At 40.0% G+C, this 144,179-nt stretch overlaps 4 protein-coding genes across 13 annotated transcripts in view; 2 read left to right on the top strand and 2 right to left on the bottom strand.

Moving 5' to 3' along the window:
• Positions 1-11,821, top strand: part of SPRY4 (sprouty RTK signaling antagonist 4) — a 20,021-nt gene extending 8,200 nt beyond the window's left edge. The window contains exon 3 of the mRNA XM_026696420.2: positions 6,589-11,821. Within this exon, the coding sequence (XP_026552205.1) occupies positions 6,617-7,510 (894 nt within the window). The 5' untranslated portion in view covers positions 6,589-6,616 and the 3' untranslated portion in view covers positions 7,511-11,821. The remainder of the gene's footprint in view (positions 1-6,588) is intronic.
• A 42,159-nt stretch (positions 11,822-53,980) lies between these two features.
• GNPDA1 (glucosamine-6-phosphate deaminase 1) lies at positions 53,981-119,783 on the top strand. Of its 3 annotated transcripts, XM_087924467.1 has the most exons (9): positions 53,981-54,131; positions 67,927-68,015; positions 74,777-74,914; positions 109,981-110,110; positions 111,687-111,788; positions 113,546-113,728; positions 114,776-114,960; positions 116,967-117,141; positions 119,311-119,783. In XM_087924467.1, exons 3-9 carry the CDS (start codon positions 74,861-74,863, stop codon positions 119,403-119,405), a joined length of 924 nt encoding a protein of 307 aa, XP_087780593.1. In that variant the 5' UTR covers positions 53,981-54,131; positions 67,927-68,015; positions 74,777-74,860; the 3' UTR covers positions 119,406-119,783. The 3 variants fall into 3 exon arrangements, with proteins under 3 accessions (XP_087780593.1, XP_026552215.2, XP_087780594.1); XM_026696430.2 differs by lacking the exons at positions 53,981-54,131; positions 67,927-68,015; positions 74,777-74,914 and adding an exon at positions 107,388-107,531; XM_087924468.1 differs by lacking the exons at positions 53,981-54,131; positions 67,927-68,015; positions 74,777-74,914 and adding an exon at positions 108,888-108,992.
• On the bottom strand, positions 66,838-103,519 carry NDFIP1 (Nedd4 family interacting protein 1). 2 transcript variants are annotated; one of them, XM_026696421.2, is made up of 8 exons: positions 103,215-103,519; positions 87,370-87,457; positions 80,477-80,607; positions 79,434-79,521; positions 76,526-76,650; positions 74,469-74,535; positions 70,140-70,245; positions 66,838-67,761 (listed from the first exon to the last, which is right to left on the bottom strand). In XM_026696421.2, the coding sequence occupies exons 1-7, from the start codon at positions 103,269-103,271 to the stop codon at positions 70,142-70,144; spliced, it is 660 nt and encodes a 219-aa protein (XP_026552206.1). In that variant the 5' UTR covers positions 103,272-103,519; the 3' UTR covers positions 66,838-67,761; positions 70,140-70,141. The 2 variants fall into 2 exon arrangements, with proteins under 2 accessions (XP_026552206.1, XP_026552207.1); XM_026696422.2 differs by having other exon boundaries at positions 87,370-87,451.
• A 670-nt stretch (positions 119,784-120,453) lies between the features above and the next one.
• RNF14 (ring finger protein 14) lies at positions 120,454-143,560 on the bottom strand. Of its 7 annotated transcripts, XM_087924463.1 has the most exons (10): positions 141,257-141,576; positions 138,243-138,346; positions 136,661-136,741; positions 136,005-136,167; positions 133,743-133,894; positions 132,753-133,256; positions 131,307-131,535; positions 130,838-131,010; positions 129,223-129,353; positions 120,454-121,189 (listed from the first exon to the last, which is right to left on the bottom strand). In XM_087924463.1, the coding sequence occupies exons 4-10, from the start codon at positions 136,156-136,158 to the stop codon at positions 121,159-121,161; spliced, it is 1,374 nt and encodes a 457-aa protein (XP_087780589.1). In that variant the 5' UTR covers positions 136,159-136,167; positions 136,661-136,741; positions 138,243-138,346; positions 141,257-141,576; the 3' UTR covers positions 120,454-121,158. The 7 variants fall into 7 exon arrangements, with proteins under 7 accessions (XP_087780589.1, XP_087780592.1, XP_026552208.1 ...); XM_087924466.1 differs by lacking the exons at positions 138,243-138,346; positions 141,257-141,576 and adding an exon at positions 141,946-143,560; XM_026696423.2 differs by lacking the exons at positions 138,243-138,346; positions 141,257-141,576 and adding an exon at positions 141,776-142,000.
• Positions 143,561-144,179: the final 619 nt, after the last annotated feature.

Raw genomic sequence — 144,179 nt, 5'->3', positions numbered from 1 at the left:
GCTGATTATTGTGACCACTTTACACTTCTCTGAATGACCTGAAGATTCCTGATATGGTTTCATCTCTGAGGCTAAGCAGGCCTGAACAAGCCCACCTCTGTCTGAGTTGTTTGAAGGCGAGGATGGAATTCAGAGGTACCAAATAATGTGTACCATAATCCCTGTAACTGAGGTGCAAGGACAGTTTTGAGACATCTTTGCTGAAAGCCAGGGCATAAGTAGAAATGCCTTTATTGTCCCCAAAACGATTGAATGCATCGTGTTGTATATGCTGCTTCAGATCTATTTCAGATGGGCAGAGACTGCATGATAGGTAGCTCTTCCGAGATGACCATACCTTTAAAACTAATACAATATTCAAATTCACTTTCTCTCACTTCTGTTCCAAATAAGTGTAAGACAAGATAAAATGGCGTTTAAGCACCTTTCATGGTCATGGTGTTTAAGCACCTTCTTTCATGGCTATGATTTTCAGTGTCCAGTTCATGCTGGGTGATAATAAGTTAGTAATGAAGTAATTATTGCTGATTTTGTTAATGTAATATGCATTTCAAACCCTACCATGTTAAAATATAAGATGTGTGTTAAAGTTACACACTCAATCTTTTCTTTTAAAGCTTGATTTATTGATTCAGTCCATGCTGGAATAAAGAGCAGATAGCTATCCAGCTTAATTTCTGGTGTTTTTTTTAAATCAACCTCAATCAACATATCTGTCATCAGTAATCAAGGATGAAAACCAGCTGTCCACAAATACAATACATATTTTTAAGCTTTCAATCTTAAAAAGCCTCCTTTGTTGACCCAAGGAAATAATTAGCCTACTCTAAGCCCCCCTTCTTTTATCCTTTGGGAAGCAGGTCAAAACCATCTTCTTCCTTGGGGCATTTGGTGATGAGTTATGAATTCAAGACAGCAATACACTTTAAAAAATTGTATTGCCTGTATAGATGGTTTTGTGTTAACAGGCTGTTAGTTGTTTAGAGTTGTTCAAGTTGAAGGCCTACACAAAACTGAAATAAATGCTCATAGCAATATAATTACCTTAAATATATATTTTTGAGATTGGAACTTGCAGCAAAAAGAAAATGCAAATGTAATCTTTAGGCTCATTTTGTTCCTAAGGAGCTCTCGGTTGCTTTAAGAGCTTAGCAGCGTTCCTGGAGAAAACAGGCTTTTGAAATCTATAACTTTTAAGTGATCAGTCAGTTCCAGATAGCTTAGGGATTTATTTTGAATGACAGAAGAAGTCAAACTATTGTTAAAAATCTGACATTGTCATAAAGGGCAATGCCACTAGCTATTTCACTGTTGACATGAAATAACTTCTGTCTTGTTCCTCCCATTGCACAAGGCTTGTTGTTATCAGGTTCTGATATACTTATCCAGCCAAGTAAGTAATCCTGAAAATGAGTATATAATATCTGCAAGACCAGTTTAATTCCCTATCTTTTGGCTCCTTCCTAGTTCATACTGGAAGTGCCCCGAGCTCTAGAAAATGAATCAAACAGTGCCAAACAATTTCAACACAAATGTTGTTATTGTCTTTGCAGTCAGCTAACATTGATTTACTCTCTGCCTCCTCTGTCTCCACCCCTCAGTGAGTAGAGGAGCGAGCTGAAGATTCTCAGGTTCAACTCAAACCTAAAAGCAGACTGTTCTTCCCGGTCAGGGTCCCTGAAAAAAGCAGGCCCTGCCATTCTGTGTCTTGGGATAGGACTCCCTCTCCGGCGTTCCAGCAGAGGAGAAACCAGTTCTGCCAGTTTGCAGCAGAAATCGGCTATCCTGTGCTCTGATTGGCTGGAGTTTACAACATCACAAACCCACCCACTTGTGCAGCTCGTCAAAAATACATGTTTCTTTTTCTAAACTGGGGAAGTGTTATTGAAGGGCCAAACAAGGGTTTCAACCATTCTGGCTTTTAAGGACACCCCCCCCACCCCCCCACCCCAAAAAAAGTAGTCCAGCTAACATTCCAGCAAAGAGGCAAGGCCAAAGGCTAGAAATGGCATTTGAGTTGCTGATAAGTATGCCTGATCTACACAAAGCAAGGGAGAAGAAGCCCGATTCACAGCATGCATTGAAACTGAGTTTGGATTTAATGGGATGAAAATCAAGATGTAGCTCAAATGAAGGATTTTTTTTTTAAGTCTCATTGGACTGGAGTTCTTGCTCTTTCTCTCCCCATGACTTCTCATGTTTACTCATTCTGTCCCTGAACTGATGTTTCCCTCCGGTTCTCTTTTTCAGCTTGCAGATTTCAACAGCTTCTCTTCAGTCTTTGCTAGGAATGCTTGGAGTTGCTTGCCTCTTTTTTTAAAAAAAAACATAATTAATAAAGAATCTAAAGGTCACTGCAAGGAAGTGGCAACTCCACCAGAAAACAATGTGTACTCTCTAAATTTGAACCAAGCCATTTCCGTTCTTTGATTTAAGTTTAGTTGCTTCCTGTGGTTTCATGTCCTCCCCTACAGTTGAATCTCTGGATGGGCTCCAGTATAAATTGCACTCTTCCAATGAAATTAGAGACTAGCAATAAAGGGATTGGCTAGTAAACAGCATTTAAACCAAATATTATGTGGTGTTTGGTGTTTGGATGAAAAAATACTCTGAATATTTTAAAGGATTTTGTGTCCTCTGCTCTGATTTGCAGCTCAGCCATTATGCTCCCTTTTTGCAAAACAGTCAGAGGACTAATGTTCAGCCTAAAGAATATGCTTTTAAGGAATTTATATTTGGCTTTTTTTTAACTGGGAAGAGAAAATGTTTTGCCTATGTTTTCAGTTAAAAAATAAATTTTGTCCCCTTCCCCCAATTCAGCAACTTGTGGCCTTCCAGAAGTTCTTGGACATCGGCTCCCATCTTCTACCTTCACCATTAGCTGGGCCGGTTGGGTGGGGCTGATGAGAATTGGACCATAACCACAGTTTCTCCTATCATGGTTTAGCATTGCGAGAGCATGTTGCAGCACATATTAGGGCTGCACACTGCATTTCCTCTGATGCAAGCATAGCAAAGAACTTGGAATTTTCCACTGTAGATTAATCACATCTGAATGTACTTTCCAAACTATAAACTCTGAATATTCAGAGATGGGGTATTAAGCCAATTTCATAAGCAGAGGATTTAAAAAGACATAGTTAATGTTAGTGAGAGTTTAGTTTATGTACATTATTAATCTGTGGCTTATTCTAAAAAGAGACTTTCCAATCTGGTCTTGGCCATGCTCTGGAGTAAAGAGGGAAAGAGAGCCCAAAGCTTGGTATGATTAAACATCACACCATGGGTTCATTACTAGGTTATGCAAGTAATTCTTGACTTTATGACCACATTTAGGACTGGAATGTCCATTGCTAAACAATATGGTCATTAAGTGAGTCATAAATTTATGAACTTTTTTTGGCCACAATTATTAAATGAACTGTCTTGGCAAATCATAGGGTCATTAAGCAAATCTGGTTTCACCCATTAATTTTTGCTTGCTGTGGAAGACACATTGACTTTGCTTGTTGGAAGTTTGTCAGAAGAAATTAGAAAGTCACAAATTGTGGTGGAATGTAGTCTGGATTCCCAGGAGGGAGGGGCTGCATTCCAGAGGAGCAAGAAACAGCGAAGTTAAGATAGTTCAGTTGTGAGGCAGAGGATCAAGATATCTCCTCCATAGGAGTTCTCAAAGTGTATCTTCACTGAAGCAAGTACTTGCTTTAGTTTGGCTAAATTTCTGTCTGTAGTCCAGCCTTCACCATGAAAGCTGTCTGGATGGCTTTGGGCCAGTCACTCACTTTCAGGCCACTCTATCACACAGTTGTTATTGTGAGGAAAATAGGAGGAGGGAGGTATCGTGCATATGTTCAACAGCTTGAGTTATTTATAAAAACAATAAAGGCAGGATACAAATAAAACAAACAAACAAATTAAATGATACAGTAAAGGAACTACTAAGAAGAAACTCAATGTATTTCTTGGTAAGAGCCATGGTGGTGCAATGGTTAGGGCTGGAAATTACTGAAGGTCTGAAGTTACATGCAAACATAGTCACCATGTACTATGCAATGATTGGCAGATAAGAAGTTGAGGTAAAGGGTGGGGAAGGAATCATTGTCCTGCCACTCCAGATATCAGTACCATTCTAATTCCAAAGTATATATGAGGCATTCTAGTATAAAAGCTGATTTAGAAAATGGCTATTCTTCTGGTTTATTGATTGAGTGAATGAATTATTTCCAGCCTATCCTAGAGCAGTAAAATTTGAGCTTGGCACAAACTTCTTAAAAAAAAAATCAAACCAGTCATTATCTATAATCCATTCAGTCTTCATCAAAGTGGAGAGCGATGACATGTGGACATTATAAAGTTGAAGGCCATGAAATCCAAAGAGTTTGGGAGAGACTTAGAGTTGGCTTAATGTCAGAATCAACACTGAAGCCAAATGGATCGGTCTGGTGAGCTCGTTCAAAAACCCAGAACTCCCATTTGGAGATGGCTCTCCTGTATGTTTTAGCATGACTGTCTCCTGATAGTAGGATGCAGAGAGGTTTTCCTGGAAGATTTTAATACCCTGGTATTGTTATTTTTGGATATATAAAAAGGAGCATGGAGACCAGGTCAGGTAGAATAATTATTTCCCTCTTCTCAGCCGGAGTCTTAAGAGCCTTGCTTGGAATTGAATGTCTAATACTCGGCATCGTAGTCTAAAAATGGGATCACTGAACTGGAATTGATTGGGGGAAGCTATCAAGATTTCACTATCAGATTCTACTATTAGGAGATTTTCAGGGTTATCATAGGGAAGCGGGAGTGGACTTATTCTCTGTTTCCTCAGAGGGCAGGAACTGGAACCCAGGAGTTAAAATCTCAGGGAACGAGATTCAGGTTAGATATTAAGAAGAACTGCCTGACAGTAGGAGTTTTTATTTTTAACCAGTGGAATAAATAGCCTCATGAAATGGCATGTTTCCTTTCACCAGAAGATTTCAAATTGAAACCGGATAGCTACCTATCCAAAATGCTTTAGCAGACCCTGTCTTGAGCAGGAGAATGGAGTAGAGGACAGCTGAGAGGATTCCAGTTCTTAAACTCTATGAAATCAGTCATTTAGAATGAATTGGCATTTGGAGGGATAAAACCGAGGCTTGAGAACACACCTTGGATACTGTTGATGTAAAAATTGAGGCTCTCCTTCTCCGTGTTTTCCATGTCTTCTAGAATCAGAGCATCTGTACCTTGATTTATGTGGGGGACCTTTCTCAAATTGGTGCCCTCAAGATGTGCAGTGATTACACGCTCCAATCTTACATGATCGCTATCTGGAAATTCTGAGAAGTATAATCTTGACATATCTGGAGGGCATCCAGTTGACTAGCATACATTTGTGGCCAACCTTTTTTTTAACCTGTGAATGAGTTAAGAGTGATGAGCGATGGCATTACTATTCCCCTCTTCCGTTCACAGACATTTCTGAATAAGCTGGCAGCGCTTGTTTTTGGCTGGATTTTAGGCGATATTTATGTATGCATTTGAACATTTCCTCTTAATTTATCATCTTTTACTTTTGGACCTTCAGAAACTGGGTACGGATTCAACGAATGAGTCATCATAACTAGTCTGCTTATTTAGAGACTAGAAAACTAAGGCTGACAGATGGCACTGTGGGCAGCAGGCCCAGAATTTCTATGGCAAGAATCAGTGTCATTAACTCAATAATACAGTTCCATTTAAGACTCTTGATTCCAATTCTGCGCTCCAGGTTCATAGGACAAACTAATCCTATCCCACTCATTTTATTGCACTCTGCAGAAAACTATTGGCAATGTCTGTCCACCTCTTTTATTTCAACTAATCCCTAAAGAACATGTAGCTCTCCATTTAAGTTCCCTCTTCTGCTAGGTCTGTGATGGTGAACCTATGGCATGCATGCCACAGGTGGCACACAGAGCCATTTGTGCAGGCACGCGAGCCCCAGCCAAATTTACCTGCACTGTGCATGTTCGTGCCTCGTAGCTGATTTTTGGCCCGTTTGAGGCCCTTTTTGGCCTCCCAGAGGCTCAAGGGAAGCCTCTGCAGCCTTTGTTCCCAAGAACTACGGGTGTCTGCATTAGACTGGCTATCTTATACCATACTAGTTATTCTGTCTTTTTTTCTTCTTAACAATAGGTATGCTTTCTTTCCTCCCTTCCCCCAATATTAAAAATCCCATGGAGGTGGGCTTGCAGTTCGGGTTTTTTGGGATGTCACCATAGTGTAGAGCAGGGCTGTTAAACTTATGGCCCAGGAGCCAGATGAGTCATGCGCTGGCCATGCCCATGCCTGGTTTAGCGAAGGGGAAAAAAACCTGCGATACCTGACGATGCCGTGACGATGCGAGTTTGACACCCCTGGTGTAGAGCCATCCCAACTCCACTTGCACAACCACACTGTCACTTCTCGGTCTATGGGACGGACAACACTCCAAAGAGTTATTAACCTGTAAACTGCCAAGATTGACCCTGGGACAACCCTGGCAGAGGAACAGCTCAGTTCTTTGTTGGAACTCTTGACAGCAATGGATAATATCTCAGCCTCTTTTCTCTTTATTCTCCTTTTTTTCAGGACACTTAAAAGCAGCCTGAAAAGAGAAATGGAGCCTCGAATGCCTCACAACATGACTGTGACCCCCAGTTCTACCATGGTACAGCCTCTTCTGGAGAGCCGGATCCCTTATGGCAGATTACAACATCCCTTGACTATCCTGCCTATCGACCAGATGAAGACCACACATATGGAGAACGACTACATTGACAACCCCACGCTGGCTCAACTGGTTGCTCAGAAGCCTCCCCGGAGCCACCACGAGCCCACCCTTCCACCCCGGTGTGAACAAGATGTCACCCACCCATGGATCTCCTTCAGTGGGCGGCCCAGCTCCATCAGCAGCAGCAGCAGCACATCCTCAGATCAAAGGCTTTTGGACCACATGGTCCCGGCTCCTGTGGCTGACCAGTCCTCCTCCCCCAGAGCAGTTCGGCTTCAGCCCAAGGCAGTTCACTGCAAGCCCTTGGATCTGAAAGGACTCCCGCCTCTGAAACTGGACAAGCACTTTTTGCTGTGTGAAGCCTGTGGAAAATGCAAGTGTAAGGAATGTGCCCTGCCTAGGACTCTGCCGTCGTGTTGGGTGTGCAATCAGGAATGTCTGTGCTCAGCCCAGAACCTGGTCAATTACTCCACCTGCATGTGCTTGGTGAAGGGCATATTCTACCACTGCACCAACGAGGATGACGAGGGCTCCTGCGCAGACCACCCCTGCTCTTGCTCCCACTCAAACTGCTGTGCCCGTTGGTCCTTCATGAGCGCCCTCTCCCTGGTCTTCCCTTGCTTGCTGTGCTACCTGCCAGCCACCGGCTGCGTGAAGCTATCACAGCGATGCTATGACCGAGTGAGTCGGCCTGGATGCCGGTGCAAAAACACAAACAGCGTGATTTGTAAAGCGTCCCCGGATGGGAAGGCTGACAGCAGACTGGAGAAAACTTTTTGACTGCTGGGGAGATGTTGGGAAGTGCAGGATGGGAAAAGAAAACACGAAGGGTGTTTTGTCACCTATGTCAAAGTATAACATATGTCAGCCTTTTGCAAGGAAGGAAGGAAGGAAGGAAGGAAGGAAGGAAGGAAGGAAGGAAGGAAGGAAATAGATATGGATATTTTGCAGTGCAAGGGCCAAAACAGAAAAACATAGAGCTATTTAAAGACATCTCCTTTCCTAATCCTTAGTCCTGGCAGTTTGATCCATCTAGAGATTGCAAGAATAATCCAGAAGTAGGCTTGGCATGTACATCAGCAGATGGAAGCAGGACTTCAGTTCAGGGCCACCATCCAATTCACATATTTATAGGTTATGGGCAGTAAGGGCTAAGTTTCCCTCAAGGCTTTAACAAGAATGTTCCTTACCGCCTGGTTTTGTTGTTGTCATCGTTGTGTCTGTACGTTGTGAGAGTACTCCTTTTAAAAATAATCTTTCTGAATATGTAGAAATCAGTAGCTCTTCTCAGGTATTAAGCTTCCACAGAGTATTCAAACTTGAATAGAGGGTTCAGGACTGATCAGAGGGGTAGATTCAAGAACAGGGCATTCTGTGCCCTCCCTGTAGAGGTTTAAATACCCTGGGTGAGCTTAACACCTGGATTAGCTCTACCTTTAACTCATGTTGATTCTACTGCCATTAAGGCACCGTCTTGAAAGTCTGAATAACGAGCAAATATCCAAATTCTTTTCCCAAGATCATCATCTTTCCCTCCCTCTCTCCCTCCCTCCCCCCCCCTGTTCTTTTTAGAATGATCACCACCATGAATATATTCTAATTGATGGATTACTTCCTTATTAAGTGTTTCTTGATCTCTTGTAACAGAAATGGTGGGGAGGAGGAATTCATTCCCTTTTACAAGTTCCACAAAGAATTCAAACCAGCAGCCACCAGCCTGAACTCCATCCATTCAGGTCATGTAGGGGCAAATGGTAATATAAGGCAAAATTTTGATGTTTCAGCGCTGGAACAAGTTTGAAAACTATGACCCAACTTGGAGTGCCCAACCGAAAGAGTTTCTGGGACTTTAAGCCCCTGTTTGCATTTCAGACCCAGAAAATTCTGAGCATACGTTTGAAATAATCATTATATTGCTTGATCATTATTGCACATTTTTATTGCACAAATAAGATCCTGCTACGCAAAAGAAGAAGGAAAACTGAGCATAAGTTTCAAGGGAAGTAATCTCCACAGTACTTTCAGGATCAATATAAGCAGTTCAATTCTCCTGATATAAATTATACTTTATTAAATCAGATGATAGAGATGCTTGAACTGAAGCTTAAGAATTAGCCTCTGCTCTGCATCTGGAGGATTAATCCAAACCAAGCACAATATAGCTGAGTATCTTGGGACAGTTAGAAGCGGGTCAGCACAATCCCAAACTCTCTTCGAAATGGAATTGTTTTGACAAAACCAGCATGCACTCACTATTTTATTTCTCAAATGGGACAGTTGCTGCTTGATTCTTTTTCTATAAAGTAACATGCCGCTGTTCTTACAGGAGGCTTGCTAACATTTTTTTAAAGTGTTGTGTGGATGGAAAAGTAAGCTTGAGGGGCATATTTCTGACAAAGTGCCTACAGTTTTTGTCAGCTACCCCTTTCCAGATATCATCTATCAACATCAAACTTCCTGAAATTGGTGCCCCCTGGGTAGGTTGGATGACAAGTTCTGTGGCTCCAGTGCTGACTGGGAGACATAGAGAAAACGGGAGTGGAATATATTTGAAGGGCTGAAGGTTGGGAAGGTTAATCTCTGTACTTGACATCAACAAAGGCTGTTAAAATGCCTTTTAGGTGGGAAGGATCCCTGCTCAAGGCCAGTGGATTAACTTTATTACAAGATGCTAAATAGGAAGTCACTGACACTACACAACAAATGGAAAAGACAGGCATGTAAAAAGCTGGTCCATGAAAGTGAAGAGTATTTCTCTCTTTAATTTGAAAAGAAAAATCCATGGTACCTTTTCAACTGAGAAGGATTTCTTTATTCAAAATTAATCAACTTTGTAGAGAGAAAGGAGGCCAATTTTATTATTATTTTAGGGATAAGCAGGTAGAACAATATGCTGACTTTTTTCATGATGGGAGGATTTGTTTAGAAAGATAGATTTGGCTGGAAATTATTTTTAATATTTTTATATGTTCGCATTCTTCTATTTTATAGGAAAAAGAATTTGTTCTATGAGTCCTGGATGTCTGAGATTAGCCTTAGCAAGGAGACGCTGGGTGGAAACCTTTGTCCATTGAAATGAATGGAGGGGAGAAATCTTCAAGCATTTTCTTCTTCCATTCATTTCAGTGGAGATTACAAGTTCCTGCTGGATTCTGCTCAACGTGTGTTATGGATGTTCTTACAAATACTTGAGAGAATCACAGGGCACGGGGGTGGGGGCAGAGTGAGGGGAGAAAAAAATAGAACCTTAGCCAACATATTGTTGAATGAATTCATCCCTATCAACATTCATGGTAATGAAGTAGCGCTATCCAACTATAAATGCTTTGTTACGGCATTCCTCAAAGTAGTATCCTCTGAATTGAATAAAAGTTTATCTCCATAGCCTGACAGCAAGGGAAACAATATGTAAAACATCTGGAGGTGAAAATGCTGTTTGGTTGTCTTTTTTGTTCCTATTCGTGTGCAGCAGTACTGATCAAGCAATATCTTTCTTTTTTTTAAAAGTAAATTCTAACACTCTTAAGCAGAGGGGGTATTCAGCAGGTTCTGTCCAGTTCTGGAGAACTGGTAGTGCAAATTTTGAGTAGTTCAGAAAACAGGCAAATATCACCTCCGAGGAGATTTTACAGCATCCTTTCCCTGCCACACCCACCAAGCCATCCCCACAGAACCGGTAGTAAAAAAAAAAAAGAATCCTACCACTGCTCTTAAGTCAGACAAAGAAGCAGAACATCCAGACTGGTGGATCCACATTTTGACTTTTTACATTATTTCTGAGACTTTTTTTTTTTAAGAAAGAAAACTTGGGGCTTTTATTGTTACTGTACACAGTTGAAAACCACTTAAAATTACTGTGTGGGTTTTTGAAGCTTGTTTTTTAACCTATCGGTATCAACATACTGGAGATGGATTATGTGGGGAAAAAAAGACCATGGAAAGGGAGACTCTGAAAATGCAAGCAGAATTCAGCTGCCAGCCTCCACAGCTTCCCCCTCCTTCTGCCTAGCCCTCTTGTCGAGCAGTCAGTCCGCATGTTTCTACAGCTCTTTGCTCGAGACCTAGCAACACCACTGACAACATTCTTGCCGAGCATTGAAAACTTTCTGGGTTAGTCCAGCCCAAGAAGACCCTGAATTGCTTCATGCTATTCCTTTGAGATGGTCTTCTTGAACGCTCTGCCTGAAAAGTTCCTCTCCTGATCCCCACAACCCTTTGCCCTTTCCGTTCTGCAGCCGATCCTCTTTTCCTCTTGCACTCTTCTGACCACCTCAGTCTCTCAAGGGTTATAAAGTCAGAACCGCTGTAACTATGTGAAACTAAGATCTGATTGGCTGATCCAGAGAATTTCCTTACACTCTCCCCCGGCTGGTCAGGCTGGATTCTGGTTCACAAAGAAATTGTTCAGGAGCATCAAAAGTGCAATCGACATAGATTAAACCCATGGGAAAAGTATGGAACCTGTGGCCTTCCTGACAGCTGGCTACCAGTTTCTGAATGGCCAGGGGTGGAAGATGCTAAAGGTGTCTTCTCCTTGATCTTCCTCCCCTACTTTCCCTGGGTGATTCCTGAAGGCTCCTCCCCTCAGATGGGTAGCACCTTCACCTTTCAACAGGACAAACAAGAAGAATGCACACCAAGTAAGGGATGTAGTTCCATCCCTTGTTCTGAGCAAACATTATTTCTTCCAAGACATGCCCGGCAGCATAATTCTCTACAAAGCAAGGAGACAGAAAGTGGGCACACAGTGGCACAGCACTTGCTATTTCTGTCTCTTGTTGCTTTAGCAAAGTAAAATAGCTGCTTTTTCAAGTTGCTGTCCTGAGCTCTGTGCATGGTTAGATTATTTTTTATTAATCTTTACAGAGAGCAGTCCAGGTTTTCCCTCTTTACTTCTTTCCTCGACTGAAAAAAATTACCACAGAAGTTTTCCTTTGTATAGAATATTTATTTCGAAGTTCTATTTTAATAGTATTTATTTTAGAAATTTACTATTGTAAGAGTTCTTCTGTTTGTGAAGAAAAACACATTAAACTGAATGTACTGATCTAGAAATTATATATTAAATATATATTATTAAATAAGTGGCAATCTTGTGGTTTTGTTCTTAAAAAATATTTTTGTTACTGTGGCACTTGGAAGAACACTTGGAAAATTGGGAGACCATCAATCAGAGGTGGTATTCAGCAGGTTCTGGCCAGTTCTGGAGAACCAGTAGCGGAAATTTTGAGTAGTTCGGAGAACCGGCAAATACCACTTCTGACTGGAGATTTTACAGTATCCTTCCCCTGCCACTCCCACAGAACCCACAGAAGTAAAAAAATTTGAATCCCACCACTGGTGTAGATGAGGGGTGTCAAACTGGTGGCCTATGGGCCAGATGCATCATGCGCAGATCACACCCACCCCAGCTCTGTGAAGGGGAATAACACAGTAAAGTGTCACATGATGGCAATGTGCCACCGCAAGCCTGACACCCATAGTATAGATTGAACTGCGAAGGCAGTGGCAAATCACTTCTGTATGGCTACTAAGAAACACTACCTAGATGTGTTACTTATGTCACTAGAAGTCAAACTCTGCTCAAGGAGCACCAGACTTTATGCATATTCCTGCATTGACTGATGTCTACCACATAAATAAAACCAACCCGCTTAAAGCAGGACCTAAACTCTTCGGTTCATCAACCCATTCATGGAGTTTCAGGTTGACTCAAGCCCCAAACATTGGAAAAGCCTGTCCTAGAATTCTTTTTTCCAAGGAAACACTGGTTGGTCTGGTAAAGACTTCCATGCTGTACCTCTATAGGAAAGATACACTGTGTCCCAAATCACCAAAAAGGCATTTTTTTAATGGTCACCTTGTCACCTGTCCATTTCCAACCTCAAGAAATCTGTTGCAGGACTGTGTGAGGTCCAATCTCAACACAGTCTGCTGGTAAAGAGTTAGAGATAATTTTTTAAATGTTCCCAAAGTCCATAAGCTATGTACCAGCCTCCCTCCTTCCTGTCTCCTCTATTTCTGTCCCTCCACCCACCCACCCTACTTTTGGGATTTCTTCCTGTTTTTATTAGCTTTGAAACCTTGAACTCCTAAGCAATATTACAGCACTAATTCCCATGTGCAGAAGGCAGGAACCTCTTTCTGGAACCGGAATCATTCCTGCATGAATTTCTGCTTTTCCCTCAAGGAGCTGGAATAAGCAATATTTCAGCTCTTGTTAGGTGAGCCTGATCTTCATCATTCTCTGCATATCAACCAGCCACCCGCACAGGCACTAAAACGTTATTAGCATTTCAATAATCACAAGCATACAAGGCATTTACTTATTTTTTTTTTATTGTCTTGACTCAAGTATTTTTATTAGTTTATCAAAGCATCAAATACAAAAATACAAAGAAAAAATGAAAAAAAATAATGGGGAAATAGGGAAGGAAAAGGGGAAGGAGAAAATATGTAAGGGTTAGAAAAAGGAAAGCATTGGCTTTTTACGTTTACATAATATATACTAGCCATTCCTATAACGACAAACCAATCCCATCAGCAAACCCTAAGTCAAAGTTTCTTTTTTTTCCCCACCACAAAGTCCAAAAGCAGTTTCCAAGCAGCAACACTTAATTGTATTCATTTCTTTAATTAAAGCAGTTCAATTTAGCCATCTCTGCTAACTCGCATAAACATTCATTTTTCTGAGGTAATTGGCTTGCGAGGCAGGGAGAAGCCACAGCCCATCATGACTTATCTTCTGTTGGTACTTGTGATTGTGGGCTTGTGAGTGTGCCTATTTACAAGCATCTTATATGTAAGCAGACAAAGATATATACATCCCTGATCGCATCGTTTCCCACCCAGAGAGGAAGTTGCAGTCTTCTGAGTCAGGCTTTTGGCCTATCTAGAGCTGGGTTGGACCCCGTGAGGCCCCAGGATTTCAAGCAATTTCAAACTCCTGGTTTGTGGTTTTCCAACACCAGTCCACAAATATCAAAATTAGAAAACATCATTTACCACCATCCGGGGGTTAGGCATTTAAAAACATACACCAAAACCAAGTATAGGTCTTAAAGTAGATGAGATGTGTTTTTAAAGAATCCAACCTTCCACCAAAATCCCAAGGCAACCCCAGAAAACCTTGGTTTTCCCATATGTGTCGTAGTCCTTGATATTTCGCATCACTCCCTTCTCACAGCAGGCCTTGCTCTTCCACAGCCCTCCTATCACAAACCACCACCCCCACGGCAGCCTTCTTGATTTTTGATCAAGATTGTTGGCAGAGCAAAGGGATAGTTTTTCATGGTTTCTTATTGGAGTTTGGGGATGTGGATTTAACCGATTTCCGGGGTGGGGGGTGGGGGAGAGGTATCTGCAAGGAGGTGGTTGTTCAAAATAGCCAAGATGCCAGACACAAGCACACAATCGAAGCCTGTCCTTTTTTCTTTTTCTGCACACTCAAGGCCTTCTATTCACGACTTCTCATGAAGGTAGCTTCTTTGAGACTTGGCTTTTCAGATGTAAAAATCTAGAATTATATGCCAGAGCTTTCCAAACTGAGTTCCCTTGTGAATGTGATGTGGTTCCATGAAAGACTAATGAAGAAAAATGAAGCCGGGTTTCCTATCACTAGAACTTTCCTCTTGATCTGGATTTTATGGATTTATTTTTCAACTATCGAGTTCTGTGGCCTGAAAAAGCTGAAAAACCCTTCGTTGTAGACTCCTGTTTGAAAAAAAATCACACAAAGCTATAAGAAGTGTGCTTAGTTTGCTTTAGCAAGTGTGAACTCAGTTCCGTTGTAGTTTATTCAGCAAATCATGATCATGCTAACCATGGTTTGGCCTACTGCATAAACTTAGCCTTATTATTTTAAATAGGAAACCTGGTTAACTACAGATTATCCTTGACTTAGAACAGCACATTTAGTGACTATTAGAACAGTGGTGGGATTCAAAAAATATTACTACCGATTCTGTGGGTGTGGCTTGGTGGGCGTGGTGTGGTTTGGTGGGCGTGGCAGGGGAAGGATACTGCAAAATCTCCATTCCCTCCCCAACCCACTAACCTGCTTTCCAGCTCCGTTCTCCTGTGCAGGGCAACCAAAGAAGACCCAGCTGATCATCTGGGACACAATGGGAGGCAGAGACTAGATGGGGGCGGGGCCAGTCAGAGGTGGTATTTGCTGGTTCTCCGAACTACTCAAAATTTCCACTACTGGTTCTCCAGAACTGGTCAGAACCTGCTGAATACCACCTCTGCATTTGAAGTTGAAACGGCACTGAAAAAAGGAACTTATGATCATTTTTCACACTTATGACCATTGCAGCATCCCCCTGGTCACGTGATTTACATATGGCTGCTTGATCAATGGTTCATATTTATGATGGCTGCAATTTCTCAGGGTCATGTGATGCTTTTTTGCAACCTTCTGGCAAACAAAGTCAATGGAGAAGCTTAACCACGTTACTAATTTAACAACTAAAGTGATTCACTTAACAAATGTGGCAAGGAAAGTTGTACAATAAGGCAAAACTCACGTAACAAATTTCTCACTTAACAACATACATTTTGGGCTCAATTGTGGTCGTAAGTCAAGCACTACCTGTATGCTACAGTGTGTTAAAATTTAGCCTTGGTTCTATGCCACAATGAAAATAAAGCTGTTACCATAACAAAAGACACACAAAAGATCAACATCTGAAGTTGAAGCTCAGACATATTTTCAGGAAGGTTTTCTTCAAAGGGCTCCTTGCATTGTATGGCTTCTCCCCGCTTCTTTCTTCAATTGTGCCTTCATAACAAAACCATTACAAATCCACTTGAAATGTTCAGTCATGACAAACGGCATTAAGGTAAGCCCACAGCCTTGTCCCAGGAGCCAGCAAGGGCAGGGGGGAGGAGGAGGAGGAGGGGAGGGCAGGGGACATCTAGGACATCTTGTTCCCCTTTTTTTAACTCCTTCTTTCCCCCCAGCAGCTGAAAAGTTGATGCTTCCCTAAGTTTAATGAAACAATATCAGCGTGGCCTGAGGCAGGTGCAATGTTTGTAATTTATGGGTCTCAGAGACAGGAAGAAAGCTCTGAGGTTTATTGTGCTTGTTCACTAAATGACATTCCAGTTGTCGAGGGATCATTCTTCCTTGCTGGGCTCTCTGGCAGGCATACAAGCTGCTTCGGATCCCACCTGGGCCTGCTTCCCCTCAGGCAAGGGATAATTATGAATACATCTGTATGTGCTAAGCAGGAGATGAATGAAAGAGTCTCCTCGTTTCCCCTTGTCATTAGAAGCAACTTCCTGTATTGACACCTATATTAGCATGTAACAACTACAGGCTCGAAGCAAGCTTTCTTGAGTTCATCCATAATTTTCTTTTAACATTTGTCTCCCTTTTCTGAAATAGCCCTCTGAATCCACTCTAGACAATCCAGTGCACTCTAGCAACCCACTCTCTATGTACTGCAGAGCATTTTTTTCCATATCAAAAGGATGTGATTGTTTGGGGTTAATCCGAACTCTATCAAAGCACTATTAATTGAGCTCGGAAGTGACTGTGGAAACTGGTGCACAGTCATATTGATCTATGATTCCCGGAAGCAATTTAAATCTGAGATTTCATTCACCCCCACCTAGGATTGCAGCTTTTTCTCCTGAAATCAATACTATTGATGAAATGTGCATTTGCAAATCCAAATCTGACAGAAAGTCTTCAGAAGACAAAATGTCAGCTTTTATATGTCAGAACACATTAACTTGGAAGAGGTAAATAGTTATGTAGAGAGTTCTAAAGTTTGCATATCTTTGTAAACCTTTGAGATGGCCTAACTGCTGGAGTTCTTTGCGTTTGAAATTTCAAAAACTAATAAACTCATTTTTTCCAAATAGATTGTGTTTAATCAGCTACTAACAAGAATCTTACGTTGTCAGTAAGATCGAAATATTATCTCTTAGAAAAACAGTAGGAAAGTTTTAGGACAAGTTTTGTTCATGAAAATAGCGTGCATGCAATTTAATTCACACACTAGTAGGTTCGATTTATCAGATTTTAATCATCATAATCTATTCTGCTATGTGCCAAAGGTTGATATCAATAGAACAGAAGTGTCTACAATTAGGGTCAAAAAAGATAATATGGTGGCCATAATGGTGAGATTGAATCGTTATATATGCCCCAGATGGATGCATATAAAAAACAGGAAGAGCTTAAATCATTTTATAGCAGCCACCTTCCAGCCTTTTTTTGACTGAACCCTGCAGCTATTCCTGAAAAGTAATATAAAAAAAGTAATATAAAAATAACCCCTTCAAATATTAGTCTTGTTCTGCCTCCTTTGGTAAAGATTCTGTCAGGTGGAAAAGATCAAGTCCACATGTGAAGGTCCAACTGATATTTTGCTAATCATGTCTACGCACAAGAAACTTCTCAACTGATGGTTAACACAGTGGTGGGATTCCAATTTTTTTACTACAGGTTCTGTGGGTGTGGCTCGGTGGGCGTGGCAGGGGAAGGATACTGTAAAATCTCCAATCAGAGGTGGTATTTGCCAGTTCTACGAACTACTCAAAATTTCCGCTACTGGTTCTCCAGAACCGATCAGAGCCTGCTAAATACCACCTCTGAATTAACACTTGCATGGAGTTAGAAAAGGTCAACAGACTTGGGCTTTGTTCACTTGTGGCTATGTAAGGATTCTAGGCTGATCCCTCTTTCAACTCTGACATGAGGTTCTGCTACTCCTTCTACAGATTCATTGCCTCCTAGGTTCCCCAACCAGCAGCAAGGTTCTATGGAGTCCTGATTGGACGGAGGGCAGGATAATCTAAGAAAGAAGGTAACAATTCCTTGTGTTTTACAGCTCCAGAGAAAACATTGCAAAGCTGTCTCCATAGTGTTGCTTCAAAACCAGTGGCTGAAGCATCAGCTCAGCCCACTCAGATCACCAAAAGCCCAGTGATATTGTGGGCACACAGGGACCTTGACCCCAAAAAAGTACAATCCTTTCATGTGTGGAAGTGACTTTGCTTTTTAGAAGTTACCACTTTTTCAGTTTTAATCAAATTTGTCATTTCAGTTAACTACTTCCAGATCCTTTCCCACCCCTGCATTTATAGATGTTAATGTTGCATGTAGGCATAGCCTTCCTCAATGAGTTAGGGAGAAAGTGTAATGTTTAAATGCAGATTTATATAAAAACAGACTCCCTCTGCCACAACTTCTCCCAGTGCCTGCATTTCCTCCCTGGCTTTATTGAAATTGGATGGACGTTCTAGGCTTGATCCCATTATGAGCTCGATTGAGCGATGTCAGAGATGACCCCTTGCCGCTCAAAGCTTTCGCTCCCTCTGCGTGGCCACCCCTAATGTCCTCAGGTGCTGCACGACAAGCCAGGCTCCGAGCATAGCCTGTGTGGGCAAAACTGCAGCACAGGAAGCTTTCAATTAGCATGGATTGAGTTTCATGGCCCCCACTTACATACACTCAGCGGCCTGACTCAGCATTTCCTCTATAAATAATTTATAACAGTAAGAGCACATGGCAGAAATATGGCAGAGAATAGAAGGAGGGTGCGGTGTTAATGCAGGGAGTTATATGTCAATGAGGGTTTCCTTTGGCTAGATGGGGATGATGACTTCTCCCAGACAATATCTGTCACCTCCAGTGAAAGATCTCTGAAAAGCATCAACCAAACGGCTGTCAGAAAAAGCAAGTCTCTCCGGATTTTGCTTTGCTTCTAAAGATAATAACCTCTTGAACAAGCCAATGATTTGCCAAGGCCCTTCAGCCTCAGAGGAACCATAAATGTTATAGTTTTAACTCAGAGAGTCTCAAGTAACAGCTAGAGCCGAAGGCACTAGTACTAGTACTAGTCACTGAGTAAAATAGCAAATGCTTCTTTTAAAGTCAATTGGGGGCGGGGGAGGGGTAGTGCACATGCATGTATGTTTCAAAAGTCAGGGGTGGGCATATGTTTAATTTGCCCTTTTGTAAAAGAGTAAAATCTAGGCCATCCCCAAATTAATCTAAACGGAACTCTTACTCTGAATCAATCACTACATTCTATCGTATTTGTTTATGCAGCTTCTTAAACCAGGAAGTTAAGAAAAATAGAAAATGGGGAAGTGGGAAAAGAAGGACTAAGTCGTGCATCGGGGGGGGGGATTTCATGAAAAAAGAGCCACTACCAAAAAGGCCCTGCCATAGGATCTGTCAAGCGAATTTGTTAAATGACTGAGTGGGCGATTTATTAGGCGAACCTCTTTATTGGGGAACTACTGTTTCTTCTAGAACTTTATCACTCCTCATTGTGTAAGAGGCAAAAATGGCAATTGTATTTTCTCTTTCTAGCCTCCAATAAAAGGAAACCGACCAGGGGAACTTTTGGACATCCATAGCTTCTATTTGCAGCATTTTAGGGGAATTTGGATCCTTTCATCCTTTAAGTCACCAGCTGTGTGGATGCTCTGTTAAATCAACCCCTTTTGGCCTCCATCTCTATGAAAAACGGGAAGTCCTTCCTCTTCTTTTTCTATGGGCAACGCGAGTTATCCAGCCATTCGTGGAAGGGAAGTTCTGCATCATTTTAATTCCACAGAATATCCTTGCAGAGACCACACAATTGCATTCTTGGGATTTTCTTTTTAAAAAGGTTTGAACTAGCAGGATGTAAAAAAAAGGAGGGGGGTAAAAAATAATTGACAGCTTTGCTCCAGCCTGCAATATTTTTATTATTTACATTTAGTGTCGTAAACTGCTGTTAGTCATAAGATTCAGCAACTTCTAAATGCAATAAACAAACAAACAAACAAACTTGAACTCCAAGAGATTTGCGGGGATTTTAATAAACACTCTAATAACATGGAACAGCCAATTTTTTATGAATTTTAAAAGAGATAAAGCTATAAGTGGATGACATTGAGTAATAGCATTTTTTCTACCTTTCAAGATTGGAGAGAGGGGAAGATCTCATATCAAAGCTATTCTCTTGCTTGTCTGTTAGCCTCCCCCACTGGTTTGCGGTTGCTTGTCTAATATTAGAGAATACACCGTTGCTGTATAGTATCAGCTATTCTATTTGCATTGTGCTAATGATGTGACTTTTCCAATCTTTTATCCTCCAATCTTGGTCTAGCACATCAGGAAGATGCTAAATTGGAAAAGCTATACCAGAGCAGGGGCATAGGATGATTTCTACAAAGCGTGGTCCCTCTGTGTTCAAAAATAGATTTTGGCTGGGAACAGTACAATTCCAATAGGACTCTAGATGCAAACAATTATAGAAATATGACAACAGCAAGATCCGGTGCATTCCTTGGGAAGCGCAACTTTGACCTCCTCCAACCGTCTGCCCAAGAGGAAATGGACAAGAAATAGCAGCCTAATGACTTTCAAGAGGAAACGTGGCCTTTCTAAAAATGAGTGGGTCTTTAGACTTATGCGTGTTGCAAATGTGCTGGTAATTGGACAAATTGCCTTCTGAGAAAAAGTTGCTCATTCAGTTAGGAAATTTAGGGACCTCCTGTTCTGAGAGGATGGGCGGCTAGAAGAAACATTTAGAAGGTATTTATGACAGGGTGGCATGGAGCAAAGAGTAGCCGGTGTTGTCACCAGGACTGGGGATGGGTTTGAGTCAAGATATTCTTGTTAAGTCTTCTGGCCCAGAACTTCACTGAGGGCAAAGACTTACGTACTACAGTAATGCATGATAAATACCAACCCAAGAATCTATCTGCCTAGGTTTTAACCAAAGCAAAAGTAGCAGAAGTCAATTTACACACTATATTTTGCTCCTTTATAGTGAGCATAAGCCAAATGTGTTCATTATTTGGGATGAGCAGTAACATCCTTGATTTTAGTCTTGAGCCACATAAAATTAGAGAGAACAGACATAGTACGTTTTAACCTAGAATTTTAAAAGTCCTGGAAGTTTTCAACTTTAGTTCTTGAACATCAAAATAATCATGGAAGGATCTCGGGGATAGTTTAGTTTCTTGACATCCTTTTTATGAGATTGCACTTTGTTCAAATTATCGGTTGCTTTTTGTCAGCAGAAACAGGCATTGGGGGACTTTCTCTATGTTATGAAATACTTCCAGATCAATTAATCAGAGACAGGTGCAAAATAATGGGTGAATGGTAGGAGGTGATAGAAACAGCTGTAGCATCCCAGCATCAGTCATATTTTTTAATTATGTTGTTGGTTTGAGCTCCAAGCTTGGCGATTTTGTTGCAACCGTTTCATCTCCTTTTGAGGAGACATCTTCAGTGCGCTTTGGATTGTGCATGTCTGGAGGAATCCTGGCCTTTAAATACCTTTCTGTGTCCTGGTCTGATTTCAGGTTGTGTGATTGGCTAGCTGTAGTTGCTGAGCCATAGTCCTTGGTTTTAAGTACCATCTGTGTGATGAAAATTAGTGCTGGTGTTGTTGTTTGGATGTCTTCTGATGATGTCATAGTCTGGTTTCGGGTTGATTTGATCAGTTGCGTGTGATGTGGTCTGATTTCTTGTGATCTGTAAGTTACAACTTTGTTTGCAGCATGGCTGTTTGTTGGTCTTTAAATGCTGCCTTCCGGATTGTGGTTGATAGAGGTTGGCAGATTGGGTCGATGTCAATGTGCCTGCTTATTGATTTATTGGTGGAAAACCAGGCTTCCAAAAATTCCCTTTCTCTCCTTGACACCTGGGTTACAACTGTAGTCCTGGTTAGATTAAATTTGTGTCCTTTTGGGTCTTCATGGATGGACATGAGGGATAGATATTTTTTAATCTCTTCCACCCCTTCTGCAGTTCTCAAAACCTAGCTTTCTGTACCTCATTTGCCATTTTATTTCTATCCAAGGATGTCTGCAAGGATGGAGGATGAAAAAAGTTGAAATGGCCATTTGAATTATTCAGATACAGTTGCCAGCTTCACTTTTTGGAGCCACCCTATAGATGCTCCTGGGTCTTGTTTGCTTGATTGTTTGTTTGTGACTAACCCTAACCCTATGACTCATCTATAAGACAATTTGCTAGTATCTCTGATGTTATGTAAAGATTCCAGTATTGCTGTAGACACTTGATGAATATGCAATACTAGGCTTTTTAAACAATTGAAACTTTTATCAAAGGTCTTTAAATTTTACTAGAAACTAACCAGGCTTAATCTAAACCTAAAATCTTTTGTGGAAAGGCTTGCTTTTCTTCAGGTATTTAATATTTTGTTGAAAAAACCAGTAACTAACCTGAAAAGTACACATATAGAGAAATGTGATTCAGAGACAGGCGTATGTTAGCCTCATGCCATTAGCCATGGATCTATATCAAGGGAGGAGTGCATAACTTTCCCACTTGGTGTGGGACTTCATCTCCCATCATTCCTGGCCAGCATAGCCATTACTTGCTGGACATTAAGGGGAATTGTAATCCAACACATCTGGAGGGCATCAGTTTAGAGAAGACAGATACAGCTGCAGTCATGCATGTGCTAGAAAAATGACCCACATTCAGTATGTCAGGATGTGGTGCAGTCAGAAATCTCTATCATTTCTGACTTTCTATAAGGGATCAGCCTCGAGGCAGTCAACAACATTTCTCATGTGTGGGAACCACACACAACGTTGTCCTGACAAAATGAAAGCATGGTCTAAAATACACAAACATGACTGAAAGAAGGAAAACCATGGAATTAAAGATTATAAACAACAAAAAGAGTCTCTGTTAGTGTTTATAAATCATCAGGGTCTTCCGGTCTCATCTTATAAATTGTGGGAGTCCACACTGGTACATCCTCTTAAACCACTGAGGTGCTGTTTTGTTCCCAGATCAAGTAATAAAATGTAATGGATGGGAATCGAGTCATTTTGTGGAGCGGGTTAAAAAAAGCTGCCCGTCTCTTTCTCTCCGTCTCTGCCTCTTCCTTTCCTAAAATGGGAAACCAATTCAGAAGGTCAAAACACTGCACAGCACATAAATAGCACTGGCTTTGCGAGCTTAGTGGATAAGCTCACTGTGTTCTAGCCTAGACCCAGCATAGTTTTCCAACAACAAAGATTTCACGCTGGAAAGGATACACAAAAAGAAGAAAATTCACAGAGCAGGGAATACAACATTAATGGTATAACGTTAGTAATATTCTTTGTCCACTTATTATATTGTTTGAAAGCATATGTTTGTTTTAAATACATAGATAAAAAGGGAATATGAAGAAAAGTCTTTTCCTCAGTGATGTAACTATCGTTTATGGGGAAAAAAATCTTTCACATATAAAAGACTAAACTTCCACTCTGCAGACTCCTACTTCCATCATCTGGGCCAACACAGGCAATGATAAATGATGATGGGTATTGTAGTCCAAAACCTGGAAAGCATTATGTATTATATTATTATATTATATTATATTATATTATATTATATTATATTATATTATATTATATTATATTATATTAATTATATTAATTATATTATATTATTATTATATTATATTAATTATATTATATTATTATCATATTATATTATATTATATTATATTATATTATATTATATTATTATTATATTATATTATATTATATTATATTATATTATATTATATTATATTATATTATTATATTTTGCCTGTGCTGCACTTCTATAGAATCTCTCAACCATTTGAAATGAAAACAAAAAAGTATTGAAGCCAAAACTGCAGTTTGGTAATATGGCCAGACCGTGCAATAGCTTATTGGTACTCTGTGGAAATCTCTTTACATTTTTTTTAGTGCAGAAAATAAAGTCTGAAACAGTGGGCATATATGACATGGAAATTAACTTCAGCTGCACTTGCATTTCTGATCTCTTTAAAAAGAAAACACTTTAAGTTTTCAAACACAAATATTTGAAATTTACAATTTAGACCAGCCATGTTCTCTGATTAATGTAATTAATTACTTGATTAATGTAATAAATAAGTTTGAAATTTAAATGGCTCTGTCTTGTCGTAATCTGGACCATTGCTAAATAATGCCAATGCATACCAAGCATTAATAATAATAATTAGCACTTCTCTGTGGCCTCTCCTTGTCCAGATATTTTTCTTTCATTATTGTACCATTTATAGTGCTCTTAATAATATTTGTGTGATTACAGTGGTAGATAAAGTTGTGTCAAGATGACATGTAGTCTCCATTTTAAAATCTGGAACTAATTACCTCAAATTAAAAATGAAACAATTCTACGCAGCAACCCAAAAACTTTTAGGTTACAATTTTCCTTGTTCTAGAAAAAAAAAAGTTACCAAGAGAAGAGCATAATCTACTACCCCTAAGATCATTCTTCTTCCACAATATAGTCACACAACAATTCCACTTCACATAAGTTGCAACCAGTCTTTAAACTTGCAGTCACCATACAGGTCTGTCAAACTGGCAGCCTGCAGGCTGGATACATCACATGCAGGCCACGCCCATCTCAGCTCCGCAAAGGCAAAAAACACCATGGTACATTGATCCGGCCCGTGACGTGATCAGGTTTGACACCAGTGCTATAACATCTCCATGTTCATTTGGTCACAAATTTGAATGCTTGGCAATCTGTGCACATTTAGAACGATTGCAGTGTCCCATGGATATCTGATCACCATTTGCCGGCTTCTGACATGCAAGGTGAATGAGGAAACCAGCAGGACGTTGTAAGTTGCAGTCACTTGATTTTGTGCTTAATGACTGCAGGTGTTTCACTTAGTGACTATAGCCCGAATTGACATTGAAAGTTGGGTGCCATCATGTGATGTTTAATTTTATTACCATGTTACTTAATGACAGAATTGCCAGTCCCAATTAGAGTTGGTAAGTCAGGACAACCTGTATTCCAATGATGGTGAACCTTTTTATTGTAGTGTGCCAAAAGCAAGTGCGTGACGGCACCCACAATGCAATGTGCGCGCCCCCACACATGAGCATGCAATACCCTCACCCCAGTCCCTTACCTGCACTGCACATGTGTGTGTGCCTCACAGATGATTTTCAGCCCATTTGAGGCCGTTTTTGCCCTCCTGGGGGCTCGAGGGAAGCCTCTGCAGCCTCCGGAGGCCGAAAAACGGGCCCATTTTGGCACTTCCGGTATTTCTGGAAGGCCCGTTTTTTGACCTCCCGAGGCTGCAGAGGCTTCCCTCGAGCCTCCAGGAGGGCAAAAACTGCCTCAAACAGGCCTAAAATCAGCAGGGAAGCACGTGCATGCGCAGAGCAGGTGGTTTTGGCTGGGGCTTGTGTGCCCACAAAAATGGGTCTGCATGCCACCTGTGGCACGTTTGTCATTGGTTCGCCATCACGGCTGTATACTTACTATAAGCTTGCAACAGTGATGTAAAATATAATTTTTTAAAACAATCATTAAAAACAAATACAGAAAAGTATTTTTTTTAAAAAAGTAAAAGTTTTTGTAGCTGCTGTGCAAACCAGTACATGCATTTAATGCCTTAAATGTGTATATATATAAATTGAATTGTCTGTGTACCTATGCGTGTCTGTGTGCATGCACGTTCATTTATCTCTCTCAATCCTTCTCTCCAAGGAGACTCACCCACAGGAAGGAACTGTCAATCACTTTGCTGGAGAAGAAAAATAGGAGCGGCACCACAGCAGGGCGATTATATCCAATGGGAGGATATAATAGTCTGCAATCCAGACTGAACACCTTGCAAGCTGTTGGCAATCCTGTCAGTAAGAAATGATTTTCTTAAGCTGATTTAGAATCAAGTCATGAGACCATTTTAACAACTTAGTGCAGATGTACCATAAGACAAGTATTGTACATATCATTTTACTTATTCCCAGAATATAGCTATAGGGATGCAAATAGCTGCTTTAGTTTGGCAAGATTTCTGCCTATAGGTGAGGGACAATATGGGAAACTGCTCAGAAGTAACTCCATATGTCTTTCTTGAGTTGGGGTCTGACATGACCTTGGACTTGCAACAATTGGGTGGAGTATCTGAAATCTCTCACAATGCTTCATAGTTGTCTGAAGCTTCAGTTATCTACTTTACTGTTCATTTGTCTCTTGTACTTTAGTGTTAATTTGCAGCCAATCCCTGCAGGTTATTCCCTCGGTTGATTTGCCTATTCATCATAAGCCACACATTTTCACCATTCGTGTTATTCCAAGTCCTCTGGACCTTTCTATAGGTATGTTCAATCTTGATATGCAATGCTAGGTCACGTTCTCACCCGAGTTCTGTATTCCGTCTCCTTTGTTATTATGCCTTTGTGTTCTTTTGATTTCTATAAGTTGCTTTGGAAAAACCGGTGGATTACATGTTTAAATAAAAATATTTTAGTAAAAAATAAATTCATACCCAGAAATAATCTTGTTTTTTCTCTCTCTCTTAAGTGCAATTGAGTAATTATGACCTGGAAGGCTGGAATTTGATAGACATCTGCATTATTTTAGAGGCAACACCCAATTAAGATTTCATTCGACCTATGCACGCACGCCCCAACTGTTCCATGATTTCCAATTCATTCTACATTCCCATATTTTAAATAGAAAAAAAAAGTCGCATCAAACTATGAGCGTGTACTTTAACTCACTTAAATCCTAGCAAAACCAAATTTGCTTTTTTTATCTCTAGCTACCAAATGTTTAACGAAGTTAACACCATGCCTTTCCCCCCCCTGCTAGCTTCATCAACACTGTTCTCTGAATAGCACACGGATTGCAGGAACCTGGCTCTGGTCATTAAGAATTGTTTCTTCTTGCACCCATGAAATCTGTCTAGGGAAAGGTGATAGTTCCCTTTCGTTTTCGTTGTTATTAAAGAAGAAGGAGTTGGAAATCTTGCAGATAGACTACGAAGATTGACTGGTAAATCCCGATTTACATTTCCATGGGACTCTTTGGCAGAAGTTACACCAGTTAAACTGGTATAACATCCATGCCTATAGTCTCTGTTTATTTCCTGTCACATATTTTAACTGACACTAATACGTAGCACTGCCTTTTCTAATTTTGTGTCCTCCAGATGTGTTGAAGTGCAAATCAAGCATCTCTCAGTCAGTGTCCCAGTGGGGAGCAGACGTCTGGGGAAAGGTGCTGCTGAAGGATGCATTCGCCCCGGCATGTAGCAGAAGGATACATCCGTAAGACTTTGAAATCTTTAATAAAGCAAGTGAAAATACAAGGAGGTAAACAAAAATATTTATTTGCTAGCTTGTTTGCTAGGTTTATATGCATCTTCAATCAACAAGTGACTCTGAGTAGCTCACCCAGTTCTTGCAATGGTGAATTTAAAAAGGTCAAAAAGTAATAATAACATTGCCAACCAAATGGCAATTAATCCAGAACAAAAAAACATAGTGCTTTGAAATTCCAGAATCAACAAATGTTCCCTTGCAGGAGGAACCATCCTAGCTTGCCAAAACAGGTTGGGGGTTAATGGCCTTGCAGAAAGCCAAAATCTTGAGGGATCACTTGAGCTCCAGGGAGAGGGACAAATTGTTCCAAAAAAGAGGATAGCAGCAGAGAAGACCTGCCTCTGAGGTTAAATACATCCCCTAAAGGTAAGAACCTGGAGAAAGTCTTTAAAATCTGATTGGAGGGGTAGAGGGCATAGGAAGAAGGCAGCCCCCCAAATACACACATTAGAAACCTTAAAAGTTTTAAAATATGACATTATATTACATGAATTATATTCATAAATGTTCAGATAACTAATGCAGCTATCAACATAGTGATATTACACATACATATACGTATACATATACATATACATACACACACACACACACACACACACACATATGTGTGTGTGTGTGTGTGTGTGTGTGTTTATCAACTTGAACTAGAGCATTTTTGATGGATTGCAGCTTCTGAATGCTTATCAAGGGCAGCCCCATATTTAGGGCATTACAATAGACCAACGGAAACTTGACAAGATGCAAGTGATTATGAGTATGGTTCCAAGTCTAGAAAAGTATAGTTGGTTTATATGCTGCAATCATACAAAGACCTCCTAGCCACAGCTGCCATCTGCTCCTCAAGCAGGAGCTGTGAGTCTAGAAGGGTTGGCAGATTTTGGACCAGTAACATGTACACCCTTAACTGGGGTCAGAAATTTTCAGAGCAGGTTCAGGTCAGAAATCCTGTCCCTGAAAACCTTCCATGATGAAATGTCGGTCGTGAAAATGTCGTTTTTATATCCAATTGTATTATCTTGTCACCCTGAAGGCTGAAATATCTGAACATGTATGTTTAATAGAGTAATATTACAAACACGAGCACCCCTCACTTTGGAGTTATTTTTAGAAGTCTTTAACAAGGGACAAAACTATTTCTGTCACTCATGTCATTTTAAGTTAATATATTAATAGCATCTGTATGATGTTTCATACTTCACTTTAGCAAATATACTCTGCATTTTGTTTTACAGTGGGACTATGGAACTGGGGCATCTCTGACTCAGCAAGCATAGCTTCTGAGCAGGATTAAATAAAGTCGGAAACTAAAACACCCGAAGAGCCGTAGCATCCCCATGTCTGATCATGAATTAATAAGAATTGATGCCTTTTAGTCGAGTCAATTCTGCTTTACTGTGGGCCTTTCTGAGCAAGTAAGTTATATGCTCTAAATGCGTTGTGACCTGGATCTAGTATGTTATAACCTTCCAGAATTTAGCGTACATCTCCCATGGCTATGCTGAATTGCTACATTACTCATTACTTGGGCCTATTCAGCTATAGTAATTTCACTGTCTTGGACACAAAATTTGCTAACTGTACTGCATCAACAGGAATGCTTGCCAACGAAAGAGGAAGTTGAATTTTCATCCTATGCACTTTGAGCTCTAATAAAATACATAGTCACCACAACAATTATGTTTGCTATAAAATAAAGATGGGCATGTTTCCAGCCATAGCTGCACTTTCTCTTGTAATTGAATTATCATCTGCAAAAGCTCAGGGACAAAACCTCAAGATCTACTTTACAGGAAATAAAAAAAAAATCTGATCATGGGAGCACTGAACATGCGGTTCTGGATTTTAATACTTAATGTTTAATTTATTTCCTTTTTTCTCCTTCATATGCAAAGTAGACAATCTATCTTTATTAAGAGGATGTTTCCTTAATGTCTGCCCCAGTATAATGCATTACTAATCAGGAGGGCAGCCGGGAGACATAGGATAAGTCGGATTAAGGGAGGGAATGCTCTGACAAACGTAAAACTGGAATGCAGCTGAGCCCAGATTGAGCAGTAAAGACAGGGTATCTTCTGCTGTCTAGGAAAGGAAACTAGTTTCAGTCCATTAAAGAATCACATCCCTCCAGATACACGGATTGAAAAAAAAACCCTTTATTTTAAAATAATAAAAAATTAAGAGAGGGCTATGAGCTCACAAGAAAAGTTTGGTGTATTCTTCACTTCAAACTACTGAGCCTTCCTGCTCCTTTTGTGCGATAGGTATCACCCAATGATGAAACATACATCACGTGGTAATAATCAATTTGAGGCATAATTTTAAGACTTTCTGTTCCTTGTTCTAAGGGGGTCTTAGACATTAGCCCAGTGGCATCACTGCTGATTGTCTTCAAGTTGCCTTCAAATATTTTGGAGTTACTGGGTGTGGAATTTGCTTCCTCCTAGCTCTTCAGAGAGAGAAGTGGGGGGAAGAAAGTGAGAGAAAGAGAGATGAGAGAGACAGAGACAGAGAGATGAGAGAGGGAGGAAAGGAGAGATGAGGAGAGAGATGGGAGAGAAAGAGATGGGAGAGAGGGAGAGAGGGAGGGAGAGATGAGAGAGAGAGAGATGAGAGAGAGATGAGAGAGGGAGGAAGGGAGAGATGAGGAGAGAGATGGGAGAGAAAGAGATGGGAGAGAGGGAGAGAGGGAGGGAGAGAGAGAGAGAGAGAGAGAGAGATGAGAGAGGGAGGAAGGGAGAGATGAGAGAGAGAGTGGGAGAGAAAGAGATGGGAGAGAGGGAGAGAGGAGGGAGAGATGAGAAAGAGAGATGAGAGAGAGATGAGAGAGAGGAGGAAGGGAGAGATGAGGAGAGAGATGGGAGAGAAAGAGATGGGAGAGAGGAGAGAGGGAGGAGAGATGAGAGAGAGAGAGAGAGATGAGAGAGGGAGGAAGGGAGAGATGAGGAGAGAGATGGGAGAGAAAGAGATGGGAGAGAGGAGAGAGGGAGGGAGAGATGAGAGAGAGAGAGAGAGAGAGAGAGGGAGGAGAGAGAGGAGAGAGATGGAGAGAAAGAGATGGGAGAGAGGGAGGGAGAGATGAGAGAGAGAGAGAGAGAGAGAGAGAGGAGGAAGGGAGAGATGAGGAGAGAGATGGGAGAGAAAGAGATGGGAGAGAGGGAGAGAGGGAGGGAGAGATGAGAGAGAGAGAGAGAGAGATGAGAGAGGAGGAAGGGAGAGATGAGGAGAGAGATGGGAGAGAAAGAGATGGGAGAGAGGGAGAGAGGAGGGAGAGATGAGAGAGAGAGAGAGAGATGAGAGAGGGAGGAAGGGAGAGATGAGGAGAGAGATGGGGAGAGAGAGAGATGGGAGAGAGGGAGGAGAGAGATGAGAGAGAGAGAGAGAGAGAGAGGGAGGAAGGGAGAGATGAGGAGAGAGATGGGAGAGAAAGAGATGGGAGAGAGGGAGAGAGGGAGGGAGAGATGAGAGAGAGAGAGATGAGAGAGAGATGAGAGAGGGAGGAAGGGAGAGATGAGGAGAGAGATGGGAGAGAAAGAGATGGGAGAGAGGGAGAGAGGGAGGGAGAGATGAGAGAGAGAGAGATACCTGTTTCCCAGAGAAAAGAAAATATGGGGAGGCACAAAACCTGGGTAGGCATGGCTGGGAGGTCATGTGACTGGGTGGGAGTGAGTTACATCAAATTGACTACACCCACCCAGGTTTTGTGGCTCCTGGTGTTTTCTTTTCTGTGGGAAATGGGTCCAAATGGCTTTCTGAGTGTTTAAGGTTGCAGACCCCTGAGTCCAGGGTTCGTTCTGCTGCAGGTCATACGTGATGGTATCAAAGACAAATATATGCAGAAAGACTGTGCAGAGTCTTGGTGTAGCCCAGCTATCACTGGGAATCTGATGGAGGATGGGAATCATCAGTAGGGACAGTAAAATGCATTCCAATATAGTTTTCTGCTGGGGTGGATGGGTGGATGGGTAGAGATGGGTGAGAAGGCCCATGGTACATTCATGAAGACACATGACTTAATAGTTATCTGTTTTTCAGCCTGCTAGTGGCTGCTAGTCCAGATGCAAAGCAAATCTTAAACAACACGTTCTGAAGTGACCAAACCTTATCTAGGCCAACACATATGAGGTTGCCTTGGTATGAATGTCTGGACAAGTGGAAGAATAGTGAATCACAGGCAGTCTATTTCAATAGTTTAAAGAAGCCATCATTGTCAATGACATAGCTATCATGGATCATCTTACTTCATTTCCAGAAAGTAGGTCTTTCACAGACCCAGAAATCTCCTTAGCATAAACAATCATCACTGAATATATATTCATTCAGTTGAGAAATGTATAATGATGCACCAGGCTTAAGCTTGCTACATTCCTGTCTGCATAATAAGACCTTATCAAGTTTTCCTATTTACATAGCAACCCTAGAATATTGATCCTTTTCAAAGGATCTGAAACATTTTCCACACTATGCCTCTGGCTGTTAATTACTATCTTCTTTGTGTTTGCCAAAAATATGGCTGCTTTACAAAACCCATTTGGGAGGTTAACTCTCCATCACAGTGGGCAATGGCAAAAGACTGTGAGAGGCAGTGGGTCAAATCCTGAAGTCAAACCTGCCTTACTGTGCCAAATCAGCTGGTGATCCACTGAAGAGCAAGGGTAGCAAAGCTAGAGGAATCTTGCCTTGATAGATATATGCAAATGGCTTAATGGGAAATGGGAAACCAGCCAATTTGCTTTAGTGCATCCTAGCCAACGTAAGCCATACTGGCGCAGATGAACCAACGGTCTTACTGGGAACAGTCTGTTCCAGTTTTCTTCCTGCTGTTTGTAAGTCTCTCCTAAGAATGTTGATTCTTCGGGAGGATGAGATACGTTAGAAACTTAAACAAGTGCTTTGTTTATCAGGAAAAAAAATGTTTGTGCCGACATAATAAACAAGGTATCTGTCCTCAGTTGGACCATGCAGGTTCTAGTCCACTGACCACTAACTTTAGAAAACGCCCCTTGAAAGAATAACTAGAAGAACATCTGGGGGAGTCAACCTGGCTAATGGTTATGTCTGCCAGGAAAACAGAAATTTTAGTTTAATAAATGTGGAAGACCCAAGGTTGGGAATGGGTTTGCAAAAGAACTAAAAATGTGCATTTTTATATAGTCCCCATCCTGTTATTTCACGTTCAGTGCAGAATGCAGGCTTTCTTAGTAATCTGTTTCTAAAACTCAGTATCCATATTCTAAAGCAATATTAGTTAATATTAATCAGAGGAAAGCAATTCTCTGGCCTCTGAGGTTATATTTCATGTATGGCTGTTCTCCAGCCCACATAATATCTCTACATAGCTACACAGGAAACAAAGACTAGCGCCTGGAGAAAATCTCCAAAGGGCCATAAAAATAAAAGATAAGGTTCATTGTATGGTAAAAGCATTCACATGACAAGCATAAACTCACCTTTGCAGCTGCCTTGGACATAGCATAACACAAATAGATCAGATGGGCAAGTTACCAGGGCAGGAGACTCCCTTAACCTCTTTTTATAGAGGATGAACAATAGTGAGAGGAAACATAGGCCTCCTGTGCTAGTTTAGTCTTTCGGGAAGGTAACATGACAAATAGGGGTGACTATCTAGGAGAACGGTAGAATGTATTTCTCAGTGAAAGAATAATAGAAAATTGGTACAATCCTGGTAGAGGAGGTGAATGATAATTGTGCAGTTTGTATGTTCAACTTCACTGAAACAATTTTCCCTGAATGCAAATACAATCTCCGTGTACATTACTTCTTTTAGTGCCATCAAAATTACTTCGCCTGATTATGTAGGGATATAAGTCATTGTGGTGTAAGGCATCTAAGTTTTAGTGAAATGGCAGTTTAAAAACACCTCTTGGTTTTGCAAATTTTGGGCAAAACCAGGAAGGCCAAATGCATTAACAATATATAAAATTCTATATTATTAGCATTATTGGAATGGGCTTTACAGTAGATCATCCTAAATGTAGGCTATTTTGTTTTGAAACAATTGTAGCTATAGTGGATTTTAATTATTTTCAAGAACTCTGAAAGAACAAGCTGGGGTTGTCCTATTTTAGAACCTCAATAGCAAAGGGTGTTTAAACATATCAAGGATACCGTGTTTATTGTGCTTTTAAAATCAGTTAATGAAATTAATGTTATTATAAAGTTATGAACATATTTTTATTATTTTTTCATGTTTCTCTCAAGCATTTCAGAAGGTTAATTATCAGCTTCATTCAGGTGGAAGAGTAAAATGAATAAGGGAACACTTAACACCCGTGATTATGAGCTTCAAGAACCATAAGATTGGTTTGAAATCCCTAAGATTCATAATATTAAATTGTTACAAAGTTCATTACAGTTTAAAGATTTGAATGTACTTTTGAATTGCATACCCAAAATTTGGAACATCACTCTATGAGGAACTGTTTATTGATCCAACATGGAGAATAGCAAACTGTTCAATGTCAGAAAGATAGAGGCTTCCCAGATTTATCATCTCAACAGTATGTGTTCTCAACTCATAATTTTGGGTATGTGTTTACTTTCTATCTATCAACTGGCTCTTTACCACCGCATCGGAAAAACTGATGGATATTATCTAATGTGGTTAAAGTTTAATGATGGATAGAAAAATGTGATTGAATTATTATATGTACCCTAATATGTTTTGGGTTTTTTAAATATATTTTTTGTTCTGTTTTTGTTTTTGTGCTCTTTTTTTCTTTGCCGTACATTAAAGCATAACACGAGAGAGATGAAAAGTGCTGCTTGATTCAAAACTAGCCTTGCTTTCCTCAAGTACTGCTTGAGGACTGCTTGGGGACTGCAAATCCTGTTTTCAATCTTTTGGTGATTGAACCATGTTGTAATGGGGATTTGCCATTCTACACATTAAGGAAATGCTGTTTAAAGGCAACAGCAGAAAAAGGGAGAAAAATGCTTAGACTTCTTGCAGGGTTAAAGAAGTGTCCACAGTCAGGGCATTCATTCTTGGAGATATCTCAAATGCTTCCAAAACAGCTTGGAGACTAGAGATGTTTGAGGGAAGGGTGTTAAGAAGAAGAAGACCGGGAATATATAACCCTATTCCCCCCAAGCATAAGGACCAGAGGTGGTATTCAACAGGTTCTGACCAGTTCTGGAGAACCAGTAGCGGAAATTTTGAGTAGTTCGGAGAACCGGCAAATACCACCTCTGACTGGAGATTTTACAGTATCCTTCCCCTGCCACGCCCACAGAACCGGTAGTAAAAAAAAATTGAATCCCAACACTGATAAGAAAGGTATCCAGGGAAGATCCTCTTAAAATTGTCTGCCTTGTTTTTGCAACAACACTCAGCCATTTTTTCTTCTCCTGAGCAAAGGATGAGAGGGAAGGCATTTTATTGCTCCATTCACAGCAATAAAATGGGCTCATTTGGACTCAGCCCTACCAGGTTTCCCTACCAGGATCTTTAAGTCAAACACAGAATATTATTTAGAATAGAATATTCTTTATTGGCCAAGTGTGATTGGACACACAAGGAATTTGCCTCTGGGGCATAAGCTCTCTGTGTACATACAAACAGCAAAGTGTTAATTCATAAATCATTAGATACACCATAAATCATAACAAACAAACAACAAAATGATATAATCTAAGATACCAATAGAAGAAGGTAATAGGAAAGATGAGAAGGATAATAGCAGTACAGTACAGCCCCACTTCATAGGTAAATAACCTTACGTGTAAGACAGTGCTATGGGGAATGAGTTGTTCAGCAGAGTGATGGCATTGGGGAGGTGGGGGAACTGTGCATAGTTGTTTTGGCACACAATGCCCTATAGCAACATCCAGAGGAGAGGAGTCAAAACAGTTTATGTCCAGGATGTGAGGGGTCTGTAGAGATTTTTCCAACCTTCTTTCTGGCTCATGCAGTATACAGGTCCTCAAAAAGGAATCCAGTCAGGAAGTAGTCAAACAACCAAGGTCTTAGTGCCTTTTAAAATGGATTCAGAAGCAATGGGAAACCATACATCCCAGTATGGTTTTGATAATATGGATGCTTGTTCCAGGGTTTTCCAAGATAAAAATCTGAAATAACAGTACCTCCTAGAAGGGCTGAAATTACTAATTTCACGAAACTAATTCACTTCTCTCAACACCTTTTAGGCCCCAGCCCTAAAATCCTTATCCAAGGATTTCTAGCCAACATGATCACACTCTGGAAATCTAAAAGGTACTATTTTCACACATCTGGAGTACATCACACTGGGAAAAACTGATTTAATTTGAATACCCTAGATTCTATTGATTCATTTGTTGAGTAGTTGTGCAGCATACATACATATTATGCACTATATTGCTCTGAAAAATAAACTATAAAAATCAGCACAGTACATGCTATCACATGAATCCTATAAACTAGATAGAGACATATTTTTTTTCTATGCTTGATCCAGGATCTGACTGGCTGTCATCAAGTAATAAAGCAAGATTTAGTATAGATCAAGAGAAGTTTCATCTTCTTAATTTTTGTCTTGGTGGTGGTATAAAGGATGAACCAGGAAACAGGTGGTATATTTCTCACCTTAATTTCATGTGAAAAGATTTGAAATTACCTCCAATGGAAAAGGGGATGGTAAAGTTGATGGAGCTGGTTGAGACAGAAAACCTGAGCCACTGATGTGTGTTTTAAAATAAGTGCTGAAATATTCTGAATTAATGTCTAACTCAGATCATTATTTACAATGGGAGAGGAGGTGAAAACTGAAAAGTCTTCTTTATCAGAATCAAAATAGAAAATCCAATTGTATGGAGGGGGAGGAAGAGGTTCCCTTCAGAAAAATAAAAATGTTTGCCTTGTTTTACTAGGATTCATGCCATTATCTGAAAACCCACAATGCGGAAGGAAGAGAAGAAAAATGTTTTTCATGAAAATAATCAGAGGCATTTTGGCAACTACTTCTGAATGCTTTTTATTACTTGGATTCCTGATAAATAGATCCGCAAAACAGTTTGTTCTTAGCTGAAACTTGAAATGGTAAGGCAGCTCAAAGCAATGAGTAAAAATTTGGTTAAATCAATGGAAAATTCTCCATGTTTAATGATATACAAGCAAATGATTGTGAATGTGCTTTGCTTATTCAATTCTTGAACAGTTCTAAGTGGCAAAGAATATAGGTAGTTATATAGGTAGTTCTTGACAGTTATATAGGTAGTTCTTGACTTACAACAGTTCTTTTAGTGTCCATTTAAAGTTACAATGCACTGAAAAAAGTGACTTATCACCATTTTTAACACCTACGACCATTGCACCATCCCATGTTGAAAATTCAGATGCTTGGAAACTGGTTCACATTTATGATGGTTGCACTGTGATCAACTTTTTGCAATTTTCTGACACGCAAAGTCAATGGGGAAGCCAGAGTAACTTAGCAACCATGTTATTAACTTAACAACTGCAATGATTCACTTAACAACAATGACAAGAAAAGTTGTAAAATGGGGCAAAATTCACTTAACAAATGTTTCACTTAGCAACATAAATGTTGGGCTCAGTTGTGGTCGTAAGTCTAGGAGTATCTATAATTGGCGTCTGCTTTATTGAACAGGAAACAACATCCATTGACTTAACCATGATTGGATACATTAATGTGAGTAGTGCTTAGTATATATGTGTGTATGCATATACCAAAACCAAATAACATATAACAAAAGTGTGTACTTTTGTTATAACAAATGATTTAATTTTTAAAGGAGCACACCTTCAGATCACTTCCCTTCTCTGGTTAAAAAAAAAAAAAAGTTCAGAGGAATTTTATGTATCCCAATTCTGACATAATTTCCACTTGACATTTAGAAGGGGAAAAAAAGCAGGACATTCTTTTCTTCTTTTTAATCAAAGTCTACATAATCTGGCTTTCTTCAATAAAAGTTTTTTAAAATGCAAATAAAAATTACCTCAAAAATTTTCAGAGGGGCGCAGGAATTTAAGCTCCAATTCTAACTAGATTTACCTAGAGGGAAATCTATTGAACTCAGTTGATCTTACTTTAGAAGAATTCATATTGCATTACTTTATTATTTGAGTTATGAGCTATAATGTCAGGTGGGTCCTTCCGTGAGTAATATAGCAGATTATCAAAATATTATTTAAAGAATGATTTTTTTTCCGTTTATATATTTCCTTATTGTAATCCTCAAGAAGGTACAGAAGAAGGCATCCAAGCAAAGGGGTTGCAGTAGCCGTGCAATGAAGAAACTTTGCAATGTTTCAAGATTTTAAAATTTAGGAATCCATTGGAATAGAGGACATTTGAGAACAGGCTGAAAAATTACAAGTGGTATGTAGAGGAATGATTTGGATGAAGTTTTTCTTTTTTCTTGCTTATAGACAAAAGGAAATATATTACTGAAGTTTTGAAATTGTTACTGGAGGTTATGAGGAGAGCTTCTAGCAGAAAGACCTTTAAAAGTAGTTTGGACAAATCCATTAAGACCACTAGTCATCAAGCTAAACCAGACCCCAAGTTTGGAAAACAGAGGTAGGAGATTGATGATCTCTTTTCTTGCTTTTTGGCATCCCAAAACATCCAAGACACAACCAAGTCTATATAAAGGAGGCAAGGTCATTGTGATCTAATCTTGCAGGATTCTTCTTGTGATTTCATATTTATGTAGGAGTATTTCCTGCTGCTGGTCAAGCTAATAATGACACAAAGATGGAGACTTCCACAATAACCCATTCGTGCAGTTTCCTCCTCTCCAGGGAGTTCTGGGAAATGCTCCTATCTGAAATCTGGAAGGCTTCTACCAGTCAGTGTATAATGGCAATGATGATCCATGGGCCAAATCTATGATTTGTGATAAGGCTGGATTTCTTTGGTTTCAGCCACACCCTCCCTAATTTTCGGCATTGGCCACAGAATTCTTCTTTCATCAGGATACCAATTGCTGCTTGCCTGAACAGGCTACTGACACTCCTTGACAAGATTGTCAACACCTTATTTTAAAGGGTGTTCCTTCCGTACCCAGAAAGAAAAAAGCAATTTTTGGCAGGCGTGACATCTTCTAGCAGGTGGGAAGCACACCTGCCTAACCTTCTTTGAGAAGTTGGTTACTGCCAATATGTATTGCTTTCCATCTGTGTAGGCCAAGGATCTATGGAAGCAATTGGATAGTATATTTTCAAATACAGATCAGCAGAGATAGGAAGGAAGAAATGCTCCAGTTTAAAGGGAGCAAGAGGGAAAATATTGATTATGAAGTAAGAAATGCTCCAGAAACTGGCTGTTCCCATCACCGTTTCCAAACTCCAAGCTCTCCAAAGCAGTTTGAAACTGACCACTGAACAACTTGATCAGACAGTAATGTTGACAACAACGAGTGTAAATCATTGTGGCTTTTGTAGCTTCCTCTCCCAGTCCAACAGTGATCAAAATTCCTTCACCCAATCCCCTTCACATAAAAGACAAAAACAAAAACGTTTTGCCCAGGACTAAAGAGAAAAAGAAAACTAATGGATTCTTGTCAATTTCATACTTCCCTCTTTCCCTGTCAGAAAATTATGAAACAATCAAACCAGCATCCCCTTTGAAGGACCTCCTAGGGAAACTGGAGCTTAAAACTCAGGGGAAGTGATAAAGCAAGAAATCACTCCAAGGGACAAATGGTCCAAGCTCCACAAAGCTCCAGTGTTACCATATTTTGTTTCCTTTTAACTTTCCCTCAGCTGTTTCATCAAATAAGAACTATTTTAGGGAGTCAACATATGATTGACTACATTCAGGAAGAATTAAAATATTTTTCATTGTGACAATTTCTTTTGGAAGGGGAAAACTAGAGGAACATAACTTGGTTGAACTTTTCCAGGTCTGCAGATGATTCCCTGGTGTATTGGACAGACTTCTTTCCTTTCCTTTCTCGTAATTCCTTATAGGCAAAAGATTCTTTCAGCTGTTTATTTTCCATCTACCCATATGTTCCCCACAACATCCAGCCTACCCTCTGTTTTAAGTTTAAACTTAGAAGCCATAAATGTAGCAGATGAGCAAATGTCTGAAGCCAAGCGGAAACAGCACAAGTGAAAACAAACACCATATGTTTCAGGGTGCCTTCTTTCCCTGGGAAGTAAGAGCCAAAGGCAAAGAAAGGTTCATATGCAAATGTTTGCTATACTTTTCTTTCTTTGGTGATGGCCATTAATATTCCAGACGCACATGCAAGATAGAATCCAATGCTGCTTATCTGGAAAAAAACCAGCACATGCATATATGAAACCACCTTGTTACATACTTATCACTACTGTGTTTTGGTTATGTGGGCAAGACTTTATCAACCAGAACAGTTGGTGAGGAAGAGGTGGAAAGCATCTCAGTTTAAATTGTACTAACTCCTTTAGGATTCTTTCCAATGGCTACATTAAGGTGCATTCCACACAGGCTGTCTCACATGGCTAAGCTTTCACATAGTTTGGTAGTTTAGTGTGGTCCCACCTCAAAGCAGAGGATTGGTTGATTCTCCACTTTTTGTCTCCTCTTCTGCTCAGTGTTACCTACTGGCAGAAAAACAACCTTCAATCACTCCACCTAATCTATCAAGGGGATAGGTTGGGGGACTCCAGCAATCATTGAACTGCCTTTTCAACAGCTCTATTAGAGGAGGTGGGGTGGATATAGGAATGCCAATGTTCCAAAAGTTGGATATTCTCATGTCCCAAAAAAGTTTTGGTTGACAGATTGGTGAGGCAGAGGAGGGTGGAAGGTGGAGCAGGAGAAAACTTGCAAACACATCAACAAGGTTATGTCTTGCTTCGACATGCCAGCTAGCCGGAATATTTATTTATTTATTAGCATATCGCTGATTTCCCAGAAGATTTATAGGCTTGTATTCAGGAAAGGGTTTTTTTAAAAAAACATCCCAGCAAGTTCATCCTACTCTGATATATCTCCATATGAAAAGTACCACACAAGGATTGCAGTGCTGGCAGCAATAATCTGCAATCAACAGCACCCAAAAGTATGCAAAATAGCCTTAGAGTGGGCAAAATCACTCGATTCTCTAATTTGAAAAATGTAATGGAAAATATGACCATTCCAGCCCCTATTGGACCCTAGCAATAAAAATTGTTGGCAGAATCCAATCTTCACTAGGTAAATAAACCAGTTTTTTTTTTAAAGGCAGGTTTACTGGTCTTCTGCAAGACCATTAAATGCATGTTGTTGTCTCTTTAAAAAATATACCATTTTTCCAGAAGACTGATAGATGCCTAGAAATAAGGAGAATGTGTAACACCTATCTGACATTTTTGCAAAACACAGGTGAGGATGGCCACTATTTTAATTTATTTATTTATTTATTTATTTGTCAAGTGATTATAAGATAACAGGTATAAGTATAAACATAGTTATGAATCCATGAAATGGATACATAAAAGAGAAATAAAAAGAAACAGCCCTATATTTATTCTTCCTTCTTGCTGAGGGTAAAATCATCATCTGGTCGCTGTGACTCCAGGGTAAAGAATGGTGTTCAGAAGCTTCAGACGGCTAATCCCATCTCATGATTGACACAATCACAAGGCACTGTTATTATGGCAAGATTTGTGGTGAAAGAAGAGGGGAAACACCACTTTAATAGAGAAAGAACTAAAAACAACGTAGGTGATTCCATAATTCGTTGGAAATGAAACAGACGTGTCATGAAGGCGAGTCCTTTAAAAACAGTTGGACGAAGGGACAATATCTGCCACCTCAGTGGAGCAGTCCTTGTGGCAAATAGTTCTCTGCCCTTCAATTTCTGGCATGAACTTCAATAAAATTTCTTCTAAGGCTTAAGAGGGACATTAAGGTAATCTAAAACATTTAACTCCTGGACTTATTTGCCTGATATAAGAAAAAAGATGGCCTATCAGTATGGACAAAAAATGGTTGGTTGATTGATTGCCATAAGGTGGGAGAAAATTCAGTAGAATAGAAAAGTCCCTCAGGGCAGTGAAAAGGGGTGTGGAGTTTGTTTATTTTTCCAGAAGCTAAAAGTGGTACACAATTATCGCAGTCCTTCTCTGCATCCCTTCATGTTTCAATCTTACATGACTTAATTATTCTTCATCCATCAAAAATGTATGATGAGATTAACCAGGATTTTCTAGAGCCCAGGACTGTCCTGCCAAAATTACCCATGTTCCAAGCATTATTGGTGTTCTCTGCCATCCTCAACTTTAAAAAAAACAGTCTTACATTCGTCCTCTGTTTCATATAGCACAACAACTTTCAAGGGGCCTCAGTGGTTTTCTATGTGAACTGAAATAGCCTTGGAAATTGGAGACAACGTCAGGAAAAATGGAGGGGTTTTGGTGCCATGTGCATTTTGAGATCATGGAACAAAAAGAGCATCCTGTTTGACAACATATTGGAGACAGGTGGCCATCTCCAGTTCTGCCTGTGCTTAAAAAAACATTCCAAATCCTCTGCAACATCAAATATACCACTAGCACTTTGGAAAGAATGAGGGGGAGGGGAGCCAAAAGTAGACAATTGCTATTCCTTATTTTATTGGTAAAAAGTAGAGGGGAATTACTAATAACACAAGTTTTGAGTCTCTATAGTACTCAGGAAATAGTCTCCTATTCCCTGGGCCCACTGAAATCTCTGGCCAAAACCAAGGCAATACTTTTCTTTTAGCTGGCATATAATACCCATAAAACACAACACTGGCATGCAGTCAAGAAGATTTCTGTGTCAAACTAAAATAGGAAAATATTGCTGAAAAATTGTTGAATACCTCTAGATGCTAGCTTTTCTTCCCATCTGGCACTTGTTCACGCCAAGATGGAACGAAAAACGGAAATAACCCTGTTTGCTCCATTTCAGGACCTAATTTAATTCTGATAGCTTGCATAAACGCACCAAAACAGCTGCATGTGGTCTATGTTGCTAAATAATGCTTAATAGTTTCCATATTTGCTTACATGTTGCCATGTTCCCTATGGTCAGCTGCTCATCGTTATTATGCACGTATGGTGAAAAGAGAACTGTAAACTACTCTGTCTCATAAGGTCTACTGCAAAGGTTCAATTGGAAGCATGCTTCTAAGAGGCAAGTGTTGGTTTGACTCTCAAACTTAAGAGTCAAGAGAAGGCAAGGAAGGGATTCCAATTTCTCTTTGGCTAGAGGTTGGATCAGAAATGGAGATCACCTTGTGGACTGAGGAGTAAATGCTGCAATAGCCAAGAACCAGCTCATCACTCACTGGGCAATGCACTACCTGTTTTGTTTTTTAATTGATTTCTGAACATTTGAGCCACTTTTCTGCTTTTTTTTTCTTCTGTTCAATCATTTTTGGAGACTGTTTGGATAAGTTTTCTTGGAAAGTTTTTTCAGAAATAGTTTGACGTTGCCTGTTTCTAAGGGCTGAGAGAAAATGAATATTAAAAACAGCAGTTGTTTTATTTAGGTTATGACTAATTCCTGTTGAATTAATTGTCTGGGACAGGTGTTTGAGCTAGGGTATTCAACTTCACATGATACATTATCCCACCTCATGACCACCTTAAGCATGTTATACAAAAGTGCCACCAATTCCATCCACTAAGGGACATGAGATTTTGTTGTTGTTGTAAGTTTGCTTCAGAATTCTAGAAGAATAAGAAAATAACCCTGAAGAAGAAATGCAAGGACATTTACACCAGGTTAGTCCTAAAAGACAAGAGAGGGTGAGAAAGAAACTCAAGATTGCTTTTCTCTTTAATAGAAGGGAGGAAAGAAAAACTGTCAGGTTTTCAAGATTCTTTTGTTATACCCTGCACTAACAAAGTAGAGTCCCAGCAATACTTGTGGAGTCTGTTTCTGGCCTACTTGAAGAGATACACCTAAACATTAATGACATTTGATCCAATGATTCTCACTCATTTTTGCACCTGTGAAACAGCTTATTCAACACAGAACAACTCAACACAGAACATCTTCATTGCACTGAATGATGTATTTGGCTTGGAGCGATTTAGTAATAGTTATTTGTTTATTTACAGTTCCACACCAGAATCTTGTGGTTAACTTATGGTAAATGTTAATCTATAAATCCAATCTTAATACATCTAGATAAAGACTGCATTACAATTCAAAATAATCTGATACCTTAGAAAGTTCCCACAAAAACTAGGTATTAGTTCTAGATGAACTTGGATACTTATGAAAGAAAAGCCTTTTTGCGTTTCATCATTGGTAGCTATGACAATTGAAATCAATTCTGTTCTTGCTCTAAGAATCCCATACATTTGATACTGTACCCACCATGATCAGGATGTTATATGTGTTTTGCATAATACATCAAGGAATAGAAAAGATAACTTCCGTGATAAATTTTACCTTAAACAAAAGATAGTAATTTCACAGAAATTAAGTCTAATCTAAATTTATAGACCGACTGACTTTAAAGCTGCTTCTGAACAAATCTGACTCATTGATTGATTGACTGACTGACTGATTGATTGATTAGATTTTACCCAATCTGTCTGCTTTGGCAGATACATTGCTCAATCTCCTGAATGAATTTTGGAAATTTATTATTATTATTATTATTATTATTATTATTATTATTATTATTATTATTATATTTTCTTGAATGTTCTATAAGTAATTCACCTGTTTACAAATGTAGGCCTTCTGAATGGACAAGAGAGTAAAGTAGCATTTCATAAATTTTAAGTTCATTCAATATATGTCTTTACCCTTCAATTCCCCTAATGAGAACATAATTAAAACTAGAAAGTTATGTATTTATCCCTGTATTAATGACTAAAGAAATCTGCCTGAATGGGAATACCAACTAGGCAGGAAGTAAGCATGGTTGACACTGAAAGTTGACATTTTCTAGATGAGTTAGGAGTAGGACTTCACAGCCAACATGGCTTCCATGCTGGCTTGGAGTTAGTTGTGAGATATCTGGAGAATGAAGAGATTGGGAAAGGTGCATCATGCTATTTTTATTTTATTTCCATTTGGCAACATGTTTGAAAGAGAAAAATTTTCTACAATAAACATTACTTATGTGGTGATTACTTTGGAACATAATGTTTCTTCTTGGGCAGATTTCAACGGTTTGTCATATTGCTGAGATTTTGTGTAAACATTACACTTACACTGTTATCGTGGAAGATGAAGACACTTTGCCAAGTGTTGATTATTGTAGATTACATATTATAGGTATAATATAATCACTCATTGTTGGGAAAATGTTCTATGATGATCTTGTGATATTATTTTTCTCTTTTATGTAAGCTATGATAAATATTAGATTGATAGCTGATGATGGTGATGATAGATAGATAGATAGATAGATAGATAGATAGATAGATAGATAGACAGATAGATACAGACAGATTTGTTTATATAATAAAATCTAATATGAACTAAACTTAAAAAAAGAATAGAAAGGAGAAAACCTTACAAGAAAAAAGTAAGAATATAATAAAGAAAGAGAAAATAAATATATAAAGAGATAACTTCCAACCATCGTTACAACAGGTATAAAGAAATTTAGTCACTCTTCATCCCTCTAAAGTTACAAATATTTGTCTTCTCATCTATATTTAATCTCTTATCTATAAACAAATCCACATCACATCATCTTTGAGGCCTGGTGTCAACAGAAAGTCCATAAAAGGTTGTCAGAAGCAACAATCTATTTTCTTTTAAATAAACCAACTTTATATTTCTTTTATTTTTAACAGATTACTTTTTTAGTTCATTCAAATATTGTCATAGGATTTGATTTCTCTTCATTTCTTTGTATCTCATTCAAGTTCTTCAAAACTTTAATAACTCTGCTTTGTAAATCCAGTAAAAAAAATCCAGATTATTCTCTCAATTTATCATCTTTGTTTTCCTTTTAAATTTAAAAACCTCAGTTGGTTTCTTTTGTAAATCCAATGAAACATCAAATCATCTCTTGGCCTATCAGTTATAAATCCATTTTTGTTGCCATCTCTATCATTCAAATGTAATTTGTTCTACACCTGTCATTTCTTCATTGATATCTTTTGGACACTGTCTATCTATAGAAGCAGACATGATTACTGCTGATGATATTGTGGCTAATATTTTCTGATTTCATTTCTTAAAACTCTCCATCAATATTTTCATTGTTATTCTGATTTGTAAGATTTTACAGACTTGTAAATTTTTCTTGTACCTGAAAGCTTTAATCTCATCTACTGTCCAGTTTTTTAAATCATGAAATTGTTTCTCTATTAGGTCTTGTAAAAAAAAACAACCAGAATCTATTTCACATAAGAAGCTGTTTCTTCTTTATAATTAATTACAAAATCTTATTGTAAAAGTTTCTATATTCCAATTTTATCTGGATTGTTCGTCCATTTATGTCTTTCTAAGATCAAAATCTTATTTTGCTTTTTGCTGTTTATCTCAGATGCTCTACATTCTTAATCTTATGATTAAAGTTTTCTTTTATTCAGGATTGAAGGCAGTCTTACCCAGCATTTTCAGACTTGTTGCTCCTCAGCTCATATAGCTTAGAAGTAGTTGATTTCCAAAAATGATAGCGAAGTGAAGTTTGCAATCCTTAATGTCCTTCAAAAGTCTTCGTCACCTGGGTAACTTTGGGCCAGTCAGCCCAACCCACCTCACAAGGTTGTTTTGTGGGGGAAAGGAGGAGGAAGTGTACTGGATACGTTTGTCATCTTAAGTTATTTGTAAAAAGGGCAGGTACTCCTCAACTTACTACCACAGTTGAGTCCAAAACTTATGTTGTTAAGCGAAATGTTTGTCAAGTGAGTTGGCCCCATTTTACGTCTTTTCTTGCCACCGTTGTTAAGTGAATCACTGCAGTTGTTAAATTACCGTAGTTACATGGTTGTTTAGTGAATCTGGATTCCCCATTGACTTTGCTTGTCAGAAGGTTGCAAAATGGGATCATGTGACCCCCGGGACACTACAAGGGTCATTAATATGAACCACTTGCCAAGCACCTGAATTTTGATCACATGACCACGGGGATGCAGCAATGTTCGTAAGCATGAAAAACAGTCATCGGTCACTGTAACTTTGAGCGATCACTAAATGAACTGTTGTAATAAAGGAGGTGGGATACAAATCAATAAATAATTAAAAATAACATTTCAAGCAAGAGAGTTAATCCCATCATATTCAGGCACTGGAAAATAATTGCCCTGCATTCTCCTTGTAAGAAGCAGCCATCCAGAGCATATGCAAGTGATCTCCTGTCCTTTTCTTATACAGAAAGGTTCCAAGGAATCGGTATACTCATCTTTGATCTTTGCCCTGGTCATTGGCTCCATTTTCACAGGGCTGTCTTCAGTTCACCCCAGAAGCCTAAGCTCTCCCATGAATTCTTGATAATATTGCAGAAATAACTGCTTTAGCTCTGAATCAATAAGTAGCTTCATCACTAAGCTTTAAGTCCAGAGGTGGTATTCAGCAGGTTCTGACCAGTTCTGGAGAACCGATAGTGGAAATTTTGAATAGTTTGGAGAACTGGCAAATACCACCTCTGACTGGCCCCACCGTCATCTATTATCTACCTCCTGAGTCCCAGATGATTGGCTGGGTTTTCTTTTGTTGCCCTGCCCCGGAGAACGGAGCTGGAAAGCAAGTTAGTGGGGTGGGGAGAGAATGGGGACTTTACAGTATTCTTTCCCTGTCACGCCCACCAAGCCACATCCACAGAACCAGCAGTACAATTTTTTGAATCCCACCACTGTTTAAGTCCATTGTCAATTCTATTATCTGGCACATAGTTATGATGTGCTTGGCTAGCATTGTTGGAAGCATTAAAATAAGAATCTTCTAGATTCTGGAAAGGAATCTGTTGAGGTAATTCCCCATTAGGAGAATGAGTGCACACAGGGAAACGTAGTGAGAGTGATGTTGAATAACACACGACCAGCACACAGATACACTGAATAGTAAAAATGTAGGTTTTACTTCCAGTAAACGGTTAAGCAAAATTCAACAAGCAATCCAAGTCATACATGGTAAAAGCAGTCAGCTTTTCAGTCCAGGGATAATCCAAATATCAAAGTCCCATATCATAAACAGTTCAGTAACAGACTTACAGCAATCCAAGAAGAACGACGATCAGCAACAGTAAATAGGGAAAAATTCAGGAACCAAAAGCATCGAACATCAGAACATCAACCAACTAGCAACAACAGGACTAAACAACCCATTTTATGGCCGTTTGAGGAACCACACCCAATTACAATTTTAGCATTCCCTTAAAGAGACAGTATTAAATGTCTATCCTGGTTTATATATTTCCAACCCAACTGTTAGGTTACTATCAATTCCTAACAGAATCCCAAGGAGCATAACTTTCTTCCTTCTTTCCTTTCCTTTAACTAGAAAAGACTGACATTCCAAAGTTTCTTTCTCACTTCCAAACAATACTGTCAGAAGAATCCCAAGAGTGATATGCTTTCTTGAGCCCACAAGATATGGTAAGACAGGAGTGTCAATCTCAAGGCCAGATCCAGCCCATGGGATGCTTATATCTGGCCTGGAGACAGTGAAGGACTGGCCCGCGGCACCTCTGCCAGCGAAAACGGAGCTCATGAGGGCCATCTGTAGCCCTCCTGAGCTTTGTTTCCACTGGCGGAGGGTTTCAAGAGGCTGTCCCAGCTCAAAATGGAGTTCAGGAGCCAATTTTCACTGGCAGATCACTTGGGCCATCACAGTCACTCACCTCCAACATGAGTGCTGGCCACGCCCACCCTGGCCATGCCTACCCTGCCCCCCCAAGGTCAAACATAACCCTGATACAGCCCTCAGTGAAATTGAGTTTGACACCCCTGTGCTAAGAAAAGCTATGAATTCAGAGGATTTAAAACCTCCCATCTCTCCTTACAATACTGCAAAATTGATTTAGGTCCTACAGTGGTCCTGGAGCAGACATAATAGCCCCATTACTATTACCATGCTGGACTCATTCAGTAAATATATTCTACTTAGGAAGGAGATACATAATAGTTTATAAGATAGTCATTAATATGAAAGTGATTTTTACTAAAACAAAATACAAACAATCTCACTGGGCTTCTGTTAAAAGAGAATAAAGTATGGTATGAAATATGTATAGACTGAATTTAAATTGTGGTTTTTCTTATAACTCACGAAAAAGAAACTGTAATGGGAAATAAAGCCCATATTTAAGCTCGCTGATAGCTCTGTTTAAGTAAAATAACAACTCTGTTTGCAAAATAACCATTTTATCTGCCTTTTGAGCCTCTGAACGCATTGCATGGAAATACTGCAGAACAGAGAAAACTACAAGTCCCTTTCAAAAATGAACCATAATCATGGGGATAGTGAGAACACAGTTATAGACAAGAATAACAGAATGACAAGTCATCAAGTTATAGTTGGGACAGAAATTTCCAATTTGTGTTGATTGTTGAAGTTTGACACAAATAAAAAAGGGTCAGTTGCTAAAGGAAAGTGAAGAATAGCCACAAAGAGTAAGAATTTCATATGGTTATGGGTTTTTTTAGACGAGGTTATGATGAATGCTTCAACCTGGCCTTTAATGCAAAGCAAAGAGGGATGCCCTCCTGAGACCCCCAACGTTTGCAGGAAGGAACCTGTAGCTTCAGTTAGACACAGAAAAGAGAGGGGGGAAGAAGATGATTCTTGCAGGAAATCCATTTTCCTCTCCTAGAACAGCCTGGTGCTTTCAGCCAAGTAATCTTGGCTGTACATGCTTATTGTTTGAAATATGTATGAGGTAATTCACAGTAAACTCAGGAAGTTTGTGGTCCTAAAGATCTCCTTCCTCTAGAACTCCAGCTGGAGAGGGATTGGGTAATGAACTGTTCCTGTCTGATAAATATCCCACTACACAACAGGCAAGGACACACAGGCCGAAAAAAGAAAAGAAAAGAAAAAAAAGACTGAGCCTTTCACGCAAAGGACATGTCCTTCTGCTCGTTGGGTTACCTTTTGTTTTACCAGCACTGCAGCCATGAGTCAATACACAGGTTGGCCCAGTTATTTATTTATTTGCTTTAAAATGGCCTTATTTGCTCATCCTTCACTCCATGGGAATAATTATTTAGATGGTTTTCCTCAGCAGAATGTACTCAGGAAAAAGAAGGAACATGGAAATGAACCCAGATGGATGTGCGCAATGGAGGAAAAAAAGAAACAATAACAAAAATGAGAACAAAGCAACAAACCGGGGGGAGCAGGAGGGACGACACGCACAACTCAGTGAGAAATATTTTCCCCAATGATAGCATATGTGCTGCAAGGGCCCATCACTGCTGATTCTCAACAAATCTTTCTCCCTTGGATTTCACTGGGTTCATTGTGCAGGGATAGTTTGGTTTGTGTTTCAGCTCGGGTTTCTGAGACCCCTTCGCCTCCCCAGAGCTGATGCCATTCAAGCAATGAGTAATTAGCTGATTCGCTTCTTAGAAAGAATTAGCTAGCACAGTAGTAGGAGGGTAGGTAGGTAGGTAGGTAGCAGTGGTGGGATTCCACTTTTTTTTTTACCACTGGTTCTGTGGGCGTGGCTTGGTGGGTGCACTTTGCGTGTGCAGAGGGTTTGATACTGACCTTCTCCTACAATCCTGCACTCTCCCTATGTATTCAACAGGTGACACGCGGCAATTTGCTGTGCTGCCCAAGCAGCTGAGCTTCAAAACCAGGAAATAAAGATCAGTATAGAGCCAGGGTGGGTGATGGAGCCCAGCAGCTGATCGTCGGAGAGAACTGGTTAGCTCACAGATGATCCTTGGAGCTACTAGTTCGGCCAAATTGGGCTGAATCAGTAGAATATCACCCCTGGTAGGTAAGTAGGTGTGTGTGTGAGAGAGAGAGAGAGAGGAGGGGGGGAGGGAGGGAGGAGGGAGGGAGGGAAAGAGAGAGGCAGCACAGATCGGCTTCTAACTCTGTCTCTCTCAAGGCTTCCTAGCACCTCTGTGGAAGGAACATCTCTATGAACAGGTTACCATGAATGAGAGTTTTTCCTCTCATGGAAGTAGGTTCAGGTAGTCCTCAGATTACAACCATTCATATAGCAGCTGTTCAAACTCACAGTGGCACTGTAAACTGTGACTTAAAATTGATTCTTACATTTCCAACTGTTCCAGCATCTCCAGGGTCACATGATCAAAATTTGGGTGCCTGGCATAGACAGTATATACAATGGTTGCAATATCCTAGGGTCATGTGATCGGCATTTGCAACTTTCCCAGAGGGCTTTTAACAAGCAAAGTCAACAGGGAAGGCTGGATTTGTTTAATGACTGCATGATTCACCAAAGAACTACAGTGATTCACTTAAGAACCATGACAAAAAAAATATTGTATAATCATGTATGACTCACTTAAAGTTTGTCTTGCTTAGCAACAGAAATTCTGGCCCCAATTGTGATCGCGAGTTGAGGATTACCTGTACAGGACCTAATGTGAAATCCAGAGCACAATAAAACAAGGAGGTTTGTGGCAGGATTAGAGTTCCCTTTTCCCAATCTCAAACTGGATTGAGTTTTTGTCATGGCTGCTCTCAGATTATTTAAAAGGGCTTATACAATTCACCTTGTTCCTCCCCAGTTCTTCAACAAAGAATGGAGACCTTTAATTCCACTACATGGCATGCAAGCACAGGTATCCAAATATCAGGGCCATAATCTGGTCACCAGCCATTGCAGTGAATTAGGTGGGATTTTAGTAAACAATGTCCACAGGACTTTATCTAATCCCTTGCTTTGATGTGGGAAACTGCTATATTATTATTATTTTTTGCCTGCTTTTCTTCAAAAGAAAGATCTGCTAATTAATTTGGAATAGCTTCAGAACACAACTGGTGGGAGCCAATGAGCTTCAGGAAACTTTGATTAGGAATTTGTCTGTAGGGAATTTGTCCTCCAGATGTAGGAACAATCTTACAAATAGAGAATAGCAATCTCCTTTGCACCTTGTAAACAATGAAATGTACACTATTATGGCAATCCGGGATCATTTTTTAAGGCTATAGACATTATTCAAGAACTGGCATCTACCATGTCCATCTGACACCTCCTTGCATGAAAGACAGAAGGCTAAGGTACGTTGCTAGTGCAAAGGTACTTGCTACAGTTGCCAAAGGCCATTTGGGGTATGAAAGCACTCTTTGGAAATGTTCTGTAGGAGGTAATTTTAGTTCACAAATATTTGCGCAACATTGCATAACCATTTCTTATTAGCTCTGTCATGGATCCAACCTCCTACTTGAAAGTGAAATGCTTAAGCAATTGCATGAAACAAGGGATGTCTTCCATCTCCCATTCATCAATGTCTTTCCTGTGTTCTTCTGAGATACCTCCGCTTGTTTGAAGCCGGGTAGTGGTTGACAATGAAGGAGCAACCTCAGTGGAAAAAAGCAGGCTGTAAGACCAAGAATAACGGATCGTGTGCCGAGGATTCGGAGCTTCAGCTCCTATGTCAAAGACTCCACAGTCCATCTTAACTCATAAAAACAATAGATTTCCCCCTAACTCTTTGGTATTATCAAGCACTTTTGTAATGGAACTTGGGATACAGCAAAGTTGGTTGGCTCCTTGGTTTCAGGAGGAATGTAATTGCTATTTTCCTGCTTGTAATAAATAGGAAAGTTTTATTAGCCCATTTAAAATGTTGTTTGTAAAAATACCAGGAAAATAAGATGGGTCATCTAACAACAGTTTATACAAATTGAACAAGAATAGAATTATTGATGTAACTGAAATATATATCATTGCAAATAGTCTAACTTGGATTTGTGCTGAGCTACTTAGAAGAACTGGTGTTAGCTTAATGAGCTTCCTGTTTTGATTTTGTACTTTTTCCTATGTGCATAACAGGATCATTTGAAAAATAAAGGAGTAAATTGCTTAGATAGCAACAGTACTGCTATCCAATGAGTGTGTTTAATATATATCCAACATGCAGACAGCATCAATAATTGGTGAATTTGGCAGTTTCAGGGAAAGTAATGAAAACATTTGTTGGCCTCATAACACTAGCCCTTTTTCCTGCAGGTATTGTTGTGTCTGGGACTTTTCTCCTAATCAAGCATTAGACTATGTCTATAGCAGACAATTTTGGCAACCTAAAGACATGTGGACTTCAGCTCCCAGAATTCCTCAGCCAACATGAGAACCATGCCACCACAGTAGGGACAGTGGGCATCACAGTGAGACTGTCCTGCCCTCCCCCACACCTCCCTTATGATATGGGCTCCAAAGAGACTGAATCTTCATGAATTTTCATTACTGATTTTAGAGACTAAGGCTGGCACAGGGGAGACCTAGGTTTAAATCCACTATTATGCTGAGATTCTCACTGGCTGACTTTGAGTCAGATATTCTCTCTCAGCCTAACCTCTAGCTCACAGAGGTGTTGGTATGGATACAAATGGAAAGAAAGAGTGTGATGTACACTGTCTTGAGCTCCTGAATGAAAGATAAAATAGAAATGTAACATATCAACAAAGGTATAACTCAAGCATGTGAGCCAATTTTACTTTAGTTTGAGAAATCAGGGCATTTTCCCTTAAGGCTATTTTCTCTATTGTAGGAATTTTGAATTACACAGGAACCAAGTTCAGTTAAATATAATTAAGCATCATTGATTCTTATGTCACTGAGTAATTTTCCCCAAACTGGTGCCTTAATTATGAAAAGACTCCACTTTTCACTTGTTCTCTTGGTATCCCCTTGTAAGTTTCAGATGTAAGGGCTTGCTTTATTGGGTGCTGCCGTGACACCTGGAGTGCATTTGTCCTTTAGAGGGTTTGGAAAGATCAGAAACTCATCAGGAACCAACTTACTTGGCAAATAACATTGAATTTATTTTCTTAAATGATGTTAAGCTACAGCGATAGTTTTATGAGGAACCTATCCTTGTTGCCTTCTGCACTGCAACCAAGCAATCACAGTATGCCTTATCACTGCCAGAAAAATATTTAAAATAATGGTTAATCTTTAGATGCTTCTCCTGGATGTAAATCTACTTCATGTAGAATCATGAATTATATTTCTTTTTTTAAAAAAAGCAGGGAACCCTCATTTTAATTATGGCACTCTCAATATTACTGTCTGGGAGCATGTGTATGTTATTTTGCGATTGATAGCAAGCTGGGGATTGGGAAAAGTCCTACCATCAGGATATAATTACAATCGATTCAATTCGATATGTTCCTTCGAGACATGATATGAGCTGTGGTGGCTCAGTGGTTAAAATGCAATATTGCAGACGGACTCTGCCCAGTGCTAGGAGTTCGATCCAGACTGGCTCAAGGTTGACTCAGCCTTCCATCCTTCTGAGGTTGGTAAAATGAGGACCCAGATTTTTGAGGACAATATGCTGACTCTATAAACTGCTTAGAGAGTGCTGTAAAGCACTATGAAATACTTCTGTATATAAGTCTGAGTGCTATTGCTATATGTACCATTTTATTAAACAAGAAAGAAAGAACGGGACAGGAGAGTATGCAACTTCCTCGAATAAGCTCTTGGTGTTCAGAATTCTTGTTGATAGGATGGCGAAAAGGAGGTCATCTAAGTCTTCTGTTTGGTTGTTGATAGGCAGCTTCTCCTTGCCTCTTCCTATTTTCTTTCCTCTTCTGCAGTTCCCTGATCCTTTTTGCAGTTTGTGGAGAATATTTGAAAACCATTGGAGAAAATGTTGATTTTCCTATCAAGGAAAATGTTTAATATCTAAGGTCCTAGATCTAGCCAGTCAATCAGAAATTATCAAGAGGCCTAATCTACCTTCTTAATGGCCCTAAGTGGAATAATAAGGGTCCCCTGTGCCAATACACAAATGGGAAAATTGGGGGAGGAAATTTTGGAAATCTAAAGTTGAATTCAGGCTTCTCATCATGATGTTTAACAGATGCTTCATACTGTGCCAAAACGAGGAACTTTTTCACACCCATTTCTCACACAGAGAAAGTGACTAGACTGGAAACAGAACTTTCTTTCTACTTTGGCTAAAGGGTAGATTAGAAGATTCCAGGATAAAAAGAGGAAAGGGACAATCATGTTATCTGCTTAGTAGTAGGACCATGTTTGACTATGCTCAGTGAGGTTTCGACCTAAGCTGTTGGTCTAAGCCTGATTTCCCCAAACAAGCTGGAATTATATTGGATGTCAAATCCCTTGGTCCCCAATTGGGGGATATGGAAGTTGAACTTCAAGGTATCTCGAGCAGAAGATTAAGAAGAGCTGGCTTAGAGCAAACTTGAAAAAATGCCAAATCCTACACAAGGTAAGAAAAACTCTGAGGATCCTGGGTGGAGCGGGAAAAAGAAGCAGTTACAGAAGTGATTTCTAATCACAGAAACAGATATAAAGAGCATTGTTGGTGTGATTGAAAAACAATAAAAATAATAATAAAATAACATTATGATTATAATAAATAAAAATAATAAAACTGCGAAGTCTTTTCCAAATTCCCCCGTCCTTCTTCTTTGCCTCGCCTTTTTTCCTCGCTCTACAGTTTCAAACTCTTTCCTCTTCTGCTCTCCTTGTTCCTCCACACCACTTGCATTTGTAAAGTAGACCAGCTCCAGGTTAATACATAACTCAGACGTTGCTATGTTTCCTCTGCCAAAATAGCCTTTTAATCCAATTACAAGAAGACAATTGAAAACTCTCACCTAAAAAGTTTATCTAGGAAATAAGGAGGTGAGAAACAACAGATAGCCCAGTCTAATCATGTCTGCATGCTTGGTTGTCTCCAGTTTTCATCCTCTTAACTATGGGATTGTTAACAGCTTTATTTTACAATAGAAAAACACATCTTCCTTTGTTTAAGTGCCTATCTCACTTGCTCAAAATGTCTCCACAAATCAGTTCCTTTATATTTTCCACCCCAACCCCAAATTCTATTAAAAAAATCTTTATCTTCCTATTGTTCAGGGTCTCTCTCTCTCTCTCTCTCTCTCTCTTTTTTTTTTCAAAGCAGGCACCCAATGCTTATTGAATGAAGTCTTTTACATTTACGACCGTTGCAATATCCCCCTGGTCCCATGTTCAAAATTCAAATAATTGGGCAACCGAGTCATATTTATGATGCAATGTCCTGGGTTCAAACCCTAACCTTTTGCGATGTCTTCTGATAAGCAAGGTCAATTGGGAAACCAGATTCACTTAACAGCCATGTTACTAACTTAACTGCAGTCATTCGCTTAACAACTATAGCAAGAAAGGTCATAAAATGGGGCAAAAATCACTTAAACAATGTCTCGCTTAGCCACATACATTTTGGGCTCAGTTGTGGTCACAAATCAAGGACTACCTTTAATGTATTTCTCCTTTAAAAGAGCTCACCTTGGATAAGAATTATTTACTTCTTAAGTAAATAATTAAGTAAACAATCTACAAAATAGATTGGGAATAGAGTTAGTGTCTGCCTTGGAGCTTCTATAGAATGGAATTAAGTTGAGGTTTCTCCAGTTCTAGTCCAACACCATAACCGTTATATCACATTGACATCTGAAAACCTCTCGTCATTGCCTCATGAAAATAGCCATGCTATCTGTTTTCCTAGGCAGACCACTGTGTTCTCCAAGCAGACCCATTTTCACCCTTTCTGTTGACATTTTGTACAACGGTACAGAGAGCATGTGCTTTGACAGACTGCTGTGACTCATATTTGTACAATTACCATTATTTTTTATTTCCTTCTGGCAAATTGCCTATACTTTTAACATTTGCACAATAGGAAAACACAGTGATGGAGAATGAGCACCCTATACTACAAAGTGTTGATTAGGGTTCCTTCCCACAAAATCTATGAAATTATTACTTTCCATCTTAAATTAGAGTAGAGTAAAGTAGAGTAGAGTAGAGTAGAGTTAGAAGAGTTAGAAGAATTAGAATTCTTTATTGGCCAAGTGTGATTGGACACACAAGGAATTTGTCTTGGTGCAAATGCTCTCAGTGTACATTAAAAAAAAGATACATTTGTCAAGAGTCAAGAACCATAAGGTACAACCACTTAATGATAGTCATAGGGTACAATAAGCAACCAAATCATACTAGGAAACAGTCAATATAGATCGTAAGGATACAAGTGACAAAGTTACAGTCATACAGTCACAAGTGGGAGGGGATGGGTGATAAGGAGTGATGAGAAGATTAACAGTAATAGTAGTGCAGACTCTGTAATAGTTGAACAGTGTTGAGGGAATTATTTGTTTAGCAGAGTGATGGCTTTTGGGGAAAAAAACTGTCCTTGTGTCTAGTTGTTCTGGTGTGCAGTGCTCTATAGCATCGTTTTGAGGGAAGGAGTTGAAACAGTTAATGTCCAGGATATGAGGGGTCTGTAAATATTTTCACAGCCCTCTTAGAGTAGAACAGAACAGAATTTGGAAAGGACCTTGGAAGTCTTCTAGTCCACCAGAACCCTGTGAACAAAACACCACCTCTTTTTATGAGCATGTGATGTGTTAAAAAGGGAGAGCTTCAGTCACACAGTTGTACTTGCCATCGTGAGTTTTTCTTGAGCCTGTGGACACCCATAAATACATATTTTCTTGATAGGTTTCTTACATATTTCTCCTTTCCCCAAATATGTATCCTTTTCTGATTCAAATCTTCATGATAAAATATTTCAAGAATTCAGCTCTTCTTTTTGGCTGAATGAAGTAGCCACATCAACTGTGGATATTGGAGATGAAATGATGTTTCTTATGATTTCCCCATCATTTTTTCCCATCCTCCCATTGGTGATGTTGGGATGGTTGACTGGCATCTTTTCAAAGTTTTGTGGAGAATGCTGTGAGAAAGGCCCATGAAGAAGTGTGTTGGTAGACTGCCATCAAGGGTAATAAACCTTGCTTTTTATACTCATATTTCAGGTGAAATTCCTATTCCTGCAATTTTGGACAAATTTTATGATATAGCAGGCAGACACCAGGTAAACCTATCAACAACTGGCACTCCTGGGTTGAAGGACAGAGATGTAAGTGTCATGTAGCCAACATGTACTTTATTGGTCTTACCTACATTGGTCTTACCTGTATCTTGGCATTGTTGGAAATGATTCTCAAAGTTCTGTTGTAAAGTTTAAAGAAAAGTGCCAACCCATGTGGTTTCCAATGAGAGCCAGTAGGAAAGTAGCTAAAATTGAACAGTATAATGAAACTCCCCCCCCCCCGCCATCACTTTCTCTCCTATAAATCAATCGTGAAACATGACAGAAGACTAGCAGTCAAATGCACATCATTTCCTCCACGTAAAAGTCCCACCTGCATTCATGATTGATAGACAAGGCAAAAATAAGGTCTTTACCATGTTGGCTCTCATTTATCTTTCTCAAAATATTTTCATTTCTCCATTTCTTCTACCTCCCTCCTTCCTTCCCTTTCCTCTTCTTTATCTCCCCATGCCTTTGTTATCATTAATATACTATAATGCGAGACTCTGTTTTTAACATTTTTTTAACCTAGGATTTCTTCCCAGAGATGAGGCAGCAGGAAGGGTTGTATTTGCAAACTCTACACCAGGGATGTCAAACTCATGGTGTCACAGCATCGTCACGTGACATATCGGGACTTCCCCCCGCCCTTTGCTAAACCGAGCAGGGGCAGTGCCAACATGTGACGCATCTGGCCCACTGGCCACGAGTTTGACACCCCTGCTCTAGACCATTGCAAAGATGCATCTGAAGGCAGAACAAGAAACAATGGATGGAAACTAATCAAGGAGAGAAGCAAACTAGAGATATGGAGAAATTTCTTGGTAGAACAATCAATCAGTGATATGGCTTGCCTTCAGAAGTTGTGGTTACTCCATCTCTGGAGGTTTTAAGAAGAGAGTGGACAACCACTTGTCTGAAATGGTAGAGGGCATCTACCATTTGAGCAGGGGGGTGGACTAGAAAACATCCAATGTCCCTTCCCAGTGTTATTCTTTTAGCAATGAAAACAGGCTCTCTAGATAGAAGTTTTCTGCTGTCTCTGAATACTACTGGCCTCCAGGCTGAGACAAAGGTATATAGTTCTCTTCAAAAACATTTTCTTCAACAAGCAGGCTTCCAATTTCATCACACAATTCCATCGGGTTTTCCACAGGCATCTTTCAGATAAAGGAATGTGGTCAGATGTCAGCACTTTCAACTGCTTTTACCAGGGATTGATTTCAACTGGCCTGCAAAAAAAATCTGAATGTCTCTCCTCTCTGTAGAAAGTTATTAAGATGATTTTTCTGTTGTGTCCAGAAATCCAATATTTTCTGCAAAGTGCTGTCACGTGACAACAAACTGCAATTGTGCTAAGCAGTCTTATTATAATCCCAAGACTGCTTAGCACAATTACAGATGCCCATGGTGTGTAAAACAATGGGCTTTCAGAACCACATGTTTAAAGTTATTTTCCTCAAATTGCTTTTTTTTTCCCCTTTGTGAAGTAGAAGCTGCAGAAGAGGACTTTCCTCAGGAACAGTAAGGCAGGAATGAGTTAAATTCACCCCTCATGTCTCTCCTAGTTCTGTTAATTATCAGTCCCCTTTGCAGGAGATACTATTGCATTTTTAGAAATCTGAAAATAAGATACAAGCCCACATATTACAACATGTGCGACTCTGGGCTTCCTAAGCCTATTAATTCAAGTCAGTGCTCTGTTATTTTCATTGTCTTACAGCAATATTCCTTGTAGCCCTCTTTAGAGGTCAAGCCAACACTGCTGTCATTGCAGCTGTGTTTGCACCGGGACATTTCCGTTGTGATCTGATGGTTAATAAATAATCACACCAAACAAGAATGTTACATAAAATGTCTTGCCTCTGAGAACAAGCTTTACTGCAGAGAAAGAGAGAGGGGGGAAGGGGGAGAGAGAGGGAGAGGGAGAGACAGAGGAAATGAAGCTGGATTCTCCCATATTAGATGTAGATTTTGGATGTCATTCAAGTGTAGTAAGCCATTAGGTACGTTTGCTTCAACCATTTAATCCTTTCCAGCACCACATATTATGGCAAAGTAGAAAGAGGAAGCCCTTAGGCCCTTTTATAAACTTGTAGCCGGACACTGTTAGAAACTAACTGCTGGGCCAAGGAGCTCTTCGTGTTGATTCTTTAGCTTGGTTCTTATGTGCATTTTCCCAGAATTAATACTGCAATACCTCCCACGGTGTCTGAGGATATGTTGCCCCCATCTCATGGCATCACTAAGACCAAACATCCAACAGATACAGCCAGAGCTAATCAGTCAAAGATGGGCACTAGAAACAAATATATATGTACAAAGCAGGCAGATCCCAGGAGAACAGACCTGCTGGAATAGAGTACAAGATATTATGCAGTATATGCAGAGCCACAATCCGCTGAGTTCTGGGAACAAAACAAATGATATCACCCCATACTGATGCCATCCTAGGCTAAGAGACCCAAGATATTTCTCAAGAAGCAACACAACTGTAGCTATTGCAGTGTTCTCTCTATAAGTCACTCCCTGCTCTTCCAAATATTATGGTGAAGTTGCTTAGGGATAATAAAAGGAAATGAAAAATAGCCAGCTTTGCAACGTCATGTACAAGTGGTAAGGTAGTAGGAACATACTGAGTGTTGGCCAATAATGTTAGCTAAGGGGGAGGTTGATCAGCTAACCTCAATCGCTCACATACCTTAATTTCTGTTGTGACCATTCCACACTTAATTATGGATGAGACCCTCTCTAGAGAAGTATTTTAAGATATACGGTGGTAGAATTTTCTGGCCCATTGTTTTTTAGCCTCTTATTAGTTCCATCAATTGCCCAGGCACTGAGAAAAACACTAGTGCAACCCATACATACACACAAACACAAGTTACTGCCAATAGCAGTAGAGGAAAGGGTAAGAAAATCTTGCTCCTTATTCTCCATCAACATCATCATCATCATCACTGACAGCATTTCTGTTGAGTCAAGAGGTTACCCCAAAGGTGCTTTTTCAAGAGGCAATTGGACTTTCTGGATTTTCTTTGGCAACTTTTCGCTTCTCGTCTTCTTGGATGAGAAGCTAAACATCTTCAAAGAAAAATATTTCCTTGGATCTAGAATAGTTAGGTAAGCAAGCAGGTGACAACAGAAAGGAAGTGAAACAGGTCAGAGGAGTTTTGGTCAAGTTCAGCTGATATCCCCAGGCAGCTCAAAAGAAAATCTGTATCACTAGGATAGGTAGTAGGGCAAGAGGAAAAAGCAGAATGCTGGAGATTCTTTTTCAACATTGAACACATTAGTAAAAACCAACAATATCCCAAATGTTAAGCACTAATTTCGCACAAGAGCAGAATAGATACACATTGCTAGCCTGCCACAGAACAGTGAAAAGCTGCCCAAGTTGGTTTTTTTCTTTCTTCTCTTCACAAAATATTATGGACCCAATTGAATGGTGCCATTTCGTTCGAGCAAATTCACCCTGGGGGTTAGTTTGGTACTGTGGGTTTTTAGTGATGTTTCTAAAGTTCACTTTCCTTTCTTCTTCTCCAGCAATAATTGTGTTTCTTGTCGACTTAACAGCTGGAGCCAATTGAATGTGATTTTTCTGTTGATGGTTATTAGGCACAGGAACTGCCAGAAGGGGTTTGCCTTGAGTTCAAAAATCCATTCCCATTATAGCCACTGGGTCTTTAATTATAGATTCTATGCTGCTTCCGATATTCTAGTGGCTTTAAAAAATAGTTCAGAGATATGTACCAAAAGTAACCAAAAATAATTTTTCAGAGAGGAGCAATTGCTGCACTTCTGGCTCATTTCACAGTGGACTCTAGAGATTTCATGGCTTGCTAAACCAAGTCACATTCTTGGATAAGAACAGCAAGCACAAAAATAATGTGCTTACTAAAATCTAAGCTCTGTTGAGGCTTAGCAGATGGTTCAGATATTTCCAACAACGTTTTGAGCTTAAAAGGCACTTAGTGGAGACAGAATTGTCAACCCAGGATGTCCTTAGCTGGCAGCCTTTTTTCTCAGTTCCGCATACCTTCTATTACATGTTTTTGGATTTTTAAAAATCTTTTCATATCAGGAAAGCTTTGTGTCAAGATGTCCCAGTTCATGAACTACAATTCAGAGGTTTACAGGTATCCATTATCTTAGTACCACCACCTTTACAATATTTTTTTTATCATTTGAACGTATCGGGAAGATATTGTGCAGAGACTGGGCAGCTAATTTTTCAAATGTTATAGCAAGGTCATGGAAATCCATCGTAACACATAACCAGCTATATGGTAAGCAATGTCTCCTTGCCTTTTGATCCCTTTAGATTTTTCCAGACTTGATTCCCACCCTTCTGATAATCTTATTCCCGTTCCATTTAATATTGCAAGCTGCCCAGAGTCACCATGTGTGGATTTTGCAGTCATATAAGCTTGTTTAGTAATAACAACAATAATTGCTCACCAGAGCATCAAGCCAGATAAAACTTCCTTTAAATCAAAAAGACTCATAAATCCATCTGCACAACATTGTTGGTGAAGAATGGAAACCTATTGTTAATCCCAGGCTATTTTTCAGCTTAAGTCCACAGCCCTTGTATTCCCCAGGGATCTCCCAAATAAATGCTAACCAGATCTGGTTTAGCTTAGCTTCTAAGCCTAGACAAGATTGGCCAGATGCTACCACTTGCTGCAAACTTCTTGACTGTTATTAGAAACATCCCATCTCTTGTTCAGTGTGTTGGGCATTTGACACATTTACTTTCTGCTTGCGACATTTCTTTAGGAAAACTCATCTTAGGTGTTGCAAAATATAGAATCTCGTTAATGCCAACTCCCCTACGAAGAGGGTTAAGGACTATGATTTCTAAAATTTCATTAGTTTCTTTCCTAATAATAGAAAAACATTCAGAGAAAGAGTATCAAGACCTAAACACCAGTAAGCCAGCATCGTGTAATGTGGCGACCCAGACTTTGATTCACCTCCAGTCACTGGGTGATCTTGGGTCAATCACCTTCTCTCAATTCAACCCATGCATTGTGGAGAAAGTTACTGTGTATAGATATTTGCCCCAAATACATATTCTACTTCAAGCGACACTTTTCCTCATCCTAGATCTTCTCCTTTCTGACTTCAGCAGAAGAATCAGAAACCTAGCCTGAAAAACAACCATGTAAAAATAACATGATGAGATATCCAGGGATTTGTGCTTTATCCAGCTGTTTGCTGGTTTTAGAAGAATTAATCTCTTTTTCCTGGCTAAGGCTGAAACAAATATGACAACATTCCCAACAACCCATCATTATAGGAATGGCTACTCAGTCATAAAATACTGCTTCCTACTTGCACCAAAGGATGTAGCCAGCCTCTTAGTTCAAGGAGGCTGGATAAGCAGCAATACCCAAAGACACATAGGAGGTTTGGATCCTTGAGATTCAAAAAATTAGCTTTCACTTATTAAAATAAATCATAAATGTAGCCAGACATATAGATAAGTGAGTGAGTTGCCTTGAAAAGATCTATTGGCAAAACTAGGGGGAAGAGATATTGTAGAAAATAGCCAGTGTAATCCAAGCTGCTACCTGGTGCTCTGATAAGAATCACAGTTAATGATTCCAAGGTTATTCAACACAAATAGAAGCAACATAAAAAGGTATGTTGACAGCTCAGCAGCGTCAGAACAGGAAGTTGTGTCCCCAATAGGAGTTAATCTACAGTCAATCAATATCTGTTTGCTAGTCAAAGTCATTGGGTCAAGACAAAATGAACCAGAGGCAGGCTAGAGCAACAGTAATGTCTAATCCACTCCTAACTCTGTAGACATCTACACAGAAGGCAGTCATTTTGAGTTCAAAAGGACTTACTCCCAAGTAAATGCATATTGAATTGCAGCCAAAGTCTTCCAACAACTCAGGCTGAATTAATCCCGATTAAAAAAAACCCCAAAACGGCTGCTTACCACCAATGCTTTCCAGTTCAAACTCTAGAAGAAAATGTACTGGGAGTGTGTAGGCAAATTGTTGTTTTTTTTCCCCCTTGGTAAGAAATTAGATGACATTTCAGAACAAGGTACTGTACTGATTTTAGAAGATATAACATGTTCATATCCTGCCATCAGTTCTAAATCTCTAGACACTAGCGGTAGTAGCTTCCTCCTGGTTTGATTAGCGAGTAGCTGTTTTCCAACAGCACCATTTGGTTTAGGTGTTTGGTATAGCAAAATCAATGCAGATATCTTTCTACACTTTCCTAAAAGCAACATTTAAGCTAACTAGATCCAGGGAAATGTAAATAAAACTTCTCAAGAAAGCCACACCTGTCTAGTTACACAAAACATCCTTTTTCTCTACCTCACCTGGAAATTGTTTGCTGCAGAAGATAACCTAACTTGCACCATTGTCACCCCACTGAAATTCTAAACTTTGCACTATCAATACAAGGTAAACATGTGGCTGATTGGTAGGTGCAAATAAACACGGTAAAGAGATAAGCTGCTGATACTATGTTCCTGTTGCTTCCGGGAGGTCTGTTTAAGCTAACCCACAAAAGTTTCTTTGTGCATCTGCATCAGTGCTTACTATTTCCCATTGCTCTAAATCAGGCCTCTATAATTTTCTTAATATTTAATGCACCATGCAGGTTTCATCAGCTTTTGTTGCAGTCAACTCTAATGTCTAAATTTCCCAAGATCCGGGGTGATGGAGCTTTTTCTAATAGCTATAGAATTGAGTAGATCATTTATCTGTAGCAGGATCTAACTTCCAGCAACTTTTACCATAATTAGAATAGCACACAAGTTAAGAAAAAAAAAATCACTAGATAGAGCTTTTCAGAGTTACGAGGTAAAGAATAAACATAGTATCTTAAGGAAGGTAATCTGTAACTTTTGCATGATTGATATCATTTTACATTTTTAAAGTGCCAAAGTGCATTTGGGCTGCTGAACTTAAGAATTTAGGCAGGGATCCTCATAATAAATATGCCACTATGGCTAAGGCAGGACTGGGGACAAGATCCAGAAGCAAGGGCTAGTTCTTTTGCAAAACTCCCTGCATTTGGTGCACGGTAGTGGGCACCAAAAATCTGTCCACATCATTTCTCCAGATGTCATTCAGGGGTAAGAGAAATTGCCTGAAACCTCTAAGACAAGTTGAAATATCCAAATCTATTAGTAGGTTACACCTAAACCCATTCATCTGCCTAAAGGTTCATAGTTCACTTTAGTCACTCTTCCTTTCTTTCTCAATGTAAATCTAAAGGGAATCTTCTTTACTAAAGTTGTGTGAGACCTGTTCCAAATAAACCTCAATCCTGGTCAGAGTATCAATTTTTCTCTGGGGGAATATGTTGAGTGGGGAGAATGATCAAGGGATATTGAAGATATGTAGGAGGGGGTCTGAGAGAAATCAGTGGCCTTGTTCATTTGGTTTCTCTTTTCATTATTGGATTTAGCCCTGCCCTGCTCTCCCCTCAGCATATGGGTCCCATCCAATAATAATTAAAATGTGTGGCTCTTGACAGAAACAATCCTCATTTTAAATTAAAAAGTCAAAATAATAAAACAACTTTGTTTACCATCCCCAAATACACTCACACTCAAAATCTCATTGCCAGTTCCACAGTTTCCAATCTTTTTTCTTTCTAGCCCTATTTTTCCTGCCCTCCAAAGATTCAAATAATAAATATAATTAAATGTTATTAAAGCTTGAAACATTAAAATTTAAATATCAGGTACTTAGGACTCCTCATGCATATTCTTTTCTACAAGCAGTTTATGTGCAGGGAAGATCAACAGCTTGGATTATCATACAGAGAATGAGAATAGTAAAACTTCCGGCCTATCCATTTAGAAGTTGCTTTGCTCTCAGTGATGCTTACAGTTGCAGTTAGAAAGCCAGTTGGCATATTTTATTGTTGCAATATCACCCAATGATCCAATGATACCATACCTGCCAGGTAACACGTGTAAAGCTATGATTGGTCAACATAGTGAGGCAGGTAACAAAACAACCAACAACACGTGTAAAGCTATGATTGGTCAACATAGGTATTACCTTATATGGTCAGTATGCCTTATATGGTCAGTTTCCTTATATGGTCAAATATGCAAATACATAGCCTTATATGGTCAAATGTACCCAAAAGGAATGTTTCCTCACACACCCTAAACCCCACCCTAAACTTGCACAATAAAAGAGAGGGGCAAAGTTTGCTCTGGGCTTCCTCCCCCAAGAACATGCCTTTGTGTCCTTGTCTTCATTGCCTCTGCGAGAGAAGCCCGTCTGGGCAGTCAGTCCAGGCGTGGGCTACCAGCTGACTCCTCATCCCTGCACTGGGACCAGCAACTCATCAACTGGTGGCTACCAGCTGACTCCTCATCCCGGCACTGGGACCAGCAACTCATCATTTTATAATTGTGATTTCATTGTTTATTACAAAACAAACATTATAAAAACATGTTACTTACATATTTTTCAGTAATGACATATAATGTACTGCAAAATTCTACGTATCTATCTAAAATTAAGGTGTGCTGAAATCACTTCTCATCAAGGAAGTGGCTATAGGACGACAAGCCTAACACATATTTTCAACCACTGAATAAGGTTTTTAAAATTGTATGATAATTCAGAGGAGATGGCCAATATTAAAAATGATTAGGCTACAGAAATATTACTCAAAAAATTTCCACACCTCTCTGAAGGCATTCCCCCCCCCCAAAAAAAAAATTGAAGGGATGTGATTTGCATCTCTCTGCAAATACAAACAGTGCTGTCTCAAAATACCTTATCAAAAGACTCAAATATCACTGTTACAAAGCTTGTTGTCTTAAACAACCCAGGAAATGAAGAGAGGATTTGACACCACTTTGAAAACAAATGCATCTCTACTGAAGGTGATACTATTAATCCCTGGTGATACCTATTTAAAGGAAAGAAGGCATTTGGGGATTTGTTTCTGTAAATTATTTTACATGGTTCCATGAGCAAGTTAAAAACACACATGAAATTTTAAAAGTCTCATAACAGACCTAGTATTTTTGTATGGTCAGCATTTTTCTCTAGTGTGGCAGGGAAGTTTTTCTCACCTATGCAGTTTGTTGCAAAGCACCAGATATAATAAAATGTATTATAATGTTTATCAAAACAAGAAGCTTTAAAGTCGTGCAGTAAGATAGGATAGCATATTTAGCAAGTGGGCTGTGCCAAACCAGATACAATGAACTTTGTTCATCATGTCTCCTGTACGTTTCTTGTACTCCAAAAAGAAATACTAAACATGATTGCTGTGTTACAAGAATTCAATGAAATTCATTATGTCAGTGCCTTCCATACAAAAGAGATGGAGAACCTGAGGCCTTGGGAATTGCACAAGGCCTCAAATGACACCCCCACCCCCCCTTTGCTCCTTCCCTGCACAAATTATCTCTGACCAAAATTGCTGAAGTCTGGCATCAAAGATTTCTGTTATTCTGAGATGGGAAACTGAAGCTGCAGTAAGAGCCCTAAAAGAGTTTAATTTAAAGAAGACAACACAACCCTCAAAAAATCCACAGAAAACACTTGTATATGCACTATACATCTTCATCCTACAAGTGAAATCCCTATCTGTTTGAAACTACATACAGGTCACATTCATCAAAATATTACCAATGTAATATGTACGTGAATCACATACGTGCACAAGTACAGTTCAAGCATGAAAAATAGTTACATTCTGCCTGTGTTATCCCTCCTAGCATAAACATTAGGCCTAGACTAGCTGAAGATTGTATTTTTTAGGACACATTATGCAATAATAGAGCAAATTCTGAAATAAACAATTACTTGGTCTGTCAACAGCCTTAGATGTGAGAATTGGTTAAGACAGCAGACATTTGAGTAATTGAATAAACTGAAACTTGTAATAAAATAGTGCCGTATCTTCTTCCATCCTTGCCATTTGCCATCCAATGGCCCAAAAGAGAGCGTGCATATGCTAATTGGGCTGTTTTAGGATTTCCCCCTTAAAGCTTCCATGTGAACACTGGTATATAGCAAAATGAAAATCCTACTAATGTAAGTGACATTTATTAATATTCTGCTATATTTACAGTTTTAACACAATAGAATTCTGAATTACTGCTTTGCAGAAATCACAGAAACATACAATAAACTATATTTAACTGTAACATAAATTAGAAAAACAAAAAATGTTAATTAGTAAAGGATCTTAAGACCCCTAAATTCATCAAACATAATTGTCTGATTTTACACATGGCAGTATCAAATTATTTGAAATTTACGTTACCAACATATACTGCAAGGATCCCAAGCCAAAATGGATATAGTACAATTGTATAAAGGACTTATCATATATTACCAAAAATTAATACATATTTCTATCATCTTAGCAATAGTCTCACAGTTATTCTTTAAAAACGTTCAGATTGTGCATGTACGCTTTACTTCCAAGTTGTTATCATTTTATTTAATGACAGATACATGTTATGTGCAGAAATACAGTTAAAACAAGTTTCTAGATCCAAGAACATCCCTTCACAATGGCCAGCATTATTATTACAGTATCTTACACTAAGAGAGTATACTCCAAGCTCATTTTAAGGGGAGAAAAAAGCAAGACTGACCCCTTCTGGCTACAGGGCAATAGCTCATGCTATTTAAAAGACTACAAATACTAAATAAGGCATTATTAGTAACATCACAAACTTGATTGCAAGAGCTGTTTCAAACATTAGCCACTAATGATTTAATGATTACAGGAGTTTGCATTGTACTATTAAAATTTTACATCTAAAAACAAATAGAAAGAAATGCTTCTTTTTTTTTCCAATAAAACTTTATTTATTTTAAGCAGGTGATTAATTACTTTTTTTTCTTTTGTTGGTGTTCAGTCTTGATTCATTTCCTGCAGATGTCCATATGTTAATTGAGGGAGGATTCATTAAAGCAGGACAATGTTGCCAAGAGACTTCAGTCTGAAAAAAGCAAAATGATAGCAAAGAGAAGAATGGTCATAAAACAAGTTATGTATATGGAGGAAACATTTTACATACACAAATTATTGGAGATAGCGTAATAATTCATGTGTTTGTCTCCTTGACTGTTTTTACATTCTTCATTCTGTTGTTTCATTTTAATAGCTGAATATATCTGTGTTTGACACAATCTGGGTTTGATGTCAAGCTTTTGAAGAATGAAACAGAAGACACTGGCCAAACTCATTCTAAAGGTAAACTTTTCCTGTCCAGTTGTGTCTGACTCTAGGGGGTGGTGCTCATCACCAATTCACAGATAAAGAGTCAACATTGTCCAAAGACGCTTGCATGCTCATTTGGCTGGTATGAATATATGCTGAGACACACAGAACACTGTTACCTTCCCATCAAGGTAACAGGTAAGTGACACCTATTTGTCTATTCACATTTACATGCCTTCAAACTGTTAAGTCAGCAAGAGCTGGGGCAGGAATGGAAGTTCACCCCATCACACGAAACTTGGGTCTTGAACTGCCAACCTTCTGGCTGACAAGACCAGCATCTTCACCGCCTCAACCACGGTGCTGTGCGGTTACTCTATATCTGCTCCGTGCAGCTCTATATTCTATAGAGTCATGCTATTTTCTTCAAAAGTTTAGACAAACTATACTTCAGACAGCAATAACGTATTATTGGATCATATTAAAAAAAAAACACTGGAGGTTCACAAAAGGGGGTGGGGGGAGGCTAAAGGCTACCTTCTCTGGCTTAACATAATCAGGTCGATACAACAAATAACTTTGATATTTTGAATGCAGCCTGCAAGCACTGTATGAAAAATTGATTTTATTTGCTTGTATCAATTTGCATATTTTAATTTGTATCAATTTATAAAGAATACTGAAAATAAAAAGTACAATAAAATTGAAGTGATGAGAAGAGGCAATCTACAATCTTATTCATCATTATAACTCCTGCATTCATGTTCAAATCTGAACAGATTAAAAATTGCTAAATTTATTTACTTTAATCTCAAGGAATAAGATTACTACATAGTAAACATAATTAATAACTTAATTAATTTAATTAATTATCTAATACAATTTAATTAATTATATTTAACTAATCATAATAAAAAAATTGCATTAGTTCCTTGCATACTGACTGCAAAACACTGGCTTAGGATAATAACTGTGTTAGGAGCTTCAAGCACGTAGGTTCTGCACATTGTTTATAAGCATCCTTTTTGAACTGTTTTTCTGCACATCTAGAAGTTACTACAAATTTTATTACGAATACTGCTGCTTATTGGACGATACAGCTATTGCTTTGTAAGTTGCATAAATTTGCCCAATTGAACCAGCATCAAGCACCTTTAATAAAGAAAGATATACATTTTGTTGCCTACTCAATTTTAATTTGGCAGGCTCAAAACTTTCATTTATAGGCAGGCACTCTAGTTTATGTAAAAGTGCTAATCCACGAACTTGGAAAAAGTCACTTTTTGCACATATCAAAATAAACACTGGGTAGATGCAAAATTATGTGGCTGCCACCCCCCCACCCCCACCCCCATAAACTACATCAGGAGTCTGATGTGGTTGTTAAAGTGCTGGCCTAGAAACTAGGAGATTGAGTTTGAGGCCCGTTTTGGGCATGGAATACAGCTGGTGGCTTTGGGTCAGTCATTATTTTTTTAGCCCAACCTACTCACAGGATTGTAATGGAGAAAATATGAGGCAGAAGGAGCATTAGGTATGATCAGTGCCTTGAGTTATTTATAAAAATAAAGAAGATGGGCTAAAAATAAACTAAACCTACATTTGGAGAAATAATATAGTTTCTGATTTCAGTAGAAACGAAAGAACAGGAATGACCTGCCAGCCAAACCCATTTTTTGCATTAGTATTGAAAGAAACTTGTAATTCGGTGGAAATTTCTCCTAGTCAGGAGGGGTACAGGAGATGTCAAATCACTCATAAAGGATTAAAGATATCTTAGCCACTGTTTAAAAAACAACGAATAAAACCTTCTCTACTTCAAGGGTTTTTATGTGGCTAACGATGGTGTTTTTCCTCCCCGAGTTTTGATATTGCCTTCTAACTCAATAGTGAACATCTATTTGGCAAATGAAGTTGTGCATATAGGTCAAGGAAACACATTTTCCTAAAGCAACTTGAAAATTTCTTTTAGCAGTCAATGACTGAATTACAAAAATGTATTTTGTGATCATACAAAAAAAGACAACAAATGCAACAAATAATATAAATTGATTTTATAAATAACAGGGAAATGTGAAATTTTCTAAAAAATATTTAACACGTGTCTCAAATACACCCCCCTCCAAGAAATTAGCACACTTTATTGAAGGATATTACCTTTAGTAAATAAAGAGAACTCTTGTCCTAGGGAGTGTAGAAAATGTTTCTGGCATCTTCCGAACCTTTGCATAATTGATAAATCCTCTGAGAAACAGAAGAAACCCTGTAGAAAAAGTACAGAATATTTTTATGAAAGAACACATTATTTCCCTTTGATCCAAAAAGCACTGTTTGTTCAAGGGCCTAACAATCAGTTTCTAATTTGTTATGGTTTGCCTTAATTTGTTACATTCCTTACTGTGGAACAAGGTCAAATAATGAGCAAGTCAAGTGATTTTCTGCTAATTCAAACAATCTTCAAACCAGGATTGTTGTCAGGTAAGCAATTCTCAGCTAAAGGGAAGAGATGCAAAGGAAAAGAGGTTGGCAGGATGGGAATCCTTGATTTGGACAGAGTTGTAAAGTAAAAATCGCAGGATTATTTTTCCCCCTCCTTGCCAAAATAATCCAAAGGCATGAAGAAGCTTTCATCCTAATAAAGATAATTAAGAACAGAAATGTCTAGCTTTTGATGAAACTAGACGAACAGAAATTCCCTTAGGCAATGGAGACTGTTGGACATTTCTGGAATTGTATAGGTAGTCCTCAATTGACAATCACAATTGAGCCCAAAAATTCTGTTGCTAAGCGAGACATTTGGAAATGACCAACCAAATGTTAGCAACGATAGCTTGATAAAGGTGTTGGAATTTCAAGAAGATCAGGAAAGAGTAAGTGTGGACCCTAAACTAAAATGAAGCCTAACAAGTGAAAGTACTGAAGTTTTATAAAGCATGAGCAGATGAAAGTGGAAACAGGAAAATAAGTAGTGAGACAGTTAAACTGTAAAAACTCTGTCTAAAAATGATGTAGATAGTTTGTTAGGCTAAGGCTACTACATTAGAAATACTATATATAATTTATTGACTGTCATTCAAAGAATATAAAATTGGAGCCCCTCTTAGTGAGAATCCTACAAGGGGGGCTAGAGCAAGGGTGTCAAATTCATGGCTTGGGGGCTGGATCCAGCCCATGGGGTGCTTAGATCTAGCCCACAGGTCCGCCCTGGAAACAGCAAAGGACCAGCCCATGGTGCCTCTGCCAGCAAAAATGGAGCTCGGGAAGGCCACATGTGACTCTCCCAAACTCTGTTTTCACTGGCAGAGCGTTGCAGGAGGCAGTCCCAGCCCAATACAGATTTCAGGAGCCTGCTTTTGCTGGTAGAGTGCTTCGGTCACCACAGGCATCCCTCTGACATGAGTGATGTCATGCTGGCCACACCCACCATGGCCACACCCACCCAGATCCTCCGAGGTCAAACACAACCTTGACATGGCCTTCAATGAAATCAAATTTGTCATCCCTGGGCTCAAGACTGGAGAAGGCTGAAGTGGCAAACTGTCCACTGGACCAGAAGGAATTATTGGGTGGTTTGGGTGGAAATAAAACTTCCAGCACTTAAACATGAGCTGTTTAAGTAACAGTAACTTAAGTTCAAGAAGGCTAAAGTTATTCCTAAAGCATAAAAGATATGTATCCAAGTGGAAACACTGGTTTATTAACAATGAGCTTGTTATTTTATTCAACAAAGAGAAAAGCAAACTTCAGTTGAAGTTGAACAGTAAACATTGTTTTTAATTTTTGCTTCTAAACATTATACTGAACCAGTCAATATTCATCCCATGTTCAAAGTCACATTACTAAAATAAACAGAAGAGTTCCAAATGAGGAAAAAATACCATTTAATATCCAAACAATCTATATTTCCTTACAGTTACAGACTGTGCTTAGGGTACTTAACCATAGCTTTATTCATTCTCTTGTCTTAGACAGCACAGTTGGCCCGTTTAAGAGCTATATCTTTAGAGTGTTGAAATGCACAGTCAGAGACAAGATGGAAAAGCTCTGTTTAAAGGTGAAATTTTATCCATAATTCTTAGAATCACGTAGATCTAAAATCTATGCATTCATTGAACAATACATTTCCTCTAATAATTAGTGTATTCTTTCTTGTCTTGATTGTATTTGTGATTGCTAACATTTAAAGACATACCATTTCTTTTCTTAAACCAACCTGAAGCAAACTTCAGATTAGTTGAACATTTAATCAACACATTTATTTTTTACACAAAGAGAGAGAGACAGGCTAGTTGTTATAGCAAAAACAATATTTGGAAGGTTTCAATGCATTGCGAAACCAATTATTTACAATTGCATTTATCCCAATGTGCAATATTGTGTCTGTATACTCATTTGGCATTTTATTACTAATGCATCTACTTGGCAAGATCTCCAACACTGAAGAGTTGGTTCCCCAACAAAATCTACAATTACAAATAGCATTACAAATAATACTACAAAAATTAAGACTAATATTTTTTTTTAAATGTAATTACACATAAATAATTCATGTTGAAAGGCCTATATGGAGCCAAGAGAGAATGTTCCATATTTAGCTCCCTTGGCCTTTAAAAACTATTTTAAAGTACTGGTAAGTTTAAATTACAGGTAGTTCTCAACTTATGACCAATTGCTTAGCAACCTGATATGGCTCCGTCGGAAACTGAGTCCAAGGAGAAGGATGAGACAGAACTAGGGCTGACAGGAATGACCAGATGAGCAGGATGAGGCAGTTCCAGATCCCTCAGGCCTGGGAAGGGTCGCAGTGAGGGAGAGGGACATCAGGAAGACCAGGCGAGGTGGGACGACAGGGCAAGCAGTGGAGCAGAGCAATGGAGCTCCGGCAACAAGGAATTATTTCTTCTCCCCCCAGACCCCTGAGAATGGAGAGGCGGCGGGATCAGCGCAGGGCAATCCGACGACTCGGGAGGGCACCCCGCCCCTCTTCAAAAGGGGAATGAAATTTAAAGAGACGCTATTGGGAGGGGCGTTTGTCAGGAACAAGCATTGCTTTTTCCAGTCTCACTTGCTGTTACCAACATCTGGATTCTTTGCTGTGCTTGTCTTGTTTGCTTTGTTTGCTGGCCTGGCCTGCCCTGGCTACGGCTACATGCAAGGTTGACACAGTTCTCCTCCGGGTAGTGCTGCAGTTCCAGGGAACTCTTCCTGTGACAAGGACTCTCCTCAAATTCCCTGAACTGTGGCGGCTTTAAGAACCATACTGCTCCTCTGGACAAAGAGCAGCCAGGAACTATTTGGAAGTGCCTGTTTAGTTTTGCTCCTGGACTTGCAGTGAACGGTGGGACTTTGGGGAGAAAGTTGGAATAATAAAGGGGAGTTAAGCTTTCGTTCTGGCTCTGCTGGTTTTGTACCCAGCCCCGAGTCATCATATAACCTATCTGAAAAGGGGATTTATGACCTGGATCTAAAGTTCTGGTAGTCAGGGTCCCTTGCAATCATGTGATTGTATTTCATATGCTCAACTTGATGGCTGATTTATGTCCATTTGCAACATCCAGTGGTCTCATTCTGTGCTTTATGACAGTTTTGCTGAAACCTGGCACGTCTGGTTTTCACCAAAAACACAGCACAGAAACCAATGCGTTCATTTAATGCTCACAGCGTTCATTTAACCACTGCAAAAATGTTGTAGACAATGTAACATTAGTAAGTTCTAATGGTCATAAAACCATTACATTTTTTTACAAATTTAAAAATCCATCAAACAATCATCAGCAACAATGGAACTGATTAAAACATGAATTAATATAATCAAAACTACCTTCTCTAGGAAAATTTACAACTTGTTTAACAGCTGCGACAAAGCATAGATTTTTCTAAACATGGGTTTGATTATAGTGGCTTCCATTATTTACTTATTTTACATTTATTTTACCAGAACCTGGGGAGTTTTTTTCTTTTCTATTACAAGATGCCTTTCTTAAAGAAAGAATTCTTGCTTTTTATCATTTTCTTGGTATTATTTAACTATACCATTATCCTTTGAAAATTGTTAATGCCTCTCCTGATTTGTGGTATTTACTGGGTTCTAGTGATTCTGAATAATCTTGAAACATTCTGAAGAAATTTGACCAATCTGAGTCTTCTCTTCACATGTTATCTCTGATACATTTTCTATCCGATTAAGCTACAGGATTTGAATTTGGCCAATGCCAAGTCAGACAATATTTTTTTAATGTGCAACTAATGACATCTCCACTAGGTGGCAGGATTCACTTATATGAAATCCCTAAAAAGGGCCCTACATTCTTAAACCTTTCTCAAGTAATGAATTAAATTAAGTTAAGTCAAAAAGCTAACAGAAAAGCTATTTTATGAAAAGGTTTTTTTAAGTTTACAAATTAAATTTTTATTTATAGCCCCAGGTAAAATAATTACAATCAACAACTTGATAACACTAAAATAAATTCACTGAAACCCACTTACCTAATACAAGGAACACCCACCACAGCCAGTATTGTCCATCAAAATAGCCAGGGAAATAGGTAGAGAACTAAAAATTAAAAACAAAAATGAAGAATACATTAACCTGGTAAGCATTCGTGGGATTTTTCAGCCTGCTAATTAGTTGCTAGCTAAGTAGAACAATTGCTAAATCCTCCAAAGCAGGAATGGTTTAGTGTTAAAATAACTGTGCTCACTTACATTTATTTATTGAGCTAGTATTAATAGTTCTGGAAAGAAATTCTTTAGGATATAACGGTTGTAAAATACCTTCATTTATACTTTCTTAGCGGAAGTGAATATAAGATGGCCACTGCTTGATTCCATAAGACCAACACAGCAACAATTTACTCTTGGTTGAAGAAAGAGCAAACATGACGTACTTTACTGCTGAAGTTAACAATGAGGAAAATCTGCTCTTGGAAAAGGTAAGCGGCTAGGCATTCTGCATATTCTTCCTCAAATACAAATGATTCCTTTTGTTATCAAAGTTTTGATGCACAAATATGTTTGCCTCTTGCACTGATCTGTGTCATGTATAAGTTCTTGGGCTCTGTACACTTTAAAATTATTCAGAAGTATTTTGAATATTGATTTGTTTATGCATTCATTCAATTTCTATAGCTGCCCAACTAAACCAAGTGATTCTGAGTGGCTTATAATTCTAAAATTAATGTTAAAACAATAAAAAACAATGAAACAATAAAAATGCCCCCAAAATAAATACATACTGCAACCAAGATAGTTAACCAACAGTAAAGCCAAGGAACAGGGCCACTAACACCTGAGCTGCAGGCCTGGAGGAAAAAGCAAGGTTTTTACAGCTTTATGAAAAGCCAACAGGGGCCATTCTAATTTCCAAGAGGAAAATATTCCATAAGGCAGGGACAGAAAAAGCCTATCCTCTAATTTCTGCCAGTTGTTACTCTTTGGTTGACAGGATCTACAGCAAGCCCAATCTGTTGGATCGGATTGGAAAGGTAAAACATACGGTCCCTATTCTAAAAAGCTGACTCCTAACAGTTAACGACACTCTTGTAGCAACTGCATTATTTTCCGGTTTTGCATGGAGACTAGACAACCATTTGTCTGAAATGGTATAGGGTTTCCTGCATGGTCCCTTCCGACTCTGTTATTCTATTCTAAAAAAGTATCTATTGCCTAGTTCTTAGATATATTCTCTGAAATTAAGTTTGGATTTTTAATGATCTTTTGTCTTTTCTCCAAAATGGAAAATTGAATTGTTTAAAGACAATTTTGTAAAATATTGTTAATGGAGAGATGGTATCAAAGTTAATTCTTTTGCCTTCAGCTATTCTTAAGGAAAATTTATCTATATAAATTGTATTTTATATTATCTAATCCAGTTTTTCAAACTTATTTCATTGATTTTATGTGCTGCTTTGGGAATCCTACCAGTAGATGAGAATGTATATATGGGAAATCCACATATATAGTTATACAAATTAATGGAAAATCCTATGTCTTCTACACAGCTAATTTTAGATTCAATTCCTAGCATTCTAAAGAAAGAAAGAAAGAAAGGAAAGAAAGAAAGAGTGTTGAAGTCCAGATAATTATGTCTGTGGCATTTACCTGATGTACTAATGTAATAACTTTATCAAACAAGAAAAAAAGATTAATGTTGCATGATTTACTTGTAACAAACTGCCTCCTATTAATTGCAGAGTGCTTATCCAAGAGCAAATGGATTTTATATATACTAGTTTTCTAACATGTATCCAAATGCTGCACAATAAAATATAAAAAAATCATTCAGTCAAAACAGTAATAAGTTTGAAAGAAGACTAAACAGATTAGCATGCAAATGTATATTAAGGACTCCACACAACTGATCACAAGGCTCAAACAGAATCTATTATATTGTATTTCCTAAATACAATGAATATTCTATACATAATAGTTTGTCTAAATTAGTTTTCTAAACTTTCATAAGGAGGAAATAATGAAAAATAATACTAAACTCTGTATCAAATACAGAGACTTGTAATAACTTCTTTTTCCATTCTGTAACTTACCCTGACAATCAGAATCCACTTAATGAGAGAAAGACCAAATCCAGAAATAGCCCCATATCTTCCTGCTGCTGAGGTAGTCAAGCAGAAAGAGAGGAAGAATCCAATCCAGTTGAAAAGGAATGCCACTAAAAAAGCAAAACAAAGAAAATACTTAATGCCAGATAATGGATTTAATTTTGTTCTAATTATTGACGGTCATACTATAATTTAAAGAAGATCGCTGCTACCAGGACGCCCTGAAGAATTTGAGAGGGTAATTTAAAAAGGCTAACGTGAAAAGTTATGGAAGGAAAACTCCCCTGTCAAAGGCAATCTATAGATGGCTAGTAGTCAGAAAGCCTCTCAGCATCACTTGAAGAGGTAGATAGAGAAAAGGGTAACTGCCTTCATGCCTGATTCTCAGCTTCCCAGAGAAATCTCATCAATCACCATGTAACTAAGGTGCTAAAGTAGAAGGAACTTGTGTGGAGTGGAGTTGTTCTTATGACTATTTGTGGAAGTATTTAGATTCCCCTTCAATTTTTGTAAAATTTCCACTTCAAGATCCCTAAAATAGAGAGGTAGCATAAACTGTGTTCACATTCCTTAATTAGCACTGCTGTCTATAGCATCCTTATGCTTATAACATCATTATATCTTGTACTATTTTGAGATTTGTATTAGAAGTTAATGGACACAAGACTTTTCTTGGGTCAAAAATGATCAGCACCGGGACTTCAAGAGGGGAGAAAAAACAGCATACTGAAGACAACTCAGCTAAAAGTAGAACTGAAGTCTATGGTGGAGTGAAGAGTGAAGAGTAGACTGACTGCTCATAAATTCCACTCCAGAAAAGAGAGAGGACTTGAGATTGCCATCAAATGCTGGGATAGTTTCTCCTTGCAAGGAGATTGCAAAGCAGCATTTCCAGCAAGTTCTGGGAGACAAAGGAATAGCTATCTTGCTCAAACCAGTTGATGCTTTTAAGGAAACTAAGTTCACATACTTCCTTATCTAATCCCTTTTAGAAATTGCTTATTTTGAAAATTTACAAACAGACTAAAGATCCAGATGGATTTGAAACAGGATTTTAGAAAAATCCTTTCTGTAGAAAAATACTTTTCTTTTGGATTCTTTTTTTTTTAATGATAGGGTTGAGATCTTCAAGATTGGACGCTGGAGGAAACCAGAAAGAACTAAAGATTACAATTTAAGGAGAAAAACATTTGGCTTACCAGCACAGAGTGAAGCAAAATGTTTTAACACAGAACCTGTGGAAGGATATTTTTGAACAATGGGCCCAGACATTAAATTTAGGAGTATCTGTTTCCATTAATAGATTGAATTGTAAAATATGTTATGAAAGAGGAACAAGTTTCCTTGACAAGATTGAGACTGATCTGAAAGTGAATTTTAAAGTGACAGTCTATGAAAAAAAATGCTACACTGGATATTCAGAAGAAATCCACTCACGATTTAAAAATTAAAAAGGATATACAAATAATTAACCAAGAAAGTGACATGAATTATTTTCCTATACCGGATTTACAAAAGAGGCTTAGTAAAGCTCTGAATAATTTTGTGAGAAGGGACAAGAAAAGATGAAAAGAAATCACGTTCTAGGTCATTATATCAGGGGACTGAAGATCATGATTGTTTAAAAGTAAAAGGAAGTTGGTTTATTTGATCAAGGCTAAAATAGATACATTGTTCTCTCTAAAATAGATATGTTGTTCTCTCCCTTAGTGGGCTTTTGGTGATTAGGACTGAAACAATGAGGTTTCAAGGATTTGTTTATAGTAAGATGTGAAATATGGAAAGAAAAGATTATTGTATTTTAAGAGAAAGTGATAAGTTACTAAACTTGTTTATACTTGTGATGAAAGTGAAAGACATTATTATTTTAAAAAAATATCAGCTCCATATGTGGAGTCTCGGTAACAGCACAGAAAAAAATATTTCTATTATCTAGATCAGGGGTCACCAACCTTTTGGACCTCAGGGAGCACCAAACTCATAATTTTAAATCCCGGGGACCACTAGTATGTATTTTGACTGACGGTGGCTTGGTAGCTTGCTGACGTTGCTAGGAGTGAGGGAGTGAGTGAGTGAGTAAGAGAGAGTGAGAATGAGAGTGTGTGTGTGTGTGTGTGAGAGAGAGAGAGAGATAGATCGGATCTAACCTCAACCTCTCCCTCATACACACACACACACACAAACACACAGAGGCAGGGGTGGGATTCAAATTTCTTAACAACCGGTTCTTGGGCGTGGCCTAATTTGTGGGTGTGGCTTGGTGGTCATGTGACTGGCTGGCCATGGCTTGTATAAATATTATAAATCTTTATATAAATATTGCATTTTTATAAAAAGAGTAACTTTTACCCAAAATCAGGCAAAGCAGGCAGGCATATTGAGTTGCTCACAGAATCACAGATTCACTTAGAGATCTGTGTTTCTGCCATCAATTATCTGAGTTTGCACTGAATAATAGAACCTTCAGTCCCAAGGGAGGTTCAGCTCTGCTTTTAAAGATTAGCTAGAAAGCAAGAAATCCAACTATTTCCTGCTTTCTAGCTAATCTAATCTCCCCACACAGCAGAACAGCTAATGGTCGGGGGTGCGAGGGAGGAAAAATAGCAACTTAGCAGGCAAGTTTGCCGTGTAAGGAGTGAGTGGGCAGGGAAGGTTCCCGCGGGCCATGTGGACGGGGCAGACTTGTGTTCCTGCGCAGGCTGAATTAATTGCTTTGGAGGGTGCTCTGGAGGTGACATTTCTCTGTGGACCACCAAATTTTTTTCACGGACCATCAGTGGGCCACAGCCTACCGGTTGGCAACCACTGATCTAGATGGCCTTATAAAATATGAAAATCAAATGTTATTTCAATTTCAATTTTGTTAAATGAGTACTCTGTTAAAAGTACTCACTGAAGAAAGTCAGCATGAAAATGCCATCATTTCCTATCCTCAGTTGATCAGAATCATCGAAGTCATCCCGTGTCACAAACTCTTCCTCCTGTGACATAAATGAACAAAATGGTTAGCAGAAATCTGGTTCATAATAACAATATGTCGCATTTTCTTAAGGAGAATGTACTAGAAAACCTGTGAAAATTAGAGATTTTCCTTACTAGATTATTCAATGCCTTCAATAATGGCAGAACTTTTAATGTTCTTCAAAATTCAGGAATATATTCAGAGATGTATCTGCCTTGAAAGCAGCCCAGGATGAACTATATAGCAGTCAAACATCAGGACAGTGAATGTTTTATGACATTTTCTATTATATCATAAACTGTTTGTATTATAATTTTTAATGCCATATTTTATAAAATTTGCCAAATTTCAATTCCATGGGAGTCACAGTTTTTGGATTTGGAGCGCACTCTATAAATTATTCCATTGATGTATCTTGGTTCAAAAATCATTGCTCTATGATGCACCATTTTGCCCAGTTAAAGGTTACCAGACACAAGAGTTTTAATAGTATACAGATAGGTGTTTAACAAAGCATACCTACCTTCTTCCTACTTCAGTGTAAATCACTAAGGAATGAGAAATATTTCATATACATGAATGAAATACCATAATTAAAGAGAAATTTAAAAAGAAAGATCTAAGACTAAGTGAACTGTATCTAATGTACAAATAGGACAATACAAAAGTAAACAAAACAGCAACCTTATAACTATACCCTGCAGATTTAAAGTGAGGAAAAGAAATCAAGAATATAAAACCATTTAAAAGTGTTACCTACATATCCTAAAACTGCACAAATTGATAAATTATTCCTGTTATTTATTTACCTAATTACATCAGCAATCTTAGCTTATGGTCACTTCTTAAGGGAATTGTATTGGCCTAAATATGCTTGTGGAAAAACATCACCTATTAAACAGCACTTGCATCAGCATATTTAGTTTTTCACATGTTTCACATGATATGTTTGCAGAGAATCAAAGCACACTTACCCTTCCAGGAACTAAGGGAATAGTAGCTTCTGCCTTAGTTCTCTCTGCTTCATCATAAGTAGGCAGAGTTGTAGCTACATTATATGAAGGAGGTTTAGGGAACCCAGCTTCATCTTTGTAGTCAAAATATGCTGGCAGGCAGGAGAGATAAGATGATTAATTTATGATTAACGTTTCTTAACTGAACTATGTTACGAGTTGAAAAGTCAACACGTCCAACTTTCTATCTTCAGAAAAGTGACAAAAATCCATTATATTCTTGGAGTGGATGTACTTCTGAATAAATACAGTATATTCCTCCAATACAATACCCTCCAAATGAGTTATTCCCAGAGCTATCATGTCAACAAATCTGGGTGGACCACTTTAGGAAAGACTGAGGGAAATAACTGTGGAGAACAATCCTTTCTCAAATCAGATTGGCCCAAAATCCCAAAAGAGGTAAATTCTAAGTCAGGACAAGAACAGTGATTGGGGACAAAACAAACAATACAATAAAGCTTCTCTGTTGGTTATCAATCATAATAATAGGCATTTCTACACAGAGATCAAATTAACAATGAGTCATAAAAGCGAGTGTTAATAAAACATCAGACTAAGACTATGGAGATCACTAAGGCAAAAGGCTCATTAATTTTATCTACTACCTAAGGATGTTTTGCAGACAGGTGGCACATAAATGTTTTAACTTTTATGCATATTTTAATGCATGCATAAATGAGTGATACCAGTCACCTATTTTCAGATTACAGTATTTTAGTTCACAGGATTAAGGAAATGGGAGGAACTACACGTGCCATCTGAACTCCTCAGAGGTAGGAAAGAAGGGGAAGTAAATATTAAGCATTTACTTATTAAGTAAATATTAATTAAACAACCATGTTCACTATTGATTATAATGTTCTTTGTTCTAAGGACAAAAAGTATTTTAATCAGGCCAATTGTCTTTTTTTAATCTATCAACTGCCTGATAAAATATGAACGTTGTCTTCTATTATTTAGCTTTTCAATCCTTAAATTGTACTTTCCTTTATCTTCTTTTGGCACATTATAGTAACAGTAAACATGAATAAATGGCACATTTATTTTATAAACTGCATAAAATAAAGCATGTTATATGACAAGAAAGCCAACAGATTTACTCTGAAATTAGCTGCTCCTTTCAGCTTACTTCCAAGTAATAGCGTAACAATTTGCAAAATAGAAACTTGTCAAATATAAAAATCACAAAGTTATTCAGAAACATATTGCGGTATTTAATTTATCCTATTAATTCAATGCTACATTCAAATATATTTCTAGCTAACTGTAAACACAGATGATTTGGGACTTTATATAGACAACCCTTGACTCACAACCATTTGTTTGCAACCATGATGGAGCTGAATGAAGGGACTTGTGATCTGTACCTGAAGTTATAGCCACTGCAGTGCCCTTTTGGTTACATGATCCCAATTTGGGTGCCTGGCAATCCACCCAGCCTTTTGACTAACCACAGGGATTCTGCAACTGCCCCCATCTGCCCCAAGTAGCAACTCAATCATTCAATATACAGTATGTGGCAGTCCAGTTAACTTCTACAAATATAAAGTTGTGATCTCTTCACTGCGGTATTGTGAAACCATTATCTAAGCAGCACTAGAAGAAAAAAAAAAATTCTCTTCCACATACTCTTCCTTCTTAACACCTTAGATGTCAGGAATTTGAGACTAGCGGCTCTTAAAGGCTCGAACGGGCCAGTTGTAAGTGCGGTTAACACCTTGTTGAGCTCCCAAGTGGGATAGCGGTGAATTACAGGAGGTCGTAAGTTTGCAGCACCCTTAAGAAAGCTGCGGACATGTGGATGGTGTGCTATGGAACGAAGATCACCCCAGGATATCACCGAGGCTAAGGCCGCCACCTGTCTGCGTAAAGTATTTGGAGATAGGCCCCTGGTCAACCCCTCCTGTAAAAAGTCCAATAATTGTCCTATTGATGGGGCGGTTGGGTCGATCTTAGGCCCCCAGCACTAGCGACAGAAAGCGGACCACGTGGCCTCTGGATGCTTGTATGGTGGCAATGGCATTCCCTGAAATCTGTTGGGTCCTTAAATGGCTCCGCTCAACCTCCACATGGCTAGGCTGAGCCATTGTGGGTCCGGGTGAAGTACCGGCCCTTGCAAGAGGGAAACCCTTGACGGTGGAATTTTCCAAGGCTGTTCTCCCGACAGGTCCTGTAAGTCCGCGGACCACGTTCACCTGGGCCGGTAAGGGGTGACCAATATCAATTCTGCTTGTTCCTCCAATAACTTCTGGATCAACATGGGTATTACAGGAAGTGGAGGAAACGCATATAGAAGTCCGGGAGGCCACTGACATCGCAGGGCATTGACGGCCTCCACCCCCTGAGTCGGGTACCTTAAAATATACCGAGGCAATTGAGCGTTGAGAGGAGAGGCAAATAGATTGATCACCGGTTGCCCAAACCTCCGCACTGCTTCCTGGAAGAAAGACGGGTGTAGGCGCCACTCTGTCTGATCTATCATGGCCCTGCTGAGCCAGTCCGCTTGTGTGTTTAAGGCCCCTGCTATGTGCTCTGCCTTGAGCAAAAACAGATTGGCCTCGGCCCACTTGAACAACCTTGCTGTCTCCAGCATCAGAAGTTTGGAGTGGGTACCCCCCTGTCTGTTTACGTGGGCCTTGGATGTGATATCGTCTGTCAAGACCAGAACGTGGTGTGATTGGAAAAGGGGTAGAAAACTGCGTAAGGCCAGGTGAACTGCTCGCAGCTCCAACAGGTTGATGCTTTGTGATTGTTCGGAAATAGTCCAACTTTCCTGTGCAGTGTGGGATTGGAAGTGAGCTCCCCATCCTACCAGGCTGGCATCGGTTGTGATTGTTGCCCTGCAAGGTTCCTTGAAAGGACACCCCTTGTTTATCGTGTTTTCCGACCACCAGCGGAGCGATCGGAGAACATTGTGCGGTACCTTTATCTGGACGTTGGAAGTGGCTCTTCCGGATCGCTGGAAAGATAGCAGGAACCATTGCAGATCTCTAGAATGCAATCGAGCCCAAGGCACAATGGAAATACAAGAAATCAGTTTCCCTAACAGTTGAGACAGAACTGCCAGGGAAACCCTCTTTAAGGCTCTGATCTCTTTGGCCAAAGCCTGGATACTATTCAACCTGTCCTGAGAGAGAAAAACCTTGCCCTCCACGGTATCTATCACTGCCCCTAAATGAACTAACCTAGTTGAAGGGATCAAATGGCTTTTATCCCAATTTATGGAAAAGCCATGACCTTGAAGGGTCTCCAGAGTAATCTTGGTATCCAAATTTGCTTGATGTCTGGAAGATGACAAAATTAAAATATCACCCAGATAACATTGTAAACGAATAGATTTGATCCTGAGGGAGGCAGCCAAAACTGCTAGGACCTTGGTAAAAGTCCTAGGGGCCGAAGCCAGACCAAATGGTAGGGCGATATATTCGTAGTGCCAATCACAATAGCAAAATCTAAGACATTTGTAGTGAGCAGGTCTAATTGGTATATGTAGATAAGCCTCTGTCAGATCTATAGAAGTCAGGACATCGTTCTCTCTGATGCTGAGCAGAATGGACTGGAGAGTAGTCATTTTGAATTTTCGATAAACCAATGATCTCTTCAGACGTCTGAGGTCCAGAATTGCCCACCAGGCCCCCGAACTCTTTGGGACCACAAGCTATAGAGAGTAACAGCCTTGACCCCATTGTTCAGGTGGGACCTCTCTAATGGCCCGAATATGTAGAAGATGATTGATAGCCTCCTGCATCAATGCTCTCTTAATGGGGTCCACGGACCTAGGGCTCCTAATGAAAAAGTTCAGGGGGGAGGATTGAAACTAGCGCCAAACCAAACCTAACAGAGTCCCTGACCCACGCATCAGAGGTGGAGCTGTCCCATTGATCAGCAAACAATTTTAGCCACCCTCCAAATGGGAGCTGCTGTCAAGGACTCACTTGGGGCGACGAAAAAATAAGCCTCAGGTACCTCTGGGGTTTCTTCTGTTTTGGCCTCCCCATTGACCTCTATCGGAAGATTCCGACCTATCCTGTCTAAAACTAGGCCTCTAGCCTGATGTTCTCTGCGATCTGGGAACGTATGGGCCTTGATAGCCGGTCCGAAAGGAACCCCTTCGAAACGACTGGGGTGTTCTGTTTTCAGACCTCCAAAAAAGAGGGTGAAGCATTTTTTTCTTGTTTCTATTCTCAATAAGCAGGGGCTCCAAGACACTGCCAAATAATTTATCCCCCAATATTGGGGCGGATGCCAGCTTGCATTTATGCTTGGTATCCGCCTGCCAGTGTCTGAGCCATAGCAGTCTCCATGCTGATACGTGAGATGCTAGGGCTCTAGACGAGAATTTGACTGCATTAAATGTGGTGTCGGCAGAGAATTCTGCTGCTGCAATAATTTTAGCAATGTCCTGGTGGGCTCTGACATTTGACGCCAGCAATATAACCCTCAAGTGGAAGAGCCATCGTAGGGAGGACCGTGTAAAAAAGGACGCAGCTGTAGCTGACCTAATGGCCCAGGAGTCAGAAACATGCATCCTACGGAGTGCCAACTCGGCTCTCTTTTCCTCCGGTCTCAGGGCCTCCTCGGCCTCGTTGGGAAAGGTTGAAGAAGAGGCCGGTGTCACAATGGGCTCATCCACCTCCGGCGTTTTGAAAAAATTTGAAAACTCTGGTGCCAAATTATAATATCGTTTATCATACCCTGTTGGGGCTGGGTAGGATGCTGCTGATGCCCATTTATTTTGTACTAGTTCAGCAAACATACGAGGGACAGGAATAGTTTCTGCCTCATTAACCTGTTGTGAGAATATTAGATCCTTGGATTCATCCTGAGACCCTGTTAACAATGGATGAGGGCTTGATGTGCCTAGTTTAGCGGTGTTCTTTGCTTTGAACAGTAAAGATTTACAGAGGTGTGGACGAAAAAGGCCAGAAAAGGTAGGCTGGTCCAGAATGAGGCCTTCGTCATCCGACATTCTTCATTCTAGTGGGTCAGCCTCTGACAACCCCAAGTCCATCTGATGGATTGACCCCAGCTCCAAGGAAACATCCTGGTCATCTAATTCCACTTCCTCCCGAAGACCCTGGGCTGGTATGTCAGGGATATTGGGGAATACCGGAGTTTGATGATGTCCCATATGCGCAAAGGATCGAACAGACAGGGATCCCACTTCCGAAGTAGCCGAAAAGTGTCTCATCTGGATGGATTGCTGAACTCCAGCCGCAATGCCCTTTTGTATGGCTATCTCCATCCATTGCCTCATTTCGATGGGAATAGTCTCAGGTAATCCCTCCTCCTGTCTTAAACTGGCGGCCATAGGGGTGAAGGTTGCCTCTGGGATTTGCCGGGCAGTGCTCACTGGAGGAGATATGCCTATGGGAGGCTGTCCAGAAATAGCCTGTCTGGGCTGGGTGGATAGTCCAAGGGCCCCAACAATATACTTGGGCCCTGATCCGATTGTTGTGTCATAGCCATCTTGTCCGCCTCCCTGGCCCGTTTGTGCCACTGCCTTTCCAAGGCTTGGTGCCGTCTATGGGCATCCTTATCCGCCTCCTTAGAGGCCTTTTGGGGGCCCACTGACTTATCTCAGGACTTATTTGTCTTGGAGTGGAAGACATTGTCACCTTCCATTGCGGAGGACTGATTCTCGTGCCTCTAACTTTATTTTTTATATTATTATTATTATTATTATTATTATTATTATTATTATTATTATTATTATTATGTACTTAGGGGTGATGCCTACCCCTGTGGTTGAAAGTAGAACGCTTCTCCAGGAGTGTAAGTCTCTCTCTTTATATCTATATACACACACATACACACACACACACACACACACACACACACATATACGTGCCTATATCTACATGTAAAACTGTGTATATGGGAAACAGTATCTAAGGGTCCCCAACAAGGGAAACCAGCTATACAGGGCCTGGATGAATCCTTTCCTCTCAAAAACGTCCCGGTGTTTGAAATGGCACTTGCAGTTTCACTCCAATGTAATGATCCAAAAGCAATTGCAAAAAGAAAAAAAATCCTGTTTAAGGACTAGCCTGCTTATCCAATGCCAGCAAGATAAAAGAGAAATAATGCCAGGGAAGTGGAGTGGGAAGGTACTTGCCCCGGTCCCCAAGAAGGGAAACCAGTGGGGAATGGCGCCTGTGATATTTAGGCACGAACTTGAAGCCAGCCGTTGAAAATGGCGGGAAGGCAGAATCTCTGTTGTTAATTGCCTGGGCAGTTTAATGAGCCGCTGCTACTGACTCTCTAAATTGTCAGATAAATGATCCTGTCAGTCGAAATGGCAAGAAGTGAGCCACGGCTGCGAGTGCTCCGCCAAGATCGCAGAGATAAGACGATCGGGGGATTAGATAAGCTAATTGCCTGAAGCAGCCATCTCAGGCTGCCTGCGGAGTGGCAGGCTCTGCCAGCCACAAAGAACTGCTCTCAAACTGATCGGGGGGATGACCTAATAGAGCCACAAGCCTTGAAATCGCCAAATTAATTGGGGAAAAAATTACAAGTCGAATTAACCCTAGAGCAAACCTGAAGTTTGACTAGCTGAATCAGAAAACCGTTCCAGTCAGCGAGTGCACAACCTCTTACCACGAAGGCTGAGCTAAAACTGGGGAACGCTGGGGAGGTGTCCCGTGGAGGAGGAGGAGCTTCCTGGAGTTTTAAGCCCAGCCTTTCCAGAAGAGACTGAAGCACCTCCCACTTCTGGATGCTCTAAACAGCTCATGGGAGAATTATCAGTCACTTATTTTTCTGTAAATTTAGATTGTTCACACAATATTTTGCTGTACTTTCAATCATCAAGAAAGCTATTCTGATACAAGACTTCAAGTATTTACCTGAATTCTCTCCAGAAATGCTGCTGTAAGGTGGTGGAAAATCATTTGCAACTGACACGTTTTCAACAGGTTCCTCCTGGTTCTGCAACTGAGAAGATTTTTTTTTCTTTAATTTAATCTGATTATGATGCATAAAGGATCAGATTTTGACAACACACAAAACAGAAATGTTTTACAATTACACATATTTTAAAGGTGAATATTTCATAATTTTTTAAAAATCAATATATTTTATAATATATATAATTTTCCAATCATCCCTCTAAGAGAGATATACATCACTTTTTTAAATTGAGTTATTAATTCTGAGTAACATTTTTCCTTAACATACTTTTATTTTTATTAAACATTTTAGTTCACAGCTAAATAGTATTGAGAGAGCAAAGTAAACCTGCCTTTCTGGTATGCTTTTTGCATTGCTGAAAAGTTCTTAAAATCTACATACAATTGGGTGTTTACGAAAGATATTGAATAAGACCACATGTATATGAATACGGGAACACATATAAAATTAGGATTTACTGGGGCTAACATATAAATAATTAGTGAACATAGGGCTCCTAAGATAAATTTACATTTCTTTCCATGTACTTTGAAATTATTAATGCACGTATCTAAATCTTAACAGATCTTTCTGTGTCTCACATACCTTTTCAAACAATCAGTGAATCAATAAATCATCCACAATTGTTTAATAGAAACAATATTGCAAATCTAAATTTACACAAAAGCACTACTTTCTAATCAACACAGAAAAACTGGAATACGGAACATACATTCTATTATTAAACTGTAACTATGTAGCTTAATTCAGTGGAGCAAAAACTGCTCAGTCACCAGATGGCAATACATATGAGCTTATTGACTGCTGATACCACTGTCAAACTCATCCTGTTGCTATGGTAACACAGGGAAAATCTTCAAAATTTCTAGCAGCAATGTGAAAGATAGAGGATTATGGTAATATGGCATTACACACACACACACACATACACACATGTCAATTTACATAAACATATAAATTTATCTTTATGTTTAGATATGCTTAAGACAAAGTTGTATATGAACACATTATGTAGCATATATTTGTTAAAGAATACAGTAATTCTCTCCAGTTTATGGGTACCACCTTCTGCCATCCTTATGGAAGAACACTACAATGAAGCCACCCTTTAAGGTAGGTCAAGCTGGGGAACAGGCAACACAAGTACCACTGGAACTCTGTATTATTGATTATAGGCCGTAATTACAGAATCCTAGAAATTTGAGTTTTTTCTCTGTGCTTTTTCATACCACATATAAGCAAGGCAAGCTTATGCTGAGTTACTTTCTTAACCCTTCTTCTTTCCCAGTCTGAGTTGTTTGCTCAAAAGTTCTTGAGTTCCATCTTTAAGGTTATCTACGTATCCCTCTAAGTCTAAGATTACTCCCCTCCATCAGTCTTCCTTCCTGGGTTCAAAGAAGGTTCTAGTAGGTTGCTAAGGGGAATGTCTACAGATTCATTCTCCCAACCTTACTTGGCAACTCCCCAAGATCAACAAGTAAGTCTTGTCACTCAGAATCAGACAATTGGAAAACACACACACACACCACATTTTTTGGTACAGAGAAATTTGGAGTTTATCGTAACTGCGTCAGAAAGTAAGGAATCATCTTCACCCTAGCGATAATTGTGTATTGGTAGTGGCAGCACTTTTAAAAATATGGTTTATGTGGAAATTTCAGATGGAACTGGATGCCCAATGATTAAGATACTCCTAAAGTCCCCTCCCATATCTAAAATCTAGAATATAGGGTATTCCATTTCACACTCTCTACTTCCCTGCCCCCAAATGGGGATTTTGAATGCAAGGCACACAGAGGCTACTCACAAATGAACATTGGCTAACAGAAGACAAGTGAGGAAGATGATCAGTGAAGCAGACAATTGCAAATTAAGGCCAGCGGGTTACTTTTTTCCATGGAGCTGCTCCGAGCGTCCAGGTTGGGAGGTGCTTCAGTCTCGGCTCCTACAGGCTGAGCTTGAAATTGAGGAACGCCTCTCACCATCACGTGGTCCTCTGGCGTCCCCAGTTTTTAGCTCAGCCTCGTGGCAGTCAGGCTGTTCGCTCCTTAGCTCCTTGGCTGATCGGTTTTTCTACTCATTCTACTCATTCTATTGGACCCTCTCTTCACCAGCGCAGGAAAATTGAGGTTTGCACTCTCAAGGAAGTACCCTGATACAAGGGGGAGAGCTTTATCGCGTATTTCAGGGGCAGAGGCTAGCGTTCCGAATGCCACCCCCCACACACACCCCACCCCTCCTTCGCTCGTCGTTCCTTCGCCCCGGCGAAAACGCATCGTTCCTTGCCTGCCTTGACTTTCTCTTCGCACTGTTTCCCCCCCACGAACGCCTTTAGTTCAGGGGAAACCGCTCCCCTGCCTCTTCCTTCATTAGGAGAGTTCCGCCGCTGGGTTTAGCTAAGATTGTTTGCGGCCGCCATTTTGGGGCTCCGCATGGCGTCCGCCATTTTGAGGGTGGCCTCGGCATGGCGTCCGCCATTTTGAATGTGGCCTCACCGCATGGCGTCCGCCATTTTGAATGTGGCTTCAGCCAGCGACGCCATCTTGAATGTGGCCTCACCGCATGGTGTCCGCCATTTTGAATGTGGCTTCAGACAGCGACGCCATTTTGAATGTGGCCTCACCACATGGCGTCCGCCATTTTGAATGTGGCTTCAGACAGCGACGCCATTTTGAACGTGGCTTTCTGGCCTACCTTTCTTGTCTGAGGCACTCTGTTACAGGCTGCAGGTAATTGAGACTCTAGGCAGCCCCTGGGACTACCTAGACTACTGCTTGTTTTTCCCAGGCCTCTCAAGGCTTACAGAGCTTCAAGGGTCCGTTGGCTTCGCAGCCTACCCAGCAGGCGAGGTAGCAGCATAGCAATCCCCCCACCCAGTCCGTCCGGAGAGGGTAGCTGCTTGGGCGTTCACCTTTTGGCTGATTGGCTTCACGGGCCAGGCCCTCAACTCCTTAGCAGTTCACTAAAAATTTTTTGATCAAAGGGGGGCGTGAAACAGTTGCTAGGATTCCTGGCCTTCCGTAGGCCACATCTAGACGTGCCAACCGTCTAATACTAACCCAAAATTCCTCTTTTTGCTCCTTCAGATGGCAGACGACAAAACACCTCGTGGCCCTTCCTTGAAGGCCAAATCAAAGACTCATCACCTGCGTAAACAGACCCAGGAAGCCTCTAAAGCCTCCCAGAGAGATGCCCTCAGGCGACACAGGGCACTTGAGAAGGAGATCGACAGGCGGTCCAGAGAGTTAGGCTCCGTGCCTCTGGCTCCTTCCGCCCCTACTCCCTCAACCTCCACCCAACCCCCCTCCCCTCCTCCCCGGCACCCTCCTCTCACTCTCAGCCTAGACAGGCCCCTGAGGCCACATTTACTCCCACCGCTGCAGGTCTACGCCCAGAGGAGCCTCACCCATCTCCCGTGATGGAAATCCCGGAGAATCTCAGGCAGTGGATGGAACTGGCCATCCGACAAAGCATAACGCAAGAGCTCCAGCGCACGGCCGGTCCGGCTCCACGGCCCGCGACCTCTGAAGCACAGGCACCTTCCGTTCGCTCATTCTCCGGATCCGAGGCCTCGCACGGGCAGGTAGCATCCCACGGGAATTTCCCCTTGTCCTTGGAGGAGGAGATAGAAACTCAGGAGCTCGGGGATCCTACCCAATTTGGGGAAGGCGAGGACCTAGACTTGGGGTCCATTTCTGGCAGTGAGCCCTTCTTGGGAGCAGACCCACTGGAGGGGGACATGTCGGAGGACGAGGGCCTCACTCTGGACCAACCCGCCTTCGTGGGCTTGTTCAAGCCGCACCTGTTTAGGTCCATTCTATTAAAGGCCAAGAATACATCCGGCCTGACCTCCCCCACTCCTTCCCAACCAGCGGCTTCGGGGGAACCCCTCGACTCCATCTTTTCCCAGCCCATGGTGGAGACTGATGTGGTCCCCGTCCCACCCATCTTCTCGGACATGGTCTCCAGGCAGCTAGCCTCCTCAGGGCCTCCCCCCCCCCCTCTGCCCAGGATAAACGTTTCTTCAATCTTGACCCGCAGTTCACTCTTTTGCTAGATCCCCCTCCTGTGGACGAGCCCATTGTAGGACTAGCTTCCCGGTCTACCCCTAGCGACGCTCTCGAGGCCCTCAAGCCCGAGGACAAACGAGCCGAGCTGGCCCTACGCCGCGCTCATCATTCCGACGCCTGGGCAGTCAGGGCATCCACTGCTGCTTCTTTCTTCATTAGGTCCTTGATTAAATGGCTCCAACAACTCAAACAACATGTCCCTGCGGCCAACCTCAGAGCCCAACAGGACATCGCCAAACTTATGGCCGCGGCTGAATTCTCGGCGGATGCCACCTTTCAAGCCGCCAAGTTCTCCACCAAGGCCATTTCCTCCCAAGTCACCGCCCGCCGCTTGCTCTGGCTCTGCCACTGGCAAGCGGATGTCAAAAACAAGGCCAAGCTGGCCTCAGCCCCCATTTCTGGGGGGAAACTCTTTGGACCGGCCCTCGATCCCTTTCTGGCCAAGACTCGGAACAAACGCACGTACCTCCCCTCTCTTTTTCGGAGGCCCGACCCCAGAGGCCCCTCCCCCTCCCCTCGTCGAGGCTCCTTTCGTCCCTCCAGATTCTCCCAACCTCCCTACAGAACCCCCTCCTCGCAGGTCCGGCCAGACTCGTCTGACAGGTCCAGACGAGGCTCCTTCAAGAGGCCTTTCCGGGGATCCGGAAACCGACCTTTCCGTCGATCTCGCTAGGGCAAACCTCCCCATAGGCGGCCGCCTCAAGCATTTTGCTCACCAATGGGAGGCCATCACTACTGACGCATGGGTCAGAGATACGGTTCGTCTCGGACTGGCACTCGAGTTCCACCTCCTCCCCAATTCTTTATGTCTTCCCCCCTTCCAGGAACCCTGCAAAACGGGCCCTCATGGAGGCCGCCATTCACCACCTCCTTGATATAAAGGCCATCCAGCCCGTTCCCTCCTCCGAACGGGGGCGAGGTTTCTACTCCCACCTGTTTGTAGTGCCCAAGAGTTCGGGGGGTTGGAGGGCGATCCTAGACCTTAAAAGACTAAATCACTACATTGCCCCCCGCAAATTTAAGATGCACACTTTGCAGTCGATACTCATGGGAACCCGGCGAGGGGACTGGCTCTCCTCAATTGACCTTTCCGAGGCATACTTGCATATTGCTATTCGTCCCTCCCACTACAGGTTTCTACGTTTTGCCTATAATAGACAACATTTCCAGTACGTCGCGCTTCCCTTTGGTCTGTCCTCCGCTCCCAGGGTGTTCACGAAGGTTTTGGCGGCCCTTGCCGCTCACCTGCATTCCTTCCCCGTCCGACTCCACTGTTATCTGGACGATATCCTCATCCTCTCATCTTCTAGAGCTCTCGCCCTAAGAGATACCAAACTCACCCTTAATACCCTGCAAAACCACGGGTTCATTATCAACTGGAGGAAAAGTCACCTTTCCCCCTCTACCCAACTTACTCACCTGGGGGCAGTGATTGACACCAACCGGGAACTAGTTTTCCTGTCCCCAGACAGGTGGCTTAGCATCCAACAATCAATTAAGGAGGTCAGGAGGGCAAGAACTGTTTCTCTCTTAGAATTGTCTAAGTTGCTGGGGAAGCTTATTTCATGCATATCTATCATTCCCTGGGCCCCTTTCCATTCCAGGTCTCTACAATGGTTTCTACTGCCGTATCAACATTCCGGAAGGAGCAACTCGCGACTTCGGGTCAGAGTTCCTCCGAGAGTTCTTACGTCCCTCCTTTGGTGGACCAGGCCGGCCATAAACAAAGGTCATTACTTCAAAGAGCCCGACAGGCTATCCGTCACCACGGACGCGAGCCTACTCGGTTGGGGAGCTCACGTCCTCTCCACATCGTCACAGGGCAAATGGTCACCAACAGAGCAACTCTGCTCCATAAACTGGCTGGAGCTTCACGCTGTTCTCCTGGCGCTTCGCAGCTTCCTACCCCAGGTACGCGGTCGTCATATCCTGGTCCTCACGGACAACATCACCGCAAAGGCCCACATCAACAGGCAGGGGGGCACTCAGTCAGCAAGTCTCATGAGAGAAGCCGAGCGCCTTTGCAGGTGGGCGGAATCAAATCTGGCCTCCATCAGGGCAGATCATATATCAGGGGCCCTCAACATTCAAGCGGACTGGCTCAGCAGAGCCACTATAGACCAAGCGGAATGGAGCCTACACCCTTCTCTCTTCAGGGAAGCGGCCTCCATCTTCGGGCCCCCCTTGGTGGATCTCTTCGCTTCCCCTCTGAACGCCCAACTACCGAGGTTCATTTCAAGATACCCCTCTCCCGGGGCAGAGAACCACAATGCCCTCCGTTGCCCTTGGCCCCCAGGGCTCCTTTATGCATTCCCCCCCCATCCATCATCCCCAGGGTGATCCACAAGTTGATCCTGGAGCAGGCAGAGATCCTTCTAGTAGCTCCCTACTGGCCCAGACGCCCTTGGTTTGCGGACCTCCGCAACCTCTCGGTGGCTCCTCCCTGGAGGATCCCCCCAGACAGGATCTCCCTGTCCCAGGGCCCTCTACTTCATCCCAAACCCCAATGGCTCCAGTTAGCCGTTTGGAGGTTGAGCGGAATCGCCTAAGGGCTCAGGGAATTTCTAACCAGGCCATAGACACCATCCTGGCAGCCAGACGATCCTCGACCAACCGCATATACAATGCCACATGGGCCGCTTTTCGTTCTTGGGCCCTCAAACTTCAAATTAATCCTCTTTCTCCTTCCATACCCCAAATCCTTGATTTCCTCCAGGGGGGTCTCGACAAGGGTCTCTCTACCAATACCCTGAGACGCCAGGTTGCTGCCCTCGCAACTGTTGTTCCCTCAGACGCTGGGGAATCCATCTCCCATCACCCCCTTGTCAAGACCTTTCTTAGGGGAGCTTCCAATCTCCGCCCCCCAACCATACACCGTTTTCCGACCTGGGACCTCAACAAGGTTCTGGTCGCCCTTACCAAGCCCCCCTTTGAACCCATAAGGGAGATTCCCTTACAGCTCCTCACCTTCAAGACCGTCTTTCTCGTGGCCATCACATCCGCCCGTCGGATTTCGGAGTTGGCGGCCCTTTCTATTAGACAGGATCTTTGTACTTTTCACTCTGACAGAGTCGTCCTCCGTCCCGACCCCACCTTCCTCCCTAAAGTAAACTCGGCATTTCACAGAAATCAGGAGCTCATACTTCCTGATTTTTGCCCCAATCCCTCTCACGAGAAGGAGAGACAGTGGCACTCCCTTGACGTAAGACGCTCTTTGAGGGTGTATATCACACGCACCCAGCCCTTTCGCAAGTCAGAGGCCTTATTTGTGTCCTTTCAACCTGCTTCTCTTGGTCACAAGGTGACGTCCTCAACTGTGGGCCGCTGGATTAGGGCCGCTATCGCCAAATCCTACCAGGCTCAGTCCCTTCCCGCTCCAATGGGCATCACCGCCCATTCCACCAGAAGTGCGGCTACCTCTGCCGCATGGGCCACGCAGGCCTCCATACTAGACATCTGTAGGGCTGCCACCTGGGCATCCCCCTCTCCCTTTATCAAGCACTATAAGATTGATATATTTGCATCCGCTGAGGCTTCCTTTGGCAGGCGTGTCCTTCAGCGTGTTATCAAAGTTCCAGAAGAGGTTCCACCCCAGACAGGAACCCACCCGCAGGACTAGCCAAGCTCTGGTATGTCCCAACCTGGACGCTCGGAGCAGCTCCATGGAAAAGGGGCGTTGGTTCTTACCTGATACGCTTCTTTTCGTGGAGCTGCGGAGAGCGTCCAGCCCCACCCGTTAATCCGTCTGGTGGGGAACCTCGCCGTTCAGCCAAGCACATTAACGTTCTTTAGTTAGTATGAGGACAGGGCCTTCCTCTCTCGTCTTCGCAAAACTGGGGACGCCGGAGGACCACGTGATGGTGAGAGGCGTTCCTCAATTTCAAGCTCAGCCTGTAGGAGCTAAGACTGAAGCACCTCCCAACCTGGACGCTCTCCGCAGCTCCACGAAAAGAAGCGTATCAGGTAAGAACCAACGCCCCTTCTCAGTAACTGGGAAGAGACCAATAAATCTTTAAAAAATCTGTTCCTTTAAGAGGAGTTGAGCAATCTGCCTTTCCTGCAGAATGTCCAAGGGATGAACAAGAGTAGATACTGCAATTCTGGAGGGCAAGATGCAGGGCTGGTAGCAATAGACTGATTAAAAAGGCGATGTAACTTGGAGGTATATACTGAGCTGTTACAGGAAAATTCAGTTCAGTTGTGCTGCTGATATCAGACATAGCACTTCAAGTATTGATTCACCTTTTTAAACTTCCATTTGATGACAGATAATTAGATGACAAATGAATTCAATTGTCTAACAGGTAGAAGACGGTATTCCAAAAGTGGATGTAGCAAAGGTGTTGCGCATTGCAGACACAGGACCAGCTTGGGGTGCCTGCTTGTCAATCTTTTCCACAAGCATAGGTTTAAACTCTTGCGCTGTGATCTGATCAGAATCTAAAATAATAGAGTTGTATTTCTAAGCCTGGGAGTATAGAAAGAATAGCATGGATAATAAAATGTATTTGCCCTATTGTCAGTTTCAGGGGGGCCCTGCCAAGATCTTGAGAGAGGAGCCTGTGAAATTTCTCAAAGAAGATGTTCTGAATAATTTGAGTATTTGATTGCTGTACCACCTGAAGTTTTACAGATGCAGCTGTAGTAACTGATTTAGTGGGACAAGTCTTGGCTAGGTGTTTGAGCTCCATACAGAAATACAACAAAATCTTTCCCCTAACCCTTGTCTGCTGCACACAAGGTTCTTTTTATTCCTCCTATTTGCATGGATTTTCTGGAATTGGTGCCCAAGAGGGAGAAGATTAGCGGTGCAGAAAGGATAAAACCTTCTCCTCTTATTCTTTCCTCTCCGCTCAACTCCTCCAATCATGCAGCAAAGATCACACAATGCTGGAACTGTTCTTCCAGATTACCCAGCTTGCCTTATCTTATCAACATCTCTCAGTTCATCAGCAAGTCCTTCTATTCCACATTTCTGGCCTATAACTGGAAATCCAATAGGAACTTACAAACCCTGCAATACCTTTGCTTTGGTTTATAAATCTCCTGATCCGGTGTTGCTCCTTGCTGAATTAACAAAAGGCAGTTCTAAAACTTTGCAAGTTCTGGTGCAGCAATGCAGCAATGATCATTGCCTTCAGTGAAAGGCACAGCCCATTAGGCAGTCTCTTTTTTCAGCAGACTCAGAACAAAGACATCACTGGAGGAATCTAAGGGAATCAAAGAATGATGAGCTTCTCAATTGAACTGCCATGGACTAGTTTTTTGGTGTCAACATAGTTTTTCTGCCAACTGTGGTTGGCACCTGCAGAGGAAAACTGAAGCTTTTAGCAGATTTTAATTTCTATTTCTCTGTTAGGATCACTACCACATTGCATGATTTACATTACTTTAAGCTTCAGGTCACAGTCAGTTGTTCTGCTATTCTCTGTATAATTTAAAGATACAATCCATAATCCAGTGTTCCTTCAGTGACTGTGAGCCATCCAGATCTTTGCAGTCCCAAACGTATCTTTCCAGAGTCGGGATTAAATTCTTTTGCTGAGATTTTCTCCAAACATGTTTCTTAATAAATAGTTCCACTTTTATTACTTCTGTTCACAAAATGCTGCTCTAATAGATTATTGACTCATCTAGTGGTGCCTGGAAAACTTCAGTGCACTTTCTGGTTTCTTCCTTGGTATCCTCTCACACATACCACTCTTGTTTCTTCATGGTGGACTCATGACATCAAACAACGAGAGAGGCATGAGACAAAGAAGAATGCAAAAAAACCACCCCTGCCTTTATTCCTACTTGCTTGTTATCTTTTAAGGGGCCTGTCCTTCCTTTACTTGAGGTAGAAGCTCTGCTAAACACACACACACACACACACACACACACACACACACACACACACCTGTCTGGAAAAGAAATTTTGGAGGAAAATAAGAGTGGTAACAATGGAGAAAAATTGAAAATGGAAGACAATAGAAATAAAGAGATGACGGACAAAACAATTGAAAAAGGAATAATAGTAAAAGAGCCCAGAAAAAGTCTCAGGCACCAAAACTGAGTGCAGAGGTAACAGCAGTTCCAGAGAGGAACCTGTGGAACCAGCAGAATTGGCAGAGTAATAACAGCTCAACAAGAATAGCTGATAAATAGCTGAAGATGCATGGGAGCAGAATGTCAGGCAGATCAGTAAGTATAGTAATACCAATACCAGCAGCAACAAAAATGCCTGGGGAGAGATAAGTGACTCTAGCACAGTAATGGATAGAGAGAGAGAAGGAAGTTTCAGAAACCTACAACTCCACAGAAGAAGTCCTGGCAAACTGAAGAATTGGACAGGAAACAATTCTGAGTGGCAGCCATCACTGCCACCAAGAACCAGGAAACTAAATATCTTGACAGCAGCAGCAATGTTTAAGAAGCAGTAAAAAGTTGATAATACCAGCCTTACACCCAAGTTGACTGAAGCTACACAACTGGCTATGAGACAAATATGACAGGCGAGAGCTAGAAAAAATGTAAGAACTTGGAAAAGTAGAGATAAGGCTTTATAAAGAAGTTAAGATTTGTGTGTGTCTGTGTGTGTAGATTTGGGCTTCTGATTGGTACTTTCACACTCCTCCAAATCAGATCCATCAGATGAAAATCATCTGCAGCTTCTCAGCCATTACCCTGTATTTTGTGCAACCTCTCAGAGTAGTATATTCCTAATTCTTGTTGTGACTTAGATGACCATTCCTAGGAAAAGGAATAATGATGTTGAATATTTTTCCACTTGTAGATTATCTGCTTCACCATAAATTAATGGAAGCTAAACTATTTGGTAATGATTTGTAGCATCAGCATCAAAGATACTTTATCTGGGCAAAAATAATTAATAGACATTTTACTGAACAGCCTCTTCCCAGGAATTGTGAGGAAAATACAGTGGTATTATGGGTAAAAGGATTAGAGATTTTCTTTTGTGGAAGGTAGAAGAGTGCATCCAACACCTCTCATATGTGCATCTTTATATGCCCTGCTACAACATAAGTTTGAGGCTGTTCCTCAGAATTCAACAAAAACGCATTTATAAAGTTTAGGTGCCAATCCAAACACTCTGAAGTCTGGAATTGCAGAAAAAATATATAAAAAGAATAAATTCCACGAAAAGAACCAATGTAATATTAGATTTATAACCACAATCATTTTGAAAATAAGAGGTTAAAACAGTTCAAAAGGATATTTAAATGAAAATGAGGGACTTGACTTTCTTCCAACAGCTGTAAACTCTATCTAACACTTTCTTATATGCTGTCAGGGAAATACATATTCATTGATTATGTACTATATGTAATTGTATAATTTTGAGATAAGAACATGTTCACAACATGTATCTTTAGGGATATGTTGTGATAATTACATATACAAGGAATACTAAATATGGATTTAAAAACAAACAATAATAAAATTCTTTCTTCCAAAATATGAACATTTTATCACTTAGGATTTTGCTAGACAAAGGAAATTATAAGGTAAGTAAATTATGTCATTAATTGTTATGTGTTCAAAGAATAACCTCAAAATCTAATAAAAAAACTTCTGCCTTCAAGATGTTGGCCAAGAAACAGACAAGATAACAAAGAGTCCCAATTGTGAAAATGGGACAAAAGCATTTTTAGATGATTGTGAATGTTAAATTATTACCATGCAACCCAACTCTTATCAATCTAATGTTTTTAAAATAAAACCACAAAATGACTGCAATCTAATGCACACGCAAAGCTGAGTATATGTCCCTTAGAACAGTGGGATTTATTTCTGAATACAGGTAACTTAGCAACCACTCAAAACTGCAATGGACCCCTCCTCCCCAAATGTACTTACAACCCAGTTCCAACGTTCCAAGGGCCAGGGTTCCCCCGATAGTCACATTTGTTCATTAAACTTATATGTCTTCAACCTCAACATGACTTCATCTTGGTGTCTCAGTAACCAGCCTGCATTTATGGCCGTTTGTAGAGTCCCATAGTCATGTGACTGCAGTTTATGGTTTTTTTCCCCTAAACTAGCATTTACTTCATTTTCAGCAACATCACCCCATAGAAAACAGTTGGTTTGTTTAATAACTACAGTGTTTGCTTCACAACCGCCACAAAAAAGGCTGCAAAAATAGGTCTTGTGTCATGGTGACCTACTTTATGACCATCACGACTTACAAGTGTAATGGGCAGGCTCCATTATGCTTATAAGTCAAGTACTATCTGTATGTATATTGGGCTATAGATCACATAAATAATGCCTGTTTTTTTCAGCAAATTCCATTGCTTGGGAACCATGAACGTCTATTGTTCTAAAACAGCATTATTGCAGGCCTCATTACAATAAAGCCCTTTTTATAGCCCTGAAGTTATTGAATCCAAAAAATATTCACCTAAATTCCTATGAAATATATATTTCTTATTAATACATAATTTCAAAAAATATTTCCAAATTTTTAAAGTTGCATAGAAAGTAAACATACCACTGTGAATGTAACCGAAGCTAATGCTTTCGTTCAGCCTCACTACTATATATTTAATTATATTTGCAGTTACATATAAATATATAAGGAGATTTTGGAAACATCTAAGCTATCACTAGCCCTTCAAAAAAATTCCCACTACCCTCAGTTAAAAAACAATACATGACAATTTTACCAAGTACAGTAACTTCAAATATAAAGTAATTATGGATTCAAAAGTCAATTGATTCCAGAAACAATTCTGGATGAGGTTTACATTCTTGCAGAAAGAACTGGCTCACAATCTGTTTTCTGTACTTTCAACCCTTAAACATTGGGTAAAAATATGGCCAGGGGGTCGGTCCTTTCTACAATTGGTTCTCTATCATTTCTGAAAGAGACTTTGTTGATGGCCATTCATGCCTTTGTTGTCTGGACCACTATACAGTAATGTTTGTACATGGAGTTATCATTAAGGACCATCTGGAAGATTCAGCAGTTCATTATAATACCGAGACATTTCAGGTATTATGGCTGTGTTTAGATTAGCCCATCTAATATCACTAGTATGGGATCTGCTTTAACTATCAACATATGAATGCAATTCAAGATGTTAGTTATCACCTTTAAATCTCACATGGTTCAGATATTGGATATTCCTGAGACCATCTAGCCCAGGTTGATTCTTGGAGGGGAGATGTGCTAAGTTTCTCTACCAAGGAATTGTAATTTGCAAGGACCCCATAATCAAGATTTCTTAATAATGCTCTCCCAATAGTTGTTAGTTTCTTAAGAGTCATTATGATTAGAGAGGCATACAAGCCAGAGCAAACAAATTAATGAAACATCAAGATTTCCATACAAATGACTAAACATATAATTTCTCCATGATTTCTCACTGACAGATTTTCTTTTTAAGCCAAAAATCCATTTGATTTCTGTCAGCAAGCATGTTTTAAATCATGGTTTTGTCATAGCTAGGTTAGTATCTAGCCAACCTTGGCTAAAATAAGCAAGGTCAAATCTGGTCAGTTTTTCAATGAAATACTATATCATGACTGTAGACTACAATGGGATTTTTTAAAAAAGCTCCAAGAAGGCAATAGTTAACTAGTTCTGTATTGTTACATAAAAACAAGTTGGATATGTCCCGGTATTACAAGTTCTCAACTTACAATGGTAATTAAAATCTAAATCATGATTGCAAGTTGTTAAACGAGTCACCATGAGACTATGCCCAATTTTACCTTTTTGGTGACAGTTGTTAAGTGACCTCAGTGGTTGTAAAGTGAACACCATGATCATTAAGCAAATCCACTGCTGTTGTACAATCAATTATAAGTCAAGGACTACTCCTAATCAACAGCAGTTGACCTTTGACTTAATCTCAACCTGAATTAAGTTGACTTAAAAACAACTTGGGAGCTTTTAATATTGACATGGGATTTATCCAAAGCAGATAAAATTAAATAAGAACCCTCTAAAGATTCAGGAGGAACCAAACAATGTGGTGTTTAGATTGAATATTTTTCAGTGTGTTTCCCATTAAAATTAAAGCTATGAGGTTTTTTTAAAAAAATTAAATATAAAATGGCATTCTGTTCAATAAAACCTGAATATATTTATTTGAACTTTAACAGGCTTAAGCCCTACAAAAGTTTCTACTTGCACACATTTTTTTTAGTTTACCAAGAAATTTAAAAACATATTTCTCTTTTTTAAAAGTAAAAAAATAGAAGCCCAGAACATAAAATAATCTACATTTATTTTTCGGAAATTTGAATTTCATTCATAAGAACTAACTTTCCTGAAATGTCTGTTAAAAAAATAAAGAACAAAAAATTACAGCTAACTTCAAACGATTAAGTGTAACATATAAAAATCTGGATTCAGGATCCAAACTGAAATGACAGTTTTCAAATCAGCAAATTAAATTCTGTACCTAATCTTGCAATATGTACATATCAGCTTTAAACCCTCCAAAACTATCAGCTAAACAAAGAGACAGCTATTTAATTACACTTTGTAATTAGAAAACCTCAAAAGGCATTGTGATATTCTCTTTGGATTCTAACCTGAAAGACATTTAGGTAATAACAAGACTTTGCGAACAATAATTTCAAATGAATACTGAAACTGCAATTGAAATCCAATTAAATGATGCTAATGATTTGGGATGCAGGCAATTGTCTAAACTCTAGCAACACTGGGTGGGCCACAATTTTCCCATCCCAGATTTAGATTAAGAACGCTGATCACAGAGATCTTTCAGAACATATTTAGGTGAATTTATTCTTCATTTTTGATACATATACAGTAATTGTAATATTTTACCCAATGCTGTATTTCAATATATACTTTTTTCTGACAAGAGTCCCTTAAGGCAGGGGAACCAGCTGGCTTATTTAATTTGAATTTCACATCTGTAAATGTAAAAGTTCTGGAATTTGCAGTGTTTTATTATTTGGATATGGGGGAAACTCCAGAGGTCGTTAAGAATTAGGTCTCCCAACAATTTGCTGCCTCCATCATATCCTTATAGCAATTCATTAAATCTCTAGCTAGTAGCACAACCACAGGACCGACTTGCCTTCACACCCACAATCAGTGCCCATTAAATTCTCCATCTTATCCAGGATGAAGAATTTAGAAGGCCAAACGGACGAGGGCTTTTGATACTCCTACTGCGTAATTCCCTAATCTTAAATCATCCATCCTTGCAATATGGAGTCGGTCGGTCAGTAACCAAACCAGCCACGGATGCAGAAACCGAGGAGGGGGTTTATTTAGGACAGGCGTTTTAATGTTTTTCTATCCTCCGATCAAATCACACACCAAAGACTGGGAGAAGAGAAATAAAATTGCTTTTATCGTCGGTTTCCGAACGGAGCAAGCAGATGGTTGGGGGGAGGGGGTAGCATATTATCTCTCCTTTGGCCTTTAAAACTTAACACACCAAGTAAACGGGGAGGGAAACCGGATGCTCGTTTTAAAAGTGGGAGGGGGGGAACCTTGGAGTTGCCTTACAAATCAAGAGGCCAAAATGGAAGCAACGAGAGAGGGAAAAAAAAAATTCTTATCCTGGGGGGAGGGGAGAACATGATTGAGGCGTTTAAAGCTGCCTTGCTTCTAGCCGGAGGGAGCTTTTCCAAACCTCCTTCGCCGCCTCGCCTCAACGGCCAAACCCCGCCGCGGCCTAAAGAGACCGCGGCTTTCGCGTGAGCCGCTTCCTCACCTGCTGGTATCGGCCGCCGCTGCTGCTGCCGTTACTGCCGGTCTCGGCCGCCGCCATAGCGCTGGGGAAGAACCGAGCGAGGGCACTTGCCTGGAGCGCCGAACGCTTTGAGGGAACGGGCGGAGGCCCGTCGGGGACGGCTTGAGGGCACTTCCGTCCCCCGAGGGCGCTGTCGGTGCTAGGCTTGGAGGAGGAGGAGGAGGAGGAGGGCTTGACACTGGAGAAGCAAGGCGGCGGCAGCGGCCACCCGGAGGACTCTCTGCCGCGATTGCTGCCGAAGGCCCGGCCCGGCCCCTCCCTCCCTCCCTTCCAAGCCGTCACGCGCTGCCGCCGCCTCCTCCTCCTCCTCTTCCTTAGGTTCTTCCGCTGCTCGGCGTTTTCAGCCGCTCAGCAGTCAAAGGGGAAAATCCACCGGACCTCAGCAGAGGTTGGTGGAAACGATCCCCAGCAAGATCTCTTCAGTTCCGTCTGGTGATCTTTTCCCATCCGAAGAGGGAACTATCTAGAGAGACCAGCGGTCATCAACTGGTGGTTTGTGGAGCACTGGTGGTCCGCGAGAAAATTTTGGTGGTCCGCAGAAAATTTATTTGCATTTTTTATATTGCACTAAGAGAAGAGGAATCAGGATGATTGGGAGCCTGGAGACTAAAACATATGAAGAATGGTTGCAGGAACTGGGCATGGCTAATCTAGTGAAGAGAAGGACCAGGGGAGACATGATAGCAGTCTTCCAATATTTGGGGGGCTGCCAGAGAGGAAGGGGTCAAGCTATTTTCCAAGGCACCTGTAGGCCAGACAAGGAATAATGAATGGAAACTGATTGAGAGATTAAATCTAGAAATAAGGAGAAACTTTCTGACAGTGAGAACAATCAACCAATGGAACAGCTTGCCTTCAGAAGTTGTGGGAGCCTGCTTGGCCTGGGGGTTGGACTAGATGACCTACAAGGTCCCTTCCAACTCTTATTCTGTTAACTAAGTGCTGCGCCCAGGGAAAACTGGCATCTCTTTCGAGGAGCCCTTCCCGAGATGGACTTTTCAGGGACATGATTGGATAGCCTTCATATATGGCCCGGTTGTGCCCATCCTTGCATTTGACTCTTTTTCCAGAGTGCATGCCCGCATTTAAAGGTAGTCCTTGACTTTCATTCATTTGGTGACCCTTCAAAGTTATGGCAGTGAAAAAAGGCAGTTCTTTACATTTTTCACACGTAAGACTGTTGCAGCAGCCCCATGGTCACTGATCCAAATTTGGATGCTTGGCAACTGGCATGTATTCATAAGGGTTGTGGTGTCCCAGGTTCATGTAATCACATTTTACAACCTTCTGACCAGCAAAGTCAATGGGTAAGTCAGATTCATTTAACAGCTGAGGTACTAACTTAACTGTAGTGTTTTACTTAGCAACTGAGGCAAGAAACGTTGTAAAATGGGACAATTTAACTGCCTTGCTTAGCAAATGGAAATTTTGGGCTCAATTGTGAGGATAAGTTGTATCTACCTGTAAAGGTAGAATTCACTGTAGAGCTCCTGAAACACTGCTGTTAGGGTGAAAAATAGAGCTACTGCATTAGGCTAACAAGTGACCATTTTCAGGCCCAATCTCCATCTGTCTGAAAACTGACAAGAATTTAGTGAGGTAAATTATGGGAGTACCAGCCAAGTCATTCATATGAATATGAATGAAGTGGTCCATCTGCAAAACATCTGCAAAAGATCAAGAATATTTTATATTTCATTTTTCTGCTTATAATGTATTTTCTAAGACATTAGAAAATGCTTCTCTCTTTGTATATCTTTGTTGCATTTCACTGGGAAATGGTACTCAACACAGTGAATACAAATTTAAAAACTAAAAATATAACTAAAGACATGCAGACAAGTTAAATTAATATCCATCTTGGCAAAAAGCAGGTTACATATAACTTTTAAAAGATTGCGCAGCTAAATATTGTCTATCAACTGAACATAAAAAGATATTTTGACATTCCTGGCAAGCAATAGTGTCTGAGCAGTTGCCCCAAAGCTCTGTTGTTGTTCAGGGTGTGTCAGTACCTGAGGGTCAGAAAGTTACATGACTATTGAGTGGCTTAGGTATATTCCTTTGATGATTTCATCTTCAATAAACATTGGTTTTTATTTTGCTAAATTTGTTTTATTTTAATATAGTATTAAAGCTCTTTCCTGTGGCATTTGTGAAACATGCAGCCAAATAATTTAACATTCTACAATCTTGTATTATTGTCAAATAAGTCTACTATGAAGGCAGGACTAAATGGACTTTCTTTGAAAATTTTAAAGTTCAGGTAAGCTTTTCAAAAAGAAAGTTAATGGCAACCTGTTACCTGCTGCTTAAATGTTCCCCAAATTTCCACCTTTTCCCCCAGACTGACCTATCTGATGTGCAAAATGCAGGATATGAAAAGTCTACAGAAATTCAAAAGTATTTGTACAGGGATAAAAAATTGGAAAACCTGCAGCACTTTAAGAATCGAACAATATTGTTCAATTGGCCACGAAATGACAGGAGCAGTGAATACAAAAGCAGGGGAAAGTCTTGAAATAATAGTGTTTAAAACACATTGCTGACTGCTTCAACAACTATACAAAGATTTTGTGGCAAGCCCTATTAGTTTTTAAGAAAACCAACTTTTCTGCCATTCCTGGACCAAATGCAACAAATCTGATATTTGACTTAATGGTTTATTGTTAAGTCTGATAAAAAATCGTAACAGTTGACACCCATGACTGAACACCCCTGATAAATGTCTCTCAAGGGCAGGAGTGAAATAGCAAGCTACATTCTAAAAGCCTTTTCCATCTCCCTCTTATAGAAAGATCATTGTTGAGCTTCAGGCCCTGCTTGGCCCAGGAATTGCCTAGCTACTGGGCATAACTGGTAACTCTTGAATTAAAATCTCTGATCAGCTATGGAAGCTTATAGGGGATTTCATTTACCTAGGAATAAGCTTCAGTGAGTGGTTTTACTGCTGTATTTAAAAGCACCAGCCATTTCCTCATCAGTGATTTATTGTATTAACCAGCCATCACTATCACTGTTCTACCAGCACAGCAATGGTTATATGACACTATAAAAAAATAAAAGTAAAGCCGTCCAGCTGGCCTCAAATTCTAGTGGCCTTATGAAGAGATCCATGCATTTTCCTTGAGAACAAGGTAGGAATGGTTGACTATTTAAAAGAAAGCCGAGATTTTCAGTTTTTGTTTTTAGAGACACCTCTTACTTGCAAAAAGAGCATAACCCACAGAATTATATTTTTTTTCCAAGGAAAACAGAACATATAATTTATTTACATTATAGTTCTAATGACAACTATTCCTATAGGTTGACAACTTTTATTTTGGTTTGTTTTACTAACATTATAAGCCAGTCTAATCTTCAGCACCAGGGAATATCAACCTCCTCCATAAATCATGTTCCTTTATTCATGTGTTTCCTTTTCTTTGCATAATAAAATAGCAGGTCCCCATGACAGACACCCAACCACCCTTTCTTATCCAGGGAGGGACTGCAGAGCCGCCCAACAAGCAAAATTAAAAGGAACTGAATCCTCTTTACAGATGTTAGGGAAGAAATGGCTATCCTACAGCCAGTTATTCTGTCCTCCCACTTTATGAGATTTTCAGCAGTTTGAAAAAACAAGCAACAAGGAGACTCAGAATGGGAACTGATCCCAAAGGTGCTTTTTCAAGAGGCAAGTGGAGGTTTTTTTTGTTTGGTTTTTCTTTGAAGCCATTTGGCTTCTCAGTCAAGAAGTTTCTTCAGGTCTGAATGAATGAAGAGTTGAAGAAGTTTCCTGGATGAGAAGCCAAACGTCTTCAAAGAACACCCCCACCCCCCAAAAAAGTCCAATTGCTTCTTGAAAAAGCACCTTTGCGACAACCATGGCCTGAATGACTGAGAATCCCCATAGGCAACTTATCTACACGCCCGTAAAAGAAGACAGGACGATGGCCAAACAAAATCTGGATGCCCCCTAACTTTCTGGGAAGGGGCAAATCGATGAGCCCGGAAAGGAGCACCGTTGTCGGAGGTGGAACCCCGAACGCCCGGAGATCCTTCAGATCCTTTAGTCAGAAACAGACGAGCAGAAGCCGAAAAGAAGGCGCGACGACAAAAGATACAAAGGTTTCCGCTTGCGCAGGGAGGAGGAGGAGGAGGAGCGCAGGAAGTCCCCGGGGGCGGGAAACTCGAGGAGTGCTGCGAACTCAGCAGTTTTTTATTTATTTTTTTCATGTGACGGAATGAGGTCATAAGAAGGCGGGCCCAGTGGGAGCGAGTGGCCGCCGAGGAGAGGTGAGTGGCAAGGCAGGTTGCTCGGATCGGGGCCTCCGGGAATTGCTTCCCGTGCACCTCGTATTCGCGGCGTTTCTGCATAGGCGCAGGAGGACTTGAACCTGCTTTAAATCCCGGGGGTGGCTGCGCCTCTTTCCCACCCCGGCCCCTTTTCTGAGCGCGCTTGAGAAACTTCCTTCCTCCTTTGCTCCGGCTTCCAGCTTCCCTCTCTTCGTGAAGCTCGTGATTTCTTTCCCCAATGATCCCCGTTCGGCCTTGCTTTCCTTTAACGCAACCTCTATGCAACCGTATTATTAGAAGGAATCTGGGAGCACTTTTTCAGCCTAACCTATTTTACTAAAAGGTCCAAGCTTTTCTGACTCACAACTTGCTTCAGGGCTATGAGATTCCCTCTGATGTTCAGATTAACTCGGAAGAGCTCAACAAACACAATGGGTGTTTAACACACGACAGCTTTCAATTGATAAAATGCTGGTAATCTGTGACCTACAGAATAGAATGGAATGCAATAGGAATTGAATCTTTATTGTCACTCTGAATGTACACTAATCGGCATACATTACAATGAAATTTGGGTGCATACAGCTCTCAAAGGGTCACACCTCCAACATACACTGTATAACCATGACAGGATAAATAAATACTAAGTTATGCATATACCCACATATATGACACAGAAGCAATAGTCTAATTCAGATGTATGCATAACCACCGTCTCTTCTCTCTCTTTCACCATAGCTCAATTTATAATCCTACCTCACTTTACCTGTCTATGCATCTGATCACAAAAATCTTACTAAAATATACGGTTTTAGTCTAAAGTGCCGCCAGACCCCTTCTGATTTTTGGATACCATAACACAGCTTTCCTCTTACAACGTCAGCAACTTTTACAGTCAACTTAATCAGGCTCATTGCATAAAAGACTTTGCTGCTTTTCTAATCCATTCATTTATGAATGAAAGTTTGATATTTAATCAATGCAGATGATAGCTGTAAGGTCTGTATTTGCAGCAAAAGTCACAGGTCTGGATGATATTGCTGAAAACCAATGGATTTTTATGGTTTAGGTCAGTGGTGGCTAACCTTTTTGGGCTCCCGTGCTGAAAATTTTGCACGCGCTCGTCTGCCAGCACCCAGAAGGCAATGCGTGCGGGCAGGCGCCCCCACCCCCGCACATGCACACCAGATACCTGAGCAGTGGGGCTCTTCCAGGCGATCTCTCGCGTGCCAGTAGAAGTGGTTCTGCGTGCCACTTCTGACATGCGTGCCATAGGTTCACCATCACAGGTTTAGGTTTTCAAGGAGCACTGTCCATTCCGTGTAATGCATGAAGTATGAATCTTAATTACAGGGAAGAGGAAACAAGTTGCAGAATATTCAAATTGCAGATAATAACAAAAAGACCAGAATGCCTCCTCATCAGCAATCAACACTCAGATGAGCAGAGATTAACACCAAAGTTAATATAAGATCAACAATCAAGAAGCAAATCATACATAAAGCAAGAAACTGCCAAACAAGCTATCAGTAAACAACCCAACCAAAGAACCACCAAAATCACTCCCATTACACTGACAGGGCAAGCCATTAGAACGTGTATCAAACTCGATCGTGCCATATAATGTCATGTGACGTATTGCGACATTTTTTGCCTTTGTGGAGCCGGGGTGGGTGTAGCCTGCGTGTGATGCATCCAGCCAAGGGGCCGCCAGTTTTACATCCCTGCATTAGAATATAAAATGAGAGGAAACGTCAGTCTCTCGTAGCACTGATAATGTTACCTACTTGGGTAATGAAAAGTCTGCAGTAAAAATAACTAAGCTGAGGGAGCACCAAAGACCCTTCACAGATAATATTATGCTATTCTTTAATTTTTTTCAGAACAATGAACACAATATCTGTCAAGTATTTGGGGGAGAAAAAAGCTCTTAGATGGAAAAATATCTGAGTACAATACAGGTAGTCCTCAACTTACAACAGTTTGTTTAGTGATTGTTCCAAGTTACAGCGGCACTGAAAAAGGGACTTATGATCATTTTTCACACAAGCAACCTTTGCAGCATCCCCATGGTCACATGATCAAAATTCAGCCGCTTGGCAACTGACTCGTATTTATGACGGTTGCAGTGTCCCAGGGACATGTGTTCCTCTCTTGTAACCTTCTGACAAGCAGAATCAATGGGGAAGCCAGATTAACTTAACAAACATATTACAAACTTTACAACTGGAGTAATTCACTTAACAACTGTGGCATAAAAAGTTGTACAATGGGGCAAAACTCACTTAACAAATATTTCACTTATCAACAGAAATTTTGGACTCAATCGTAGCCATAAATAGAGGACTACCGGTAATGTTTACATTTACATAAATAGCCAATCCTGCCTTCACAAGTTGTTTAGCCTACAAGTGAAATGTATAATCTGTGCATTCTTCCAAAATTGCAGGTTACAATGAAGCTTATAATTCTACAAAATTACAATGAGGCCAGTGAATGGGCTGCAAAGTACATTAGGAACAGAATAATCCAGTTTAATCCAGGACCAAATAAATATTTCACTCTTGGACTTCCCACTGGTAAGTTACAAACCGAAGTTCATAGGAGGTGAGCTATGGAGTCATAATTTACTCTGGTCTAATTCAGATAAAAGACTGTCTCAACAGTATTATGATCAAGCTGTTTTTCTTTTCACAGGATGTTTGTCACAAATGATTATTAGGTGACTAATATTTTGGAAGGCAGTTTGTTTTCTCACATTTAGAAGAAAAAAACTTTACATGGAAATAATCTATCGAGAGCTTGCAATTTTGTTTGAACACACGGACATTTAATTGGGATACAAGTTATTTTTATATACTTACCCCTAGACTAATATCTGTCATGAACATTCTCACAATTAAATGCCTGTAGCAAGTTTGGCTAGATACTTTGCTAATGGGCTGAGCAGACTTTACGTATTTTTTGACACTAAAGTTTGATAGATCACTAAAATAGTAAAAAATAAAACATCCACCTCTGTATTAATAGTCCATACTATTTTTATCATAATAACAATGCTTGCATTGCTACAATGATAGGTGGAATTAAATGCCTTTTTAATTTAATTTTTAACCCGCTATTCCCACTACTCCCTCTATTGTTAATCATTCCTGTGACATGTTCGCTTTTTCCTCCATAATATTTAATAATTTACCTCAAGCCATACTCTGTGTTGCTGATTGGAAATTGAATTGGAATGAAATGTATTCTTTTTCAAAATGCATGTGCCTATCTTTTCCAACAAATTATGAGGCATGTTTTAAGTTTTCCTTTTCTTTTCATTGTTTTTTACATGCAGTCGTCTGATTTTCAGAGATTGACTGGCCAAGCTCTGTAGTTTCCTTGGCAAGAGTTTTCAAAACTGGTTTGTCATTTGCTCCTTCCAAGGGGTTAGAGAAAGTGACCAGCCCAAGGTCACCCAGCTGGCTTTGTGCTGAGGCAGTCTCCCAGTTTCTAACCTGATGCTTTAACTACTTCACGAAACACCTTCCATAAAATCAAATAATTTAATCTTGGATATTAACTGCTGCTTCATTTCATTGGTTGTTGGTGTGGGTCCCTTGCTGATGTTTCCTGTCAGATTAATAAAGTTTATTGTAAGTAAGAAACAGGATGATATTGTTATTTCTCTGGCCCTGTTTCAGGATCACTGTGTCCTTTGCCATTATCTGTTATTTTAATATATTCTCTTGTGTTGTAGTATTGAATTCTACCTCTGTTTGAATATCCTACTACAATATCCTACTACATTTGGCCATTTATCATTTGCATAGTAAAGAACTCATTAGGTAGTAACACTTATCCCAAATTCCTATCGACTACATCATTCCATAGGAGGTATAAAAAGAATTATATTCATTTCATGAATTACATGATGAATACATGCATTCATCAGCAATATTTTGAAGAATGCTTCACCATTAGCAACAAAGAAAGGGTCATGGCAGTGAATGCCATTGCATTTTTGAAGATCTTGAAGCTGTTGCTCAGCTGAAGAGCATGTTTGAGCCATTGTTTCTGTAGTAAAATAAACCATTGCAGTTGTCAGTTAAACCTTTTCTGTAGCACAACCTTTGTTTTCATGGATGGTGAATTGCTTTCTTTTCTCTCTAGGAAGTACCCCATTAGGGTGTTACAAAAAACTGATCGAATATTGTAAGAATGGAGATCTCTCTTTCAAATATGTGAAAACCTTCAATATGGATGAGTATGTAGGTGAGTCACCTTCACATTCAAAGCTGTAGGGAGGTGTCATCTTTTATACTTCCTGTCAATAGATTTTCTTTATTACATGCAGATAAAGACGAATTTATTTCTATATTGTAGTTTGGTGAGTCAAAACCTGAGTTGTGAACCATAAGCTCTTTTAGCAGTAACCCATCTGAGCAGAAGTAAACCATTCTCTTAGCAAGTATACAGATAATAGTACTAATCTATCTTAAAGAACTGTTATATTAAATTGTGTGATTATTTATAAAAAGTAGCTATAAGATGTAGTTACTGAAAGTGTAAGCTTCTGAATATTTTTCTTTTAAGGTGTCATCTGTGAAAAACAATAGGTAGGCAAATGTAGCAGGAAGAAACGAAGCCCTTTGAATGGTTAACTCAGCTAGGTCATCTAACAGCCTTCAAAGCAACTTGAGGATGAGAAAGTCCTGAACTGACACTTTTTGACTCTACTGCAGGGGTCTTCAAACTTGGCAAGTTTAAGACTTGTGGACTTCAACTCCCAGAATTCCTCCTCCAGTCATGTTAGCTCAGGAATTCTGGGAGTTGAAGTCCACAAGTCTTAAACTTGCCAAGTCTGAAGAGCCTTGCTCTACTATTTCCAGACTCATGTGTAAGAAGGCTAGGATGGTTCTACTTTCTTTGATTCTGGTAAAAATTGTTGAGGGACAGGTTAAGAAGCAGACTTGCTCTTCTCCTGCCCAAATTGTTTCTGTGGCAATTTCTGAGGAGCAATTGCTTTTTATAGGATGTAACTACACTTGTTCAAGCCAGGTTTAGAGTAGAGACTGTTAGGAATATAAGTCACCTAACAGCTATTTCGGATGGAAATATATAAACCAGGATAAACATTTTAATACTGTATCTTTAACAAAATGCAAAAGTGTAATTGGGTATAGTTTCTCAAAATGGCCATAAGATGGAGTCAGAAACCTGGGTTGTCTTAGACTTAGTCTCAGAAGAGAGTGTGAGTGTATCTCTGTTTCTTTCTGTTGGAGAGTATTGCTGTTCTTCATAATTGACTGATATTCTTGGATTTGATGTAAAGTCTGTTACTGAACTATTTTTGACACTGGACTTTGTTACTGGATTATCCCTGGACTGTACACTGACTGCCTTACCTGTGAATGACTTTGGACTGTGTTTTGAACTTTGCTTAAATCTTTCTGGAAGAAAAAACGTACATTTACTGTACAGTGTATCTGTGTGCTATGTGTGTATTATTCAAACACTTCTCTCAAATATGTCTCCCTGTATGCACTCATTCTCCTAATGGGGAATTACCTCAACAGAGACTTTTCATTTATTTCTCAGGATTGGTATAGGGAAAACTTGTGGAAAGGATTGCTGTGTATCCCACCTTGATCATGGTGGGAAACAGATTGCATTATTATTTTTTATATTTTTAGGTCTATAAGAATTTTCACAGCTCAGGTTTTGAGTCACCAAGCTACCATGTAGAAATAAGTTTGTTCATCTGTTCTAAGGCATAATATTTGTTCATCTAGTTCTTAGTGCAGTTCCAGCTAGCAACTGCTCTGTAAGCTATCTTTTCTAATTTGTTACCAAATCACTTTTAACTGGAGTTGCCAGGGGCTAAACCTAAAACCTTCTGCATATGGAACAGGTAGTTTTCCTACTATGTTATAGCTGTCATAAGCTGTCCTTTCAATATTACAGATGGAAAGATGAGACATAAATAAATGAACTAAAAGCAATTGCATGCTAACATGGTATTCTGTCAGGTCTTCCAAGGGAACATCCAGAGAGTTACCATTCCTTCATGTGGAATAACTTCTTCAAGCACATTGACATCTCTCCTGAAAACACTCATATTCTGGATGGGAATGCAGCCAACTTACAGGCAGAGTGTGATGCCTTTGAAGACAAAATAAAAGCAGCTGGAGGAATAGAACTTTTCGTTGGGGGTGAGTATTTAAAGGCATCGGAAGCAGGATTGAGGTTATAGAGGGGGGACTCATCACAGCTTTCAGACTACTTCAAAACCCAATTTTCAAGAGAGATATTTTTGACACTGCAAATCAGACTCAAATATCAAATCAAATGATATAGAACAAGTCTGTGAGCAGGCTTGTGGTCCTGTTTCAAGCTCAGTTAATCTCGGTAATGTTTCTCAGAATTAAACTCAAAAGAGAAAACAAGGATAACAATGATAATAAGAACAGGGTTTTTTTAATGAACAAATGTATAAGCAAGATGAATTGGAAATAAACTGGATCTTGTTGAAATAATGATGCAGGTACAAACAAATAAGGCCATAATACCGATACCATTTGTGGGAGGGTTTGTTATGGAAATAGTTGTAGTGACTGAGGTGTTACACTGGCATCAGGGAGATCTACCTGAACATTCAACTTTGATCATGGAGGTTCACTGGTTGACTCTCACCCCAACCTGCTTCCCAGGGTTTTGAGGAAAAATAAGAGAAAGGAGGGCAAGTACTTTCTCTACTGCTTTGAGCTCCAGAATAAAAGGCAAGGTGTAAAATTAAATGAGATATTATCAGGGAAGATGAACGTTTTTTAATTGGCCATGAGCCTAAACTTTTATGAGCCGACAAATTGAAATATTGCATGTGGGTATAAAAGTCCTTTTGTGAGTCTTTTGGGGGGTAGGTTGAATACCTGGAAAGGTTCTGTGATTATGAGCTTAACCCTGAATTTGGAAATCCATTTGGCTGAAAAGAGCAGCCAGAGTTACATTGATCTGCATCATTAGTTCTAATCCTCTTTCCAGAAATGTTGCTAATTCCTGTAAGAGAATGTTCTCATTTCAGATGTTTGGCAGTAACATAAACATTTTGACAATTACTGTCTGTATTATGGCCTAAAGAAACATTCACAACCATCTGTTTAAATGATGCACTTATTATTCTGCAGTACTTAATCCTAAATCATATTTACTGTTTAGCAACTGTCAATCAATTATAATAATTTCAATGATTTCCCCTACAGGTATTGGTCCAGATGGTCATATTGCCTTCAATGAACCAGGGTCAAGCCTGGTATCCAGAACTAGAGTCAAGACATTAGCTATGGACACAATATTAGCGAACGCTAGATTCTTTGAAGGTGATCTTTCCAAAGTGCCCACAATGGCTCTCACAGTTGGAGTGGGTACAGTCATGGATGCCAGAGAGGTTAGAAGCATAATAGCTACTTACAGAAAAGAAACAGCAGGGGGATATGGAACAAGCAGTTTGTCTGAAAAGATGAATTCTAGGTTACTCGGTATTATAGAATACTGGACCTGGAGGAGACCATGTTGGCCATGAAGTCCAATTCCTTTTCAGTGCAGAAATCAAAATTAAACTGTTCCCTATAATTCACTGTGCAGCCCTACTTGAGTAGTTCCAGCAAAGTGAACCTCATTCCAGTAATCAGCTGTAATATGAAACTGCTATTACTGGGAAGTTTTTCTTACATTTTCAACCACAACCTATCTTCCTAAAACCGGAATCCTTAATTCTTTTCTTTTTTGCATTCCTGGAAAATGGAGAATCTTTATCTTCTGTGTTATATCCTCCCAAGTGTTTGAAGAATGCTATTATATGTCTTCATTGGCCATTTTCTCAAGGTCTGCGTTTCCATTTCTTTTTATCTTTCTACATAGGACTTTCTAATATCCTGATAATCCTCACTGCTCTTTAAATCAGTTCTAGTTTGTTGGAATGTGGTTTGGTACTTAATATGGAGTGTATTTATTTCAAAACAAATCAATGTCCTTTCCTATTTAGGTATCGATCAGGTAGTGTGTTAAGGTGCTAATTGGGGTCTACACATGCATGTAAACATTGAGCATGATGCACAATTTAGAGAGGGAAGTTCCTTTGGGTCCCTTTCTCTGATATTTGTAGTGGGTAGGATACAAACTGACCATTTGCCTAGTGATGACCATAAATGGGCTGCTTTTCTGATGTTTCCAAACATATTTCTTGTTTGTTTTATTGGAAGTTTTGTTTTCTGTTGCATAACAAATAAGTCTATGGAAGTTAAGAAACTTACCAGTCATATAGTACTTGACTAGAACGCAAAGCCTCTGAATGAAATTTTGCTGTTTTACAAAATTCCAAATAAAAAGCTAAGTATATAAAATATTAGATTCATTATAGTATTATGAAACTATTATATGTAGTCAGTTAATACACTGACACTATTTTTGGAACAAGGATTTCGCAGACCTCTTAAATCTTCTGAAACCATTGCTTGTAGCTCAGTGCATTATCGTTGTTGATAAGTAAAACGGTAAGAGAATTGATACTCATCCTGATTTTTTTTCTATATGCTGTCCATTTTTGCTGAACTGATCAGCTATAACTAGTTTTATAAGTCTGCTAGGTAAATTCAGCAGGTTCTAGTTCACCAATGTTTATTAGTCCATTTGGTCTTGCACAGTAGAGTTTCTGCTTAAAGGACACAGAATCTGTACAATTCATAAATTAGCTCCTACTAGAATTACAGATTATAAACTGATATAACCAAAAGCAAGCTGCCGTTGTACAAGCTTGCTATAAAACATGGAGCACTCCTTTTGTTTTTGATCATATTTCCCACCCCCACAAATTCTACTTCTGTAAAGTAGAATTCTACATAACTCTAACGGTTACAACATCCTCTCCCTTTTATTCTCTTGAAAAAGTTTTCAGATGTTGGTGAAACATCTTTGGATATAACTTAGTTCTTGCAGATATCAGTGTCCTATCTAGTTCAGGGTTGTTAAACTCAAGGCCCAGGGGCCAAATCTGGCCCGCAGGGTGCTTAAATCTGGCCCACAGGGCCACCCTAAAAATAGCGAAGGACTGGCCCGTGGTGCCTCTGCCAGCAAAAACAGAGCTGGGGAAGGCCACAAGCGGCCCTCTCGAGGTAGGCTGTCGCAGCCTCCCAAGCTCCGTTTTCACTGGCAGAGTGCTCGGGCCATCACAGGTGCCCCCGACTCAAGTGACATCGAGCTGGCCACACTCACACAGCCCCCAAAGTCAAACACAACCCCGATGCAGCCCTCGAAATCAAGTTTAACACCCCTGATCTAGTTATTTTTCCCAACTTGAAATACATGCCTACAGTTGAGGATAGCAAGGACCATTTAGTATTTACGATGCTTGTCATCAAAAGGCTAATTGTGTTTCTTGTATGCCTTGTCGTTCAGGTGATGATTCTGATCACAGGAGCCCATAAAGCATTTGCATTATACAAAGCAATTGAAGAAGGGGTGAACCACATGTGGACTGTTTCCGCATTTCAGCAACATCCACAAACCATCTTTATATGCGATGATGATGCTACTCTGGAACTTAAAGTAAAAACTGTGAAGTATTTTCAAGGTAAATTGTTGTTCAAATCTGAGAAATAGTCTATAAATGTCTAGAATATAAAATGGCATTAATGCAGCAGTAACGTTTAGCAATTCACCTCTACAAATCAATGCTGCAAAAATCCTCCATGAAGCTCTTTTGGCCACAGTTAAAATGTTGTATCAAGGAGCTGCGAATACAATTTGGGACTGTCATGCTTTAAATACAAGGAGTACCTTGGGAGATTTTGACTTGTAACACAAACTTGTCTTATTGGTTTTTCCACTATTTCTTAGCATTTTCTTATTGAAGAGCTTCTCCCAAGTCTGTAAGTGCTTTTGGCTTATTTAGATTAACATTTTCAGTATTGCCCTTCTGTGTTATGCTTTTCGGAAATTGGATTCTTTATTTTTTCAACCTGCTCATTTTTGCCATTTTAAGTAAAATGTTTATATCTTTTACCCACCCACACCCATCAAGCATGTCTTCTTTTTAAACTTTCTTGAGACAGAATCCAATTGAAGGGAAGCTTTAAATAGATAAAGGGGTATGTAAAAACATCACCAAGGATCTACTGTAAGTCATTAAATGCATAATAAAGGAACAAAAGGCTATTTATGTCTCTAGTATAGTGGTGTTTTATAACAAGTACAGATGTTGGTGAAAGTTACACTGAACCACCACAATTATTATCTTGGTGTTCACCAACAATGAATAACTAAATATCTGCAGGAAGTTACAAACAGGTATGATGGTACCAGCTGGCTTCACGTATCATGTTAAGGCACTGCTTTTCTTAGCCAGCACATTAACAGTCATCTTTACTGTTAATGAAGGAGCTTGCAAGTGGCTGTTTATAAAAATGTTTAGTCTCCTCAGTCATTGTCAGCCTTGAAACTGAAGTTCAAAACACTATTGTCTTCAATTTTCACTTCATTTCCTATTAGCAATGGGATATATATACACGCATATATATAGGGAGTTGTTGAACTTGACCCTATCCAGCCCTAGTCGCACATCTTATCCATTCCTCCACATTGGTGCTTTATCTTAGAATATAAGGATTGCATTTTCCTGTTCCTAGACACAACATTCAAAAATATTAAGAGGAAAAGAATTAAAAAGAGAGGATGTTGGAGTGATGCCTGTCTGCATCCAGAAAGAAAACAGTCATCCTTTCGTATCAAACAGAATCAGCATTGGGACACATAAAGGAAAGGCAGACGCCAAGTCTCTCCCTTTCCAGAATGAAGAAAAGCGAACTTAAAAAAAATAAAAATAAAGCTCAGAACACTGGATAAATGCGAGAAACTGCTGTGCCTGGTTCTACTTTTGAAGAAACAAACTTTTGCTTTTACTAATTTAAGTCAAAAATAAAAGGGGATGAAAGGGAGCAATAAAAAAGAAGTAAAAAAAGAATGCATATTTACAGACACATACGCATATCTTCTGAAATTCAGGCTATATCTTAAAAATAGATACAGGCAAAAGCTTGTTAAAATTTATTTTAGTTCTTTGTGCTTCAGTCCAATATTTCTTGTATTTTTGTACAGGCTCCATGACTTTATGTACTTCATTTTGTATGCATATTTCAATACATATTTTTTTCTAATCTGACATTTTTTTTCATGAGGAATTTTTGATGCTTGATAAATCTTGAAGCCTGTGGACTCTGCAATAGATAAAGTGCTGTTTTGTGGTTTTCTGAATTGGTTTCATATTTATAAGGTTAATATTCTAACCTTGAAGGTGATTTTATATTGGAGGGGTTGTTTAACAAAGTTTTATTTTTCTGTATCTCATTAGATTGTCCTATGTTTGATATTTCTAATCACGTCTCTGTTTTCTATAATGGTGCTTGCTGTAGCAATGCTTTATTTCATTTTTATATACCAGAAATACAGCCAACTGTGGGAATCCCTCCTCCCAGTGCACACTTTCATATATACACAAAGTTAAGAGTAGGATACCAGGTTGGATATCTTCTTGGAAGATGGGTGGTGGTAGTAGGTACTATCAAGTTGCTAGTGATACCAAATACATTAGGCAAGGCAGTATAGGGACCCAGAGGGAGAAAAGTTTGAGGTCTTCAATTCACTGCCCCACAGATTCCAATATACTTGGTACAAGTGTAAGTTATTACTTGATAAAATATGACATCTATGTAAGAATTGAACTATTTTTGTTTCCTTTAACCAGGGTTGATGCTTGTTCATAACAAACTAGTGGAACCGCTCTACAGCATGAAAGAAGTTGGACCAGAAAGTCAATCTGAAAAAGCCTACAGTGACTAGCTTCTCTGAGCAGCTGGCTAAATAGAACTTTCTGGTACCACAACAAGAAGTTGGTGGAGAGCAGTCTTTCAATATACAAAATACAGTATTGGACTCAATTATTGAAAAACATCTTTTTTTCTACCAGTTGCAAGAGTAGGAGTGGATACAACTGCATCACGCAATTTCAAGTAACTCAGGACTAATTACACATCAATTTCCTACCATCTTAAAAAAATGTAAAGCAAATGAGATAACAGCAACCTCATTTTCTTTAAAGAAAAAATAGTTTTAAGAGTTTCTGGGATGGGAACGTTAACATTAGAATTGTAATTATGTGTAGGAAAAAGATCTGCAGGCTATGAACTTCTCATTAAACACATCCATGTTTATGAACAATTTGGGATATATTTATTTTGTTAAGAACTGGAAACAAGAGTTGGAAAGTAGCCTTTTCAGAAACTGGGGGGGTGGGGGCAAACAAATGAAAAGCACTCTTTCAGACAATCTACTGCACTTCAACTCTTAATGCAGAAATATCAGACTTTTCTAAAGTGGAACAATTATGTAATGTGGGGAAGCATCCACTCTTGGTTCCTGTTTTTTATTATTACCCAAGTTATCTTTTCCTAATCTGATTGAGTTTTGCTAGGAATTCTGTGAATTATAATTCAATCTGGAAGATGGGAAGTGGGAAGCTTCTAAGGGTGCAGGAAAACGTACTGCCCTCTTCCTTCTCTGTTCTCTAAGTGGCCAGCAGAAGGGTTCTTGGCATTTATGCCTGCCTTAGAAAAAAAATTCATTTGCTTCCAGTTTGTAGTAGAAGTTGAAGTGCTAACTTTTAGCTATAAAAACTCAAAAGTTGGTAGGAATCTTTTTATTTCCAACTTCTATATATAACCATAGAGTTCATGCTTAATACATTGCAGATAGGAAGAGCAGACAACTTCATGTCATCTTGGCCTAAAAGTATTTCTTTCTGACCTCTTCTGGACAAGCAATTTTTTTTTTTGCAAATTATAATGGAGCAAACAACTTATCAACCAGCGAGATAATCAAACAATGGATCTTTCTATGGACTGACCTGCCAACAGGCTCCAGCAGTAGTTTATTTTGTGAAAACTGAAGGATACATACAAAATGACTTATGGCTAAAGGCAGCCATTTGCAAATATCTGTTTCTCAGACAAACTAAGTAAGATCAGAAGACCAGAAATTTGCCCACAAATCCAATAGGGTGTTGTAGAAGCCTCAAAGTACAGGTCTATTTTTTGAATCTACAGTCATCTTTTGTATTGAACCTTGCCTTTTAAAGTTCATTTTCTATCCATGTCATGATAAGTAGTATCCAAGAAACTCAGGCAGCATCATTATCCATGTTAACAGGATAAAGTGTTAAGAATTGCAGGACCTGAAGAAATCACATGTTTTTACCCTTATTCTTTGTTCCTAGGACAAGGACAACAAACAGTTGCTTACATTCCACAATTGTTGTTGTTCTTGGAACAGGTTTTAGTGATAATAGCGCTAACTAAAAAGAGAAGCACATTGTGAAATTTTAATGTGCTTGATTAAACATTCAGTGCTTTTGAAAATTAAAAGACAACATCCATGAAATTAGTGGTAGCAAACAAAAGCAGTTTTCTAGACATTCTTGAGCTGATTTCTGCATCTCATCTATCGATAATCAAAGTAACTTGAACATGCATGGTACATCTTCAGTTCTTTGCATTTGATTCTGGTTAAAAATTAATCATTTCTCTTCATTCCAAAATTAATCCTCAATTTCCATAGCTTGAAACAGCCTGAAAGAAAAGAAAATTGAATTTTAAACAAGAAAAAGGGCGTTGGTACTTACCTGATACGCCCGTTCTCTGTGAGCTGTTCAGAGCATCCAGAAGTGGGAGGTGCTTCAGTCTCTTCTGGAAAGGCTGGGCTTAAAACTCCGGGATGCTCCTCCTCCTCCACGGGACACCTCCTTAGCGTCCCCCAGTTTTGCGAAGACTGAGTGCCAAAGTCCAGGACTCATCACCTAATCTAGATCCTTACCGGAACGGAACCCCACCAGACAGAAAGAAATGGGTGGGGCTGGATGCTCTTCACAGCTCACAGGGAACGGTCGTATCTGGTAAGTACCAACGCCCTTTCTCCCATGAGCTGTTCAGAGCATTCAGAAGTGGGACATACCAAAGCTTGGCCTGTCCTTAGGGAGGGACTCCATCTGGATCGAAATCCACTCCTAAACTCTATGGACCCTCTGCAGGACTCTTCCGCCAAATGAAGCGTCCGCTGAGGCATAGACATCAATTTTATAATTTCTGACAAAGGGCAATGGTGAAGCCCAAGTCGCCGCTCTGCAGTTTTCGTCTATGGAAGTCCGAGTGGCCCATGCTGCTGATGTTGCCGTACTCCTTGCTGAGTGGGCTGTAATGCCCTTAGGAATGAGATGGACTGGCATTCATAACTTTTAGCTATGGTGGCTCTCAACCATCTACCAATGGTCGTCGACGACACCCTGTGTCCTAAAGTGGATGGGTTGAAGGATAGGAATAGAGCCTCAGATTTTCAAAATGCCGCCATGCGGTCTAGACAGATGCTTAACGCCATTCGAACGTCAAGTCGATGCCATTGATGCTCCAGTCTATGAGATGGTTTTGGACAAAAATTTGGAAGCACCAACTCCTGTGCTCTGTGGAAGGCTGAATTTACTTTAGGGGTGAACGATGGATCCAATCTGAGAACCACGCTGTCCGCATGAAACACGCACAGATCCTTTCTCATCAACAATGCTACCAACTTGGAAATCCTCCTTGCTGATGTGATCGCAATTAAGAAGACCACCTTATATGTCAGGAATTTGAGACTAGCAGTTCTTAAAGGCTCGAACGGGCCAATTGTAAGTGCAGTTAACACCTTGTTGAGCTCCCAAGGGGGATAGCGGTGAATTACAGGAGGTCGTAAGTTTGCAGCACCCTTAAGAAAGCTGCGGATATGTGGATGGTGCGCTATGGAACGAAGGTCACCCCAGGATATCACCGAGGCTAAGGCCGCCACCTGTCTGCATAAAGTATTTGGAGATAGGCCCTTGGTCAACTCCTCCTGTAAAAAGTCCAATAATTGTCCTATTGATGGGGCAGTTGGGTCGATCTTAGGCCCCCCAGCACCAGCGACAGAAAGCGGACCACGTGGCCTCGTATATATGATTTGTAGAGGACTGTCTGGATGCTTGTATGGTGGCAATGGCATCCTCTGAAATCTGTTGGGTCCTTAAACAGTTCCGCTCAACCTCCATACAGCTAGGCTAAGCCATTGTGGGTCCAGGTGAAGTACCGGCACTTGCAAGAGGGAAACCCTCGACGGTGGAATTTTCCAAGGCTGTTCTCTTGACAGGTCCTGTAAGTCCGCGAACTATGTTCGCCTGGGCCAGTAAGGGGCGACCAATATCAGTTCCGCTCATTCCTCCAGTAACATCTGGATCAACCTGGGTATTACGGGGAGTGGAGGAAACGCATATAGAAGTCCAGGAGGCCACTGACATCGCAGAGCGTTGACGGCCTCCGCCCCCTGAGTCAGGTACCTTGAAATATACTGGGGCAATTGGCCGTTGAGGGGAGAGGCAAATAGATCACCGGTTGCCCAAACCTCCGCACTGCTTTCTGGAAGAGAGACGGGTGTAAGCGCCACTCTGCCTGATCTATCGAGGCCTTGCTGAGCCAGTCCGCTTGTGTGTTTAAGGCCCCTGTTATGTGCTCTGCCTTGAGCAAAAACAGATTGGCCTCAGCCCACATGAACAACCTGGCCGTCTCCAGCATCAGAAGTTTGGAGTGGGTACCCCCGTCTGTTTACGTGGGCCTTGGTTGTGATATTATCTGTCAAGACCAGAACGTGGCGTGATTGGAAAAGGAGTAGAAAATTGCGTAACACCAGATGAACTGCTCGCAGCTCCAACAGGTTGATGCTTTGTGATTGTTCAGAAATAGTCCAACTTCCCTGTGCAGTGTGGGATTGGAAGTGAGCGCCCCATCCTACCAGGCTGGCATCAGTTGTGATTGTTGCCCTGTAAGGTTCCTTGAAAGGACACCCCTTGTTTATCATGTTTTCTGACCACCAGCGGAGCGATCGGAGAACATTGTGCGGTACCTTTATCTGGACGTTGGAAGTGGCTCTTCCGGATCGCTGGAAAGATAGCAGGAACCATTGCAGATCTCTAGAATGGAATCGAGCCCAAGGCACAATGGAAATACAAGAAATCAGTTTCCCTAACAGTTGAGACAGAACTGCCAGGGAAACCCTCTTTAAGGCTCTGATCTCTCTGGCCAAAGACTGGATACTATTCAACCTGTCCTGAGAGAGAAAAACCTTGCCCTCCACATTATCTATCACTGCCCCTAAATGAACTAACCTAGTTGAAGGGATCAAATGGCTTTTATCCCAATTTATGGAAAAGCCATGACCTTGAAGGGTCTCCAGAGTAATCTTGGTATCCAAATTTGCTTGATGTCTGGAAGATGACAAAATTAAAATATCATCCAGATAACATTGTAAACAAATAGATTTGATCCTGAGGGAGGCAGCCAAAACCGCTAGGACCTTGGTAAAAGTCCTAGGGCCCGAAGCCAGACCGAATGGTAGGGCGATATATTCGTAGTGCCAATCACAATAGCAAAATCTAAGGTATTTGTAGTGAGGTCTAATTGGTATATGTAAATAAGCCTCTGTCAGATCTATAGAGGTCAGGACATTGTTCTTTCTGATGCTGAGCAGAATGGACTGGAGAGTAGTCATTTTGAATTTTCGATAAACCAATGATTTCTTCAGACGTTTGAGGTCCGGAATTGCCCGCCAGGCCCCCGAACTCTTTGGTACCACAAGCTATAGAGAGTAACAGCCTTGACCCCGTTGTTCAGGTGGGACCTCTCTAATGGCCCGAATATGCAGAAGATGATTGATAGCCTCCTGCATCAACACTCTTTTAATGGGGTCCATGGACCTCGGGCTCCTAATGAAAAAGTTCGGAGTGGAGGATTGAAACTCTAGCGCCAAACCTAACAGAGTCCCTGACCCAAGCATCAGAGGTGGAGCTGTCCCATTGATCAGCAAACAATTTTAGCCGCCCTCCAAATGGGAGCTGCTGTCAAGGACTCACTTGGGGTGACGAAAAAATCAGCTTCTGGTACCTCTGCGGTTTCTTCTGTTTTGGCCTCCTCGCTGACCTCTGTCGGAAGATTCTGACCTATCCTGTCTAAAACTGGGTCTGTAGCCTGATGTTCTTTGTGATCTGGGAACATATGGGCCTTGATAGCCGGTCCGAAAGGAACCCCTTCGAAATGACTGGGGTGTTCTGTATTCAGACCTCCAAAAAAAGAGGGTGAAGCACTTTTTGTTTTTATTCTCAATAAGCAGGGGCTCCAAGACACTGCCAAATAATTTATCCCCCGATATCGGGGCTGATGCCAGCTTGCATTTATGCTTGGTATCTGCCTGCCAATGTCTGAGCCATAGCAGTCTCCGTGCTGATACATGAGATGCTAGGGCTCTAGACAAGAATTTGCCTGCATTAAATGTGGCATCGGTGGAGAATTCCGCTGCTGCAATAATCTTAGCAATGTCCTGGTGGGTTCTGACTTTTGACGCCGGCAATATATCCCTCAAGTGGAAGAGCCATCATAGGGAGGACCATGTAAAAAAGGACGCAGCTGTAGCTGACCTAATGGCCCAGGCATCAGAAACATGCGCCCTACGGAGTGCCAACTCTGCTCTCTTTTCCTCCGGTCTCAGGGCTTCCTCGCCTCGTTGGGAAAGGTTGAAGGAGAGGCCAGTGCCACAATAGGCTCATCCACCTCCAGTGTTTTGAGAAATTTTAAAACTCTGGTGCCAAATTATAATATTGTTTATCGTACCCTGTTGGGGCTGGGTAGGATGCTGCTGATGCCCATTGATTTTGTACTAATTCAGCAAACATACGAGGGACAGGAATAGTTTCTGCCTCATTAACCTGTTGTGAGAATATTAGATCCTTGGATTCGTCCTGAGACCCTGTTGACAATGGATGAGGGCTTGATGTGCCTAGTTTAGCGGCGTTCTTTGCTTTGAACAGTAAAGATTTACAGAGGTGCGGATGAAAAAGGCCAGAAAAGATAGGCTGGTCCAGAATGAGGCCTTCGTCATCCGACATTCTTCATTCTAGTGGGTCAGCCTCTGACAACCCCAAGTCCATCTGATGGATTGACCCTACCTCCATGGGAACATCCTGGTCACCTAATTCTACCTCCTCCTGAAGACCCTGGGCTGGTATGTCAGGGATATTGGGGAATACCTGAGTTTGATGATGTCCCATATGCGCAAAGGATCGAACAGACAGGGATCCCGCTTCCGAAGTAGCCGAAAAGTGTCTCATCTGGATGGATTGCTGAACTCCAGCCGCAATGCCCTTTTGTATGGCTATCTCCATCCATTGCCTCATTTCGATGGGAATAGTCTCAGGTAATCCCTCCTCCTGTCTTAAACCGGCAGCCGTAGGGGTGAATGTTGCCTCTGGGATTCGCCGGGCAGTGCTCATTGGAGGAGATATGCCTATGGGAGGCTGTCCAGAAATAGCCTGTCTGGGCTGGGTGGATAAGTCCAAGGGCCCCAACAATGTACTTGGGCCCTGATCCGATTGTTGTGTCATAGCCATCTTGTCCGCCTCCCTGGCCCGTTTCTGCCACTGCCTTTCCAAGGCTTGGTGCCATCTATGGGCATCCTTATCCGCCGCCTTAAAGGCCTTTTTGGGGCCCACTGACTTATCTCAGGACTTATTTGTCTTGGAGTGGAAGACGTTGTCACCTTCCATTATGGAGGACTGAATCTCGTGTCTCTAACTTTAATTTTTATTATTATTATTATTATTATTATTATTATTATTATTTGTACTTAGGGGTGGTGCCTACCTCTGTGGTTGAAAGTAGGGCGCTTCTCCAAGAGTGTAAGCCTATCTATCTATCTATCTATCTATCTATCTATCTATCTATCTATCTATCTATCTATCTATCTATACACAAACACATACATATATATATATATGCCTACATCTATATGTAAGCCCGTATATATGGGAAACAGTATCTAAGGGTCCCTAGCAAGGGAAGCCTCCCAAGTGCTCCAAGCAAGAAATATTCAGGATCCCTGGTCCCCAACAAAAGAAACCAGCTATACAGGTCCTGGATGGATCCTTTCCTGTCCAAAACGTCCCGCTGTTTGAAATGGCACTTGAGGCTTCGCTCCAATGTAACAATCCAAAAGCAATTCCTGTTTAAGGACTAGCCTGCTTATCCAACGCCAGCAGGCTAAGAGAGAAATAATCCCAGGAAAGTGGAGTGGGAAGGTACTTGCCCCGGTCCCCAAGAAGGGAAACCAGCAGGGAATGGCCCCTGTAATATTTCGGTGCGAACTTGAAGCCATCCGTTTAAAAAGGTGGGAAGGCAGAAACTCTGATGTTAAATGCCTGAGCAGTTTAACAAGCTGCCGCCGCTGCCTCTCCAAAATGTCAGACAAATGATCCTGTAAGGAGAAGTGAGCCGCAGCTGTGAGTGTTCTGCCAAGATCGCAGAGATAAGACGATCGGGGAATTAGATAGGCTAATTGCTTGAAGCGGCCATCTCAGACTGCCTGCGAAGTGGCAGGCTCCGCCAGGCACAAAGAGCTGCTCTCAACTGATCGGGGTGATAACCTAATAGAGCCACAAGCCTTGAAATCGCCAGATTAATAGGGGGAAAAATTTGCAAACCGAATTAACCCAAGAGCAAACCTGAATCTTGACTAGCTGAATCAGAAACCATTCCAGTCAGGGAGTGCACAACCTCTTATTACAAAGCCTGAGCTGGGGGACGCTGAGGAGGTGTCCCGTGGAGGAGGAGGAGCGCCCCGGAGTTTAAGCCCAGCCTTTCCAGAAGAGACTGAAGCACCTCCTACTTCTGGATGCTCTGAACAGCTCATGGGAGAATATTTTACCAACATGGTAACAACTCACGTATATTTCTGTAAAAAGCCCCTGCCCAAAAGAGTAGCAGAATCATACAGCAAAACTAAGAAAGTTTGTTTTCAAAACTGGATTTTTTTCACAACTATGCAGATTTGCACTGTTATCTTATTTGTAATATCAGAAATTAATAAACATGCCATGTTTTAAGAGAGTATTCCTCTCTACTTTACTTTCAGTAAAGAGAAGAACAAACTTAATAGTACTCAGGCCATGATTTATCAAAAAAATGTTAACATTAAAAGATCTGCAATAGTGCATTCAAACTGACTTCTCAAGACTTAACCACTGTTTCTACATACACTTAGTGTACTTTTATTGTTTATAATAGCAGAGACATTTTGGGGGATTTGTTCCAGAACAAAAAATGCTTCTCTTTTAAATAATGTAAAATATACTTTGTATTGTTATTTTCAAGTAAGCACTGATATCTTTTGCATTGCATTTTACTTCTGATACAATTATTTATAAACTAAAACACAAAATGTAATCATAACAAGAGGTAATTTATGGCTGTAGAGAAACTTGGAATAATTATGATTTCTAGCAGTAGCTAATGTAAACATCTGCCACATCCTCCCGCATTCATTAATTCCATATTAGCCAGCACTTCTCTTTCTTTTATCTTTTTCTATTCTCCCCATTTTGTCTGCTATTTATGTGGATAAAGAGTTCTGGAGACTTAGAGGTGTTCACAGGAGCTGTCAACAATAAAATGGAGGATGTGACTGAATGCCCTGCTGCTGCTGCTGCTGCTGCTGCTGCTGCTGCTGCTTGTATGTATGTGATGCATGTATCACATCTTAAAAGGACATAGGATTCTAAGTGCCTGGTGATATCACTGATATTGTTGACAGCTCCTACAGCTACTCCTGTGAGGAATGCATCATTTTGCAAACTGTTTAATGACCCTGATAGAGGAGAATATTGTAGCTCAGGGTTGAAGTGTGGATCTTTGGTGCTCTTTAAGTTTGGTGGCTTTCTTGCAGGCATTTTATTACCCGAACTAGATAACATCATCTCATCAGTAAGGGATGGGGTTTGCTCTCACAACAGTAAACAGCCCAACCGAATGTCTGGAAGAAGACAACCAAGCTCAGAAAGAACCCCTTATTTTGTGACATTTTAGTCAGCCTGGAAGTTGGCTTCAGCATTTGCTTTTGGCACAAATTTAAATACTACAGTACTATTTAAGATTTGGTTAAATATTAAATTTGGGTAGGAAATCTGCTGCGATGCTAATGAAAGTAAATTGTATTGTGTATTTTGCTAAGCTATAGTTTAATCATAGTTATTAAAGTTAGCTGAGTTTACTCTAAGTAAATAAAATCAAACAAGTCACATTATAGATTAGTACAAATGTATGAATGCAGTCTTACTGAACTTACTATTTTCCAATGAAGAGTCCCATCTAAAATTTCAAAGCAGTTAAAATAATTTTAGCAAGTTTTAATTTTTCAATATCATCGCCTCTTGCAGACAAAAAGGTCAAAGGTTTTTGTGTTATACACAATAGTTCAGCAAAGTCTTTAACCAGCTTGTGGAATAAGGCTCCAAACTAACCAGCTTTCAATTTATTAACCATTGCAGTGTTTTTCAAATTTAGTATGTGTGGATTTCAATTTCTTGAATTCCCCAGACAGGATATTGAAGTCCACACATCTTAAAATTACCAAATTTGAAAAATGTTGACCTATTGTTTTGCTTACTTGGTAGTAAGAGATCTCAAAGTCTTCTAGAATGCAAACCCTATTAAATCTTGTAAACTCAGATCTAGAGTGAAATTCCACTTTTCTTTCAGTAGAGAAAAAGGTTACTTACAGGTTAAAACATGGTGAGTCTGGATCACTAAAGTGCTTGTATGGATTTATCCTTGATAAAACACCCATACAAAGCCAACAGAAATACTGCATGCAAGCAGTGCACCTCATCCTGTTACAGCCGTTTAACTTCTGGGGGGGAAAAGAAGGAGAAAAAGACAATTTGACCTGAAATCTTTATGATCCACTGTACTTTGTTAAATGGAAAATAAAAGATGTAGAGGCTACTCCCTCATACTATTTACAACTCAGTATTCCTAATGTATTAACTCATGAAACTGCAATAACAAATGCTGTCTGACTGTTATAAGGAAGAGAATTCTACCTGTCTTTTCTAAATAGCTGAAGCACTAAATGGGATTTTTACCTACAGATAGTCCTTGATTTACAACCACAATTGAGCCCAAAATTTCTGTTACAAGGGCGAGACAGCTGTTAAGTGAGTTTTATTCTATCTTACGATCTTTCTTGCCACAGTTGTTAAAGTGAATCACTGCAATTGTTAAATTAGTTGAACAGTTTTTAAGTGAATCTGGCCTCCTGACTGGTTTTGCAAAAGGTGATCACGACCTCAAGAAACTGCAATTGTCATGAGTCAGTTGCCAAGTGTCTGAATATTGATCATGTGATCATAGGGAATGCTGCAATGGTCATAAGTGTGAAAAATGGTCATAAGTCACTTTTTCAGTGCCACTATAACTTTGAATGGTCACTAAATGAACTGTTGTAAGTTGAGGACTCCCTGTACAGTACTTCATAGTATTGCCAAAGTGGAGCTTCAGAAATAATAGAAAAATCCATTGTCAACAATCCTCCATTCTCAGCTGCTAGGAAGCATATCAACAGTAGAGATATAAAGTGATATAGGCACGTATGTGTGTGTGAGAGAGAGAGGAGGGAGGAGAGAAGGAGAGGGAGGGAGGGAGGGAGGGAGAGAGAGAGAGAGAGAATGTCAGAGTTGTTTGTACCACAAAGAGCAGTCTTTGAAAACTAATATGAAAACATTCTCCAGAAACTTTTTCCAACTTCTAAAGTGGTGTTCTAAAATGAAGGAAATAATTTTATTGAATGAAAAACCTAACTTCAAAACTGTACCTAAGTTCAAAACCTGTGGAAAGAACTGAGAAAACTGAATTGAAAAAGTGACTTTTAATTCCCTTCAAGATTATATTGTATGAATTACTGGAAAATGCTTTGACGATGAAAAGTGTGGATATATTTCAGTTCTTCTTGGTCTCGTTAACATTTTTCTAGCAGTTTCTAACTAGTTCTATTGCTGATTATATAATGACAATTTGAGACAATGTATTTGTAGTGTTTTTCTTTCAGTTTATAAGACAGGTATTTCTAGATGTTAAGAAGCAGCCTTCTTACCACTTACAGGTTTTTACCACAGGAAAGGGCAACGAAAATCCTATCATTCCCAACACAACCAAAAGTTACTGTGGATATGATCCTAGCATATAGTCAGGATTGGACTGAGCTGATATTCTAAAAATTTGCTATCCACAGGAATTCAAAGCTGGACCACAATTCTTGCTCATAAAAAGCTAAACTAACATATTTTGAGTCTCCAGAACATTTTTCAGTCATGCCCTTCTTTGCTATGATCTTACCTCAATAGGAGTTGCACAGCGAGGACATGATTTGGAATTGTTTTCTAGCCATTTTTTACTTTCCATCTCCTCTAAAGCCTTTTGAATAACTCTTTTGCCATAGCGTTGCTCCAAAAATCGCTGTGTGGCTTCGTCTGCTTGAAGATATTCATTGCGCAAATCTGCTAGCTTCTCTGCATTAAGAACAGAAAACGGTATAAAGTTGAACAAATATATTACCTATTTCACAAAAAAAGTCATTAGTTACTGGACTTACTGGACTTTTGCTGACAAAGATGAATAGACATAGCATTTGGACTGTTTTCGTTATCTAAAAGATAAGTTATGGGCAAAAGCTGAGGAAAACCTGAGTTTCCTCAGTGCCAGTCCATCATTTTAAGAGCTTACTCTCCAACAGTACACTAATTCTCTTATATAAAGCATTAATATTCAGAGAGCACTGAATGCAAGGTCCTTTATGGTTACTCACCTGCAGTGACTTTACAAGGGGAAACTCCATGATAGGTCATTTTACACAAAGTGCAGAATGCATAATTACATTGTGAACAGATGCCCATAGTGCAAGAAGGATCCTGCATCACTGGGGTTTGGCAGCTTGGACGTGGGCAATAGACTACATCGGCCATCAAGTCCAAACTTGACTGAAGCAGAAGGCGATCATAAAGTGCAAATAGCTTCTCTTCCACCAGCTCTTTCACCTTCAAGGCAAGTGATGAAATATGTTAGAGGATTTTGATGTAGCAAGATTTACCCTGTATTATATTTATGAAAATAATCTGACAGAAGAGTACAAAAGACACTAATCAATTGATCTGCAGAAGCTGTAGCTATTACCCTCAGTTTGTATCAAAATTGGAAGTGATTATTTTCTTATCAATACATACTTCCAAGCAGAGGTGGTATTCAGCAGATTCTGACCAGTTCTGGAGAACCGGTAGCGGAAATTTTGAATAGTTTGGAGAACCGGCAAATAACACCTCTGACTGGAGATTTTACAGTATCTTTCCCCTGCCACGCCCACCAAGCCACACCCACAGAACCGGTAGTAAAAAAATTTGAATCCTACCACTGCTTCCAAATCTTAGTTAATAACAATCCAAAGACTTCAAAGATTTAGAAAGGACTCCAGAATATTACTGAATTATATCGGGGCCAATTCTTTACAAAACGTAGAAACTTATATTTAACCCTAAGCTTAGACCAAAATTCTAAAGTTATCAAAAAGTTAATTTACAAAATAAAATAAAATAATAAACCTTTGTATACTGCAGGACAAACCACCTTACACATGTCTGTTCTTATAAATTAGGTGAATACTAAAGCTCTGGCATAGTTCTTTGGGATCCTACTTCTTTTGCAAAAGATACGGTCATCTCTTTAAGCACTTACAACATTAGCTGCCAGAATCATTTTAACAATATAGGTAGTCACTGCTATAATTGGTCATTATAGTATATTTTTAAGTCCTCGATTTACAACAGTTCACTTAGTGACCAAGATTTCAACAGCACTGAAAAAAGTGAGTTACGACCATTGCAGCCATCCCCATGGTCGCGATCAAAATTCAGACACTTGGCAACTGGTTCATATTTACGACGGTTGCAGTATCCCAGGGTCCTATGATCCCCTTTTGGGACCTTCTGACAAGCAGCGTCAATGGGGAAGTCAGATTCACTTAATAACCATGTTACTATGGTTAACAACTCACTTAACGACTGTGGCAAGAAAGGTGGTAAAATGGGGCAACATTCACTTAAATATTTCACTTAGCAACAGAAATTTTGGGCTGAATTGTGGTTACAAGTTGACGTAAGTCGTATAGCTTTCCTTTCTGGAGAATGCCCAACTATTTTTATGTTCCAGTGACAGGACAGGATGCATACCATGTCTGACCCATAACTGTCTTTTCTTTTACCTGCCCAGGAGTGGCAACAGATGAACATTCAGGTTCTGGACAGTTCAGGCAATGGACCTGTCCATCTTTGATTTGAATTTCAAAGTAGTTCTTTAAGCAAATCTTGCAGTACACATGCTTGCAGTCTTTAAAGTCCATACATTCGCTTCCCTGTTTTACTGAAAAACAGATATCGCACGTGAACATTTTACAGTTGAAATTCTTCTCCTTTTGGGACTGATCAAAGTCTAAAATTTCCTTAATCAGGATTGACAAAGATTCAACATCCTCTACAGTGCTCGTATCAGAGGATTCTTTATGTGCGGATGCAGCATCTCTGATGTCATAGCAACCATCTTCTTCCTTTGGCTGTTTTTCTTGCTTAGTTATCTCCGGTTCAAACGGGGAAGTTATATTCAGATAAGCAAGTGTCTCTTCTTTGAGAAATTGCATCCAGGCAAATAGGACCACAGAACCTCTGTTTTCTTCCCATAAGTTATCTAGGTGCCTGCAAAGAGCAGTGAGCTGGAAGAGAGGAGGAGGTAGAAAGAAGAGTTAGAAAAACATTTCCCCCCACAAATCTTAAGTCAATATTACTATATCCTTAAAAGAACAAGATTTCATGAAACAGTATTTTAATAGTATTACATCCATATTTCAAGCTCCACATGAAGCTGTTATCTGAACATTAAGGACTACTATACCTGCAGAGATAAAACGCAACTTCAAAAATTACTTATATACAATTTCCAAATATTCTATACAAATAATATTAAGGTTTTAAAGTCACAATTATTGACATTATAATTAAAAATAATTTATGAGAAGTTTTAACACACATATTATTTTCCCTAGCTAACCTGAATTTTAATTATGATGCTTCCTTTTAGCAATCTTCCTTTGGCTGCAACAAGATCACCAATCATTCATTTAAAAACCTTATCATAAATGTTCCTTATCATCCTGGTGGATTATATAAATTATGTGCTGTGTAAAAGATCAATGCCAAACCTGAGCCTGAGACAGCCACTTGCAACTGAGAAGGAACGCAGGTGGGGAAGTTGAAGGATAGTCCGGTGGGAATTCAAAATTCAGCACTACTGGAGGCAGAAAGCTTACTGTATATTCAAGCTTGCTGTTTTCAAGATTCCCTGTGAAGTTGCCTAAAACAAAATTTATTTATTTATTTAATTTGTTTGCTGTTTATCTCACTGCAAGGCAACTCTGGGCGACTTACAAACTAATCTGATCACCCAATTTCCAAGTCATGCTATTTAACTGAATGGTTCAATATTATTTCCATAAAACCTTTCCATTGAGAAATTCCCATGACAATTCCTTCAAAAGTTGCTTTAGTTCAGGCATGTTGAGTAAATGTGGCCCTCCAAATATAGTTAAGACTGCAATCCCCATCCACTTCTTCAACATTGGTGATCTAGACTAGGGCTCATGGGAGATGTTCAGTGACCTCTGGAGACCCATGTGTTGGCATCTCTTTGTACAACACAGAACCGTCTATGTTAGGGTACAGGGTTATTTTGTCAACTACTTTCTTGATTCACCACAATTATCATACAGAGAAAAGGATCTTGCATCTTCTGTCTCACACATAACATATCAAGAAAACTCTGGATGGAGGCAGCAGCTCTGGTATGGATTAGAGAATGGTAAATCTAAATAATTAACCCTTGGAAGAGCATGATTTACAGATAGGGTGGCATGCCTTCCTGTGGAAAAGTAGAAACAAGTCACATTTGTATTTTTATAGACACAAATTGAGAGATTCTTTGATACTGACCTGGGAAGACATTAAGAAAAAACATTACATGAAAATCCCGAGCTGGCTATCCACCATGGAGGCAATGATCCACCCCAATACACTAGATGTAGGTAAAATGGCTAGGTATAATGAAATTTTAGATAATCAAGGAACATTAAAAAGCAATCAGGAATTAAAAGATCAGGGAATAATTATAGATTGGTGGCCATATCTTCAGCTACAATCATGATATAAAAAAAGATGCAGAGTAATGTGGATTTGATACCTAATTAAAACAACTAGATAAAATTTTGGTAGGCCCAGAAAAAAAAATTAATATCAAGAATATATAACTATTTACTAAAATTCAACATGGAAGAGGAAATATTAAAAGGACCCATGATAGCATGGGCCAAAAATTTTGGACATAATATTGAACTTGAAGATTGGAAAAAAAAATTGGAATAAAAACTATACAGTAACAAAGTCCGCTGCATTCAAGGCAAATCAATATGTTTTATCATTGGCATCTGGCCCCAACAAGGTTGGCAAAAATGTACCCAAATCTGAACCCAAGTTGTTGGAAATGCAAACAGGGACAAGGTATCTTCTTTCACACATGATGAATATGCCCCGAAGTAAAAAAGTATTGGATTAAAATACAAAAATGGTTGTACAAAATTATAAAATGTCAAATAGAACCGAAGCCAGAATTTTAGGGACAATTAAGGGGAAATATAATAAAAAAATAAAATACATGATCTTGCATACAACTACAGCAGCAAGAATGGCGCTTGCACCATGTTGCAACAAGGATACTATACTATCAGAAGGTCTAGTAATCCAAAAGATCTTACATTGTGCGGAAATGGATAAACTCATCCTAGAGTTAAAAGGCAAGGAAGACTTGGAGTATTATACGGTTTGGAAAAATTGGTATGAATGGATGGACAATAAGGAATAAGAATTGTAGAGATCAGAAGAAGATATAGAAATGTATATGAATAATTAGAAATGTATGGAAAAGTGTATGTAACAAAGATGCCTCATTATTTGTAAAAAGGAAAAAGGACAATAAAAATATTAAAAAAGAAAAGAAAAAAAATCTGGCTGGCTCCTGAACGTTCTCCGTTAGCCCTCTTCACCCACTTCCAAAATCACTTTGACTTCCATCAAAATCAATTTGGGCTTGAATTTAGAGTTAGAAATACTGTCTTCTAGTCATGTTATTCTCAGATTGGATTACAACATAAAACTGTCCGAAGTGTGTGCAAAATATGAATTCCTGCCTTGCACGTGTGTATGTCTATATTCAAACAGATAACTCTGAAACATATATCCTGAAATATCGTGTAAGCCAACTCTTACGTTTTGCACAGGCTAACATAACTCTGAGGGAGACAGGTAGTTAAGAAATAGGATTGATCAATCAATCAATCAATGTTCCATATTTGGCAGTACTGTACTAGAATACCTTTCAAGAAAATCAGAATCTAAAAAGGAGTTGGATTTACCACTCAGAGATACTCTGAAATTCTGAGGCACAGCCACGGAGATTCGAGTTTCTCCTCCTTGTACATCTTGTGCTCTCTTGAATTCATCTTCATCATAAATACTTGCCAAAGCAAGAAGTTCATCCTCCTGAGAATCCTTGTCTTCTGAAGACATTTAAATGATCTGTGGATGATAAACATATTTCTAGAATATATTATGAAGACACCGTAGACTGAATAATCTGCTCCAGGAATTAAAGAGAGCTCATCAATACCCAAATGGACAGCAGCAGATTTATGATTTATGAAATTTTCTGATTTATGAAATCTTTTCATCTCAAGTAGATTCCAGGAAACATTCAAATGCTTTTACTTATTTTAGTTAAACATTTAGGTAAACATTGTCTTTAAACAAAATGCAGTACAGTTGGTCTTAACTATGGAAGTTGAAACAAAATAACTTCAATCACAGATTATAAATCAGTTTAGTTTCAGTTAATTACACTTAAGGAAGACTAAGGTTCCCATGCTAAAGTATTTAACAGAAATTAAAAGTTTCTAATCTCTCCCTTGTGGCTTGGAAGGGGGAAAGAGTTTAAAAGCCCAAGACACAGGAAAATAAAGATAAGCAACTGTCTATTATGAGTGAAATAGGCTAATCTCATCACGGACCTCACCTGCAAGGCTCTCTTCTTCCTTATAAAACTCCTCCAGGATCCTTTCCTGTTTCTGATCAGTTTTTCATTGAAGTGCCACCCCTGCCATGAAATATAGTGCCCAGAGAAAAATATTTGATCCATACAACATTACTTTAAAAGTTAAATCAAATGTAATATTCTCTCGAATCTTTACAAACTATTAAAACATACATTGTAAACTTTTTAGTTTAGCTGGTTTTTAAAAATTCTACCATTGCTACCAAGGAACAGGTATAGACTTCAACGGATAGTTAGGAATGCAGGAAAAAAAACTGCAACCAGCCTGCCTTCCATTGAGGATCTCTATACTGCACAAGAAATATAGAACAAGGGCTGAGAAAATATCTACAGACCCTTCATATCCCTGGACATAAACTGTTTCAACTCCTCCCCTCAGGATGCTGCTATAGAGCATTGCATGCGAAAACAACTAGACACAAAGACAATTTCACCCCTTGACATCACTCTACTAAATGCCCAATTACCACAGCATTATCTTATGCCTAAGGATATTTACTCATGTAGTATGGCTGTATTGCTATTATTCTTCTCATCTTTCCTATTACCTACTCCTATTGGTATTTTATGGCTATCACTTCGTTGGTTGTATCTTATGATTTATCATTTTGTTGCTTGTACAGCTTATGCACCAGAAACAAATTCCTTGTGTGTCTAATCACATTTGGCCAATATAGAATGTTCTATTCTGTTCTGTTCTATAAATATTTTTTTAAAAAAAATAAAGACAGTGATATGTAAAGAGATTGAATAAATCAATCTTTGGTATTCTTATCTTTACTAATGAAATTTTGTCCACTCAATAAATCTCACTAGGCTATTAGCAACTGGGTTGATATGCAGCATGTAATAACTTAGCATGAATCAACATAGACAATCACCTCCATCATCTTAACCTTGTCTTGCTCAGCTTGTTAATTAAACTTTTCAAAGTTTAAGTACATTGCACAAATCTAGAATAGCTAGATAAAGAAAGCTTAAGTTGAAACCTTACTTGCAGTTAATGGGAAGTTAAAGGTGGCAGTTTCAGGTTCATACAGCCTGAAAGATTCAATGAAAATGGCTAAGATGTGCAAGACAAGAGGAAAATGACGTCATGTAAATTCACCTTAAGTTCACGGTAATTTAAGATATTGTGTGAATCAAGTCATACTATGGATTGTGTGGCTTGTTGGCCACACAACAGGTTGGCCTGTTCTGATTCAGTCATTGTCATTTCTAAACCGTAGCTCATGGCATAGCATCTTGTGCTGGAAAACTTCAAGTTCTCCCTAACCTCTCTGGCTTCAGATATCACTTTTCTTGGACCAAAATAGCTTCTCCCCTTCTGAATTTTCTATTCCTCTTTTTACTTCACTTGGAGCAGTGAAGCTACAGTTGTTTTCAGCACAGCTTAGGCAAGAAGTAACGTTATCTGTCATCTGTATAGCATCAAAGAATACACTGGTAGAAAAATTAACAAAATGGCAATGGTAAAGATTGAAAAAATAATGGTAAGTACATAATTGATTTAATCATATATTGCCCTAATGATTCCACTTGCCATCTCTTCCTCTGCTGCTGCTTCCCTAATATCAAAATTATGACTCTTGGTTCCACAGGACAAAGACATGACTTTCAGCTACATTATTAGTACAGCAATCTTACCTAAAAAGACATATGCAAAATATATTTTATTCCACCAAAATAAATTTACTGCTCAAATTATTTGCATGAATACATCAATCAGATTTATTAAGAATGGTTATTTATTGATTGATTGGATTTCTATGCTGTCCATCTCACTAGTTCTGGGCAGTTTACAGTATCAGGAGCAATTAAAATGGAAACATTAAAAAAATATCATGTCTTAAAACAGAAATGGCTAACATTAACAATACATTAAATAAAGGACCAGTGACTAAGCAGGTGTGGAGGTGGGATCTTATCGAATTTACAAGCCATCTCCGGCGTTTTGAGGCCCTGTTGGAAGGCTGAGAGGGTGGGGGGTAGATCTCACATCTAAGCGGGGATGATGTTTGAAAGGGCGGAAGCTAAGGCAGAAAAGGTTCTCCTCCTGGACTCCACCAGCCACAATTCCTTGGCTGACAGGATTCACAACATCCCCTTTTTGTCAGCACAAGTGGGGTGGGCCAATCCCATTGGGGAGATATGGTTCCTCAGATATCCCGGAGCTATGTCATAGAGGGCTTTAAAGGTGATAACTAACAGCTTGAATTGGTTCTGGAATCAAACTGGAAACCAGTGCAGTTTACACAACAGATTTGTTACACGGGCCACCTAAACTGTTCACACTGCTTCATTTTGTGCCAACTGAAGCTTCTGAATATTCCTCAAGAGTAGTTTCATGTATAGCAGGGGTCTCCAACCTTGGCAACTCCAAGCTTTGCTGGTTGGGGAATTCTGGGAGTTGAAGTCTGCCAGGCTTAAAGTTGCCACAGTTGGAGACACCTGATGTCGAGCACACTGCAGTACTCCAAGCATTAGATGACCAGGGCATGAGTGATTGAGTGCAGGGACTCACAATCCAGGAAAGGGTGCAAAATGAAGTTGAGTAAATGCACTCCCCCCTACGACTGCCACTTGCTCTTTGAGTAGGTGAGCCTAGAACAAGGTGTCAAACTCGTGTCACATCACATGACGTATTGCGACTTTTTCCCCTTCACTAAAATGGGGGTTAGGCATGGTCAGCGTGTGACCCATCTGGCCCATGGGCCACGAGTTTAACATCCCTGGTTTAGAACTCCCAGGTTGTGCACAGAATCTGTCTGGAGAAGTATAACCTCATCCAGAACTTAAAGTTGTTAAACTAGGTCTCAAGGCTCCATATACCCATATCCACTCAGTCCTGCCAGGATTTAAGTGATGTCTGTTGTTCCCCCAAAACCTCCAGACACCCTGAAACAGAAATGACAGCAACATTTGTGTCACACTGGTTATATAAAGTTGAGTATCAGCGGTGTACTGATGATACCTCATCTCACAGTATTGGATGATCTCACCTATTCAGTTATATTTTCACCTCATTTATTTATTAAATTTATTTGCCATTTATTTCACTGTAGGGATATTCTAAGCAGCTTATAATAATAAAAAGAAAGAAAAATGAAAGGGCGTAAACAGGAGTAAAATAGAATAAAATAAACAATGAGAAAGGAAGACAACAAAAATAAATACATCAATAGGATAACCAAAAAGATGGCTGGCTAGAGAGCAGAGAGCAAAGGGAGGGAAGCAGTGGTGGGATTCAAATTTTTTACTACCAGTTCTGTGGGCGTGGCTTGGTGGGCGTGGCAGGGGAAGGATACTATAAAATCTCCAGTCAGAGGCTACCAGTTCTCCAGAATTGGTCAGAACCTGCTGAATAGCACATCTGGAGGGAAGGTGGAGGCTGCCATCAATCTAGCAGCCACCTCCAGTGTGGAACTCCCCCATTTGATCCCCAGGCCAACCAGCAGAATCAGGTCCTTAGGCGCTTTTGCAAAAGGATAGGAGGCTGGAGGCAGATTTTACCTTAAAGCTGGGGTTCCCAACTGGAAGGTGAAAGATGATATTCTAGGGAGTGCGAAAACTTGGGTTTAGAAGTTTCAAAATTATAGTGTAGATGTATAATTACATGCATATAATTATTTATTTTTAAGGGATGCAAGAATATATTAGAAGTGTTCTAGGGGTGCAGGGTATAGAAAAGATTGGAAACTCCTGCTTAGGCTTAGAGGGTAAAGTCTTCCAAAGGGCCAGGTGCAATTGGTATCTTTTTAATTAGTCACATGATATAATTTTATTTTCTGAATAATCAGAGAAATGTATGCAAGTTTTTGCCAGAAGCAAAAAACAACCCATTTGTCCAGTAAAGAGTCAAAGAAATATAGTATTTACTTTCTATAAAAAAGGGATATTTTTTTCTGACTATGCTATAAATTTTCATGAATGGTGTTCTTGATAATTAAGTTTGGTTTCATATGAACATTTATTAAAACTAGCAAGGTTTCCCCTTCCTAAATCTGGCTTACTTGGCAATTATTTTATCTATCAAAGAAATGAAAGTAGGTTAAAAATATAGGCCAGGAAAGGTGTGTGTATCACAAATTATTGTCCTGCCTAAGATATTATGTTCAATGAATTCCCATAAGCAGGCTTTCGAAAGTTGTTTTGTTAAAAAAAAAAAAAAACACCAGAAACTTTCTAATTTCCCTAAACAGATTTCATATGCTATTAATTCAAAAGACTGCAAAAGTATCCTTTGATGGTTAAGAGGCTTCAAAAGCTGGAAACGCAAACTCTTTGGAACAGTAGAACAGACATCCAAATGACCAAAGTCTTAAAGCAGGGGTCTTCCAACTTGACAGTTTTAAGACTTGTGGACTTCAACTCCCAGAATTCCTCCTCCAGTCAAGTTAGCTCAGGAATTCTGGGAGTTGAAGTCCACAAGTCTTTAACGTGCCAAGTTTGAAGAACCTTGTCTTAAAAGAAATGGGCCGCTTGGTTTTGAGTCACAAATAATATCCATTCACTGCTGCAGCACCCACCCACCCTAAACACACACAAAATACTTACTACAGGGATCCTCTAAGGTTTGTCGGAGTAACAAAAATAATCGGGTAGGTGCCATCAAAACGTTTTCGACTTCTAGAGACCCATGGATAAAAAGATTTTCTCCCGAACAAAAAAGAATAGCGACAAAAGAGCGCCTTTGCTGGGGAGAGGGGTGGGGGGAGGAAACAACAACTTTGGAACCCACCCAAAGAGGCCGAGCTGCCTATTCGTGGTTTTTAAAACCCAAGCGCGGAGCCTGTTGAAAAGGCCGAGGCGTTTCCCTTGGTATTTCCAGAAAGAGCTGAAAGGCGCCCCAAAGCGCAAGAGCGCCTTCCAGTCCTGGTAGGTAGGTGCTAGCGACCGAGTGACGTCACAGAACCTTCAAGAAGAGCGAAGGGAACCAAACCGCCGCGATACACAACGCGCCCTTCCGGCTCCGCTTTTGCTGACTCGAGTCCGCTTTCCACTCCATCCCGCTTCTTTGCTGTAACCACCACCACCACCACCATCACACAAGCCTCGATTCACCCTCGGTCCCACCTTCGGACCCTTTCCCCCGCTGACCAGGACACCCGTTCCCGAAGCACTCCTCCTCCTCCTCCTCCGCTTGCAAAGCCTGCCTTCGGCGACCAGTTCAGTCTCGGATTGCGAGAGTTTCGGGGAAAGGAGAAGGGGGAAAATAAAATAAAATAAAATAAAATAAAACCAACCACGCTAGGAAGGGAAAGCGAGGGCGGCGTTTCAGTCTAGCGAGGTCATGCGCGTCCGCCGGTTTCCGGTTCGTTTGGCGAAGCTATAGTGAGGAGGTCCAAGGAGCCAAGGCCACCGGTGTTGGCGCGGGTGGAAGGGACGCAGGAGCGGTGGCTGCCGAAATCGCGTTTTGTTTTCCGCCCAGGGGTGGATGGCGCTAGAATCGGTTGAGCTGAAGGTTTCCTGGTTTTGCCTTTAGTTGTAGTTTGAAAAAGAAGAGCAGGCTTTTAGGAGCCACAACGTACTTCGAGGCTTTCCGTTTGCGACAAGCTGCTAAACCACTGGAAACTGCATTCTGAGGCAAATAGACTCAACGAGTCTATTTGCCTCAGAACGAGTTTACTTGGAAGGATCTTGTAAGAGCTGCTTAATACAGGATTCCGGTGTGTGTTTATTTGTTTTATTTATTTGCCATACAGGTACAGTGTAAGATAAGTGTAAGTGTGAACATAAACAAGAACAAAGGGAGTAAATACAGATAAATGGGGACAGTAAGACAAGGGATGGTAGGCACGCTGGCCTCTTTGCATCTTGTGCTATTGCGTTTAGTCAGTTATTTCTTAAGCTGCTCAAAGTTATCAGAGAATCGATGCGCTCATTATCCCTTAGTCCCCGAATGATGTGTGAGGGAACAATTATGTTAAATTATGTAGAGTTACTAGTATTGGGCTGCAAAAAAAAAAACGGTAGTATGGAAGCAGAAAGAGATCACTGTGCTCTTAGGAACATCACTCTGCACTCCAAAATATCAGATCCACTTTTTAATTGTCATGACAGTCCTAATCCAGCCTTCCTTCTCTCCTGGGAATAGAAAATTTGAGTACTTTTTAAAAGAAATGAACCATGAACAGATAAGTGTAAAAAATAAAATGGTAGAATGCAATTAGTAAGGTACAATAAGTAAACATTAAACCTAAAATCTCCCAGAGATAAGTATAATCCTTATTTAATATTTGAGTTATGAAATGTGTTAAATCATTTTTAAAGCAAAAACTTTCACTATTGAGTTTTCAACTAAGGGTACCTGGTTTAACACCAACCTGTAATAACCCAACAATGGTTTCCAGTTACAATGGAATTCTGCATCAGATTTAAATCACTAGTAAAAAGGCTTGATTTAAATCATAACTTTTAAAGACCAACTGTCATCTGTCTCACAGTGGCTTCTCCTCTGACCCACCATTGATTGACAGTCCCATTCACTTTAATGGGATGTCTGGTGATGTGGCAGTGACACAACAGTGAGGGATGGGATGGGCAGCAGGTGAGTGGATGTCTGCTAACAGGCTCTGCCATGATGGATCTGAAATGACAGGAGCTTTTTAAATGTAAGGACTCATTCTTGCTGGTAGAATCTTTAATATTATTTGCAAACAAAATGGTTTCCTATTTAGCTTGCACAGCTTAGATTCATTGAATGGGTTTACCAAAAATGTAAATATTGCAGAATATACAGCCTCAGGGCTATATAACTAACCTCCATTTTGTGCTAAATAAACTAAACTATTAATGTATCTTAAATAGAAAACAATCTTAGATCAACTTTTACTCCAAAAACAGTTTATTAAAATAAATGTGATAAAAAAAGAAAAAAATCTGATTTAAATTTTTAAAAAGCTGGGTTTTTTTTTTTAAATCAATTTTTATCCACCCTGATTGTTGCATAACTTGATTAGCCATTCTTCCAGGAAAATAATCAAATGATTATTGATTATAATCGATAATTTGTTATTGATTATAATCAATAACAAAGATATCTTTGCTGTATTTAAGAGTGACTTAGGGACAAAGTAGAATTAGAGGAAATGATGAAAAAACCCAGGAAAAAAGAGCTTTTGATTAAAATTTGAATTTCCCAGGAATCTGAGATGTTCAGCTAATTAAGTTAAAGGGAAGAGATATTTCAAGAAAATTCTAGACACCAAATCCAGATAAGAACTTGTGCTGTGGTTCAGGTTGCAGCGCTGCAGCGGGGTGGGAAGAGAAGAGCAAGTTCTCTCATCCCCAATCTGCATGTTTGGAGGCCCCGGTGAGGGGCACGTAGACCCTGGAGGGGAAGACGAAGGTGTAAGGAAGCCCAAGGAGAAGTTTGACAGCAGCGGCTGTTGACAGCTTTGAGGGAGACCTCATTTGCTCCAACGTGTCAGTGATCGGCCATCTCGATGGCAGACCGAAGTCGCAGTGCTTTAGCCCA

The sequence above is a fragment of the Pseudonaja textilis genome, chromosome 2 (assembly GCF_049901715.1).
Source record: "Pseudonaja textilis isolate UNSWEBS1 chromosome 2, rPseTex1.2, whole genome shotgun sequence".
In the NCBI taxonomy this organism is placed as follows: domain Eukaryota; kingdom Metazoa; phylum Chordata; class Lepidosauria; order Squamata; family Elapidae; genus Pseudonaja; species Pseudonaja textilis.
This window is presented reverse-complemented; position numbering and strand designations above follow the sequence as displayed.

Coding starts and splice junctions, on each gene's coding strand:
- GNPDA1 (XM_087924467.1), top strand. CDS start 74,861: ATGACGTACTTTACTGCTGAAGTTAACAATGAGGAAAATCTGCTCTTG. Junction 74,915..109,980: donor AAAATCTGCTCTTGGAAAAG/GTAAGCGGCTAG, acceptor CCAAAATTGCAG/GTTACAATGAAGCTTATAAT. Junction 111,789..113,545: donor CAATATGGATGAGTATGTAG/GTGAGTCACCTT, acceptor GTATTCTGTCAG/GTCTTCCAAGGGAACATCCA.
- RNF14 (XM_087924466.1), bottom strand. CDS start 136,158: ATGTCTTCAGAAGACAAGGATTCTCAGGAGGATGAACTTCTTGCTTTG. Junction 133,895..136,004: donor TTTCAGAGTATCTCTGAGTG/GTAAATCCAACT, acceptor ATTTTGTTTTAG/GCAACTTCACAGGGAATCTT. Junction 131,011..131,306: donor CCCTTGTAAAGTCACTGCAG/GTGAGTAACCAT, acceptor TTCTTAATGCAG/AGAAGCTAGCAGATTTGCGC.
- NDFIP1 (XM_026696421.2), bottom strand. CDS start 103,271: ATGGCGGCGGCCGAGACCGGCAGTAACGGCAGCAGCAGCGGCGGCCGA. Junction 80,608..87,369: donor CATTTCTGGAGAGAATTCAG/GTAAATACTTGA, acceptor CCTGCCTGCCAG/CATATTTTGACTACAAAGAT. Junction 79,522..80,476: donor TTCCCTTAGTTCCTGGAAGG/GTAAGTGTGCTT, acceptor TTTATGTCACAG/GAGGAAGAGTTTGTGACACG.